Source organism: Dama dama, chromosome 6 (assembly GCF_033118175.1).
Source record: "Dama dama isolate Ldn47 chromosome 6, ASM3311817v1, whole genome shotgun sequence".
NCBI classification, from domain to species: Eukaryota; Metazoa; Chordata; class Mammalia; order Artiodactyla; family Cervidae; genus Dama; species Dama dama.
In genome coordinates this window covers 14,253,109-14,396,952 of record NC_083686.1, presented here as the reverse complement: position 1 = coordinate 14,396,952, position 143,844 = coordinate 14,253,109, and the positions used below count along the sequence as shown (strand labels likewise).

General features: G+C 49.2%; 1 protein-coding gene and 2 pseudogenes across 1 annotated transcript; 2 read left to right on the top strand and 1 right to left on the bottom strand.

The window, feature by feature from the left end:
* The first annotated feature begins 9,582 nt into the window (after positions 1 to 9,582).
* Positions 9,583 to 13,048, top strand: LOC133058472 (sugar phosphate exchanger 3-like; annotated as a pseudogene).
* Positions 13,049 to 20,530: 7,482 nt separating this feature from the next.
* On the bottom strand, positions 20,531 to 59,066 carry LOC133058471 (epididymis-specific alpha-mannosidase-like). Its single transcript, XM_061145172.1, has 19 exons — positions 58,911 to 59,066; positions 56,851 to 56,997; positions 54,628 to 54,733; positions 50,532 to 50,704; positions 48,766 to 48,854; positions 47,386 to 47,545; positions 42,397 to 42,595; positions 38,212 to 38,399; positions 37,007 to 37,145; positions 35,551 to 35,684; positions 33,445 to 33,719; positions 29,317 to 29,508; positions 28,753 to 29,005; positions 27,499 to 27,609; positions 27,230 to 27,422; positions 25,596 to 25,733; positions 23,903 to 24,015; positions 22,000 to 22,120; positions 20,531 to 20,628 (listed from the first exon to the last, which is right to left on the bottom strand). The coding sequence occupies exons 1-19, from the start codon at positions 59,046 to 59,048 to the stop codon at positions 20,531 to 20,533; spliced, it is 2,967 nt and encodes a 988-aa protein (XP_061001155.1). The 5' UTR covers positions 59,049 to 59,066.
* A 15,320-nt stretch (positions 59,067 to 74,386) lies between these two features.
* On the top strand, positions 74,387 to 141,054 carry LOC133058675 (epididymis-specific alpha-mannosidase-like; annotated as a pseudogene).
* The last annotated feature ends 2,790 nt before the right edge of the window (positions 141,055 to 143,844 follow it).

Genomic DNA, 143,844 nt, shown 5'->3' with positions numbered 1-143,844 from the left:
CCTGCCAGGTTCCTCTGTCCATGGGATTCTCTAGGCAAGAATACTGGAGTGGATTGCCATGCCCTCTTCCAGGGGATCTTCCTGACCCAGGGATTGAACTCTGGTCTCTTATGTCTCCTGCATTGGCAGGCAGGTTCTTTACCACTAGCACTCCCTATAAATTCATTCAGAGAATCAAGACTTCCCAGTCTTCAGTCTGACCCTTCCCATCCTTCACACCTCTCTGTTCCCTCACAACATCAAGACTATGGTAGACAAAATATACAGAGTTTTCTAATCTTCTTCCTTGAGATTTTAACCCAGTAGATCTGGAGTGAAACCCCAAGTTAAATATTTCAAAAAGGGTCCCAGGAGATTCTGAAGAAGCCCATGGGAATACCTACATTTCCGTTCTCTGACTCTACAAATTAGTTATCTGGCTTTATTAACCTGCAGGTTCCCACCAACCCACAGTTTCTTCAGAGGAAAACTGTCTATGCACAGATAGATCTCCTGGTTGCCTGAGATGTAGCTGACCAGGTTCCAGCCAAACAAGTGCCCTTCCTCACAGCAGGTGATCAGGTGGGATGAGTACCCCACCCAAGACGATGGGCCAACAGCCTCAGGACAGGCCTGTTATAAAGGCTCTGCCTGATGGTGGCTTGAGGTCTAATCTGAGTTCCCCTCTTTTGGAGATCTGGCTGTTAGGGAAAGAGAGGTCAGAAAGTGGTCCAAACAAAAACAGATGGGAAAATACAGACAGGCAGAAATAGGGAGAAAGTTCAAGTCTATTAATAATGGGGCACAAAATTGAAAATGATCTAGCTCCTGACATTGAGGGACAAAATCATAATCTTCTTACTCTCATCCCTGGGTCCTGACTCTCCTGTTGTCTATCAGGCTTTCTTGGATCTCCGTGACCTTCTTGGCATATAAAGAAACCAAGAGCCACTCAATCATTTTCTAATGGTTTGTTTTCCTAGACCTGTAACTTTGAAAGAGTCCCTTTAAATGGAAAATTTTACTGTTAGCTGGAGAAGCTAACCATATTCTGAAAAAAGGAAGCTTATATGAAATGTTTAGAAAACATGGCTTAATGTGCAGAAGAACTCATTCAGCCCAGAAGCAACTGATTGCACCACAAAGCGCTAGACACTGGCTTGTTCTGCTGATCCTGTTCAGAATGACTCTGGATGCGGCCAGTAACACTGGTGCTACAATAACACTGGTGCCGCTGATCCCAGCTGTCTTGTTGCCAGAGATCATTCTCCACCAGCCCTGCTTCATTGCATCACTAGCTCTCAATTCAACATTTGTGGTAGATTCATTTCCCAGGTTTCTATGGAAGACGGGGAAAATCAAGACATTCTGAAATTGAGCTTCGTGGGGGAAGGTGTTTCTATTCGCTCTAAAATTATCTGCCAAATTGTTGGTATGTTTAAGTAGAGGGGCTTCCCAATGACTCAGATGATAAAGAATCTGTGTGCAATTCAGGAGACCTGGGTTTGATCCCTGGGTTGGGACGATCCCCTGGAGGAGGGCATGGCAACCCACTCCAGTATTCTTTCCTGGAGAATCCCATGGCCAGAGGAGCCTGGTAGGCTACAATCCATGGGGTGGCAAAGAGATGGACAGCAGGATCCACAGTTTTAATCATGTTCTCACTGGTGTGTACAACTAAGAAGCTGGAATCTATTCAATTAAATAAAGAAAATAACACCAACAATCATCAGATCTGACCGAATATTGTTGTGTGGAACTATTGCATTCTGGAAAAACCCGTCAGTGCTGAGAAGGAGAGTTGAGAATACAACATGATTCATATTATATGCATTGCTTATCATACATCACTTGCATATCATAAAGTTTGGATAAGGAAAGATAGCATAATATAAAATATCCTTCTGATAAAATGAATGCAAATTTTAAACTTCTTCAATGTTAATATAGAAATATATTAATATTCTATGGTAATATAATGAAAATGAATATTCTCAAAGTAAAATTTTAAACCAGAGTTCTTTTGCATTCCAAGTATATTTAGATTCTGGGTTGCACGTAGATGTACAGATTGAGAATTGTATTCATTCTCCTCTTCTTTGTATTAGGGAGTAAAATCTTTGGATTTTAGTGGAGCACATGGCTGCCCAGAGAGGGACTCCATTTCCCAGGCTTCCTTGCAGCAAGGCATGCCCACGTGACTAAGTTCTGGCCAATGGAATATGAGCAGAAGTGATGCGCCTGGCCTCTTTCCTTCTCACTTCTCTTTCCTATTGGCTACAAACTGGCAACTTTTGAAATAGTTTAAAGTAAAAGTAGCTGACTCCTGGAGTCTGTGACCTCATGGACTATACAATCCATGGAGTTTTCCAGGCCAGAATACTGGAGTGGGTGGCTGTTCCCTTCGCCAGGAGATCTCCCCAACCCAGGGATTGAACCCAGGTCTCCCACATTGCAGGTAGATTCTTTACCAGTTGAGCCACAAGGGAAGCCCAAGAACACTGGAGTGGGTAACCTATCCCTTCTCCAGGGGATCTTCCTGACCCAGGAATCGAACGAAGGTCTCCTGCGTTGCAGGTGGATTCTTTACCAGCTGAGCTACCAGGAAAGCATGGTAATTTCCTTGTACCCAAAGGTACTCTTGGTTGTTTCATGAGAGAGATATAAACTTCAATTCTTCTTTAGTTTATTTTTTGAGTTTCCTTATAAGAAGCCTGGGCTTCCCTGGTGGCTCAGACGGTAAAGAATCCGGAGGCCTGCAAAGTGGGAGACCTGGCTTTGATCCCTGGGTTGGGATGATCCTCTGCAGGAGGATATGGCAACCCACCCTAGTATTCTTGCCTGGAGAATCCCCCATGGATTCTGAGGAGCCTGATGGGCTCACAAAGAGTCAGACATGACTGAGCGACTAAGCACATTAAGAAGCTTAATCTACATCCTCATGAATATATGTATTATAGTGTATATTCAGAAACTATATGGAGTTCTCACCAGAAACACTGAATTATCCTTCCTTTATTTAATAATTGAAGAAAAACTGTTCTCCAACTGTGCTCTTAGAATATTATTATGCATACTCAGTAGGCTTTAATATTATTTAGATTAAGTTAACTTTTAGACTGAATTTACTGTTAACGTGAATGGAGTATTTAGCCTTTGCAAATATGGGTAATGAAGACAATGCCCCAGTCTATAAACTATTTTTTGAGGATAAATAGAAGTTATATCACTGGTTCATGAAACAACTAGTTACCATTTGGCAAATTTCTACATCAAAGACTAAAATTATTGGTCATAATTTTAAGTTGAAATATTGATTATTCAAGTGCAATTTGCAAATCTGGCTCTTAAAAATGAATATAATGAAAATGAAGTGAGGCTGCAAACTTGCTTCTATTCCATTGTAAACTGACTAATAGAACTGGTTCTCAGCCTTGGCACACATCATCTGAGGAATTTTTTTTTTTTAAGTTTTTGCCCACAGGGTCAATCCCAGAGAATCTAGTTTAATTGGTCTGGGATTAGACTTCAGCTATGGTATTTTCAAAAAGTCCTAGATAATCCCAAAGGGCTTCCCTGGTGGCTCAGATGGTAAAAAGTCTGCCTGCAATGCAGAAGACCCAGGATCGATCCCGGGGTTAGGAAGATCCCCTGGAGAAGGAAATGGCAACCCACTCCAGTATTCTTGCTTATAAAATCCCATGGACAGAGGAGCCTGGCAGGCTATAGTCCATGGGATCATAAAGAGTCGGACAGGGCTGAGTGACTAAATACAGCACACACAGGTAATTTCAAAGTGTAGCCAGCACTGAGAACTACTGCTATATTTTAATAGTTAATTCTGAAAACTTTTGGCCACTCTTGGGTTCTAGGCACAGGTCTTATTTTAGAAGTAAAACACTAACCGAATTCCAACCCTATTTGATGTGATGAGTTGAATTCTTATGTCAATCACGCAAACTTGTCTGCTTCCTCTGCTAACAAATAAATGGGCCCAACGTTTGAGTTGCTGGAGCATTCAGCTCTCGTCAACTCCCGGATGGTGACTAGTTAAGACATAATCAGTCATCAGAAAAATTGTAAAAGTATTTTGGCTTTTTGGTAAACTGCCTACCCCAAGGTCAGTCAGAATACAGTATCTCTGAGTTTTGCGCTAGTTGGCTTTCTATCAGCTTCTGAATTGTCATCAAAATAAACCTGACTTAAGCCCATGAATGGTTTCCTCTGTCCTTGCAGCACAATACAACAGATGGGAGAGATTACAGCAGGAGAAACCTCTACAGACTGTAGGTCTCGTGATCAGACACACAAAACAGCCTGGCTTTCCCTTTTTGGCACAGATCATAACTATTATTTTAAGCAAGTGAATATAAATATAGAGTTTGGTTTGAGACCTTATTGTGTAACTGACATGAAAGAGACCTTTACCATTCTTTTATGTCACATAAGTCATTCTTTCCGAGTTGCACGTCTAGCAGATTGTCTGGAAGTCCCCCATGGGGAAAAAGGGGAAATAGCAGAAGGGAGGGTGCAGGAGGTCTGTCTGGGACATTGTTGTTGGAACCACATCTACCCCCAACCCAAAGAAAACTTCAAAGCTGTCTCATCTCCTTCCTGGGGTGGGTGTTTCCCCGCCTCCATCCGGCCTTTCCCCTCACAGTCAATACCAAGCTATGGTAATAAATTGGGAGTTTACATAGGTAGAAAAAGGACAGACTTCATTGTGCTTTAAAATGGTGATGGTATTAGTAACAGAAAGTTTTGTTTGTCCTTTAGAAGTTCCACTCTGAGGATGCACCTAAGAGCACACTGTCCTTTATCCTGTCTTATTCAGGACTTTAAGGATGCGAATTACTCTGCCCACTTTTCTCTGTTTTAGCTTCACTAAGGGGGCATCTTGAAGAAGTCAAATGACCGCAAGGAATGAAAAAGGACTAAATAATGGAGGAGATAGAAGGAGAGAGGAAAGTGGAAGACAGAGAAGAGAGACCAGAAAGAAGAGACCCCCTTATGCTCATGGGAATTAGATTCCATATGGGTTGATAAATGTCTTGAAAGGCAAAGTAAAGAACTATTTTCACTGTCCTTTAGAAATTGTATGTGTGCTTGAAGGGATAATGTTAACTCTTTTTTTCTGGGAGTGGATCATACCTTCCTGACTTCTCACATATTAAGGAGAGGGGTAAGGGGGCACCCAGCAAGTCTGAGGGATTATGACAATTTGAAATCTGGTCCACATAAGGTCAGAAGCCAAAGGAAGGTCCTATACAAGAGAGTGAGACATGATGTTCTGGACCTTGGCCAAAACTAGGTGCGTGCAGTTCAGAATCTGACACAGAGCAGGGCAACCATAGAGAAGATGTAAATATTTACCATGATCTAGAAATTCACCCTAACATGATTTAAATATGAAGAGTTCCGTTAGTGAATATATAGCTTAACCTCCTGGCCATCACTTGCATGCACAGTTACAATAACTGATTTTTAATTTTCTCACTTAGCATATTTTTTTATGTTTTACAGTTTCAACTTATTATATCTTTCTTCTTCTTTCCTTTCACTATTTGAAATGAAGCAATGAACAACTTTATACAAATATCATTTGCTACTTATCAAGTTAGATTGATTTTCCACTCTAAATTCATCCATTATCCAGAACAGTAATGAAAAATTTTCCCCTGTGGGAAGATGCCTTCTAATTTAACTACATGTATTCTTCCAACCAGTCTGAATGGAGAATCATATGTATCTTTTTAATCTCCCTCTATTGCAATAGACGTTCAACTGGGCTATAATTGCTTGATTTAATGTTGGTAATTTAATGGCACAAAGGACTTCCCAGGTGGCGCTAGTGGTAAAGAACCTGCCTACCAATTCAGGAGACCCAGGTTCGACCCTGGGTCGGAAAGATCCCCTGGAGAAGGAAACGGCTACCCACTCCAGTATTCTTGTCTGGAGAATCTCAAGGACAGAAGAGCCTGGTGGATTACAGTCCATCAGGTGGCAAAGAGACGGACATGACTGATGCAACTTAACAGGCACTGCAGAGTAAAGATGTAAATTACCCAAAGAGGCTTTCCAGAGTTCAAGGCTAAGAGTTGTAATTTAATAGCTTTATTACCTGAAGTATAAGAATTATCATTAAATGCAACTGGGATTTATTGACATTTAAGAACAAGAATTTTCAAATTCTGAAGTTGAAGAATAGCTGGGTAGCCCAGCTCTGTAATTTCTCTAATCCCCAGCAGGTGGCAGTATTGCATGCTGTTATCGTTCCAGAGATGCCAGACTACTCGAATTCAGAGCACAGGAGGATGGGTTAAACTTAGACAGAAAATTTCAAATTAAGGAATTAAGATTCTTTTTTTCCCAATAACCAAAAAGAACACACATTTCTGTCCACCTTGGAAGCCCCAAATACAGAGAGTGCAGGACTAAACTGAATTCTTGATTTGAATCTGACTTGGCTCTATTGAACTCGTCACTTCTCTTAACCTCTGTATTTATTTTAATTTATTTAAGAAACATTACCTACATTACTGATAAGACAACTAATAAGAAATAGAAAAGGATCACAACTAGATGGACTGTGTAGACATACTACATGCTCTGTATGGTCTCCAAAAGCTCAAGAAATAAATGACATTGTCTGTTGCACTAAAAGATCTTGTGGGTTGGCAGAGCCAAGGCACTAAATTTTAAAGAACTTGATCCAATGTTCTGCTCCACTAAAAAAGCACTGAGTTACCTTGAGCCATCAATTTGTCTCTGCGTCATAATTTCCTATTCCCCAGTCTGTAAAATTGAAGTTTATGCCTTGTGAAATTGTGACTGATATCTGGCAAGTATTACTCATTCAACCCTTCCTTCAATAAACATTAAGCCCCTCACAAGCTGGGGAGAGTTTGTTCTTAATATGTCTACTTTCCTTTGGTTCAAAACTCTCTAGTTTTCTTCTTCCCTTTCTGGCTTCTTTGGGTTATTTTATATCTTATGTTGACTCCCTTGGAGGTGAGATTACTGACTTCTACTTCAATATGTGTGTGCGTGTGGGTGCGTGCGGGCGCATCCACTAAGTCACTTCGGTTGTGTCTGACTCTTTGTGACTCCATGGACTGTGGCCCACCAGGTTCCTCTGTCCATGGCATTTTTCAGGGAAGAGTCCTGGAGTGGGTTGCCATACCCTCCTCCAGGGGATCTTCCTGACCCAGGGATCAAACCCACATCTCTTCATGTCTCCTGCATTGCAGGCAGATTCTTTACCACTAGGGCAACCTGGGAAGCCCTCCACCTTGGTGTAGTCCCCCATTTTTCCTTAAACTTCTCTTCTACTTTCTTCCTTGACCTTTCCCATCTTACACGGTGTACTTATTTTGTTGTTGCCACAGTAGATACTTAAGGACAGATGTAATTTTTAATTATTTGAGGGATGGGTTTTGGAAGCAGAAATTTTAAACCTCTGAGTGTACTAGTTATCTATTGCTGAGTGACACGTCACCCCAAAATGTAGTGATTTACAACAGAGTAGCTATTATCTAACAATTTCTCTGGGTCATGAACCTCGCCTTGGCTTAGCTGGGCCCTCTCTTTTGGGGGTTCTCACCATTGCAATTAACATATTCAGTTATCTCCAGTCTCCACCAGGGGAGGGTCTGTTTCAGGCTCACTCATGCGGGGGTTGGTAGTTCTCAGTCCATCACAGGTCATGGTGTGAAGGCCTCAGCTCCGCGCAGGTTGTTGGCTGATCACCCTCAGGTCCTTGCCACGCGGGCCTCTCTAGAGGGCGGTTCATACATCAGCAGTTGGTTTCCATTCAGATCACAAGCAAGGAAGAGTGAGCAAGATGGAAGACACAGTCTCTTAAAAGCTCATCTCAGAAGTGATATACCCATTACTTTTTTGTTTTAGTTCTTTTTTTTTTCAATAATGTTTATTTTTATTTATTTATTTGACCATCCTGGGTCTTACTTGTGGCATGTGGGATCTTCAATCTTCTCTTTGGCATTTTTAAGTAGGAGCATTATATTACTTTTATTTCACATATATCCACAGATGTTTGTGGACCAATGCCTGGTGGCTTAGATGGTAAAGAATCTACCTGCAATTTGGGAGACCTGGGTTCGATCCCTGGGTTGGGAAGATCTCCTGGAGGAGGGTGTGGCAACCCACTCCAGTATTCTGGCCTGGAGAATTCCATGGACAGAGCCTGGGCAGGCTTCAGTCCATGGAGTCACAAAGAGTCAGACACGACTGAGTGGCTTCCACTTTTTCAAAGATGTTTGTACAACATACAGTGACCACTTCTGAAGCTTACAGCACTTTTTCCCCCAGTGGCACAAAGAGAAAGGTTAGTGACACACATGTATCATGTGAGTGTTACATGTACACATGTAACACACGTTACACGTGTTACACATGTAACACTGTAGCTCTGGGTGGAGCCCTACAGAGGGAAGGTTGGGTTACCTGCACGGCGACCGCCCTGCTAAGTCACTGCAGGAGGGTGGTGGAGAGGCCAGGCTGGGAACTGTCATGGGCAGAGGCCCTCAGTCACCACAATCAGATGACTTATTTGGAAAAAAATCTGATTACGGAGGACCCAGAGCTGTTCAGGTTTTTTTCCACTGTAACCTATTACAGTGGAATAAAACTTTGCTCTTTACCAAATCTTAGGCCAGGGTTTTACTTGCATGGTTCTTAAATACAAATTTTTGTTGCGGCTTGTGAGATCTAGTTCCACAATCAGGGATTGTACCCAGGCCCTCTGCATGGGGAGCTCAGAGCCTTACCACTGGACCACCAGGGATGTCCCTACCCTTCACTTTTGCTGTCGGCTGTATGTTGAAAGCAGGCCACTGGATCTGGTTCATGGTCAAGGCGAGAGGATTGCACAAGGCTGTGAGTATCCAAAGATAAGCTTCACTGGGGCCATCTTAGAATTCATGCTACATAATGACTAAGAACAAAGGAGATTAGGATTCTGATGGGATGTTTGAGAAATTGTTTTAAGAGAGGAATTTGTATATTTCTTGGCTTCCTTGGTAGCTCAGCTGGTAAAGAATCTGCCTGCAATGCAGGAGACCCTGGTTTGATTCTTGGGTCCAGAAGATCCCCTGGAGAAGGGATAGGCTACCCACTCCAGTATTCTTGGGCTTCCCTGGTGGCTCAGATAGTTAAGAATCTGCCTGCAATGCAGGAGACCTGGGTTTGATCCTTGGGTAGGGAAGATCCCCTGGAGGAGGGCATGGCAACCCACTTCAGTATTCTTGCCTGGAGAATCCTCATGGACAGAGAAGCCTGGCAGACCACAGTCCATCAGGTATCTGAAGGTAAAGTTCGCTGGGGCCATCTTAGAATTCTTCCTGGCGCCTAGCACATGTTATATGATGACTAAGAATAAAGGAAATTAGGGGAAACCCTGGCCGTGGCGGCCCGGGTAAGGTGGTTGCGGGCAAGGCTGACCCAGCAGAGCAAGCAGAGTGGCTGGCTGGAGCTTGACCACTATTGCAGATCTCTGGTGCAAAAGTGGCAAAAGAAGAAATGATATAAACCATCTATTATCCAGACTTTAAAGTCACAGTGAGAAGGAAGGTCAGGAGGCACATGGCCTGGCCAAATATTTTTCAGAGACGAACTCTGCTCTCCCGGTTCAGCCATCACCACGAGGTCGTGTCCCTGCTCACCTTCTTCAGTTACTCCATTGCTCCATGCATCGAGAAAAACATTTAGCAAGGTCAAAGTCAGTATCTCTAAGCAGTGGGCCCCAAGTGCTTTTAACAAGTCCGTTGAACTGCCTGTGGCGATCTGGAGCAGCAACCGTGTGTTTCCCAGTGCAGAGGAAAGCACTCGGAATGCTGGATACCATTGTCCTCTTCTCGTATGCTGTGGGCCTTCTCATCAGCGGTATCTTGCCGATCAGCTGAATTTGCGATGGGTTCTAAATTGTGACATGTGCTTTTCTGCATTAGCGGCGTTCATCTTTGGCGCTCTCAGGGAATGGCTGCGTTCCTACAACAAGGGGCTGTACTGCAGCCTGGGGATCGTTGAATGGCCTGCTGCCGTCCACCTGCTGGCCCACCATGGTTTTTGTTATGGGAAACTGGTTTGGGAAAGCTGGACTAGGCGTTGTTTTTGGTCTCTGGAGTGCCAGTGCCTCAGTGGACAATATTTTGGGGGCATGTCTAGCTTCTTCCATTCCGCAGTATGGTTATGAGTATGCCTTCCTGGTGATGCTGGCTGTGAAGTTTGCTGGTGGGACCATCATCTTCTTTGGACTCCTGGTGTCACCAGAAGAAATCGGTCTCCCAGGTATTGAGACAGAAGAAAATTCTGAAGAAGACTCACACAGGCCATGAGTGAATGGTGCTGAAAATGAAGGTGAAGCTGAGCCTAATTATTCAATCCAAGAAGGCAATATTGTGACCCAAGTCAAGGCAATAAGCTTCTACCAGGCTTGTTGCCTTCCCAGAGTCATAGTGTATTCCCTGGACTATGCGTGCTTGAAAGTAAAAATCACTCAGTTGTGTCCGACTCTTTGGGACCCCATGGACTAATTCTCCAGGTCAGAATACTGGAGTGGGTAGCTGTTCCCTTCTCCAGGGGATCCTCCCAACCCAGGGATTGAACCCAGGTCTCCCACATTGCCGGCAGATTCTTTACCAGCTGAGCCACCAGGGAAGCCTAAGAATATTGGAGTGGGTTGTCTATCCCTTCTCCAGGGGATCTTTCCAACCCAGGAATTGAACCGGAGTTTCCTGCATTGCAGACAGATTCTTTACCAGCTGAGCCACCAGGGAAGCCCTTGAAGTTAGTGAATTACTCCTTCTGATTGCCCTTTTATCTGAGAGTCAACTTCAAATGGAAGGAGGCTGAAGCTGACCAGTTGTCCATTTGGTAAGATGTTGGAGGAATTATAGATGGAATGCTGCAAGGCTTCATCTCCCATGTGTTACAGAAAAGAGCACCGGTGTTAGTTCTCAGTCTGCTTTTGTTCTTCGGGTTCCTCCTTGGATACAATCGCTCTCCAGATGATAAGTCCATTAATGCACTTGTCACAGGATTTTTTATTGGTGGACCTTCTAACATGATTCAGTTCAGTTCAGTTCAGTTGCTCAGTTGTGTCTGACTCTTTGAGATCCCGTGGACTGCAGCATGTCAAGCCTCCCTGTCCATCACCAGCTCCCGGAGTTTACTCAAACTCATGTTCACTGAGTCAGTGATGCCATCCAACCATCTCTTCTTCTGCAGTCCCCTTCTCTTCCCACCTTCAATCTTTCCCAGCATCAGGGTCTTTTCCAATGAGTCAGTTCTTTGCATCAGGTGGCCAAAGAATTGGAGTTTCAGCTTCAGCATCACTCCTTCCAATGAATATTCAGGACTGATTTCCTTTAGGATAACTGGTTGGATCTCCTTGCAGTCCAAGGGACTCTCAAGCATCTTCTCCAACACCACAGTTCAAAAGCATCAATTCTTTGGTGCTTAGCTTTCTTTAGACTCCAACTTTCATATCCATACATGACTACTGAAAAAACCAGAGCTTTGACTAGATGGACCTTTGTTGGCAAAGTAATGTCTCTGCTTTTAATTTTTTTATTTTTTTCATTTATTTTTATTAGTTGGAGGCTGGTTACTTTACAATATTGTAGTGGTTTTTGCCACACATTGACATGAATCAGCCATGGATTTACATGTGTTCCCCATCCTGATACCCCCTCCCACCTCCCTTCCCATCCCATCCCTCTGGGTCTTCCCAGTGCTGTCTCTACTTTTTAATATGCTGTCTAGGTTGGTCATAACTTTTCTTCCAAGGAGTAAGCGTCTTTTAATTTCATGGCTGCAGTCACTATCTGCAGTGATTTTGGAGCCCCCCAAAATAAAGTCTGTCGCTGTTTCCACTGTTTCCCCATCTATTTGCCATGAAGTGATGGGACTGGATGCCATGATCTTAGTTTTCTGAATGTTGAGATTTAAGCCAACTTTTTCACTCTCCTCTTTCATCAAGAGGCTCTTTAGTTCTTCTTTGCTTTTTGCCATAAGGGTGGTGTCGTCTGCATATCTGAGGTTATTGATATTTCTCCCCAAAATCTTGATTCTAACTTGTGCTTCATCCTGCCCGGCATTTCTCATGATGTACTCTGCCTATAAGTTAAATAAGCAGGGTGACAATATACAGCCTTGATGTACTCCTTTCCTGATTTGGAACCAGTCTATTGTTCCGTGTCCAGTTATAACTGTTGTTTCCTGACCTGCATACAGATTCCTCAGAAGGCAGGTCAGGTGGTCTGATATTCCTATCCCTTTCAGAATTTTCCACAGTTTGTTGTGATCCACACAGTCAAAGGCATTGGCATAGTCAATAAAGCAGAAGTAGATGTTTTTCTGGAACTCTCTTGCTTTTTTGATGATCTAAAGGATGTTGGAAATTTGATCTCTGGTTCTTCTGCTTTTTCTAAATCCAGCTTGAACATCTGAAAGTTTACGGCTCACATACTGTTGAAGCCTGGCTTGGAGAATTTTGAGCATTAACTTCTCTAGCGTGAGATGAGTGCAGTTGTGCAGTAGTTTGAGCATTCTTTAGCATTGCCTTTCTTTGGAACTGGAATGAAAGCTGACCTTTTTCAGTCCTGTGGCCACTGCTGAGTTTTCCACATTTGCTGGCATATTGAGTGCAGCACTTTCACTGCATTATCTTTTAGGATTTGAAAGAGCACAACTGGAATTCCATCACCTCCACTAGCTGTTTGTAGTGATGCTTCTTAAGGCCCACTTGACTTCACATCTAATGCGATTATCTCTGCTATTTCTGTGAACCTTGGTCATCAGGCACTGATCTGAGAGAGCAATGAGGCTTTGGTGATGAGTCACTGGGATTGTTAATGGAACAGGGAGTATTGGATCTGCCGTGGGCCAGTATTTAGTGTCTTTGGTCCAGGACAACCTAGGATGGATGTCGGTTTTCTACTTTTTCATTATTATGACAAGTTGTACAATTCTGTTTATTTCACCATTAATAGTGAGGGACACATGCTCTCTTATGCAAAGATGACAAGCTCGTGTTTTCAGTGAGTGACCAGAGTCCACAAAAGAACAAGAATAATCAGGAGACACATCAGGGCTATTATTTCTTCTAATTCGCCCTATTTTGGGTTTGCCTTAAGAACTCCAACATAGCCTCAGATTGTCGAGCCTCTTTCAGCAGGGTCAGCCCCTGGAGATGCTGACCAGAGTGAAGGTTGGGTTGTTTTTTCTCCACTACAGGAATTATTGTTAATGATTTTTATTTGTCTCCGTTGTTTCATGAATGTACCAAATGAATGGCCTATGAATCTGCCGGCAACTCTGTTGGCCTGTGGAGGTTCATCCCTTTAACTGTAAATGCTTTACTGGACCTGGACCCTTGTTCTCCAGCCTGGAAAGCTGAGTGACCATGACGCAGTTGTGCCTGGTTTGTAGCAACGAGACACTCCATGAATAGAAAGGATTGTGGCATTTTGCTTCGGTCATGAGTTTACGGACAGTGGCTCATCTCTGAAGCATCAAATCCTGGTTCAGTGCTCCAGCTGGGTCTGGCGTAAGCCTGTCTTGGACAGAGAAACCCTTAGTTAAGCTGTGGTGGGAAAAATCACACTACGTGCTAAGTAGTTTGGTTACTCTGTGTCTGTTCTGAAGTCGTTCAGCTCTGGAAGCAGAAATATCTTCCAGTGATCATCAACTCTTCTCCATCTTCATTCAGAATTACCTTCAAATCCTGAAAGTTTTTTGTCTTCCTTTCAAGGACCATGAGGTACCTCAGTTGTGGACATTCCAGTATGTAATTTATAACCAAAGTACTCAACCCCAGGCTTGTTCTCTGGGAACTTTTTAGGATCCACTAGGAAGCCAGTCAGCTTAGCCCTATTTTCAGAGGCTCAAGCTCTGTCATAACCGAGTTCCTTGTGTTACCTCAGCAGAAGACTAAAATCAGAGAAAAAGGAAAGACCTTTTGGCCTTCTATGCTTTAAGTATGTGACGTTGAATCACAGTGGATTACTAGGCCCTGAGAGGTATCTAGGTATCTCTTCTTTAGAAGTCTGTAGAATATACGTTTTCAAGGCTGTGAATTCTATACTAATTATCAATATTTTAAGGTCATCCTGTATATATATTTTAAATATGGAAATGAACAGGTGAAAATGTGCAATTCTGATGGCTGCCTAATTTACAGGGAGTTAGGGAAAAATTTTCAACCTTTTGCTTTAATATTCTCAAATGTGTGTTTATAAACTTGTTAATATTATTTGATCAAGCAGGTTTCCAATCAGTTGACTGCTCATTACTGACAAAAAGGGAAAATATGAAACACAGAAAGGAAAAAAAACTGACTTTTATAGTAAAAAAAGGAGATTAGGATTCTAATGGGACGTTTGAGAAATTGTATTAAGAGAGAAATCTGTATATTTCTATTTTTGTGTCCATATGTGTATAAGTTTGTGCCTTTCTATAAGCTCTGTTCTGTGCTTAAAGCACCGTATCTCACTTTTGCCTTTTCATGGGCTGTTCTCTGTATTTGAAGCACACTTCCTTCTCCTCTCAACAAACTCTAATCTGTGAGTTTCAAAATTCATCTTAGTCATCTCTTCCTCTGTGAAGTATTCCCTGAATTTCATTTTCAAGGAAAGGTAAGTGTTCTTTTGGTTTTCTCCTATAGTATGGCAAACCCTGTTGGAATTGCTATTTACATATGTCTGTCCTCTGGGCTTTTAGTGCAGTAATAATGACTTCTTCATCACTGTGTTCCCACTACAAGTGCTTGACGTATAACAGGAGAGCAATCAACGTCAGAGTAAAGAAAGAAGAAAGGAAAATACCTCATACTTGGGAAACGTATTGTTTCAGTTCAGCCTCTAATCAAAAGGCTTCTTAAAGAGTACAAACTGGAAATAAATGGAAAAGAGCAACAGAATATTTATTGTTTAGTTGCTAAGTCATGTTCTATTCTTTTTCAACACCATGGACTAGGCTTCTCTGTCCATGCAATTTCCCAGGCAAGAATACTGGAGTGGGGTGCCATTTCCTTCTCTAAGGGATCTTCCTGACCCAGGGATTGAAACCACATCTTCATTGGCAGGCAGAGTCTTTACCGCTGAGCCATCAGGGACGCCAATTATTCAATTATAAGATTTCTTATGTTAAATCATCTTTTTCCTTGTAAATCCTCAGTCTACCTCTTATAAAGATAGGGTGGTCAGGTGATCAGTTATGGGACTTAGTTGGGCTCTTACCTTTCTTCAGTGGGGGTAAACGTATCTTCTACCATTTAATTGATGATCAAGGCATACGGATCTGTCTTTAGTAACACCGAATCTCTTCAAGTTGTTAGATTTGATCTTAAGAACATCAACTTGAATTCTCTGCTAAGTCTTAACAGTGGGTAAATAGCTCATTTTCCCCCCCAAGTGTTCTACTTTTACTCTCCTTCCAAATAAGACCATATATCTTAAAAAACTGGAAATAGAACTGCCATATGACCCAGCAATCCCACTTCTGGGCATACACACTGAGGAAACCAGATCTGAAAGAGACACGTGCACCCCAATGTTCATCGCAGCACTGTTTATAATAGCCAGGACATGGAAGCAACCTAGATGCCCATCAGCAGATGAATGGATAAGGAAGCTGTGGTACATATACACCATGGAATATTACTCAGCCGTTAAAAAGAATCCATTTGAATCAGTTCTAATGAGATGGATGAAACTGGAGCCCACTATACAGAGTGAAGTGAGCCAGAAAGATAAAGAACATTACAGCATACTAACACATATATATGGAATTTAGAAAGATGGTAATGATAACCCTATATGCAAAACAGAAAAAGAGACACAGAAATACAGAACAGACTTTTGAACTCTGCGGGAGAAAGTGAGGGTGGGATGTTTTGAAAGAACAGCATGTATATTATCTATGGTGAAACAGGTCACCAGCCCAGGTGGGATGCATGAGACAAGTGCTTGGGCCTGGTGCACTGGGAAGACCCAGAGGAATTGGGTGGAGAGGGAGGTGGGAGGGGGGATTGGGATGGGGAATACTTGTAAATCCATGGCTGATTCATATCAATGTATGACAAAACCCACTGAAATGTTGTGAAGTAATTAGCCTCCAACTAATTAAAAAAAAAAAAAAAGAAAAAAAAAAAGACAAATAAGACCATATATATCTTACGAACTTTAACTGGACCATTTGACCTTCATAGAATAACTTTTACTGAATACATTTAAGCTACACAGAATAGTTATCAGAGATGACATTCACTATTATATTAATTGTATTAATAGATAATGTTGTGAAGGACATAATCTCCTGTGGTCTCCCTTATGTTGATCCATAAAGAAATTTCTCTAAGTTGTTATTACTAGGAAATACAGTATCTCTTGGGCAGCTGATTTATTTTAAACTCATCCTCTCTGTGGATCCTGTAACCAATAATGCTTTTCCTCTTTTTCAGCTACCAGAAGGTTTAGAGACATACCTGTGGTTAAACTTTCAAAAATGCATAATTTATGAGTGGATATTTTTTATGTACTAACCTTTCAGTTAGCTTTGTTTTATTTTCCTATCCTTATTTCCCCTTCACTCAGATCTGCATATCTATTTAGCTTTTTCTCACTTGTGTATTTTTGTAAGTTTTTGCAAATTCTTTTTATAGTAACAAGACAGGGCTAAACTAAATAAAAATACAGTTATCTTACTGGCTATCATGGGCAATCCTTAGAGCATGTGCACTTCAAAAGAAAGTGTATCCCAGGGATTTTTAAATGTAATGTCTGGAAAATATTTAGGTCTAACTGTTCTGTTGTATCATTTAGGATCTCTGTTGCCTTACTGATTTTCTGTCTAGAAGATCCGTCCATTGATGTGGGTGGGGTATAAAAGTCTCCTACTATTATTGCATTCCCATCAATTTCTCCCTTTATGTGTGTTAGTGTTTGTTTGATGTATTTGGGTGCTCCCGTACTGGGTGCACATGTGTTGACAAGTGTATCACTTCTTGGCCTTTCGGCTAAGATCAAATGTAGTATGGAGGCTTCTCAAGGGGCACAGTGGTAAAGAGCCTGCCTGCAGTGAAGGGCACGGAGGTTCGATCCCTGGGTTGGGAAGACCCCCTGGATTAGGGAATGGCAATCCATTACAGCATTCTTGCCTAGAAAATTCTGTGGCAAGAGGAGCCTGGTGGGCCACAGTCCACAGGGTCACAGAGAGTCGGACACCGCTGAGAAACTGGGTACATACACGGGTGCTTCCTGTGCCTGGATATCTGTTTTCTTCTTTAGGTTTGGAAAGCTTTCAGCCATAATTTCTTCAAATATATTTTTGACCCACTTTTTCTTCTCTCTCTCTGGCATCCCTATTATGTGTAGATTGGCATGCTTTGTAGTATCCCATAGGTCTCTTATATTGCTTTTTTTTTTTTTTTTACTTTCTGTCTACTGTTCTGATTGGGTGATTTCCATTGTTTTATCTTCTAGATCACTTATTTGCTCTTCGGCATTATTCAGTCTGCTAATCATTGCCTTGAGCACAGCTTTCATCTTGGCAAATGAGTTTTCTAAGTTTTCGTGGCTCCTCTTTAAAGTTTCTAATTCTTTTTTTATAGTAATCTGAATTTCTACAGATAGCCTGTCTGAATTCCTTCAGTATTTTCATTATCTCCTTTTTGAACTCGGTGTCTGTCAAAACAGAAATGGTCTGTTTTATTGTTTATTCTTTCGGTGAGGGGAGGTTCTCTTGATCTTTTAACTGGAAATAGTCCCTCTGCTTCTTCATTTTACTTGTGTTTCTCTTACTCTGTGAATTTAAGAGAAACAATTGCCTCCTGTGGTCTTGAAAGGCTGGTTTTGTGTAGGAGTGCCCCTGTGTAGCCTGTGTGGGTTTAACGCGTTTGGTGAAGGGCTGTTTCTACTGTGGATGTCTGCTGCCTCTCCTCAGTGTGTCCTAGCCGTTATCCCCTCGACAGAAGGTGGGACTGGTGTTGTGATGACCGGAGTCTGCCCTGGATGTTGAGTGAGGGCTCCTCTTTGCTCTGTGGTTGTCACAGTCCTGTCAAGGGCAGGATCTGCTTCCTAGCTGATGGAGTTGAGGTTCCCAGATCCATTTCTGGGTTGTGGCATGAGGTTGGCAGAATTAGAGTGATCCTGGATGTGAGAGTTGGACCATAAAGAAGGCTGAGCACCAAAGAATTGATGCTTTCTAATTGTGGTGCTGGAAAAGACTTTTTAAGAGTCCCTTGGACTGCAAGGAGATCAAACTAGTCAACCCTAAAGGAAATCAACCCTGAGTATTTGTTGGAAGGACTGATGCTGAAGCTCCAAAACTTGGGCCACCTGATGCAAAGAGCTGACTCATTGGAAAACACCCTGATGCTGGGAAAGATTGAGGGCAGGAGGAGAAGGGGACAACAGAGGATGGGATGGTTGGATGGCATCATCAGCACAATGGACATGAGTCTGAGCAAGCTCGGGGAGATGGTGATGGACAGGGAAGCCTGGTGTGCTGCAGTCCATGGGGTTGCAGAGTTGGACACAACTTAGGAGGGGAGCCACTGAATATTCAGAGCTGTCCACTGGGGAACACACTTTGTGCTGTCACCTGTAACCCGGTGTGCAGGATCGCAAAATGTTCTGTTGTTGGCACCGCCCTTGGCCCCGCCTCAGCCATGGGAATGTCGGCTGTCAGCCCTGGTGTCCCTCAAGCATTGCTTTCACAAAACCACCAGTGCAGATCCACAGAATTCGGGTCCCAGGTCCACAGTTGTTGTGCACCAGGACCGGCCATGGGGGCTATGGAGGCAGCCCAGTCTTGCCTTCATGCACATGAGCCCAAAAGCCCACGGATGCCAAGACTGGATCCATCCCAGCCACAGCAGATATCTCGCAGACCCTGAGTTTACAAAGCCAGTGGTGATGGTGTACATCCCTCGCCATAGGGAGAGATTTCAACCCAGTTTCTTAAGAACTGGGACCCCTGGGACTTGGCTATGGTTTCAACCCTGCTTCTGCATGTGGACAACCCACCGACACCTGTTCCCGGAGCCTGCCTAGGTGTTCACACTCTGAGAGTCCACTGAAGTGGTGCCCTGTTGGCTGAGAGTATCTGTGAGTGTGGGGAGAAAGAGGCTGCCATGGTGGGCCCCCTTCTCCTTTTATGCAGCACTTAATAGTGGTGCCTATCTACTAGGGCAGGCTTAGGCTTTCTCCATGTACAACCCTAACTGTGACAATAACACTCTCCAGCCCCTTGAGGCTGTTTCCACACAGCCCACCCCAGCCCTCTCCTTCTCCTTGAAACCCCAGTCCCCACCTGTACAACAGATGTGTGTCTCAGGCTGGGGTACATGGACCGGTGACAGGACAGTAGGCAGTCACACCTATTCTCTCCTCCCACTGCCCCTGGCAACCACAAATCTATCTTCAACCTCTGTGGATTTGTCTATTCTAGACGTTTTATGTAAATAGGAAAATACAGTAGGTGGCATCTGTATCCGCCTTTGTTGGTTGTTGTTTAGTTGTGAAGTCGTGTCCAACTCTTTGCAACACTATCCATGGGAGTCTCCAGGCAAAAATACTGGAGTGGGTTGCCATTCCCTTCTGCAGGGGATCTTCCTGACCCAGGGATCTAACCTGCATCTCCTGCATTGGCAGGTAGATTCTTTACCACTGACCACCGGGGAAGCGCTGCCTTCCTTGACTAAGTATAATCTTTGGGATGTTCTACATCCTTTTGTATGGCAGAGTAATAGTCCATTCTGAGGATACGGCATGCTTTGTGTACCCAGGTAGTGTGGATGCACACTTGGGTTGTGTCCACTTTTGGTCACTGTGAATATGCATGAAATAGTTCCTGGTGGGTGAAGGTTTCAATCCTTTGGGCACACCTGGGAGTAGAAGTTATGCTTTTCTTGTTGTTAATAATTCTTATATTGGACGTCCCCTGTTTCACCTGCTGTCAGTTTTTCCTCTCATCACCTAGTGACTTGAGCTGGGAGGCCCTCCTGCTCGGCAGGTGTGCCCATGAGGCACAGGGGGAATCTAGAGTTAGACTCACAGTTTGGCTTCAAACACCAGGTTCAGGGCTGCAGCTCCCTGCCCTGAATGGTGTGTACAGTCTCCCTGGTGCAGGGCCATCACCAGTCTGAGATGAGCCTGTGAAGGCGCCCAGCACACAGAAGGGCCACTATTAACCCCAGAGCCTGGTGAGATCCAGCAGGACCTGCAGGCAGATGCATTTTGGTATCAATGTGGGTATCCCCTCTGTCTTTAAGAGAATCTTCTATCTTTTGCAAATGAAGGAGGAAGTATGAGCTTATGTGAAGCTACCATCCTTGGGAAGAGAGGAGAAAGAGGGCTGGTTCTCGTGGGCAGGGCAAGAAACAGGTCCTTATGCAATTTTTATTTAAGAAATCAGAACACCTCAATTCCATCCATTTCCTGCCCTTAGCCCACCAGATAGGCAGCTGTTCCCCTCATCCATCCAGGCTGCTTTTCTCTGTCCGAGGCCCACAGAATCTGCCAAGGGTTCACTGCTCTTCAAAGTGAATGAAGAATGTCCGGATCTCCTTTGGGTAGATGGTGATGTTGGGGCCTCTGTGGGGTGGCAAGGGATGGTGGGAGCTACCTGGGGGAGCAGAGGTTGTCTATAACTCCCCTCTGGAGCCGCCTGCTTCCCCAGGTCACCACGTCCCTGCAACCCCCTCAGACCGTTCCTTCTGTCTGCATTCTTGTGGCTCCCTCTATGGTAATGGTCTTCAGTTGCTCCCTTTCTGACTGATGCCACTGCCCATGGGCCTCTTTTATTTATAGCATCCCCTGACAGCTCAGCCACAGTGAAGGCATGTACTGGTGGTCCTGGCCTTATATCCCCTGGGATGTAGCCTCAATGCCTAAGAGCTTTTTCACTGAGACCATGAAGGGGCCCTGCCTTTTATCTCACTGGGCTCCCCTGAAGCCACACACTGGGGTTCTGGCTTCACTCTTGGGATGGAACCTATTCATCTATTTTTCTACCCATTCATTAATCCACCCATCCATCCAATCATCCATCCATCCATTCTTGTCTATCCATCAAACCTCCATCTATTCATCCAACCATCATGCAGCCATCTTCCTTCCTTCTATTCTTCCATTCATCCATCCACCTTCTAGCCATCTTTCCATCCATCACCCACCCTTCTGCCCATCCATCTAACCTCCATCTATTCATCAATTTATCTTCTATCCTCTTTTCATCCTGCCTTCTGCCCATCCATCAATCATCCATCTTCCTTTCTTCCTTGCATCTTTCCATCCACCCATCATCCAATCATCTACCTGTCCAGCATCCATCTACTTCCTTTCCTTCCTTACATCTTTTTTCTGACCAACTGTCCTTCCATCTATCAGTGTATCACACATCAACCAGATGTTTACTCATGTACCCAGACTATCCTCTGCATGGTAGACAAAGAGGAAATAAATGGGTCAGAGCAGAATAAGGAGGAAGGGAGAGCAGGGGAGACAACTAGTAGCCTCGGACCTGGGGAAGCTTGATTAGGAGCAGTCTGGGATGAAGGGGACAAGGATATGTCAGACAGTGTGATCATTACAGGCAGAGACTGGGAGGCCAGAAGCAGTCAGTGATTTCTAAGAGCTAAGTGTGGAGTGTGTAGTGCAATGCACAGCATGACAGACATCAGAGTGTCCTGGTGTGTGCTTGCAAGTTTGGAGCTCATCCAATCTATGGAGTGGGCGTATGGCCTTGAAAACACACACACACACACACACACACACACACGCAGCCCCTGGCAAGAAGACTGACCTGAAGCTTTCCTTAACCTCCTGCAGTAGATTCAGGGAGGCTGAGACCTGGAGAAGGAGGGCAGCCTGTCCAAGGTCACAGGGGCCTTAGGGGGCAGAGCTGGGATCTGAGCCAGGTCTGTCGAGCTCCTGACCCTGGCTGAGGATCAGGCTGGAAATCCTGGGCAAAGGCCTGAACCAGGGGCTCACAGACCTCCGTGTTGGTGACCATCCCGTATCTTCCAGCTCCAGCGGTGCAGTGTGCTCACGTCCCAGGTCCCTGTGAGCGAGCGCTCCTCCACAGACACCACGGAACCCAGACCCCACAGCACGGACTGCAGGACAGGGGCACAGGGAGGTGAGCACCCGGCCCCAGATCAGAGGACAAAACAGCAGTGGGGGCAGCAGCAAAACCACGGCCCAGGGGACAGCATCCTGCTGCATTTCATTCTCAGGGCAAATCCCCATGGACAGGATGAGAGTGAAAGTTGCTCAGTCTTGTCCGACTCTTTGCGATCCCATGGACTGTAGTCCATGGAATTCTCCAGGCCAGAACACTGGAATGGGCAGCTTTTCCCTTCTCCAGGGGATCTTCCCAACCCAGGGATCGAACCCAGGTCTCCCACATTGCAGGCGGATTCTTTACCAGCTGAGTCACCAAGGATGGACAGGATAGATAGAATGGGCAGCCCCATTTTACAGATGAGGGAACTGAGGCCAAGGAGGAGCTGGTCTCCCCAGGTGCCAAGCTGGAGACGCACACCAGGAGAGGGCAGGCACATGGAGCTGCTCCCAGCCGTAAGTGCCCTCCTCCCCGCGCTGCTCAGGTGGAGCCCTGCCTTGCTCCAAGGTGGCGTTGGTCATGTTATCCACCCCCTTTTCCCATAATGCTCAGACTGTGCAGAGAGGGGAGGCAGGGGGTAGCCCCATCCCTGAGGAGGAAGGACAGTGCTGACTGGTAGGCTGGGGGATCTTCTGCAGGACCTTCCCTGAGAGGGTGGAAGGAGGAGGTGCGGAGGGCAAGGCGCTGTGTGCTGCCACCACGCCCTCTTCTGCATGTCCATCTGCTCCTGAGACCGGTGTCAGCTTGTGAGCAAGAGGTGACAAGGAGGAAGAAATGAAGCCAGCGCGCTGCTGAAGCCAGGCGGGAAGACGAAGCTGACAGTGTCTCTGATGACAGTGGACTGGGAGTCAGTGAGGAAAGAGACCACTCCCCACCCTTATATTCATGGCTGTGAAAGGAGGGCATCGGGAAGACACCACAGGGAGGGCTCCGGGTTGGGTGGTTCGGATTCTCTCAGATTGCAAGTATCCCTGAAGTCGAAGCAATAAGAGAGAGATTTAGAGAACTTCTCCGTGAGCAGGAGATGGGTAAAGAGCTCAGATCCCCCATGAAGAGGGCAGACTGGGGATAAAGGAGGGGTCTCCATACATCACGGGGGGTAGGGGGGAGGATGTGGCTGGTGCAGTTGGGGTTGACGCAGCAGCCTCACTTGTAGTGCGGGTCAGAGGGTGATCCAGGGGTCAGGAGGGGAGGGAGGACACAGGCAGGGGTCTGAGGGCACTGACATCCATCAGGGTGTCAGGCGCCCGTGTGTGCCTTATCAGCTGAGAGCATCAGCATCCTTGTGGGGAAAGACCCTTATTGCTCCATTTACAGGTGAGGACTCTGAGGTCCAGAGCCTGGGGTAGGGGCGTGGGGAGCAGGATACCAGGCAGAGATGCCCAGCCTCACACCCTGGACTGAGTGCCTCTGATCACCTACTTGATAATCCATGTGAGAATCTGTTTTGCTTTCTGATCCCACAAATAACATCTGTGTGGTGTAAAAAGATTTACTACAAGAAAGAAATGAGAAACGCACAAAATACAAGCATGTGATAAAGAAGCAAAAAGTCTAGAAGAACACCAGAAGGAGGGGGTGGGGTGCCCTCATGTACCCCAGGGATCAAATCTCATTGCTTTTTTTTTTTTCAAGACGACCATAAGGCATCTTTTAGCCAAGGTGGCATCTGAGTCAGGATGGTCACACTTGGGGTTTGCCTCCCTTGTGAACATCTGCTTGTGTATCCTGACTCAGTGATCCAGGAGTGGGACGTGGGGTGGGGGCAGGTTACCTGCAGATTCACCGTCACAGGCTGAGACCGGACAGGGTGCTGTCCCTTCTCATACAGATGGTGGAGCCGCAGCAGGACTCGGCGGAAGTCCACTTTGACCTGTCCTTGATGGCCTTAGAGACAGAAGGAAGGTGGCAATGATGACCCCTGTCTGGGCCTGGTACTTTACACATACCTCCCTTTTGCATTTTCAACCTCCCTCAGAGGCATCTAACACAGCCCCCACTTCAGAGACAAGAAAACCAAGGCTCAGAGAAGGGTAGGTGCTTGGTCTGCAACAGAGAAGGAGCGAGGATTCCAACCAGGTCCAGCCGATGTTAACGCTTCCCCCCATGCACACAGGGGCCAATGCCGATGCCTAGAAAGTCTTGACCTCATTCACAGTTGTGGTTCGTGCTGGGCCTGTCCTCCAACCTGCCAGTTCTCTGGTACAGTCTTTCTGCCTCTGCCCCAGTGAACAGTGGTGTGGCTTCTTGACTCTGAAGCCAACACAAAAGTGGTGTGTCATTTCCCACAGATGCTTTATCCTGTCCCTCTAATTGAGGAAGCCTGTGTTAGAAAACAGTCTCCATCTGCTGGTCCCTGGTGAACAAAGGAGTAGGGCCTTCCTTCTGGACCATACTAGACACACGGCATAGGGGTGAAACCTTACACTGTGTTAGGACCCTGAGAGTTTGGGCTCTTTGTTATTGCAGCAGAAAAGTTTATAGAATCTCCTTTCCCCCTTCCTCAGGCCGTGGTTAAGGACAGGAGCAACAGAAACAGGTGAAGACCTCTGGGTCCAGAACATGACAATGATGATGGTGATGGTGATGGTGGAGACAGTGATGATGGTGATGTTGGTGATAATGAGGACCATGGCGATGATGGTGGTGATGATGACATGAGGGTGATAAGAGTCTGGGAGAGCAGACTAGCCATCTGCTGCTGCTCCCCTCGCTTGGTCGCTTACTTTTCTCTGGGAGGAGGGACTTGCTTGCTTAGCCCAGGCTCCTCTCTCCTCATCTTTGGTACAGGCTGTCTCCAGGAGGTGGGTTCTCAGTGAGCTTTGCCTCCAGCACAGGTAAGCACGACTGCTGCTGCAAGAGATGATCCCCACCTCCTCTTCTGTGACACATGGAGCGAGGTGCAAGAGGTCAGTGTGAAGAAGCCATGTGGCTACAGGATTGAACCACAGCCTCCAACAACCACTTTATTAGCCACAAAGGTGGTATTTGGCCTCTGCCTCTTCCTTTCTCTCTTGACGCTCATCCTGCAGACCTTACACTGGAGTGTGCCAGCCCTTGGAGGGTCTCTGGGAACAGGGGGGTGGCTGAGGCATGGTCAGCCCCGCGTTTGAGATGCTCTGAGTATAAAGGGACACATAATGTGTACCAGGGGCTTTGGCAATATGATGAGCTGCTTCCTGGCAGTTGTTTCCTCCACCAGGAGGTCCTCCTGGATGCCCTGCTGGGGGCTCCCCTCTGTACATGGTCATTGTGGTCTAGATGGAACCTGGGCCCCACCTGTCCCTGGCTTGCTGAGCGACCTGCCTGTCAGTGGGCCTCTGTCTCCTCATTTGGCAGATAAGGAAACTGGGTGACCTCACAGAGCCTGGATGACTCTGGGGAGAGCAACTTTGCCTGGTGAGGGGTTTGGGGACCTGACAACGAAGAGGCAAGAGTGAGTCTGGACACCTGAACACCTGCCTCACCTTTCTGAAGATTGTGCAGGTGCTTCGTGTGGTTCAAGTTGTATGTCCAGCCTGGGATGCTGAGGATCTGAAGGTGGAGACTTGGAGGCAGTGTCACAGCCTCTTGCTGCTGGAAGTCTGGGTGAACCTGTGTAGTCTCTGCAAGGCAGATGGCCAACAAGGAGAGAGTTTGGGCCAAGCTACTCCTCCTGGCATTCAGAGCTCTCCACGTTAAGTGGAGCTTTCCACACTCATTTCATCCAGTCTCACACCCCTCCAAACTTGGCCCACACCACAGGCAGCCTGAAGCATCTGCTGGTGCAAATGCCATCTCTTCACAATACCTTGGGCTACAGTAATTGACGCTTTTGAATTGTGGTGTTAGAGAAGACTCTTGAGAGTCCCTTAGACAGCAAGGAGATCCAACCAGTCCATCCTAAAGGAAATCAGTCCTGAATATTCGTTGGAAGGACTGATGCTGAAGCTGAAATGCCAATACTTTGGCCACCTGATGCAAAGAATTGACTCATTTGGAAAGACCCTGATGCTGAGAAAGATTGAAGGCGGGAGGAGAAGGGGACAACAGAGGATGAGATGGTTGGATGGCATCACCGACTGAATGGACATGAGTTTGAGTAAGCTCCAGGGACTGGTGATGGACAGGGAGACCTAGCATGCTGCAATCCATGGGGTCGCAAAGAGTCAGACACAACTGAGTGACTGAACTGAACTGAACTGACAGTGATTGGTCAGGCTTGGGTCATGTGATTCGATCAGACCAATCAGATTCTCTCCTGGGATCTAGGCTCTTGAGACCTGAGTCTGAGTCTCAGTTCCTTTTGAGTGGGGGAGACACACAGTCCTAGAGTTGTTCACAGCTATGTCTCAGATAGGAGGAGGAAGAAGGTCTGCAGACAGAGCAAACCTCAGGTGACAGAAAGAAGGAAAGAAGTGGCCTCATGAAGCGTCCAGCGCCCAAGGTACAATTACACCCCAGCCCCTCTCTGGGGTGCATTGGCCTCTGAATAAAGTCTCCCTGTGGCTCAGATGGATCAGCTCCAGTTTCTCTCATGTGCCATCAGAGGAGCCCAGGGTGGGACCCATGGATGGAGCTGACCACAGCTTTGGAACTTGCTCACCATGGCAACATCCGTTCTGCAGGAAGGCCTCCCAAGTGCTAGAAAGGAACCACTGACTGACCCAGGAGCAGACCCCACCCTGCTGGTCCATCACATCTCCTCTCCTGGGAATCTGCCCCTGGACCTGGAGGTGGCCGGGAAGGCAGTTCTTGGCAGTCCTGGGAGAGATGGACATGAACACCTGCTCCCGAGAGGCCCTGAGCTGCTGTGTCTCTCTCCTGCCCTGGCCTCTTCTCCAGCTCCTTCTTCTGTTCCACAAGCATCTCTGGGCCTGGCTGCACCTTGGGATTCTTTTCTTCCAAACAAGAGAACATCAACTGATAGCCCTTGAAGTTGATTGCTGAACTCCCCCTGGTTCAGGAGCCCATCTCCACCAGACCTACAGGGCACCAGGCCCTCTCTTTGGCATCAATCCCTCTCCCACTGAATTGGTTTCTGCCTGAGCTCATCTCCCCCATACAGGTCGGCTCACCCCGGGGCAGGGATGACAGATGCGCCAAAAGGAGGCCTTCTTACCGCTCACGTCTCGAATCAGCACGACGGGCCTGTGTTGCAGCGCCACCCCGCTCCTCGGGCCGAGGTCCCTGGTGAGGGTCCGGGGTCCCAGCAAGAGCCAGAGCACTGAGTGGACAACCGAGGTGTCGTTCAGCGTGAGGTCGTCCGATGAGTTCCCTTGTTTGTTGTTCCACAGCCGCCGATGGAGCATGACCTGTAGGGAAGAGTCATCTGACAGGCCCCGCCTGGCCCCTGGCGGACCCGTGGTGACCAGAGGGGCCTCCTCCTACCTCCATCTGCCCGCTCCCTTGGCTGGAGACGCCGTGCGCCTGCTCCGACAGCAGCACCAGCCTGCTCTGCCTGTCCTGGATGAAGGCCGACTGAGTCATGGGGTAGTAATTCTGTGGACAGAAATATTGCCAGACGGGTGGTCATGGTCATGGTCATGGCCGGGTAGGCCACCTGATCAGGCATCTGCCTTGGGCCCCCACCAGCCTCCCCACAGGCACAGTGGCAAGCTCAGGGCGGCCCTGGTAGCGGCGGGGAGGGGCTCTGACTTGTGAGATGGACGCCCTGGGATTCAAATCTAGTTCCACTGCTTCTTGACCTTACGAGCTGGGGGACTCAGGCTGCCCAGGCCTCAGTTTCTCCACCTGTAAAAGGAGCTCCCAAACCATCCCTGAGAAACTGTGGCAGGAAGGGCATGAAGGCTTGGGTGTCAGTCCAGTCTGAGATAGGCTAATGGTTGCCCGATAGTAAAGGGCTCAAGACTGGGCTGGAAAGCGGTCACATAGTCCACACCCTTTGTTCTGTTGGAGCAAGATGTCCTGGGCCGAGGGCCTTGGACTCTCTGGAGCCCAGGCCACAGGGGGTGAGAACCAGCCAACAGGGATGAGAGGGACCAGAAGCTCAAGGAAGACGGAGCAGGGAGGGGCCACATTCCCCACTGGAAGGAGAAAGAACTAACGTGGATTGAGGCTCACGAGGTGCCCAGCCTGGCACTGCTCCTGGATCATCCCAGCTGATCACACAGCGCTGGGGGGAGGTTACCCCCTTCCCCAGGAGAGCACCGAGGCCCAGGGAGGCCGAGGGACTTGTCCCAGGTCACGCTGCTGGGGGCAGAGCATCTCAGAGCTGGATGATTGCAGAAATCAGCCTGTGCTCACGTTTCCCAGGCAACTAGGCAGTAGCCTGCCTAAGAGCAGCAAAGGAGGGTCACAGCCGCTCAGGCCTGGACAGGCACCTGCATCTGCTTCATCCTCAGAGCAATCCCAGCGGGTCAGTCATCTGACAGAAGAGGACACGCCGTGCCCACAGTGGACCTCAGGGACCTCAGGCCCTCATATGTGGGGGCCCCAGAGCTCTGACCCCAGGTCTGAACAAGCCTGGGTCTCAGCCCCTAACGGCACACGTGGGCGACAGAGGTTCTGGGAGATGCTCTGGAGGCCTCTGCCGCTGGAGCTAAAGGGGTGTCTCCAGCCTCTGGAGAGAGGCTGCCTCTCAGGTCTGTGGTCACTACTCCCATGAGGCACCACAGGACATACCCGAGCGATAGTGTTCGCCTTGTACTCCTTGTAGGCTCTGCGCTGCATCTGGTACCCATTGTTGTCGGAGTAGAGGACCCGGCCGGTGTTGAGATTGGTGCTGGTCCTCAAGATGGCCTCGCGGTTCAGCTCCAAGGGGCCCACCCTGTACTCCTGCTCTAGACGATGACACAGCAGCTCCCCGTCAGCGCCCGGGGGCCCGAGGGCCAGCCGGGAGTAGATGGTGTACGTGGGGTCACGGTCATTCACCGTTCTGGAGGAGGAGCGGAAGAGATACGTCAAGCTGGGGGAGACTTCCGGATGCCAGTCCCTCCTCCTTTCTTTCCTGGCAGGCAGGGCAGGCAGAGGGGCTTCTTGGGCAAAAGAACAGGAGGACCCACTTCACCAGAGGCCCTGAGCACCTGGCCCGTTCTGGGTGGCTTATTTCTCTGCATTAATGAAAACACAGGAATGCTCTCATGTGTATATCATCGCCGGGTTTCCCAGGCGGCTCAGTGGTAAGATCCCCCACCCGCCCGTGACCACCTACTGTGTGCTATGCACAACCAGAGGGGCCGACCTCACCTGTAGAAGTATTGCCGGATCTCGGTCACGAGCTGCCCCTCCAGGATCTCCATCTCCACAGCCGCCCACGCTGGCTTCGCTGTACCATTAGGAGTAAACACGGAGTTATCGGAAATGGATTCCTGACCCCAACCATGGTGATTGTAGTATTCCATGAACTCCTGGGTCACCCAGATGGTTCGGTTACTCTGTCTGCAGAGGTGGAGAAGAGAAAATGGTAGGATTGTTGTGGACAGTTTCTTCCAGGCATTCTCCCTGTGATGGGATCCAGGCTCAGAAGGCCTCCCTTTAATATTAAGACACCAACATGGAACCGGGAGTGAACAAAAATAACTTCCTCAGAGCCTACGTGACTCATGAGGACCCTCAATGAAGCTCATGCACTCAGCTTGGACAACAGCTCCGTGGACTCTCCAAGAGCCCAGGAGGTACAGATTTTCTCCCTATTCAGGAAAGAATCCCACAGGAGGAGGGGAGGGAGGCTGCAAAACAGGCTTCCAAGGGCATAAGCAGAGGGCCTAACATGGTTTCAGAGACTCTGACTTCACTGCTTTATTGAGTTAAATATTTATTATCTATTTCTGCTTTATTGACTAGATGGACCTTTGTTGGCAAAGTAATGTCTCTGCTTTTCATATGCTGTCTAGGTTGGCCATAACTTTCCTTCCAAGGAGTAAGCGTCTTTTAATTTCATGGCTGCGATCACCATCCACAGTGATTTTGGAGCCCAGAAAAATGAAGTCAGCCACTGTTTCCACTGTTTCCCCATCTAGTTGCCATGAAGTGATGGGGTTGGATGCCATGATGTTAGTTTTCTGAATGTTGAGCTTTAAGCCAACTTTTTCACTCTCCTCTTTCACTTTCATGAAGAGGCTCTTTAGTTCTTCACTTTCTGCCATAAGGGTGGTGTCATCTGCCTATCTGAGGTTATTGATATTTCTCCCGGCAGTCTTGATTCCAGCTTGTGCTTCCTCCAGCCCAGCATTTCTCATGATGTACTCTGCATATAAGTTAAATAAGCAGGGTGACAATATACAGCCTTGATGTACTCCTTTTCCTATTTGGAACCAGTCTGTTGTTCCATGTCCAGTTCTAGAGATACCAAGGGAGCATTTCATGCAAATTTGGGCACAATAAAGGACAGAAATGGTAAGGATCTAACAGAAGCAGAAGATATTAAGAAGAGGTGGCAAGAATACACAGAAGAACTGTACAAAAAAGATCTTCATGATCCAGATAATCATGATGGTGTGATCACTCACCTAGAGCCAGATATTCTGGAATGTGAAGTCAAGTGGGCCTTAGGAAGCATCACTACCAACAAAGCTAGTGGGGGTGATGGAATTCCAGTTGAGCTATTTCAAATCCTGAAAGATGATGCTGTGAAAGTGCTGCACTCAATATGCCAGCAAATTTGGAAAACTCAGCATTGGCCACAGGACTGGAAAAGGTCAGTTTTCATTCCAATCTCAAAGAAAGGCAATGCCAAAGAGTGCTCAAACTACCACACAATTGCACTCATCTCACACGCTAGTAAAGTAATGCTCAAAATTCTCCAAGCCAGGCTTCAGCAATACGTGAACCGTGAACTTGCAGATGTTCAAGCTGGTTTTAGAAAAGGCAGAGGAACCAGAGATCAAAGTGCCAACATCCACTGGATCATCAAAGAAGCAAGAGAGTTCCAGAAAAACATCTATTTCTGCTTTATTGACTATGCCAAAGCCTTTGACTGTGTGGATCACAGTAAACTGTGGAAAATTCTGAAAGAGATGGGAATACCAGACCACCTAACCTGCCTCTTGAGAAACCTGTATGCAGGTCAGGAAGCAACAGTTAGAACTGGACATGGAACAACAGACTGGTTCCAAATAGGAAAAGGAGTACATCAAGGCTGTATATTGTCACCCTGCTTATTTAACTTATATGCAGAGTACATCATGAGAAATGCTGGGCTGGAGGAAGCACAAGCTGGAATCAAGACTGCTGGGAGAATTATCAATAACCTCAGATATGCAGATGACACCACCCTTATGGCACAACTCTGTGGTCACACAAAATAGCATATACGTGTACAGTGTAACATGGTGACTTGTGTGGTATGTGAAATATATCAACACGCTTGTCATATATGAAAGAACAAAGGCCCTCCTCCAGCAAACTGGGCTGGGGTGGTCTGTGCACATAGTGGCTGCCCCCCGCAGGCCTTTGCACAGGCAGGTCCTTCTAAGGAACCACTGTCTGCTTGTCTGACCCATGGATTCCTTCCAGACTTCAAGGCCTCAGGCCTGGCTCTGGGGGTCTCGTCCCTGCCAAGCCTCCTCTGAGCCGCCCTCTGTCTATTCCAACTGGCTGCCCTCTCTGGCTTGTGGCAGGTGCTAGCTGGACCCTTCCTGGGGGGTGAGGGAGCCCAGTAAGAAGCACACCTTCCCTCACCTGAGCCCAAAGCACCTGAAGACACACCGGGATCAGGCAGATGGACAGCAGGACGCTCCTGGGAAGGGCTACGCGGGGATGTGGCTTGGGTGTGGGGCACCCGGGGGTGGGCAGAAAGGGATGGGGGGCTGGAGCCGGCCCTTCAGGGCATTCCAGAAGGGGCGTGGGGCCTGAGTGATGACGGAGCCCAAAGCCGGCCTGCAGCTTCCCCTTTCCCTGCCTGACCAGGGAGGCTCACATGTGCTGGGGTTGTACCCCGTTTCTGCTGCCCCCCCACACCCTCTGCTGACCTCCCATGCTGGCTGCACTCTGCCCTCCCTGCCTGCCTCATGCCCTCCCAAGACGTCCCTGTGGACTGACTGAAGGACAGAACTTCCCATGAACCCCATTGGAGGCCAGTCGTGGTCTGAGCTTAAAGAGCTGCTGACAGCTGACGGGGATGAGCTCCAGGTGACGCGCGCCTTTCTCACGTCAACACCCCATCTCCCTCCCCTGCAGTCTGGCCCCTTTCCTCTCTTTCCTTCACCTCACTTTCTAGCCGGTGCTCCTCCCACGCTTCCTGTTCCCCCGAGTCTTCTTCCTGTGAGGAGGTCACAGGAGGAAGTGGAAGTGGGTGTGTTGGAAGAGGCGGCTGAGGAGGAATGAAAGCTGCCTGGGATGGGAACAGAGGGTGGACAAAGGTGGCTCCAGACTCTGGGAGCCAACTTTCCTGGGGCTTAGCTGCCCTCTCCACTGTAAACAAATGACCCCTGATAAATGACTACATGAGTGAATGGATAGATAGATGGAAGGGTGGATGGAGATGTGGAGGGGTGGGTGCAAGGATGAATGTGTGGTGAGTGGATGGGGGATGGATGGATGGGAGCGTTGGTGGATGGATGGGTTTTCTGTGTCTCTCAATTTTAGAAAATTTTACAATGGCTACACTTTCTCCATGGTGAACTTTTCAAACCCTCTCCCCCTCTTTTTTTTTTTTTCCTGGTGGACCAACATCTTTGGAATGTATAAGTTCACAGAAGGTTTTCTTGACCTGGCCCAGTCTCACACACTTCTCCAGCACCGCAGTTCAAAAGCATTGATTCTTCAGCACTCAGCCTTCTTTATAGTCCAACTCATACATCCATACATGGTTACTGGAAAAACCATAGCTTTGACTCTACAGACCTTTGTTGGCCAAGTGATGTCTCTGCTTTTTAATATGCTGTCTAGGTTTGTCAGCCATCAGACCAGTCAATCCTAAAGGAAATCATCCCTGAATATTCATTGGAAGGACTGATGCTAAAGTTGAAGGTCTAATACTTTGGCCACCTGATGCAAAGAGCTGAGTCATTGGAAAAGACCAGATGCTGGGGAAGATTGAAGGCAGGAGGAGAAGGGGATGACAGGGGATGAGATGGTTGGATGGCATCACTGACTCAGTGGACATGAATTTGAGCAAACTCCGGGAGAGAGTGAAGGACAGGGAAGCCTGGTGTACTGCAGTCCATGGGGTCATAAAGCACTGGACATGACTGAGCAATTAAACAGCAACACCAAGACTCACACACCTAGAAATAAACCTTGTTACACAGCAAGGGGCTTCACCACCATCAAATCCTTGACATACAGCTGAGGAAATGGAGAACCAGGTGAGGCACTACTTGCCCAGGTCCTAGGACATTCCTGGCCTCAGAGGCAGCAAGGGCTGCACCTCACCTCTCCCAGATGCTGTGCATCAGGTTGGTGTCCTTGTCCAGGAACACGGTGTAGCACTCATTCTCCACGTGCACCAGGCGCCTGACCACTTGCTTATGATTTTTCCTGGGTCTGCGGTCAAACTGGTTGGTGCTGCCCACGGAGGCCCCAGTCTCTTGAGTGTCCTTCTGGGCCCTCCTCATGGGCCTGATGACGTAATACCGGTAGCTGAGTCCTGGGATGGTGGTCAGCACAAGCAGGTCATAGGCAGATGGCATCTCCTTTGAGTTCTGTACCTGCAAGTCCAGAGGGACAGGATCACATGATGGATGTCACGTGGGGGGAAGACATCTCAGTTTCCTTAGCAACCCTGGGCTGATACACCTCCTGGATGGTGTGCTTGCTCCCCACGGGGACAGCAGGGTCATTCATCAATGGGCTGAGCTGGGCTCCTCTCCTGCATCCTCTCTGCTGAACAGGGTCCTAGCCCAGCCCCTTCTCCCTCCTCTTTTCCTTTTTCTTTGGGGGCTGAAAAAATCAACATCCCTCCTTCACAACTCTCCCTGCTGGTTCCTGCCTCTGAGCTTTTGCTCACGCTGTTCCCTTGACCTGGAGGGCCTCCTCTTTGGAGGGAGCTTTCTTGTCTCTTCATCCTCCAATTTTCTGGAGGAGGGAGGTTTTCAGGATTTTCCCCATCTCCAAGTTATCTGATTTAGGGATGGGATGAGGACTCTGGATCCATGTAGGGAGCCCCCTCATTCTCCAGGGAACAGGTCCCATCTCTGGGCTGCTGAGGGTTTTGTGGAGGGGGCCAATTAACAAGCTCATGTTGCTTCTCACCACCTCCAGCCTGGTTGTTCTATGAACTAAAGCAGACATGATGTTCCCACGCATACCCGTCAAACTGTCCTGAAGGCTCACCTCCACTACAGTTATCATCTGTCACATTCTCTGCGTTCTAATTTTGTTTCCTACTTGGATCCCCCTGCTAGAATACTAGACCCCCGAGGGCAGGGACTTTTGTCTGCTTGCTTATTAAAGTTTCTCCAGCACCTAGCGTAACCCTGACATGCAGTAAGTGTTCAATAATATTAAATGCATTTATTCTTAGTGGGTATTGCCTTCAGGTGGGGAGAGGGGATGTTGGGTGTTGGGTCTTCTCAAACAATATCCTTCCCTCCTCCATCAAAGTGAGAGGATCTTCCTCCTGTGTCTCAGCTAAGTGCTGGTTGGTGGTCTCACTCTGTATCTTAATTGTCCATTTCTGTGTCTGCTCCCTGAACCCCAAGTGACTCCAACATCCCATACTCAGCTTGAGGCCACATCCCAGATAGGCGTTTGGAAGTGTTTACTGAATGGCCAAGTGATGGCAGTACCTCTATCATCTCCTCAAGGAAGGATTGGCTGGGGATACGTAGGGCACCCTCTGAAACCACCTTCAGTCCTGGTTGTGGATGGAGGTGAGGAGGGACCGCACACTCACACTGGATGTGGGTGTTGCAGAAAGAGGCAGCTTGGGCTCAGCTCCTAACATGGCACATCCATAACGATCCACCTTTAAGATCCTTTATGCCCTTCCACACAAGGTGGAAATTTACGAGCATGTGTGCTAATTCATTTCCGTCGTGTCCATCTCTTTGCAACCCTATGGACTGTAGCCAGCCAGGCTCCACTGTCCATAGGATTCCTCAGGCAAGAATACTGGAATGGGTTGCCATGCCCTTCTCCAGGGGATCTTCCCAATCCAGGGATCGAACCCGCATCTTCTGAGGCTCCTGCATTGCAGGCAGATTCTTTACTGCTGAGCCACCGGGGAAGCCCAGAAATTTATATGAGAATATATATATTCCCAAAGGAGAGGCAGGAGGCAAAGCTTCCCTTGCAGCTTAGATCACCCGAAGATGTTCCAAGGAGGCAACATAAGAAGGGACTTCTGGTCATGACGGATGCCCAAAGCCCAGGGTCAGTCCCCTGGGTGGATCTCACTGACCCTAATGGACAAGTGCCCCATTATGGTGATAGCAGAGTTATTTCATGATCATGTCAAAGTTTCCCACTTTTAGGGGTCCCTGCCTGGATCAGAGACAGCAACCACAAGTGCAGCTGAGGCAGGATTCCCACCCATACCTGTGCAGGCACGGGGTTGCCTGTTTCATCTGTGAGGTTGACCTCGGGGAAGTCCACAGTCAGGGTGACGATGGTGGTGACTGTCCATGCCAGGGGATTGTAAACCACGGCAAGATGTCCCCCAGGCTCTGGGCCTGCATACAGACAAGAGGTTTTACTGCCACCACCTGACATACTCCATACATCTGGATGCCCCTCAGAACGAGGGAAACTGAGGCTGGTAAGACCAGCCCTGCAGATCCTAGGTGAGAGGGACAGGCCGAAACTTGGGATCAGGCATGCAGTCCCCTCTACACTGTTCATACTATCATCCTGATCCCCAAGTGCAGGGGTGGGGGGTGGCCCTCCAGAAGCTGAGGGTCCATGAAATCCTCACCCATCTCTCCCTGTCAGCCCACTTTCCTGGTGAGGATGGTGAGGCCCTGAAAGGTGAATTATCTGCACAAGGTGACCCATCTCCTAAGGCCTGGCTCCAAAGCACTTGGCGAAGGAGGGATGGAGAATTCTCTGGAGCTTGGAGGGTCATGTTCAATCACCTAGTTCAGCTCTGGAGGCCCCTGTGATACGGACCTGGATACCCCTTCCACTCCATACGCCACCCCCACCCCCCAGCATGTGTTGTAGGTTCTGTCCTTTCCGATGACTCCCTGATCCCTGAACACCCACACTTTCCAGCCCCTGGCCTCTGCCCGGGCAGCTCCTATGGCAGAATGCCTTTCTGGGGTCCCCACCTACCCCTTGCCCGGGGAGCTGCCCTCCTGAGCTCATGGCAACAGAAGGTCCCACCAGCACTGAATTGGACCCCAGTTCTAGCTCTCTTTCTGAGACTGTCTTCCTCTCCCAATCCCAGTCTCTGTGGGCAGGGGCCTGTCTGCTGCACCCTTGGTCCCCGGGGCCTTTCCCAGGTGTGAAGGTAGGATGGGATTGTACGCAGACACAGAGGGGAGGGCGGAGCAGCAAGGCCAGAAGGGGAAGGGCATGGTGAAAGAGAGCAGGCTGAGTGTGGACCCCTGCAGAAGGTGCGGCAGGCCTGGTGCCTGCCCAGGGAGACCAACTTGTCTTTGCCCAGGATTTGCAGGGATGAAGCCCGTCAGTTTCAGGCAAATGGCCTGATCAGTCACTTTTCCCATGTGACACAGTCATAGTCACACAGGCTGGTCAAATGGTGGCTTTAACATGATGTGGCCCCAAGCTGAGCTCGGGAGGGACCATGTTAACATTTATTCCTCCCTCTATTTGTCACATCACCCCTTCTTTGTTCACAGAGAAGAAACAGAGGCTCAGAGAAGTGACTGCCCCTTGTCAACTTCCTGATGAAAGTAAGAACCACATCTGGGATTGGGACTAGGCGTTTGAAGCCCAGTGGAACAGGCGTCTGCACAGACCTCGAGGTTCTCTTCTTAGAAAAAGATGGACCCTGCCAGGCCTCAGGATCCACCACCAGGGGCATGCTTACCGGAGAGGACTGGGGACCTGTCCTGGATGATGGAGGCCATCAGCTTGCGTACCCCCTGCATCCCAGTGCTCAGGTGCTCCTCATACATGTCTCTCACGTTGGGGGTGTGAGTCCCTGTGATGGCATAATGGTCCTGGACCTGGGCCACCCCCCAGAGCCAGAAGGAGTGGGGTCAGGACCTGCCCCTGCTCAGCACCTGCTCTCCTGGCACCCACTGGGCACCTTTGCAGCAGGTGCTAATGGAGAAGGTGGGGGTTTTTTACAGAAGTGGAAACTGAGGTCAGAGAGGCTGTTGGACTTGCCCAACTTTTGTTTACCTTGATCTGAATCCCTGACCTGGGACAAAGAACAGACTTCTGGAAGCAACCCCCTCTCTGCCACTACCACCCCCAGCTTCACCTCCCAGGCCTAGTCATCCCACAAGTGCTGCTAACCTGCTTCAGACACGCTCCATACATGACCTTGAACTTGTCTGCACTGAGTAGGGGTAGGATTACCTCTTCTTCACAGAAGAGAACCTGAGCCACCATAGGGTGAAGTTACATTTCTGGCCACTCCAGTGGATGCATAAGTCAATCTGCTTCACCCCCCACTACACACAGTGACTAGTCCTACCAGATGTTAATTCCCTTTGGGTGACGATGAAAGTCATGGTTAGTACAGCCCATTTCTGACTGGGTGAGGACACAAGTTATAGAACTTCTTAGATCTCAGTTTCCCCATCTGTATAGTGGGGGACAAGTGAGATGGAAATTAGTGAACAACTTCCTTTGTAGCAGCCACAAAGCCCACAGGGTTATGTGCTAGGTATATTATCCCATTCAATGGGCCGCCACCTTCCTAGGTAGACATTGTCCAGGGAGTGAACTGGGCTCAGAGAGGCAAAGTCACTTGCCTGAGGCCACACAGCTCAGCTGAGATGTGAACCTGCAGAGGACGGCTGGGCACCAATACTGCCCCACTCCGCCCTCCAGGTGGGTATGGTTCCAAAGTTCACTGAAGCCGCCAGGGGGAAGTCTGGGGACCTAGCCTTAATGCAGCTTCATCGTGCACGGGTCCCGGGACGCGGGGTGACCTCACTGTTCTCATCTGTCAAGTGGACCTGTAGAGACCGGGGACGGGGAGGCTCTGGTGGCCTAGGGAGGGGGATGAACACACCCAGGAGGGTCCGATCCTGTTCCTGCCATGGAGAGGTGTGGCGTTACCTCAGAGACCGCCCAGCGGAGCTGCTGGAGCTGCTGCAGGGCCCAGGCCGGGTCCAGGAACCCGTGCGGGGCCAACATGAAGCGTGTGAACATGGACTCCCCGGCGTAGAGCAGAGCGCTGGCTCGCCGCGCCAGCCCCTTGAGCCCACTTCGGGAGGTGTAGAACCCGGTCCAGGAATGAAGCACATCTAGGAGAATAAGGCCAGTAGTGGGTGTGAGGTCCTGCCCACAGAGGCCCCTGCACCCTAGTCTGGGAAGGGCTGAGGATGATTTGGCCAGTGAAAGGTCTGCCTGGATAACCTGGGAGACAACCCAGGATAGCCATTGATCTTAGGGCTTCCCTGGTAGCTCAGACGGTAAAGCGTCTGCCTGCAATGCTGGAGACTCGGGTTCGATCCCTGGGTCGGGAAGATCCCTGGAGAAGGAAATGGCAACCCATTCCAGCATCCTTGCCTGGAGAATCCCATGGATGGAGGAACCTGGTAGGCTATAGTCCACAGGGTCACAAAAAGTTGGACATGACTGAGCGACTTGACTTTCACTTTCAGGGCTCCTACACCAACTAGGCCAGCAAAAGCCCAAGACCCCTGAAAGACCTGGGTAGATGGGAAGGTCTGACTGGTCTGGGCCAGGCCTGGAGAGGCCTGGTTACTGAGGTGACCGGAATGATGGAGACATGAATCTCAGTGTGAGCCTGCGGGTGCTAAGCCATTTCAGTCATGTCCAACCCTATGCGACCCTATGGACAGTGGCCCGCCAGGCTCCTCTGTCCATGGGATTCTCCAGGCAAGGATACTGGAGTGGGTTGACCTGACCTCCTCAGTGTGAGCCTGGGACCCTGGGAACGCCTGTGAGCAAAGGTCTTGGAGGACTTGAGGGGAGGAAGGAGTGGGACGAGGGCCAAGAGGACAGGACCCACAGAAGTGCCTGGAGTGCTGGAAGCTCCTGTGTGTGTCACTTCTAGGGTGACTAGGAGCCTGGACAGGCATTTCAGCGGGGTCCCTCTGGCTGCCTGCGGGGAGGGGCAGGAGAGGTGGGGGCAGCTGAGAGAGCCCGGTAGACACTGTCCTGACCCTGACTGACAGGACAAGGTGGGGGGTGGGAGGACGGAGGCTGAGCACCTTGGGGACAGGCTGTGTCTCAGCAGGTGGCTCAGCGTTCCCTGCTATTTCTGCTTCCTGCCTCCTCCCCAGGCTGGTGGTGGCTTGGTGGTTTAGTTGCTAAGTCGTGTCTGACTCTTGCAACCCCATGGACTGTGGCCTACCAGGCTCCTCTGTCCATGGAATTCTCCAGGCAAGAATACTGGAGTGGGTTGCCATTTCCTTCTCCAGGAGATCTTCCTGACCCAGGAATCGAACCCAGGTCTCCTGCATTGCAGGCAGGTTCTTTACCATCTGAGCTACAAGGGAAGCCTCCCAGGCTGGGCTGTGCCCCTATTCCCTATTCTTCCCTCAAAGGACCTGGCTCAGACCAGGAGGGGTAGCCGCCTGGCCTGGGGAAGGGTCACAGATGCAAGGGTCCTCCACAGCTCCTCCCCCGCGATGAGTGTGTACAGGTCAGGCACAGCCTCTCCACAGCCTCAGCTATAAGCTCCGCACCAACTGACCAAAGCTGACAAGATCCCACAGCCCTCAGATCAGGGCCCAAACCTCTTCTGTGATATCCAGCCTCTGATTAAATGGTGCTTCCTCCAGGAGGCAGAGAGGGAAATGGCAACCCACCCCAGGATTCTTGCCTGGAGAATTTCATGCACAGAGGAGCCTGGCGGGCTACAGTCTATAGAGTCGCAAACAGGACTGAGTGACCAACACACCTCCAGGAGGAAGTTACATAGCCACCCCCACCCACCTCCACACCCACTGGACTTCTCTGCATCCCCTCCACCTGGATGAAGCCGCTTCCCCACAGACTTCCCCCTCCAACCTCAACATAACCCCGCCTACATCCTTGTATCCCCTCCCACCTCAAGTGTAACCAGATCCACATAGAGCATCCACTTTCACCTGGGGTGGAGCCCCACCCACTTCCTTGTAGCTCCTCCCACCTACACCAGCCCACCAAGCTCCTCTGTCCATGGAATTCCCCAGGTCAGAATGGAACCCCGCCCACTTCCATTAGCCCCTCCCATCTACAGCAGCCCACCAGGCTCCTCCTTCCCTGAAATTCTCCAGGCCAGAATGTAGCCATTTCCTTCTCCAGAGGATCTTCCCAACCCAGGGATCCAACCCAGGTCTCCCGCACTGCAGGCTCATTCTTTACTGTCTAAGCCAGCAGGGAAGCCCAGGAATACTGGAGTGGGTAGCCTATCCCTTCTCCAGGGGATCTGCCCATCCCAGGAATCGAACCAGGGTCTCCTGCATTGCAGGTGTGTGTGTGTGTTCAAGTCACACATTGCTGTGTGTGAATTCTTTACCAGCTGAGCTACCAGGGAAGACACACCAGAAGCCAGTCCTCTCCTAATATGAGGTTCCCGGGAAGTGTCCTGAGAGCTAAACAGCTTCCCCTTCTCACCACTCAGATGAGAGGCCAAGGCCCGAGAGGCACGACCAACCCAGGTCTGCGGGAGTCAGGGCAGCGCCCAGCCCGGAACCAACCCCTCCTGGTGGGGACCCATCCTGGTGTCTCTTTGCAAGGGAAGGGGATGAGAAGAGAAGCATTTACGGTTGAACTGCCGTGTCGGTGTCCCTCCAGTCCTCCTGGGCCCCACTTCACTGATAACCAACCGGGGGCTCAGAGCGGTGACATCCCTTACTGGAAGCAACCCAGCCCATGAGGTGAGAAGCTGTGATCTAAGCCCAGGTGAGCGTCCGAGTCACCGTGTGGGGCCAGCCCTCCTGAGGCACTGTGCCTGCCGAATGGTGAGGGCGGGCAGCGGACAGGCCCGGATAGACCTAGCTCCAGGGACCCTGGCCCCATGGTGAATGTTCAGCTAGAGGACGCCCCTGTGAGCCTGGCTTACCTGCCTGTCCCGTGTGGAGAGCCTCACATCTCCTCTCTCCCTTCCACAAGGACCTCTCCAGCTGAGTGATCCCAGCATGGACCCGGGGCTGGGCAAAGCTGGCTGGAGGCAGGGTCTGATTTGTCCCTGGGATGTCCTGGCTAAAGCTGACCGGGGCCCTTTCCTCTCTCACTCCCCAGACCTCGGCTTCTGGGCAAATGGGGAGCAAGGCAACAAGGATCCTTCAAGGGCTCTCATATTTTATGCAGTGAAGGTATTAGATGGGTCAACAATTTGGACAGCCCCATTCCCTACTGATGCCCTGAGCAGGGCCTGAACTGGGGTGTGGAGGGTATTTCTGCCTCCCCTGCTCAATGTGACTCTGTGTGTGGATCATTCCTGCCTGTCTTGCAGACAGGGGAGCTGGGTCAGCAGGGGAGCGGTCAGCAAGTGGTGTGAGTGTGGCTCGTCCTGAGACAGGTGCTAATACTGGGCTTCCTTTGGGGCACCTAAGGCCCTAAACTGGCTTCCTCAGCAGGCACTGCCTGGATCACGTCTAGGTTTTGATCCAACACACGACAGAGTTGACCCCGGAAGCTACATCTGCTGAGTGCTTCTTCTGGACCACTTACTAGGCTAAAACCTCTTTTTGTTCCACTTTGTTCTGACACGTGATGGACTAAGCAAGATTAATGCTTCCCCTGTTTTACTGACGTGGGACAGTGCCATGTCATGCATGTACCCAGGCAGAAGGCTCACCCCACAACCTTGAAATAACTTAGACTGTGCTGTCTGCAGCCAGACCAGTCCTGGCCTCTGGGACACAGGCTGGAGGGAGACAAGGTCCCCCAGTAATGACTAGGTGGTAATAGAAGAAAACTGGGGCCCTGGGGCAAGGAGGGGCCAAGTGATCTAGCCTTAAAGTCAGGAAAGGCTTCCTGGAGGAGGTGACGCTGCAAGACTATTAGGATTTGCAGGAAGAGAAGGTGCCAATAGGGGACTCTTTCAGGTAGCACTGTAGTTAAAGGCATAGAGGCAGGAACCCGCTGTGTGTGGACAATGGTGAGAGGCTCAATGTGGTGGGAAGCAGGCTGTGTGTCTCTATGAGTCAGGTAGGTGGGGTAGGGGCCACCTCTGCCCCAGTACCTCTAGCAGGTTCCAAGTACAGGGCTGCACAGACGCAGAGTTGGGGGAGTCTCGTACCTGCCTGGCACCAAATCACCACCTCAGTCCCCAGAGTCACATACCTGAGGAATAGGGCAGGAAGTCGTGTTGGTTTCGGACTTTCCATGACATACGTTTAGAGTGTATGGCTTGGAAGTAGTCGCTCAGCGTAGCGTACTCCAAGAAGACACCAGTATTGGGTGTGAGGCTGTTGATGTGGTTCATCAGATGGTCCATGTTGGCAAATTGCACTGAGGCATTGAAGAACTGACTGTCGCATCCCTGTGGGCCAGAAGCAACATTCTGCACTTCTGGAAGCAGAGCCCAAACTAAACAGGGTGAGTTCCTCTTCAGCTCTCTCCCATTCTCCTTGGTGGGCCACAAGTTCCCAAACCAGCTCCCAAGCCCTGTGCTCCAGATGTTTCTCTCTGCCTCTCTCTGTTTCTCCCTCCTTTTTTATATTATATCCCCCATGCTTGTTTATCCTCTAGCTCCAGGATTATACCTTTCCACCACATTTCCCCATTTCTCCAACCTTCTCAATCCTCCCTGTGCAACCGTAAACTTTCATATCTTTTCTCTGAGTTTGGTTTTTAAAGATTCCACATTTAAGTGAGATCAGGTGACTGTTTTCCTGTGCCTGATTGATTCCACTTTCTTAAATCAGCACTAATTATCAATCACATTAATTATAATAAGATAATTATGATGAATAAAAATTAGAATAGCTTGCTCTAGTACACTTACCTTAATATTATCCTAAGATGGTCATCAAAAAATTAATAAATTTCTAGAAATATGTAATCTACCAAGACTTAATTATGAATAAATAGGAAGTATGGTTCCAATTTTAGTATATGTGCTGCTGAAGCGACAACGAATAAATAGGAAGTATAAACTGGAGAAGAGTGTGGCAATTCACTCCAGTACTCTTGCCTGGAGAATTCTACGGGCAGAGGAGCCTGGTGGGCTACAGTCCATAGGGTCACATACAGTTGGACACGACTGAGTGACTAAAACACACACAGGAAGTATGAACAGATAGAATACTAGTAACAAAATTAAACTAGTTTTCAAATACCTCCCAAGAAACAAAAGATCAGATTTCAAGAAGATTTCTACCAAATATTGAAGAGGAATTAATACCAATCTTTTTTAGTCTCTTCCAAAAATTAGAAGAGGATAGAACACTTTAAATAAGTATGATTTTTTAAGACCAACATTCCCCTTATATCAAACCAGACAAGGAAGCCACAAGAAAAGAAGATTCTAGCCCAATGTCCCTGATGAACATAGATAGAAAAGTGTTCAACAATACATTCACGGAACAAATTAAACAATACATGGAACAGTATTACACCATGATCAAGCAGGATTTATTCCAGGAATGTAAGGGTGTTTCAACAGCCACAAATAAATCAAAGTGCAACATCACATTGAGAAAATGCAGATAAAAATCATTTGATCATCTTAATCAATGCAGAAAAAGCATGTGAGAGAATTCAGCTTTCATTTATGACCAAAAGTCTCATCATAGTGGGTATGGAGGGAATATACCTCAACCTGATGAAGGTCATGTATGACAAACCCACCCCGGGCAACACATTCAATGATGAAAAACTGAAAGCTTTTCCTGTAAGATCAGAAAAGACCCAGATGATCGCATGTACCGCTTTTATCTAATATGGAGTTACAAATCATAGCTGCAGCAACTAGGAAAGAAAAGAAAAGGCACAGGAATTAGAATAAAAGCAACTAAAAACTGTCACTACTGGCAGCTGTAATGATGTTATATATGAAAAACCCTAGAGATATAAACTGTAAGAATTAATAAATTCACTATGCTGCGTTGTAAGATAAAAAGTCAACATACACAATCATATGTTGATAAGCATTTCTCTACACTAACAACAAACTGTCATAAAGAGAAATGAAGACAACGATCCAGTGATAGTTGCATCAAAAAGGTGAAATACCTAGGAATACTTTTAACTGAGTAGGGGACAGACCTGCACACTGAAGCCTGTAAGACAGTGATTATAGAAATTGCAGAAGATGCAAATAAATGGGCAAATATTCCGTGCTCATGATTGAAAGAATTGATGAAATGTCCATATTTCCCAAATCTATCTACAGATTCAATGCAAAGCCTATTACAATTCCAATGACATTTTCCCTAGAAATAGAACAACCAATCCTAAAATTTTTTGGAACCATGGAAGACCCTGAGTAGTCAAATCACCCTTGAAGAAGAACTGTACAGGAAGCATCATGACTCTGATTTCATCATATGCTATAAAGCTATACTAATCAAAATAGACCAGTATTGACATAAAAAGAGACACATAGATCAATGGGAGAGGATAGAAAGCTCAGAAATAAGCCACACATACAAGGTAATTGTTTTACATCAAAGGAGCCAATATTATAAAATGGGGAAGGGACATTTTCTACAATAAATAGTGTTGGAAAACTGGATATCCTCATTCAAGGAATGAATTCGGACTACCATCTGACACTGTACTCACATATTAACTCAAATTAGTTGAAGACTTGATGATAAGACCTGAAACTATAAAACATAAGCAATAAACTCATCATCTATCTTAATTATATTTTTGGATTTGATACCAAATGCAAAGGCAACCTAAGGAATAATAAACAATTTGGACTACATCAAACAAAAGCTTCTGCCCAGCAAAGTATCTGCAACAAAATAAGACAACCTACTAAATGGGAAAAAAATTTGCAAATCATAAATATGAAAAGGGTTGATATTGAAAATATATAAATAATACACTCAACTGAATAGTAAAATACAAGCAATTTAGGTAAAAAATGGGCAAAGGACCTGAACAGACATTTGTCCAAGGAAGATATAGAGATGCCAACAGATACAGGAAAAGATACTGAATATATCAAAATCACAGAGAGATACCACCTCAAATCTATTAGAATGGCTATTGTCCAAGAGACAAGAAACCATGAGGGTTGCTCAAGATGAGGAGAAAAGAAAACTTTCACACACAGTTAGTTTGAATGAAAATTGTTATAGCAACCATAGAGAACAGTTTGGAGATTCCTCAAGAAATTAAAGATAGAGCCACCATATGATCCAGCAATCCCACTTCTGTGTATTTATCCAAAGAAAATAAAAACATTAACTTGAAATGATGTCTGCACCCCCAGATTCATTGTTGCATTATTTAAAACAATATATGGAGTCAGCCTATGTGTCCATCAGTGGATGAACAGATAAAGAAAATGTTATATAAATATTTATAAATGTGTGTGTATATATATAAATATATATAGTTATTCACCAGTAACATCATCAATAAAAAAGAGGAAATCTTGCCATTTGCAGCAACATGATTGGGACGGACTTGAAGTCATTACGCTAAGTGAAGTAAGTCAGACAGGGAAACACGGATGCCACATGATCTCACATGTGAATTTTTTTAATGGAGGTAATATAAAAAATATGCTTATGCCTGGAGAGAACAGATTGGTGGTTGCTTAAATGACTGATGGAAGTCAAAAGGTACACATTTCCTTCGACAAAATACATAAGTCTTGGGGATGCAGAGTACATCATGGTAACTATGGTTAATGATACTCTATCATTTATTTGAAAGTTGCTAAAAGAGTAGATCTTAAAAGCTCACATCACAAGAAAAAATTTTGTAACTCTCTGTGGTGACAGATATTAACTAGATCTATTGTGGTGATCATTTTGCAACATATTCATATATGGGATCATTATGTTGTATTCATGTGACTAATATAATGTCATATGAAATAAAGAAGGAGAGAGCTACAGTTCTAAAAAAAAGCACTCCCCCAATAGTCACAGTATTCTATGTTTTCCTTGATGAAATTTGGCCTTGGGAAAAGTACATAAAATAGAATTATAGTGAGAATATATGTAAGAGACAGGGCTCAAAGGAGTGAAAAGTCTTCCTTTGTCTGAGATGAAATCATGTAATGGATAAAGTTGTTCAGAGGCATTTCACATGTATCTCAAATGTTGGACTCAATTGAATGTCCAGCCACCTCTGAATGCATCTTTATTAAAATCTGCAATTCCTGGCTCACAGAAATTTTGCAGAGGAGATTATCTGACTCTTGTGGGTGTGTGCGTGCTCCGTTGCTCAGTCGTGTCCGACTCTTTTGCTACCCCTTGGGACTGCAGCCCGCCGGGCTCCTCTGTTCATGGGATTTTTCAGGCAAGAATACAGGAGTGGATTGCATTTCCTCCTTCAGGGGATCTTCCTGACCCAGGGATTGAACCCACATCTCCTAAGTCTCATGGCGTTGGGAGGCACATTCTTTACCACTGAGCCACCGGGAAGACTCTTGTGGGCACAACAAAGTAAGAACAAAGAAAGCTCTCTTTAGGTTTTGACAGGTGAGTCCAGGCAAAATTAGTCCTGTGAGTGGCCAGAGTGATGAAACCTTCAGAATTTATTGCTCTCAGGCTGGCCAAAGATATACATTCATAAAATCTATTCTTATCTTCTCTATCTCATGAATTCTGTGATGAGCTCACCACAAAAACTCATGAGAGTGTATAGCACAATAAACAGCTTAACTTCCCCGACACAGGTAGACAGACCCCTGGATGGGGCTGAAGTGGCCCCAGGGTGAAGGTTTTTGATCAGAGGGCACAGAAGGTCATGACTGGATCTCACGGGGGCCTCCAAGTGTGTTCAGAACCATCTCCAGAAAGAAATGCCAGAATAATAATATGTTAATGAAGCAAGCCTAGATTTATAAGTCCTCTAGCACCCCACTTTGACAGTCATCATAACGAATAAGAAATAGGAGGTTACAGATAGATTCTTATAAACTTCTGTGACCCGGACCCAAGTTACTTTAGGCAGGTGTTTCTATTTCCCTTTGGCAAATATCACATTCTGAACTCCCAAGGCAGTAAAACTGCTTGGATGAAAACCAGCCTGGTTAGAGCTGGAAACAGGTCGAGGGTCGTAGCAGGTACAGAGGCCAGACACATCATGGCAATCTCTGGATGTAGCTGAGGAATCAGGGCCTGGGATGTCCCCCCTTACCCATGGCCAGAGAACATGTTCTGTCTGGAAGCGGATGAACCGTTCCCATGCGTTGTTCAACAGTTTCTCGGTATACATTTGAATGTTGTCCTTACTGACAGTCATGTCACTGGGGGTGAACATCTCATCCATGCGTTGATCTTGGAAGACAAACCCTTCACTGAGAGACAGGGAGGAGTGTTAGGGAGCTGCACCCTGGGAAGGAAGGCAGCCTGGGGTCCAGGTGGACTGGAAGAGCTCCGTGAGGCCAGAGTGCATCTGGGCCAGCAGACCCCGCTGAAGGCCTCCGTCATCCATCAGTCAGACAGGCAGGTCAGTGGTGAGCAGATGAGAGCTATGTGGACAGAGGTGTCACATTTCAGCCCCTTGGGGACCTCAAGCACATCTCCTTACAGGTCCTGTATTCCTTCTGCCGCCAAGTGAAGCCCACAACCTCTGGGCCCCACTTCTACTGTACGGATTAAGTGAGGATCATCTTGATTCCTCCTTCCTTGTGTCAGCTCCATGTTCATCAGCTCCACTTCCAAGGAAGCAAAGAGGGCTGGGGCCAAGGGTAAGCAAGGAACGCAGGGACCGTGGGCACCAGACTTCGGGGGTATAAAAATCTTGATACCTAAATTATGGTATTTTAATAATATTTTTAAAGTAAAAATGAATCTGAAAAACTTATTAATGAGCAGAATCTCAAAATGGTGTATAAAGACAGGCCAGCATGCTGGAATCCACAGGCACTAATATGGTTTGGGAGGCACCAAAAGTGAACTTCTGGGGTCTGGATAGCCCACAGCAAGGGTCTTTGCCACTCATGCCAGGCAGCATAGAGGTGACATCTCAACCAGGCTCCAGGAATGACCACTCTGAATCTCTGCGAATCTCCGTTTGCCGATCACTAAGGTATACTAAAGATTGTTACGATAATTAAATAACAATAGTTGACGGAAAGCAGCAAGAAACAATGCCAGGCACAGCATGGGGCCTGACATCACTAACCTGGTAGTGAGTCCCCCTCCCCCCACCAGGCCTCTTCTCCCAGCTGCCCCTTCATCCTGCTGACAATCTCCCCTCTTCAAAGAGGGGCTCACCCCCTGCCTGTGGCCTCACAGGCTCAAAGGGACAGAGAGGACTGAACCAAGGTCTCCAGCCAGACAGCCCACAGGAGGGCTGTTCCCATGACCTGGAGGTCTTGGAGCAGCCTCCTGAGCCCAATGTTGCTGCCGCATGGCTGCTACCGCAGGACCTTGGCTGGGTGTCTAGACCTCAGTTGCTCTTTCTGTAAGATGGGTGCTTGGTGAGTCCCCTCAGGGGTGGCCGTGAGGGTGGGGGCTGACGTGCTTCAGGGAGAGGGCTGGGAACAGGGCCTGGCCCAACGCAAGAGCTCACGAGCAGTAGCCGTTCCCATCCAGGATGTGTGTGAAGATTTCCTGCTGTGCCAACAGGGACCTGGATCCTCTCCACACGAACTGCATCTCCTGCAAACCCAGAGGGAACAGAATGAGGGCCCAGGGGCAACAGGGCTGCCCGGCTCCCCTCCCCAGACCCCGCCTGAGTCTCATGGCTCCCTGCACCCCGCTCCTCTCTCAGTGGTTCATGGTCAAGTCTCCCTCTGCTGCCTTCTCCTCAAGATTCCTCCTGACCTCCCAAAGCCACAGGGAATGGAGGAATTTGCCCTTCAGAATGTGCCTGCCTGCATGTTCATCCCACCCATCCTCAGGGCAGGACATGCTGTCAGAACCTGCCAGCCATATTCTCACTAACTCTGCTTGAATGCCCCCAGACACGGGGGGCTCATCCTCTCTCACTGAGGGTGCAGTTCATTTTTCAAGGTCAGATGCCTAGAAAGAGTTGAGAGCTACAAAGCAAGGATAAAATCCTGCTTCTGTGAGTACTACGTCCGATTCATACACAGTTCACCAACTCCTCTGGGATTTGGTCTCTGAACATGAATGTCTGGGAATCACACCCAGCTCACAGACTTACCTGCAGGAGAATTGAGCTGCTATAGGAAGTGTGTGCAGTGCTAACTGCGGTGCTCAGTGGGGTCATTATAAAGCTTATTTCTCTTGCCCACCGAGAGCCCAAATCCTCTTTGATAACTCCTGCTGGCCATGCTATCACTGCTTTCCAAAATTTTATTACCTGAGTGATCTTGCACAGAATCCTTACATTTTGGCCCAATTCTCCCATTTATGAAATGGAGGAAATTATACGACTCTTATCTGTAACTGTGTGAATAACGTCCTAGAAAATATATACTGAAATCTTAACCCCATTGCCTCAAATGTTGGTTCTCTATACCGGTACCTGAGTAACAAGGGCAGGCCTTGATCCCATGTGACTAGAGCCCTCATAAAAGGAGGAGTTGGACCCAAACATGAGCAAAGGAGGATGATGGGCAAACATAAGAAGTCAGCTGTCTGTAGGCTAAGGATGCCTGAGGCCACCAGACGTAGAGAGAGGCCCAGAGCCGACCCACCAGAACACTCTCAGAAGACGCAATACCCTGCCAGGGTTGACCTCAGTCTTCTGACCTCCAGGCCTGTTAACAACACATTTCTATTGTTGGAAGTTCCCGGTTTTTGGTACTTTCTTCAGACAGCCCCAGGAAATACAGAAACTACATCACAGGGCTACTGAGATGATTAAAGGAAACCCAGAGGGCAGTGGCTCCCACCAGGCCTGGCACTTTGTAGATGGCAAAGGCAGTGTCTCTGTGGTTGTTGAGTGTTACATTCATTCATGCTCGCTGCCCACCCATCAGAAGAGTTATTACGTCCCAGGTACCCTGAACCCCCCACCACCTCCCCTCTGCATTGATCACGGTTTACTGAGTGCAGGTCTGTCCCAGTCCCTTTGGAGACTCAAAGAAGAAGGCAGTGCCAGCCCAGCTGAAGGGGGAAGGGGACTCAGAGCCGCAAGCATCCGAGCTGGGCCTGCAGCTCAGCCAGGAGCTAGACCTGCGGGAGGAGAGAACCACTCATGCTGGAGGGCACAGCAGGGCAAAGATGGGCCTGGGACGTCCCATGGCCTGTGTAGCCGCCAGCATCCCAAATGCTCGGGACAATAGCAGGGGCTCTGAGATGCAGGAAGGAAGAGGGGGAGAGGAAGCCCAGGCGCGTTGGCAGCCGCGGGTGTGGTTCACGGCTCACCTGTTTCTGCTGCATGGCCACCTTCAGGTCATAGTCTATCCGGGAGATGACGTGGCCATTGAAGCCCGCCAGGGCAAACAGGGTGGGGGTCGTGGCAGAGGCGCCAAATGAGTCCACCTGCCAGGAGAACTGCGGCCGGATCCCAAACGTTTCGTAGAGAAACCCGTGTCCTTCTGCAAAGAGATCAACCTCCTCAGTGACTGAAGGGTGTCCCCTCACCCCCTAACTCCCTCAAGGGCCCCTGCCCTTCTCCAGGACTGGAGTGTCATCTACCAGGCCAAGCAGGGTCTTGCTGCTGTAGGCACTGATACAGAGGGCTCCACCCCAGAATCATCCAACCACTCACTCACTGAATTCCGATTTACAAGCTGCTATATCAAGCCGTATCGGCATCACTGATTTGATGGACATGGGTTTGAGCAATCTCCAGGAGTTGGTGATGGACAGGCGTGCTGCAGTCCACGGGGTTGCAAAGCGTCGGACATGACTCAGTGACTCAACGGAACTGAATTGATATTGAGCCAGGCTGTTCTGAGGCCATCAGAGAGAAGAGATGGAAAAGCACTTGGTCCAGCCTCCAGGGAGAGGGGCTGAGCTAACAAGCCCCTCACTGACTGGGCCGGACTCGGGTCAGATCCATGACTCTTACCTGGTGGCAGCGTGACTCAGGTAAGTTGTAGTAGCATTTGAGCCTCAACCTTTACCCCTATGAGTGGAGTCTAGTAAGACTCCCCATCTCCAGGACTGCCTCAAAGACTGAAGGGACTAAGTGTATGTCTTGTACTTAGAACATGAAGTTTATGTGAGAGGAGATCAATGTCCGTCCTCTGGGGAGCTTGGCTGGTCTTGGAAATGGAGCCCCATGGAATCCCCTGGGGAGGAACCACTGTCCGGAAGTCCATGTCCTTTCCTACCCCAGGGTGATGGGAACACAAGTATGCTGGGATTCTGGTTGCCATGGTCTAGGTCAGGCCTGTAGGGTCATCCCTGGGGTATTCAGGACAGTGGGCACGGTGGGCTGAGACCAGAGGTGAGGGCTGCCCCCACTGTGGTCACCCCTGAGGAGGGGAGGGGGTCAGCACCTATCCCCTCCTTCCAAGCTCAACCGCACTTGTCTGACCAGATCCTGGGCTGAGCTCTGGGGACCCAGAGAAGAAGAGACAACCTGTAGTTTCAGGGTGGAGAGGGGAGATGATAAGGTCCTGTGGGTTTAATGGAGGTTCCTGGACCATGAGACCCCTCAGCTGAGTCTGAGATAAGCTGTTCAGGTGGAAACATCAGGAAAGTTTGTGATTAAAAGCACAGGAGGCCCAGTTGTGGGAGCAGGTTAAGAGCATCAGGAGGCAGAAGGATGAGGTGGAGGCCAGGAGGTGAGGTCTAGACTGCATTTTGTAGACTGGGAGTTTATTTAACAAAACTTAAAGATTCCCATCACATTCCTGCTTATACCTAGAAACAAGTCAGTAGAAACTCAGAAGGAAGGAACCATACATTAAAGGGGTAAAAGGAGAGATAGTGTAAAGAAAATTCTCAGAAAAAGTCCAATGCCACCTTGATGTTCGACACTTGGTGTAACTGGGATCACTCTTAGGGGGCTGACAATGGGCTGGAGCTTTAGTCAATTCTGGCTCATCCACGGCCTCTTTGACCTTTCTTTGACCTCAGTCTTCATTTCTGTTCTACAAAGTGAAACTTAGAACAATGATGTTCCCTCAGTACCCTGCCTTTCAGTTCAGTCGCTCAGTCGTGTCCAACTCTTTGAAATCCCATGAACCGCAGCACACCAGGCCTCCCTGTCCATCACCAATTCTTGGAGTCCACCCAAACTCATGTCCATTGAGTTGGTGATGCCATCCAGCCATCTCATCCTCTGTCATCCCCTTGTGCTCCTGCCCTCAATCTTTCCCAGTATTAGGGTCTTTTCAAATGAGTCAACACTTCACATCAGGTGGCCAAAATATTGGAGTTTCAGCTTCAACATCAGTCCTTCCAATGAACACCCAGGACTGATTTCCATTAGGATGGACTGGTTGGATCTCCTTGCAGTCCAAGGGACTCTTAAGAGTCTTCTCCAACATCACAGTTCAAAAGCATCAATTCTGTGCTCAGCTTTCTTTATAGTCCAACTCTCACATCCATACATGACTACTGGAAAAACCAGAGCCTTGACTAAATGGACCTTTGTTGACAAAGGAATGTCACCCTGCCTTTAGGGATGGATGAAACTATTTCTTGTAAAAAAAAAATTGTTACATAGCTAGGAATGGGTGTTTGGTGCAAACTGTGTAAGGTGATGGAAAACATAGTGGTGATAGAGGGGATGGTGGTGGTTATGGTGGTGGAGGTGATGGTGGGTGAAGCAGTGGTTGTGGTAGTAATGGCCATGGTAGAGATAATGATGATGGTGGTGGTGCTGGTGGTGAGGATGGTAGACGTGGTGATGAAGTTTTTAAACTGTTCATGATGGTGTTAGCATTAATGGTGGTGGTTATGGTGGTGGTGGTAGAGTTGATGTTGGAGATGTTGTTTTTGTAGTTTGTGGTAATGGTGGTTAAGGTGTCAGAGGCTATTGGAATGGGGAGGTGATGTGGTGGTGGAGGTGGCCCCTCTGTTTGTAGTGGAAGTTGTGATAATGGTAGTGGAGTTGGTGATGATGGTGGTAGAGGTTTTGTTGGTGGTGAAGATGATGCAGAAACTGGTGGTAGTAGAGGTGTTCATGAGGTGATGTGGTTTCGGTAGTTGTACAGGTGGTGTTTGATGAAATGGTGGTGGCAATGAAGTAGTGGTGGTCTTTGAGGTGGCTGAGGTGTCTGAGCGGATGGTAGATGTGATACCAGTGGTGCTTCTGGTGGTCCTCAAGGTAGTGTAGGTGATGATAGTGGTAGAACTGATGATGATAATGATGGAAATGTGGCGGCTATTGATGGTGGTGGTCGTGGTGATGGTGTAGACATAATGATTGAGGTGGCGTTGTCAGTAATTATGGTGGTGGTTGGTGATGGTGTAGATGTAATGATCGAGGTGGTGGTGGTGTTAGTGATTATGGTGGTGGTTGGTGATGGTGTAGATATAATAATGATCGAGGTGGTGGTGGTGTTAGTGATTATGGTGATAGTGGTGACGGTGTAGATGTAATGATCAAGATGGTGGTGTTAGTAATTATGGTGGTGGTGGTGATGGTGTAGATGTAATGATCAAGATAGTGGTGTTAGTAATTGTGGTGGTGGTGGTGATGGTGTAGATGTAATGATCAAGATGGTGGTGTTAGTATTTATGGTTGTGGTGGTGATGGTGTAGATGTAATGATCAAGATGGTGGTGGTGTTAGTGATTATGGTGGTGGTGGTGATGGTATACATGTAATGATCAAGATAGTGGTGGCGTTAGTAATTATGGTGGTGGTGGTGATGGTGTAGATGTAATGATCAAGACAGTGGTGGTGTTAGTGATTATGGTGGTGGTGGTGATGGTGGAGCATGCGCTGTTATTGGAGGTGGTGGGGGTGTTGGGGGTGATGCAGATGGTGACGGTGGTGGTAATGGTGTGAACAGTGGTGGAGTATGTGGTGGGTGGGGTGATAACAGGGATGGGATCTAACCTTTACTGACCATTTACTGGAGATCCACACACTACACTCAATGTGCTCTGTAGTTGTACAGGTGGTGTTTGATGAAATGGTGGTGGCAATGAAGTAGTGGTGGTCTTTGAGGTGGCTGAGGTGTCTCAACATTTAAACTCAATAACATATTTAATATGTTATTTAATAACATATTTAATCTCAATAACAATGCTTTGAGGTACCTCATTATCAAACTTTTTTTATAGAGGAGGAAGCTGAGACTTAATGGGGTTCCATCACTTGCCCCCTGTTCAGAGGGTTGAGAGCCAGGGTATAGCCAGCCCATCTGGTCTAAATCCACACACAAGCCCTGCACTCAAGGGCACAGACAAGGATGTGGCATCAGCCAATCACAGCTTTTGTTGATCACAGTCTCCTGCTGAGAGGTGAACATGGAGGCCAGACCAGGGCTCAGATACCCAGTCCCAGCCTAACAGGAGACCCAAGGGACCCTGGGTCTGGGGAGGGGTAATCAAACCTGTGAGCTGGAGGATCTGGTCATCAACGTGGGTCACGGCCTCATCGTGCATGACCTGGCCTCCGAGGACAAACTCCAGGCGTCTCTGGGCCACAAGCTCATGGACCTTGGCATTGTGGGCAGAGAGAAAAAGCCCGGTTACAGCCCCTGAGCTGAGCCTGGTTGTGTTTGTTGGGGACATGCCTACAGAGTCTCATGGTCCTTCCTTCAAACTCCTCACCTTCATTTATTCTGCAAAAGCAGGACCCAGTCTGTCCTGGTCAGCGCTGTGTCCAGCATTCAGAACAGCACCTGGCCCATGACTGCAGCTTTATCAGACACATACATAATATCTAAGTATATATTTTGAAATTTTGCTTTTGGAGAAATTTCAAACTTAAAGAACACTTGCTAGAATTGTATCAAGAGCTCCTGTAAGTACTTTCCCCAGACTATCTCGTTCTTGTTTTTGCCTGTTTCCTTGAATACTCTCCCGTATCCTTACACACATACTTTCTTTCTTCAAAACCATTTGAAAGCACAAGTTAGCCTTTAGAATACTTCAGTATAGGTTTGGCAAGAACAAGATAATTGTAACTTTTGTGTACTTATCAAAATCAAGACATTTAATGTTAAAAATGCTACTGTGGAATTAAGGAACTTTAGTCAAACTTTGCCACTTGTTCCACTAATGTCCTTCCTCTGGTACAAGATTCAATCTAGGATCATGAGTTGGTTTCAATGTCGTTTCTCTTTATTATCCTTTAATTCACAACACTTCATGAGCCTTTCTTTTTCTTCCATGTGATTGATAATTTCAAAGATTACAGGCTAGTTATTTTGTAGACTGTCCTTCCAATTGGGTTTGTCACATGATTGGATGACAAATTTTAATATACATGAAAGGAAGGGAGGATGGAAGATGGGAGATGAAGCTGAGAGGAGCTGACCCCTGGGTATGCCCCTGGACTTATGAGGGCAAAGGCTATGGCAGTAAAGCCGCCATGCACCTGATAGACTGTAGTTTTGATTTGATTTCTGAAGGTATAGTATTTGAAGCTCATTCACTGAAAATATACTGAATGACATATACATGTACTGTTTCAAAAGAACTCTCTCTTTATGGGCTGTGCCTTTGAGTTACCTTAGCCAGGCCACACCTCTCTCTGGGGGAGGAGACAGATAGTTGTGTTTGGGGGCATCCATGTAAAGAAATGGGGACTTTCTACTGAAGACCTTGGAGAGTTATACTTCGAGTCAGGATATCTGACCCAGAATCCCACCTGTCTGGTATAAGCTGTGTGGCCACGAGCCAGTTACCTGCCCGCTCTGATCCTGAATCTTCTCTGTACAGTGAGGCTCTTGGGCGGAGTCAATGAAATAATGTGTAGAAAGTCGTAGGCCAGCACCTGGAATGCCGCAGAGCCCATCAAACGGGAGGCTGGTCCTCTCAGCTCTAAGGTTGCAGGTTCACATCCCCTCTGGGGGGACCTCATGGATACCCTGTTTCGCCATCTGAGCTTTGCTACCTTGAGCAGGTTGCTGGGCCTCTGAGTCTCAGCACCAGGGACTATTCTGAGGGAAAGTGAAGCCTGGAGGGGCCAAGCTCCAGAGAGGCATCCCAGGTGCTTCCATCACGTGGTTACTCCAAGTACAGCCTCTCTGAGCAGGGAGGTCACTCCCGCTGTAGATGCGGCTGACAGAGGCCACTGGCCGCCTGTGATCACCCAGGGAGCGGGGGCAGCAGGACCTGGTCCCCGCTTGCCCTCTGTGGAGCGGGGCCTCTCACTCCCTGTGATGAGTGAAGCCAATCTGCCGCCAGCCTTGAAACCACAGGGACTGTGGCACCCCCTGGCTGGGTCACCAGCTTCCGTCCCCATGGGGGCCACACAGATGTGTAAGTGAAGGAAGAGAATGTGGACACAGGACCCCCCCCCCCAAGAATCCAGTGACAGAGGGGACCCCATTCAAGCCAGCTGAGTGCCAGCAGGATTGCCACGGCTACAATGAATAGCCAGAAAGTCGGGATTAAACACAAACCTATCTCCTGGGCATGGGGCTGACCACAACTCTGATCTAAATTCTGAGAACAGCCCAGGAGGGTTTGGGGCCTCCTGGTTTACACAGCACAACCCTGGCCACAGAGAGCACTGTCCTGGGAGCTTCCTGAAGGGTCATCATTGGGACCCCCAGGCCATCCTCTCCCAGTTGCCTTGTGGGGACCACCCTGGAGGGCAGCGTTACCTGGAGTTTCTGCTTGGCTGACGCGACGCCATCCCACCACAGCCGGAAGAACTCCTGGTCCACGATGATGAACCTGTGCTGCTCATTATGAGTCAGGTCCTCCACCACTGAGGCGTAGACATTGGTGACATAAGCCTGCATGCTCTCCTAGACCAGGGGGAGGGGAAGGGGGACACCATCACACCAGCTCCATCAGGAATCCCGGAGGGTTTAGCCCCAGGGACCAAGGAGTAAAATCCAGGGACCCACAGTGTCGGGGGGCCCCTGGCACTCACACCATCTGCCCAGGGCCCTGCCCTCTGCTCCCAGCGCTCTTCCAGCAAGGGAGCCTCTGTGCCCACTCTGTGCCGGATGCATGATAAACGGTGCCCTGGGAGAAGGACACGGGCAGACACTCCTTGATGGAAGGTGCTCTCCTGGGGAGATACATGTGGAAACAGATCACGGCACTGTATGCTGCAGAGGGATGTGCCGGCCAGGCCCAGGGTCAGGGCCAGCCTCCCAGAAGGACATGCTGGGTGGCCCCGAGGCTGCCATGGGGGGACACACCAGTCAGACCCAGGGGCCCCAGGGGTGAGGTCCAGGGACCTGGAAGGGCTTCCTTGGGCTGAAATGATGGGGGTGTGGGTGCTGGGAGATGATGCTGAGAGGAGCTGACCCCCCCGCCCCCCCCACAGACAGGGAGCCCCCAGGATGGAGCCACAGCTGCTTCCCATCTGGGTCAGCCTGGCTCACTGTGGAGCCCGGCGATGCTGGTTAAAGGAATGCAAAGAGCACCAGGCGGGGAGTCAGCAGGCATGGCGGCTACTTCTGGTGACCTTGAGCAGCACCAACCTTCTCTGAGCCTCAGTTTCCCCTTCTGTAAACTGGGAGTGACAGGTCAGCAGCTCCACACACAGGTGGGTGGCCCCCTACAGAAGCTACCCAGTGGGCCCAGGACCAGACACTAACACCTAGCCTCAAGGCTCTTGCTGCCTCTTTCTCTTTAAAATGAGCTACTCACTTGTTAACATCTCATATAATGAATTATATCCATCATCACAGAGGGTGGTTGTGTGTTTATTTATTTCCTTCCTTCTTCCAAGAAAGAGCTCAAGGAGGCATGTCTAACAATTTAAAGTCAGCTGCCCGGAAACCTAAAGAAATCAGAGTCTTTCCCCCCTCTCCTTTCTGGCATCATTCATTCATTCACTCAATAAATACTCATGGAGCCTCTACTCCATCCATCAGACGGGTTGAGAATATGTTCGTAGACACGGTGGATGAAGCCCCTACCCAGGCAGCTGATGTTCTAGTTTGGAAATCAGAGGTTTACAAGCTGGTAAGTAAAATATAAGGAAGGGAGTAGGGGGAACATATACAGGGGAGTAAGGGCTTTCCCGGTGGCTCAGTGGTAAAGAATCTGTCTGCAATGCAGGAGATGCAGGGTCCCTGGGTCGGGAAGATCCCCTGGAGAAGGAAATGGCAACCCACCCCAGTATTCTTGCCTGGAGAATCCCATGGACAGAGGAGCCCGGCAGGCTACAGTCCACAGGATCACAAAGAGTCAGACCCGACTGAAGTGACTGAGCACACACCTATAGGAGAGTAGGCAAGGCTGCCAGCAAGACCTCACCATGAAAGCCCTTTTCAGGAACAACCAGGAGATAGAGAGGGACTGAACCCCTCAGGCATCTGGGAAGAAAGACTTCGGGGCAGAGGGAACAGCCAGTGCAAAGGTCCTGAGGCCCCTGCTCCCTACAGAAGTGAACCTCAGGGTGCAGAGCAGGTCCCCAGACCGGGCCTGTGACCATGGCCTTCCTCAGACCCATGCGCACGTCATCTGATCTCTGCTGCCTGTAATTTTCCCCAGTACAGGTGGGAAAACTAAACCACAGAGACAGGAAGTGATCAGCCCAAGTTCTGCCACACAGATCGTCCATAACCGAGGCAGAACCAGAGCCCAGGGTGACCCTCCCTGTGGTGCAGACCTAGGACACAAACCCACACTGGATTCCAGTGGGGGGATAAAAAGGAACTGCAGCTCCAAGAGGTAAGCAGGGATCATTGAAGACACCCACCTGGACGGTGTGGAGCCAGCCCGTGTCCACGTGGTGGTGGGGCACCACGTAGACCCTGATTTGTGATGGGACCAGGGCCTCCTGGGGCCCCAGCAGCACCAGTTGCATGAACATGGGCAGCCAGCTGAGCGACTCCATCCCACTGGCCTGCAGGCAGGGGCTGGAGGACTTCACTCTGCCTACAGGGCCCGGCTTCTCTGGAGCTGATTGGGCTGCCACCCCTCAGAGGAGGAGAAAGGAAGAAAAACAGGGGAGACGCCCACATAGATGCCGTCACCTGAGCAGTGCAGGCTGGAGACACTTGCTCACTGCTCTTCAGATGTCCACTCCCAGCTGCAGTTTCCTGACAATCTTTGTCTACTTTCAGGCCAAATGCTGAATGCCACCTCCCCAGGGAAGCCTGCCAGACTTCACTCCTGCCAGGAATGCTACTCCTCACTCCAATGCCCGTGACCCTCCTTTGTGCCTCTCCAAGCTTCTCCTGCTGGGCTTCCCTGCCCATCTCTACTTGCAGCCCTCTGACTGGCTGATTCACTCAGAAGCTGCTCTACAAAACTCAACACTCCATCCAGGGAGTGCCACCCGCTGGAAGCCTGCCTTGATAAACTCTCTGTCACATGGAGCCCCCAGTCGGGGCCTGGCAATAAGGATGGTAGTGTATAGTACAGTGTTAGTCACTCAGTCATGTCCGACTCTTTGAGACCCCGTGGACTGTAGCCTGCCAGGCTCCTCTGTCTATGGGATTCTCCAGGCAAGAGTACTGGAGAGGGTTGCCATTCCCTTCTCCATAAGAACTGTAATCTCTATCTTAAGGAGGAAAACAGGCTTTCACTAATAACACTTGACTTATCCTAGATCACATAGCTAGTAGAGAAGCAAGACTACCTGAAACTTTCTAAATTAGATCTGGGTAATTGATAGTGACCTTGACAAGATGCCTAATCTCTCTGGGCCTCAGCCCCCCATCTGTAAAATGGGATGGCCATAGAGGAGCTGGGGATCAGTGACAGAACGCACAAGGGATAACAATCTCAGTGTCTCCTTCCTGGGGGCAGGCTGGTCACGTGGTGTAGCTGAGTATTGCCTGGCATTGTCTCTGTGCCCCCTGACTGAGGAGCAGGGGATCCACGGGGTGGGCTCTTCTGTCTGAGATCCAAATGCCCGACTGGCATTTTCTATCATGACCAGAGCTGGGACTCATTCTCCCTTCTGGCCACCTTATCCACCCATTCAGCAAGTACAACTGGAGAATATGGTCTCCAAGCAAGTCTTCATCCTCTCCGTCCCATCTCCCTTCCTTGGCCCACACCTGACCCAATATGACCTTGACTTTCCTCCTGTTGGGAACAGGGCCTAGTTTCTTCTCCCTTTGTAGCTGGTGGGCGTGTGACTCACTAGTAACCAAGAGAATGTGGATAAGATGCCCTGTGTGACTTGAGGCTGTCAGAAGCAGCAAGGCGGACTTTGCCTTGGTCCCCGGGGCACTCACGTGTGGAGCCGGGGCCGCCATGCTGTGAGGAAGCCCAACCAGGCCACGTGGGAAGGAGACGTGGAGAAGCCCTTAGAGCCCTCCGAGAGGGAGCGGCAGGCCAGCCCCGCTGCTGCAGCCCCACGTGACCACACGTGTCACACACGTGTGCATTCTTGTCCTTTCCTCCAGGCCTGTGCATTAGCTGTTCTTGCTGCAGCTCGCTCAGGGTTGTATCTGATACTCATATCCCCACCTACCACCCACCCAGGCCTTTCACCTCCAGCGAGCACCTGGGCTGGAAATGACGGCTGACCTGGCAGGGTCCACCCAGAGCCTCGTGGGGCCTGACCCTTGGTCAGCATGCCTTCCTGAGTCACAGTGCTCACCTGTCCATTCACCTTCCCCATCAGGAGAAGAAGGCCAGAGATGCACACATCTGCTACCATCAGAGCCTTCTCCGCCTCCCTGTGCTCAGCCCCTCTGACCTACCTCCTCCTGTGGGCTCCGTCAGTGATCCCTGCGAGGCTGCTGGCCTTCCCCTTGTCTGCCGGCCTCTTGGCACAAGCAGTCCAGAGGGACCAGGGCACCATAGGGTATCACCTGGTGGACGCATCCTTCCTTGGATGCCAAACCTCTGACCCTGAAGAGTCCAGAGTCGTGCGTGTGAGACTCCAACTCCCAAGTAGGTCGCTGGGAGTGATGATCCATGAGGCCCTTCCTGTTTCCATCGCACATACTCTACCCACTGGGGACCCCGTGCACTGGCCACGGATTTGGGGTGTACCTGCCTCCTAGAGGACGGCGCCCCTGTGTCCCAGGTGCCGTCTCCAGGCTCTGGCTCACCTGGACCCTCAACTGGCCACTCCATTCCTCACTCAAGCCTGCAGCTTCTGGAAACTGGGCTGACAGTAGGAGCAGAAGACCCCACGGTCACATGTCCCCGTCACAGCTCCTCACTAAAATATGCACGTTGCCTGATGTCACTATGTCCTCTCTTTGAGATTCACTCTGGAGGAACCAGCAACAATATCATGGGACATTGAAGTAGCCTGTGAAGAAGCCACTTACGGATCCGCTGAGGCGTCCTCCCCACAGCCAGCATTAACTTGCCCGCCACACGCAGGTATGGGGCCTCTCCTTTCCTCATCATATTTCTCCCAGTGCCGCCAGGGAGCCCCTTCTGTAATGGCATAGCTCTCATCCTCCGCAGCCTACAGGGGCAGCCCCGACTCTGAGCTTTGTGATGCCTGTGCTTGGCAAACCAAGTGTCCTCCGGGCCTCCTGGAAAAACACTGGCTGAGCTCACCTGCCACCTTCACTGCAGCCCCTTCCTACATCTCTGCATCTTTAATCCTTTCCTTCTCCGTCTGCCTTGTAGAGCTGGCAACTCTTCATGCATGTGGACCAACACTGACCAGTTTCAGAGCATCTCTGCAGCCTGTCAGTCTGCCTCCTGCTGTGAAGTCCTTTCTGGCGGCATTTATTCTACTTTGGCTGTCAGAACAGGTAACACAGAAGGGGTTTAAATAGCAGACATGTATTTTCTCACAGTTCTGGAGGCTGCAAGACCCCTGGGAAGGTGGCAGTGGGCGAGGTTTCTGTGACAGCCTCAAGGGCTCACTGTCCTTCTCCAGGGGGTTGGCACATCCCTACGGGGACAGGCTACAGCACAGGAGCGGTGTTTCTAGGACAGGTTCTGCCATGTCCAGCCTGAAGAGGCTATTGGAGGTCTTGGGTTCTGTGACCAACAGCAAATTGTTGTCAAGCAAAAGGGCCAGTGCCACATGTTTGGGCCACTTCCATGAGATGCACCACATGGGATCCAGGCACCGTGAGAAGAACGCAGGGTGCTGCCAGCTTCCCTGCAACAATGCCAACTTGTTCCCATCGTCACATGTGGGCGTGCGGCCTGTGACCTCTTCTTGATCCAGGTCATAGCTGCACACGAGAGTGTGAAGCGTGACTTGTTCTGGGTGATCTAGAGAAAGGACAGCCCAACCCTAAGTTATGGTGCGTGGGAATTTGTAGGGTGGACACACCGGCACCATTTCCATTTGTTCTTTGTAGCAGCAGCGCTCTCTGTCCTCTAGGGCGAGTGGCCTGGCCTCTGGGCTCAGGCTTGCCTTGATGGGCAGATTGCCTGGGGCTGCATGTGTACCAGGAAGGTCCCCAGAGCAGTGTGGACCCAGCATGTTCTTGCTTCCAACCCTCCATCGCTCCCAGTGTCTGCTCTCTAGTCAGTTGGCCCTCAGCCTGCATCTCAGACCCTTAGGACTTGTCCCACCTGCCTCTCTGGCCTCACCTCCCACACCTCCTTCTGCTCCATTCCAGAAGCTGCTGAAAGGCCCACTGCCCACCATCCCCACAACCCCTTTCCTCTGCTCTTTCCTGGCCTCTTTTCCTTCCACCTGGAAGGATTAACTTCCTCCCAGCACCACCTCTGCATGACCAAATCCCCTCTACAAGGTCGAGCCCTTTGTGACCTCAGGCTCTTTGCAGATGCTGTTGCCTCCACTGGGAAGCATCTACCTCCACTTTCGTTGGGCAGGTTGTTATTTCTCCTGTACATGTTTTCCCTCTCTGAGAGATCTTCATGGACCTCCCACCTGCTCCTCCATAGCATTTACTGATGAATATAACTCTACATTAATCTGTGTGTTTCGGAAACACCCTCCTCACTCACTAGACAGGCTTCATGAGGCTTCATTCTCTTCTCTGCGGTATCAGCACCTGGGACAAAGCAGAAGCACTTTATCTTTTATGTGGACACATGGATGTAATCGTTATGAACATTCCTGTTTGCTTCTACCCGGGTTAACATGGGTGATTCCCAGGGTGCGGTGTATAAAGCTCAACTCAGCCACTCACTCCAATTCTACTTCATCCTGATTCGTGGGCAGATTGCTTAAGCCTGGAGCAGGGTAACACACAACTCCTGGCAGCCTAACTCAGAGCCTCAGGCTTCTGACCTGTACATTGGGGATATGTAGGTCTGCCCTTAGGGTGATTTGGACGTTAAGCTGTTGGGGATGTAAAGTAATCAGCCAATGCCTGGCCACAGAGAACAACTGCTTATACACAGCAGGTCCGCCCCCCCCCCCCCCCACCCCGCCCCAACACACACACACCCTGCAGGCTGCAAGGCTGCCCTGGGTCATCTTCCCACATTTTCATCAATATACAACCCCTCAACCCCGCTCTGTCCCAGGCTCTGTGCTGGGAGGTGAGGCAGCAGGAAATCTGCTGCTTTCAGGATGTCCTTGCTGGGGAGAAAGGCCTTGGCCATGGCGGGCTCTGCCCGCAGGAGAAGCTGCCGTGGTGGTTTGGGGGCTCCTGGAGGATCCAGGAGGCCTTCCTGGAGGAGGGGTGGGGGTGGCGACAGGGTGCTAGGGAGTCGGCTGTCGGCCTCTAGTTTGGGGCTATGTTGTGGTGGAGAGCCACGGGAAGGCTGGGAGCCTGCAGGCTCTCTCTGTGTCTCTGCTCCTCCTTCTCTTCCTTTCAAAGCTCACGTTGGCCCCTCTCCCTGTCCATCTTTCCTCTGCCGCATCCTGGGGCTAAGGGGTGTGGCAGGCAGGGAATTCACGTCCATCCACCCCTGCACTGTGGGAATATTAGTGTCCCGAGTGAGAGGTTTCTGTTGTTGGATTGGGTAAGGTAACTGGGACTAGGAGGGCTTCAGTTGATCCCCTGTCCTTTAGGATCATGTCTTGGGGTCCCTCTATTTTCCCTCTTTTTAGTTGCCCTCACAAGTCCTGGCCCAGTTTATAAGAAGTGCCAACTTTGGGGCGTGAGAAAGCTGCAACCCCTGCCCCCAGCTGGGTTCAGGTTGGGAAGTGTCTTGGACTGGGGTCAGAAGAGTCGGACTTTGAGTCCTACCTTGGCCAGCTACTCTGCCTTTCTCTCTCCCAGCCTCAGTCTCTCCTCCAGGAAATGGACATCATAAATAGGCAGGTGGTCCAGCAACTGAGTGTTGGCAAGGTGACCATGGTGACTGCTTGGCACAGCAGGTGGTTTCTGGGACCCAAGGCTCTATCCTTCACACCTCATCCTCCTGTCCATCACCTTGGACCAAGCCCTGGAAGGCCCTCCGAGGCATGCCCCTTGGTCCCTAATCCTTCTCTGGAGGAGAGTTACAGAGAGGAGTTGGAGAAGAGTTACAGAGAGGAGTTGGAGAAGGAGGCAGTGGAAGAGGGCTTGGCATGAGGTTGGGGGAGGAGATGGAGGAATGTGTTGGCAAGAAAGAGCTTTCTCAGTCCTTCAAAGTTTCTTTGGGCAGGTCTAACATCAAAGACATAAAACAGATTAACAGGAGAAAAATAATTTTAAGCACACAGGAACCCCACATACTTAAGAAGTTCAATGGCAATAGATAAAGTAAGGCATATATGCCATCCTGAGCTAGGGGATTGGGAAGAGGCCTGGGACTTCAAAGAGGAGGAGGGAACTTTTCAGGACAATTGGAAGAAGAGCAAGTGTTTGGTAGTTTGATGAGTTGAGTGCCATACAGATGGATCACTTAGATAAAAGTTCACTCTGGTAGTGATTCTCACTCTGAGAAAAGACTCCCAAATTTCAATTCTTCTAGGTAGTTGCTAAGCTGCTAAGTCGCTTCAGTCGTGTCCGACTCTGTGCGACCCCATAGACGGCAGCCCACCAGGCTCCCCCGTCCCTGGGATTCTCCAGGCAAGGACACTGGAGTGGGTTGCCATTTCCTTCTCCAACCCATGATAGTGAAAAGTGAAAGTGAAGTCATTCAGTCGTGTCCGACTCTTAGCCACCCCATGGACTGCAGCCTACCAGGCTCCTCCGTCCATGGGATTTTCCAGACAAGAGTACTGAAGTGGGGTGCCATCGCCTTCTCCCTCTAGGTAGTTGAGAGAGGGCCAGAAATATCTCTTGAGTCTGCAGGGTGTTTTTTTTTCTTTTTTTAATTTATTTATTTTTAATTGAAGGATAATTGCTTTAAATATTGTGTTGGTTTTTGCCGTACATCAGCATGAGTCAGCCATAGGTATACATACGTCCGCTCCCTCCCACCCCATCCCACCCCTCTACACTGTGACAGAGCCCTGGTTTGCATTCCCTGAGTCACACGGTAAATTCCCACTGGATATCTATTTTACATATGGTAGTGTGTATGTTCCCATGCTACTCTTTCCATTTGCCCCACTCTTTCCATGTCGCACACCATGTGCATAAGTCTAGTGTGCAGAGTCTTGATTGCCTTTGGCTCAAAATAGTCCGCAGGCCTAAGTAGCACACCTTGAGGAGGCTTGTTCCGAACACCTTCAGTTCTGTCTTTGAAAATTCTCCAAGAAGTCCACAGTCCAGAAGTTGAGGGAGATTTCTCCATCTCATTGAATGAGTCTCTTAGTCTTAGAATAGTTCAGTTTAGTCAAACAGTTGTGTCTCATTTCAAGAGGTGGTGATGCAGGTGGGTTCCCCAAATTAGGACTGTGGTGCAAGCAATCAGGTATTTAACAAGAGGCATTTCAGTGGAAAACAAAAGGAAAACAATAATGATTGGAGCTACTTGTAGTCTCAGTTTCTGAGTTCCGAAGGCAGACAGTAGAGATTTCTAGATGTCCAGTTCAAAGCATCTTCAGATGGAATGAGGCAGGCGGGGACACATTGATAGTGAGAGGGTAACAGGTAGGAAGGCTAGGGGTCCCCAGGTGGCAGGAGGAAATAAACTGCAAGTGGCAGACTTTTTTTTTTTTTCCTTCCCTATACAAAATTCAAGGAGGCTTCTTTTAAATTCTGTGTTGTCATGACAACACCTGGTTCCGCCTGGCCTGAACTTAACATTTCTCAAACCTTGAGCTAACCAATGAGTTTTTCTTATGGAAATGTTTTTCTTAAGCTATGTTAATGAAGCTATGTATTTGCTTGGAAATCTGCCTTTCTTCAAGATTCGCGTCCCTTGTTTTATGGTCAGGGATGACTCAGCTTGTGCCAGTGCTGTCTCAAAATGCATATTTTGTTAGAGGGGCCTGGTGCAACTCTCTCAGTTTTGAGGTGATCCTTCATCTGATTAGCAAACAGATATATAACTCCTTGCTAAAAACTAGCAAAGGGTTATCATTCTGCCCACTTCCGAAGTCTATGTTAGAAGCTTTCACTATCTCTTTTATTCTTTAATAAAACTTTGCTACACAAAAGCTCCGAGTGGTCAAGCCTCTTCTTTGGCCCCAGATTGAAATCCTCTCCTCTGGAGGTCACAAATCCTGGCATAGCTCACCGCTCACGGCAGCAAACTTTCAATAGGTTTTCCTTATTTGTAGTTTGAATGTCTCTGATGATCTTTCTGATTGGCCATGTGGCAACAGGTACAAAGACTGTTCACACATAAACTGCTGTGATTTCTATGAAGTTTATATCACTTTGTCCAACTTCGGCTTGCATAGCTCTTGCGAACAAGAAGATTTACGTCCAATGATTCCAAGTCAGAAAGGTGGGAGAAAAATTCGAAATGGTAGTTTGGAGAGTTGTAACCAAATATGAAGGTTAACTAGAATTCAGGATTCAGTTGAATTTAGGGGAGGAAGACAAAACCTTAAAGGACCATGGACAAGACCAGAACATAATATCTACAAAGACTGATTACTGAAAGATAAATTTTCTGTCTAAAATCATTCCCTTTTAACCAAAGACAGCCAAATTAAGACTGATTTTTTGGCAAAATAAGTGTAGATTCAATAAACTTGTCCTCATTATTTATGTAAGTACAGTAAGAATAGTGAAAGATCACATAGGCTCTTTTAAATCCCCTTTGCTGAAACTCTTCTATCAGGAGTCTCAGATTGAACTTTTAAAAGCCTCTTGAGGCCCAGTGGCCAAGTTAAAGTTTACCATCAGACTCACCTCCAATGACTATAGATTTGTGTGAATCCCTCTCTTCTTCAGCTCACCTAAATGTCCTGAGAACAGAATCTTATTGAACTTATACAAATACTTATACTGCAATGAAAATGAGAGTATTTACTAAGAATTTCCAAATTCTGGAGGAATGAAGTAGGGAAAATCAGATGCATCTTTCAATTCTGCCTCCAAACTTGTAAGTTATCAAATTGCTTTAAGTCACAATTAGCTTAACAGGAAAAGTTTACTTCCATCAGAAAAGAAAACATTAGAGAACCAGCATAAAAAGCCATAAAAGTGGTAGGTATTGCTAGTTTATTTAGTGTCCTGTAATCAATTCTTGTTGATCTTTTAAAAAAATTTTATTGGAATGTAGTTGATTTACAATGTTGTATTGGTTTCTACTATGCAGCAAAGTGAATCAGTTGTACAAATACATACATCAACAATGCAGTCCATCAACAGTGTAGGAGAATGTCCTTTTCTCCACACTCTCTCCAGCATTTACTATGTGTAGATATTTTCATGATGATTTTGACCACTGTAAAGTGATTGCTCATTGTAATTTTGATTTGCATTTCTCTAATATTAGTGACACTGAACTTCTTTTCATGAGCCCTCTTTGCCATTTGTATATCTTCTTTGGAGAAATGTCTATTTAGATCTTCTACCTGTTTTGCCCGATGTCCAAATCCCCGGGCAGGAAGAGAGAAGGCTTCCAAGACAATGCAATTCGCAAAAACGGAAGTTTATTACTGACTCTAGCCAGGGCTTTCTGCTGCAACCAACGCAGTGGTGCAGGGTCAGAAAAGAGCAGAGCCCAAGCTGTTACCCAAATTTATAGGGTGTGCATGAGCAGTTGGTAACTGGCTTAAGCGGATTGGTTACATGTTTGCAAAGCAATTTTATTGGTCCAAACTTTCGTGGGCTTTTTTCAAACTTGGGCGTTCACGGGCTTTTTAGCTTTCCCCTGATAGGTTCCCTCTTTCTTACTAGGTGCATGTTGATTGGCTGGCTCCAGGTGGCCTGATAATCATGTTACCCTGGACAACCAGGCCTACTCCTAATCTAGGCTGCCTGTCATGGTGTTAGCCCTGGCAGCCTCACACTACCCACTTTTTGATTTGGTTTTTGTTATTTGATATTGAGTTGCATGAGCTGTTTGTACATTTTGGAGGTAATTCCTTGTTGGCCGCATAATTTATAAATATTTTCTCTTATTCTGTGGGCTGTCTTTTCATTTTGCTTATGGTTTATTTTGTTGGGCAAAAGTTTTTGAGATTACTTAAGTTTTATTAATCTGGCATCCCTCCCTCATCTGAGTTTCTACTGTCCTGATTTAATTTCCTATTACTACTGTCCTGATTTCTAGACCTGATTCAGTTCTGAGATTTGCCACTTCCATTCAGAAGGTGGTGCTGCTGAAAGAGCCCTTTTTTATTAGACCCTCACATCTCTTTCTTTTTTAAAAAAATTTATTTATATCTAATTGAAGGATAATTGCTTTACAATATTGTGTTGGTTTCTGCCACACATCAACATGAATCAGCCACAGGCATACATACCTCCCCTCCCTCTTGAACCTCCCTTTCATGTAACAAATTCCCACTAGCTATCTATTTTACATATGATAGTGTATATTTGCATGCTACTGTCTTTATGTTTGATGTTTGATCATGATGCCTGCCACTGAGTCCTCCTGCGTGCCAGGAGCTGCTCCTGTGCCCCTGTGCATGCTCACGCCTAGGAGGAGGGCTGTCATCCCCCGCCCTGGTGCCTGTGAAGGTGCTGAAGCTGAGAGAGTGAGCCTCTCCCACCAGGCAGGTCTGCAGGGCCATTATTGAACCTGGTTCCCTGACTCCAAAAACCTGAAACTTTTTCATTTCTCCTGTTAAAATTTGAGCGAGGCCTTTCACTTTGAGGCCACAGTAAGGAAGTGGGAATGTGGTGGCCATCTCATAGTTACCTTCATACAAATTTCTGAGTCTCCTTAATGCAGCCTCAGGCCTCACCTCCTGGCCTCATCCTCTTCTCTCTACTTCCTGCTGTCCTTGACCTGTTCCCACCATAGGGCCTCCTGTGCTTTCAGCCCAAGGTTTCCTGTTGTTTCCATTGGAATAGCTCATCTCAGACTCAACTGAAAGGTCTCATGGTCCAGGAGTCTCCACTGGGGCCACAGCACCTTATCACCTCCACCTTCATCCTGAGACTACAATGGCTTCTGGCAGGGACTGTCATCTTGTTAGGTAGTTAGGATAGGAAAAAAGAGTCCAGAATGGTGGTGGCTAAAAGATAAGGAAGGGAAAATCCCATGAAAATAGAACAGAGGAAGGTCTGAGAACCGGAGTGAAGACCTCAGGTAGAAAAAACAGCACTCCTGGCTAGCCTGATTTACATGGGGCAGGCCCAGGGGGAGGAGAAGAACAATAAAAAGAGGAGCCAAAATTGGGCTGGAGGGCCTCTCTTCTCTTCACGTCTTTTGGGTCTTCATTCCCTCACACCTCGAGGATGTATTTTCCTTTACTTTGTAAATAAAACTGAGCTGCAACACGGAGCTGCAACAATGGCCCATTCAAGAGCTGTAATGCTCGCTGGTCCATCTGAGGGTTGTAATGCTGGTCTGTCCGTCACTTCAAATTTTTGTGGCAACAAGACAGAACCGAGGAAATTACACACTCCCCTGACCATCTGATTCTCCTCTGGGTCCCCAGGGCTCAGTCCAGGGTCTGGTCTGACAAGCACTGGTGGGCCCAGAGGGAGGGGTGGGTGCTGGCCTGCCCTCCTTGGGGGTGACCACATGGGGACATCCCTCACTTCTGGTCTTACCGTGCCCACCATGCTGAACGCCCCAGAGCTGACCCTGCAGGGCTGCCCTAGAACACATCATCCAGAATCTTGGCAAAGGCGGGTTCTCACCGCTGTGCCAGGAAGGGCTGTGGAACCCTACAGTGTGGTTCCTCCACAGGGGACTCCATGAGGCTCCATTTTCAAGGCCAGCCAAGCTCCCAGGACAGCCAGAGTAAGGACACTCCCATAATAATCTCCCGGTTCTAAGAACAAGATGTACAACTCATTTCCTTCAGATCTGGGGACAGTCCAGGAGACGGGGAGTCTTACAAAATATCACTCACTGAGCTTGAATTTGAGACACAAATGCTGCTGAAACTTACCCAATTCACACTGCCAGCAGGTGAGGGTCACAGATCTGACCCAAGCCCGGCCCAGTCAGTGAGGGGCTTGTTAGCTCAGGCCCTCTCCCTAGTGCCTGAACCAAGTGCTTTCCCATCTCTCCTCTCCTGGTGGCCTCAGGACAGCCTGGTGGCAGGTGGTATTGTTCACAGTCTCATTTTCCAGATGAGGAAACTGAGGCACAGAGAGCTCAAAGATTTGCCTGCAGCCAGTAGCCGAGTTGGACTCCAACCAGGTCCATCATGGCCCTGTTCTACATCTAACTTGCAGCCCAGGTGCAGGAGGATGTGTAAGGGGAGGTCAGGTGTGCATCAGACTCTCAGGGCCCCCTCTTCAGACCACTCATCCCTGAAGTCCCGGGGACTGTGAGTTGTGCCCACTGTGGTGGTATTCTTCAGATGTGTTGGGTGGGACGTGCTAGACCAACCCTCCTTGCTCCCAGATCCCTGTCCTCCTCACCTTTGTAGACCCCTGTTGAGAATCAGGCCCTGGATAGGAAGGAAGAAGCTGGAAGGTCCCTGTGGGCTCAGGACTCAGGTCAAAATGTTTTCGCAGGTAGACCTCAGGATGGATGAGTTCTTACGGGCCAAGCATGTCAAGGCCTCTGACCTTCTGCTGCTGTAGCTGGGCTTCTGAGGCGTCTCGTTAACCAAGACCACTCTGGCTGCCTGCCAGGGAGCTTGCTTTCTCACCTCTCCATCCTCCATGTCCTTCTCTTTGCATCAGGCCAACACCCACTCACCTTAGTAGTAGACAAGACACTTCTATGGGGGAACATGGTCTTTCTTTTTTTAATTAACTAATTTCTGGTTGTGCCAGGTCTTTGCTGCTATGCTGGCTTTTCTCTAGTTGCAGCAAGTGGGGCCTACCCTCTAGTTATGGTGCAAGAGCTTCTCATTGCTGTGGTCTCTCTTGTTGTGGAGCACAGGCTCTAGCACATGCAAGCTTCGGTAGCTGCAGTACATGGTCTCAGTAATCGTGGCTCCTGGACTCTAAAGCACGGGCTCAATTGTTGTGGCACACAAGCTTAGTAGCTCACTGGCACATGGAATACTCCAGGATCAGGGATCAAACCCATGTCTTCTGCATCGGTAGGCAGATTCTTTACTACTCAGCCACTAGAAAAGCCCTGGAACATGGATTTTCCCAGCAACTCAGTGAACAGGAAAAGCTGAGTGTGGACAGCAGCCCCTGGGAATGCGAGCTCATCCCCTCCTGGAGGTGACAGCTCCCCAAGCTGGAATTCTCAGCGGAGGCCTGGGAGAGCAGCCGGACACAGAGAGAGGGCTCCCCACCCACCCCATCAGGCCTCAGAGGTGCTGGGGCTCCTCTAGCTGCAGCGACAGAAGTGAAAGGTCCTGGAGAAGGAAAGACATTCTTGGAACAGTCCTGGGACAGTCCTGCGAGGGCCCTGCTGTCCTGGGCTCCCCAGCCCCAGCTCTGGGCCTGCCCCCAACCGCCCTCCCCCTCCCAATACCAATAATCCCCTGTCTCCTGGATTTCTTCCTCTGTTTCACCTCCCTCCTTCTCTCTGACTCCTCCACAGCAGGATTAAGGCATGTTTAACCATCTCCTGAAAAGGAAGGAAGCAGCTCTCCAGCTGAGGCAGCAGTTTTGTTTCTTGTTTCTGCTTGTCCTCTCCATCACCTTGGTCTCTGCGCCCTGGATCCACCCACCATGCACTGGCCAGGTAGGTCTTGAACCTTGTCATTGTGCTCTTTAAGATGCATGTTCAGCTGCATAAACATGACTGAGTGACAGTGGCTCAAGCAAGAGGGAAGGTTACGTCTCTGGTGGGGAGAAGTCTACAACGGCAGGCTGCTCCGGGCCACTGCAGGGCGCTGTATCACCGGCTTCCCTGGTGGCTCAGCTGGTAAAGAACCCTCCTGCAAAGCAGGAGACCCCGGTTTGATTCCTGGGTCGGGAAGATCCCCTGGTGGAGGGCATGGCAACCCACTCTAGTATTCTCATCTGGAGAATCCCCATGGACAGAGGAGCCTGGTGGGCTATAGTCCATGGGGTCACAAAGAGTCGGACATGACCAAGTGACTAAACGACTAAGCACAGCACACAGCACACAGCATCATAGATAATCCAAGCATAAACTGCTGTCTCTTTAGCTCTGCATCCCCAGGGTGTCTCTGCCTGCCTTATATGGCTGCAGGTGGCTCACCCCACTGAAATGTCATCCCAGCAGGGAAGAGGGAAAGAAAATGGTGGGGAGAGGGCAGGTGCATCTTTGTTCAGGTGACCCAGAACTTTCATCATTTCTGCTCATATCCACTGTTCAGAGCCTAGTCATGTGGTCTATCTTCCATGGGAGGCTGGGGAATGCGTTATTCATATATATATATTCATGTCTCATTGGCCATCACTTAGTCACGTGGTCTATTTTCTACATGAGGCTTGGAAAACACAGTCTCCAGCCAAGAGTCTATTATCCTGTCCTAAGAGAGACTCTGTGCTTTTGTTACTAAAAGGAAGGGGAAGAATGTGTCATGGGGGGCGATTAGCTATTTTATTCATGAATCACCTGTTCATTTAGGTCGCAGGAATTCTTTCTCCTTGAGTCCAGAGAAACTGAATAACACTGACTTGAATCTTTAGGATATCTACTATTTACTTACAAAGAAGGGGGATGATTTAGGGTCGGATTCTGCAGCCCATTAAGGTTTCTCGTATTCTCTCATCCTCTCCCACATGATCACAGAACGGCTGCTACAGCTCCAGTCATCTTGTCGCCATACATCGACATTCAAGGAAGGAAAGATGTGCAAGAGGTGTTAACTTCTTAGCTCTCATTTTTAAGAAAAAGTGAGAAACCTTACTCTGAAACCCAAACAGGCTTAACCCACATATCTTTGAAACTATAGTACATAGTACAAGCCCACCTCTAGCTTCTACACAGGCTGGGAAAACATTATCTGGCAGAGCAGAATGATCTTTTCATGACTGACTAGACCAGTGAAAAGTTACCCCTTGGGACTGAGTTGGTGTCCAGTGAGCAAAGAGAGAATTCTGTGAGTGATGAATTCTGGGCCACAGAGTCAGCAGTCATCAAGCCTGCCCTCCTCAGGCTGCCTCTCTGGGGAGAGGGTGTGCCCTCCACGGCTTACTGCCCCGCCCCACCCCCCAGTGTGATGATATTGACCCACCCTCCCTCAACCTGGACCCTCCGTCCCCGAGTCTTCCCCTTCCTCCCCAGCAGCCCCTTCTTGGTCTCCTCTGTTTCCTGCTTCCCCTCTGCTGATCCCAGTGGTCCCTGAAGGTTCAGAGCCGCACCCCAAGTCCAACATCCTGGCTGACCCTCATCACCTCTTTTGTGTACCAGACCCCGAATCTTCCTCTGGTCCACCCTAGCCTCCCAGTGGTCACCTTCCTACTGGACGGGCCTTGTATAGGGATCTGATCACAGCTCTGTCCCATAACCCTGGAATTCTCTGGGCCACAGGCAGTGTCCCAGCCTGGGCAACTCATCAATGAAGGGACGGTTTGACTTAACACCAGTGATTGGAGTTCTCTGAGTCTTAGTTCTCTCATCTTAAAACACAGACATTAGCCTCTAGCTCTCTTGGTGTTCAGAAGACTCTATTTGTTGGAAGTCCTCAGGGCATTTAAGTCAATTGTTTATCAAATCTCGAGATTTCTTCAGTCACCCTGACCTCAGGTCATTGTGGCAGCTTGTAAATCATGAATAAAGGCAAGACTATTTAGATGATTCTGGGATGGAGCCCTTTGTACTAGTGTCTACAGCAGCAAGACCCTGCCTGGCCTGGTAGATGACACTCCAGTCCTGGAGAAGGGCAGGGGACCCTGAAGGAGTTAGGGGGTGAGCGGCCACCCTTCAGTCACTAAGGAGGCTGATCTCTTTGCAGAAGGACACGGGTTTCTCTATGAAACGTTTGGGATCCGGTCGCAGTTCTCCTGGCAGGGGGACTCATTTGGCACATCCGCCATGACTTCCACCCTGTTTGCCCTGGCGGGCTTCAATGCCCACATCACCTCCTGGATAGACTATGACCTGAAAGAGGCCATGCAGAAGAACCAGGTGAGCCGTGAACCACACCCGCGGCTGCCAACGCGCCTGGGCTTCCTCTCCCTCTCTTCCTTCCTGCTTCTCAGAGCCCCTGCTATTGTCCCGAGCATTTGGGATGCTGGCGGCTACACAGGCCATGGGACGTCCCAGGCCCATCTTTGCCCTGCTGTGCCCTCCAGCATGAATGGTTCTCTCCTCCCGCAGGTCTAGCTCCTGGCTGAGCTGCAGGCCCAGCTCGGATGCCTGCGACTCTGAGTCCGCCCCTCGACCCCCTTCAGCTGGGCTGGCGCTGCCTTCTTCTTTGAGTCTCCAAAGGGACTGGCACAGACCTGCACTCAGTAAACCGTGATCAATGCAGAGGGGAGGTGGTGGGGGGTTCAGGGTACCTGGGACGTAATAACACTTCTGACGGGTGGGCAGTGAGTATGAATGAATATAACACTCAACAACCACACAGACACTGCCTTTGCCATCTACAAAGTGCCAGGCCTGGTGGGAGCCACTACCCTCTTGGTTTCCTTTAAAACAACAGCCTTATGATGTAGTTCCTGTATTTCCTGGGGCTGTCTGAAAAAGTACCGAAAACCGGGGAACTTCTAACAACAAACGTGTTGTTAACAGGCTTGGAGGTCAGCAGGCTGATGTCAACCCTGGACACGGCCATGTGCCTTCTGAGCGTGCTCGGGTGGGTCAGTTCCAGGCCTCTCTCTGCTTCTGGTGGCCTCAGGCATCCTTGGCCTGGAGACGGCTGACTTCCCCCTGTGTCTTCACATCATCTCCCTCTGAGCATGTCTGGATCCAATTGCCCCCCTTTTTAAGACCCTAGTCATATTGGGATCAGGACCCACCCTCAAGATCTCTTTTTTCTTCAATCATTTCTGTGAAGGCTTTATTTCCAAATAAGGCCTCACAAGCTAATGATGTTAGGAATTCAGCATATATTTTCTGGGGGAACCCATTCAACCCATAACAAGTAGTACTAAAATTACCCGCTTTTACAGATGGGTAAATAAAGCCACAAATGTAAGGATTCTGTGCAGGATGACTCTGATAATAAAGTTCTGGAGAGCAGTGGTAACATGGCCAGCAGAATTTATAAGAAAGATTTTGGGTTCTTCGTGGGCAAGAGAAGTGAGCTTTATAATGACCCCGCTAAGTACCTCACTGAGCACTGCACACGCTTCCTATGGCAGCTCGATTCTCCTGCAGGTGAGTCTGGGAGCTGGGTGTGACTCCCAGAGATTCATGTGCAGAAACCAAATCACAGAGAAGTCAGAAACACTGTCTGGAGCCAGAGCTAGGATTTCATTTCTGCTTTGTAGCCCTGAGCACTTTCTGTCGGGAGCCGTTATGGGAGGTCCCACCCGTGATGAGGTCATGAAGAAAATACCGGGCAGGCAAGGCCGTCTAGGATAAGGGACCCTCCCGGTTGGCCTCGGCCTCTACCCTACCCTATATCCTCCCCCCTTTTCTGCTGTTGTTCTTATTTGCCCTGCTGCAGATTCCTGTGTTGCCTGCCGAGAGCTCTCCTACTCCTCTTTCACTGAATAAAGACCAACTTAAAAGCTAATTAATAAATCTCCTGGACACTAGTACTCTATGAAGGGGCCAGGGATGAAGGAAATGCTTCAATTCAAACCCTTTTGCTGGCATTCTGGCTTGTTTTATAAATATGTGCTCTCATTGCACAAAATGCTCATGATTGTTCTAAACATCCTAAGCACAGTACGCTAACAAAAGAAACAATTAAGCATAGGTCCCTCCGCGGGGTGAGAAAAGCCCCACAAATATTATAGCCACATATACGCCTAATAGAAAAAGTTTAGATAGAGATTAGCTGGTGACTTCTTGCAGGTAATTAACTTTTGGACTAAGAGCCTGTTTTGTGCCATATCTGCTGTTTTTGCAATCCTTTGCATTTCTGTTCTGTGAAAATGTAATCCTATCTAGTTCCCTTGGAGATGACACCTAATAGAAAGAAAATAGATTAACCACAAAAAAGGCAGGGTTGGCTACTGAAGTTGCTTAAAGTTGCACCAGGTGCAAGCCATAAATTGTTAACAGGCCTGAAAGCCAAAAGATATTATACATAGAGATTAACCATAAAAAGGGCCCTAATAGGCACAGAGCCCTTTGGCAGGTGAGGAAGCCCTATTAGAGAATACAAAAAATATTGTTTTAAAAATGGTTATTAGATCAACGTTTGATCGATGTTAATGTGCTGAGGTTGTGCAGTGGAAACTATTGTTAATATAGTTAAAGATATAATAAAATAAGAGTTTAGCCCTAGTGTAAAAACAATAAGATAATTGTTAATTTTAACCAAGAGTGCTAAACAGGGGCTGCCTCACCAGAGCCGCAGAGTCTTTGTGTGTTAAACTTTTTATATAAATTTAGCTGAGAATTTCTGCAAAAAGACTGTCTTTTATGGTAACATGATTGTATTTCTATTATGTTGCAACCTGCTGTATCATGAGACTGCCACTTTTCTGTTTTCTGCTAACCTCAAGGCCAGAAGATAATGTACAAAAAATCTATGGGAAAAGACTCTCATAAACAAAAATATACAGAGCACACCTGGTTTTGTGAAGGACAAGCTGATATAATGTTAAACTAAGTCTGTATGCTTATCTGCCCCTTAGAAATGTACCAACTTAGGGTATAAAGGCTATGGTGAAAAATAAAGCAACTGCCAGACTCTGCTGCATTCCTGGTCTGGTCTCTCCCCCCCACCCCGCAGACTTGGACCTATCAAGGCCGGTTCTACGTGTCTTTCTCTCGCCGATGCTGTTCATCCTGAGGGTTCCCCTGGATCCTGCTGGGGCTGGACCCCAGCAACTTTCTAACTATTAAAACTTCAAAATGGACTGTACCTGTAGTGAGAGGTGATGAGCTCCCCATGTCTTGGGGCATTCAAGCAGAGTTAGAATATGGCTGGAAGGCCCTGGTAGCAGGTCTTGCCCTGAGGAGGGGTAGGGTGAACATGCAGGCAGGTGCCTTCTGAAGGGCAAATTCCTCCACCCCCTGTGGCTTTGGGAGGTCAGGAGGAAGCAGAGGGAGATGTTGACCATGAAACACAGACAGGAGTGGGGTGCAGGCAGCCATGAGATTCAGAGAGGGGAGCCCGGCAGCCCTGTTGCCCCTGGGCCCTCACTCTGTTCCCTCTGGGTTTGCAGGGCCTGCAGTTCGTGTGGAGAGGATCCAGGTCCCTGTTGGCGCAGCAGGAAATCTTCACACACATCCTGGATGAGAACGGCTACTGCTCGTGCGCTCTTGCCTTGGACCAGACCCTGTTTCCAGCCCTGTCCCTGCACCCTCAGCCCCCACCCTCACGGCCACCCCTGAGGGGACTCAATGAGCACCCATCTTACAGAAAGAATAACTGAGGTCTAGACACCCAGCCAAGGTCCTGTGGTAGCAGCCATGGGGGCAGCAACATTCAGCTCAGGAGGCTGCTCCAAGGCCTCCAAGGAGGGAACAGCCCTCCCGCAGGCTGTCTGGTTGGAAGACCTGGGTTCAGTCCCCTTCTGTCCCTTTATTCCTGTGAGGCCACAGGCAGGGGTGAGCCCCTCTTTGAAGAGGGGAGACTGTCAGTAGGATGAAGGGGCAGCTAGGAGAAGAGACTGGGCGGGGATTCACTATCATGCTCTGGGCGCCCTGCAGGGTGACATGCCCGAGGTCCCACAGGGCTGAGAGGTGGTGCCTTCTGGCCACAAGGCTCTCGTTGCTCACCACTAGTTGTCCTTCCAACTGATGGGAGACAGAGGCCCCGAGCAAGGTCTGCAGGCTCATTGAGCCCCACTGTTCTCCTGGAGCACAGGCTGCCTCCTTCCCCGGGTGGGGCCCCCTAACACTCCTTTCTGTCTTAGCGACGGGTTTTACTGGGATGGAGAGCCCATCTTCCCAGATCTACCCAGTGATGGCGTGTATTCCAACATGGACGCACCTGTTACCCAGATAAACATCAAATTCTGTGCCAACAGTGTGTTAAAGAATGTGAAAGAGCATGCCATCTGGTTCCAGACACCACACGTCCTCTGGCCCTGGGTAAGTCGGGGTCCCAGGCCCTGGTTCCCCAACTCATCCCAAGGCCTGCTCTGATTGGACCACCCAATCAGGTGGGCTCATGTCCACCTCTCACCAGATCAGTCTCCATCTGGGCAGTGGGCCAGGCAGCCATCCCAGCCCTGACTCAGACCTCCTTCCCTGCAGCCCCCGCCCCTTGAGTCCTCACCCACTCTACCAGCTCTTTCCCCCACCCTGGATCACCCCAGACTCTCCCATCTGAAATGCAGCCCCTCACCCAAGTGGGTCTCCTGCTTCTACCCAGCCATCTCCTCCTTTTCCCTTTGCAGGGCTGGGGCCTGAATCCTGGCTGCTTCTGGGTCAAGGCATGCCTCTGTCATACAGCACCAACTGAACAGTAATCGGGAGACCCCCCTGTTAGATTAAGGCTCATCTGTCCTAGAAGCTGGAACAGCATGTGGGAAGTCTTCCATTTTCACACTAGGGCACTGTGGACTTGAGAGAGCCCAGTGCACTGATTCGCCTGGTTCTGCCTGTGTATCTGTTTCTGGTGATACTGGCCACGTGAAAGAGAAACAGTCTCTATCACCATGTCTGATTTTTTCCCCCCACAATGTGAATAGCAGGAAGTTGTGTATATAAGCAAAAAGGAGGCCTAGCACTGAGAGACACGAAGGACCCAGGGCAGGTGGCAACCACCGGAGCATCGAGTGAGAAATACTCTGATCATCAATGCTTACTCTCGACAGATTTGCAAACAGCAGGAGAAAATGATGGAGGAAATGTTCGCACATTGTGGTCTGAGGAAAGCATGGGGGTTTATCCATGGTTTAACTTCAATTTTAAATGAACCAAAAAGGTCTCTTGAAGGCCTAGTAAACGTGCACTGTACATCTGTATTAACCATGAAAGAAAAGAATGCATTTTAAAAATTCAAGTTGGAGTGACTGTGGTTCAGGCATCCGAATGGGAGCTCAGCGCCCATTATGCATGCAGATTCAGATATGTTCCTGTATTACTGAGAACTTGAATTTTCTGAACTGTATCAGACTCAAGGACATCACCGGCCACTCTCAAAACATCTTCTCCAAGCTGCCATCTTTAAACTTATGGCCCCAAGATCTCCTCTTGCAAACTTTCTCTCACTTTAGGAATAGTAGTGACAGATAAGACAACTCGAGTCATAGCCTCCCAGTAAAAGGCACTAGATTGTTTAGCCAGAATAGTACTAGACAACCAATTGCTTTAAATGATATTTTTGCCTAAAAAATAGATACATATGTGTACTGATTCATAGCTCCTGTCGTGTGTGCCTGCTCAATTGTGTACAATTCTTTACGACCCCGTGGACTGTAGCCCACCCGGCTACTCTGTCATGGGATTTTCCAGGCAAGAATACTGGAGTAGGTTGACATTTCCTCCTCCAGGGGGAATCTTCCCAACCCAGGGATTGAACCAGCATCTCTTACACCTCCTACATTGGCAGGCAGATTCTTTACCACTGAACCACCTGGGAAGCCCACAGCTCCGGTTATGTATATATTAAGATTAGTACAGAAGTTGAAATTGAAGTAAATAGTGTAATTAAAAAAGGCTGCTTGGCTAAAGAATGTACCTAAAGAGGACCCAAAGAGTAAAGAACTTACTCTTCTGACTGTATCTGGTATAAAAGGACTCTTTTAAGGAGTACTACAAGGGTGCATTTTATCAGTATTCTTCTTATAATATGTCTACTAATTTTTAAGTGCTTTTCCAGGCCCTAGGAAAAGCTATCTAAGAGAGATAAAGTTCTCATAACCCAGACTATTCACACTAAACCTGGGGCTCCAGAATTCTTTAATGTGATAATCAATGGCTTTCTCACTTTTAATCTTGAACAATTGACTTCACCCACCTTCTGCAGGACATATTCAGGGGGGTCGTCACTCCTGTTCCTCTCAGGACTAAGGAGTGTCCAAGAAACAGGGGGATTGAAAGTGAGCCTGAAACTACTGAGTCTTCCCGTGGGCTAACACTCCACTCCCCTGAGTCCCCAGCCTCTTGTTTCATGAAAAGCTTTAGCCTCCTAGGCCTTCTCTGAGTTCCAAAGGGAAAATTTAATCAGAGAAGTAACAAAATGCAGAAACAAGGAGAAGCAATAGAGGAAGAGAAAATAATAACAGTTTAGCCATAAAACAATGTCAGACCTTCAGTTCCCCCTCAAGGGCTGTAGGTAATTACTTGATTCATACTTTGTTTATATGGAAACTAGACACCCTCCAACTGGGTGAAAACTGCTGACCTCTAGCCTGTAGACCCCAGAAGGCTGATGACTGAGATTCCAATAACATCAACCAGAGAACTATGTATGAGCTGATCACACACCCTTCAATCCTCCCCCGAATGCTACCTTAAAATCTCTTCCCTGAAAGCCGCCAGGGGCTTAGAGTCTTCTTGGCATGACTTACCTCTTTTCCTTGCTTGACGTCCTGCACTAAGCAATTTCCTGTCTGGTATCAGTTGATTGGCTTCTCTCTGCTTCAGAGTGGCAACAGCACTGCTCTCTGCCCCTGGAGGGCCAGTATGAGGGGAAAGAATTGGGAGTGTTACAGAAATAGGTTAGTTTGCCCAACAAAGAGAAGCCAATTTTAAGTCATTGAGGTTTGGAGCAGAAAGAGGGTTTATTCATGAGGAAGCCAAGGGAAGAGATAGAAAGTCAATCTCTAATCCACTTTCCTGAAGTCAGGGGCTCAAGGTATTTATGAGATAAATAAATCTCACTTATTTATCTGATGATAAATCTGGTCTGATGAGTAAGGAGCACAGAGAATGGTGATCAGAAATAAGAAAATGATGGTGGAAGTTCCTTGGTGGTCCAGTGTTTAGGACTCTGTGCTTTCACTGCAGAGGGAGTAGGTTCAGTCCCTGGTTGGGGAGCTAAGATCCCCTGCCCCCCAAAAAGAAAAAGAAAATGATGAGGGAAATCACCATTCTACACAGGTGCAGCTAGGTTACAAGTTCTTCATGTTCAGAAACTGGCACGTTGGCAAACTCTGAAGGTACAGTTTGAGACCTCCTGTTGTCAAAATATCACTGCATGGGCACTTTCACAAGCCCAGGTACAGGGTTGATGGTCCTAACAAGTCTTAATTGGCTGGAGTATGCATTAGACACAACGGACTCCAAGTTCCTGAAAAGCAACTTGGGCAAGCATCTTACTGTTTAGTCTAAGAAACACTTGAAGGATGTGCAAGTCTTTTCTAGCAACAATTAAAGCAAGTTTGACAATGAGCGTAGGTGACTGGTGTATGCCTCTGACTGATGGTCACCCTCCTTTTGGTAGCAGGAATATCCAGGATGGATCCCTAAATTTGATGTCCCCTCCATGGAACTCAGGACAACCCGATTCACCTGTGTCTGCTTTAGCGTTCTCTGTGTAAAGTGTGGTCATGGCTGCCCATTCCCTTGGTGCCTGGAAGGATTCAACTGAATAACAGATGTGGAGATGTCCTTTTTCAACTGGGGTAAAATATATATGACATGAAACATCATTTTAACCTTTTAAGTGAACAATTCAGTGGAATATAATCTGTTCAAAGTGTTGTATGACCACCCCCTGTACCCATTTCTGGAAATTTTATCTTCCCAAACAGAAGCTCCCTGGTAGTTCAGATGGTGAAGAATCCATCTGCAATTCAGGAGACCCCAGTTCAATTCCTGGGTCAGGAAGATCCACTGGAGAAGGGATAGGCTACCTACTCCAGGATTCTTGGGCTTTCCTGGTGGCTCGGTTGGTAAAGAATCTGCCTCCAATGCAGAAGATCTGGGTTTGATCCCTGGGTTGGGAAGATCCCCTGGAGGAGGGCATGGCAACCCACTCCAGTATTCTGGCCTGGAGAATTCCATGGACTGTATAGTCCATGGGGTCACAAAGAGACTTGACTGAGCGATTTTCATTTTCAAACAGAAGCTCTGTACTCATTAAACACCAGCTCCCACCATTCTCAGGGATCAGGCTGGCAGTCTCCGCGTCCAGACACAGCAGGCCCACTTCTCTGACAGCATCAGTCCCGGAGTGGGTCTCACACTGCTCAACAGCTAGCCCTGGGCCTAAAATTTGGGGTCCTTCCTGCCTGTCTCCCCTCTCGTGCTATCTCCATCTTCCTTTTATTCCTCCCTCTCCCCTTCTAATATCAACTAAAAAAGTTAATGGAGGTGGTTGCAAATGAGAAAAGCATTTATTTTTGGTCTTCAGAAAGCAATTCAGGAGACGCAGATACAGGTAACCCCCAAAGAGTGTTCCAGGAAAGAGAGAATCAGGGGCTTTAAAGATAAGTACCACAAGACTTTTGAAGTTACCTGGCGAGAACTGTGATTGACTGATGCTAGTGAGAAAATATTTGCTGTGCATCCTGGCCTGTGCCCCAGCCTACAGCTCAGACCCTGCAGAGGCATTGCCTCAGTTTCCTGATCTGTGAAATGAAGATAATTCCTGCCTGCCTGCATTGCTGCCAGGATTGCCACAAGAATTCCATGGAGCCAGGGAATGACCAGCACAATCCAGAGTCAGCAACTGAGAAAGTTCCTTTTGCCACCCCACCCCAGGGCACTATCTATGCCTCTTGGAGTTATCTATTCTCCTTTGCCTCCTACTAGTTAACCTTTCTTTGGGAAATCCTCCACCTTATGTGACCAAGCTCTCTTACCGCCATACTAGTGAAGTAGAAGGATGCTGGACATCCTTTTTCCCAGTGCTGCTACAGTGCAGGCACATGACCTGGGCTCTGCCTGTCCCAGGTACCTGCCTCAGACACTGACTCAGAATCCAGTGAAGTAAGGGACCAGGGATGGCGGGGTGGGAGGTGGGGTCACAGTGGGTGACCAGCTGTGGAGGCAGCCATGGTAATCACTGTGGATTTACACTGTTCCTTCCTTTTCCAACCTCAAAGATGCAAAGGTCAAAGACCAAAGCATAGGAAACTAAATTCCTATGCTTAGGGTTTTTTTTTTTTTTTTTTTTGTCATTTAGCCACTAAGTCATGTCTGACTCTTTGCAACCCCACTGACTGTAGCCCACCAGGCTCCTCTGTCCATGAGATTTCCCAGGCAAGAATACTGGAATGGGATGCCATTTCATTCTCCCAGGGATCTTCCGGACCCGAGGATTCAACCCACGTCTCCTGCATTGCAGGCATAGTCTTAACCGCTGAGCCACCAGGGAAGCCCAAACTGCTATGTTGACTGGACCTAAATTCATGTCTTTCAAAGGAAGAGCTGACATGGCTTCTGCCCCCAAGACTCATGGACTCTTAAGCCGGTCCACCTGATATCATAAATTTCAGGGCCAACTCCAGCTGCTGCCTTAGGTCACTGCGCCCTCTGGTGGCCATTATGAAAACCAGCAGGCCACGAGACGGGCTCTCGAGTTGGTCAGCCCCTCCTAGAAAACAGTGGGTTGGCATAGGAAGGGGGAAATGAAGAGATGGCAGGAGGGAATGACAAGTGCCACCATCACAGGAAATCGGTCACTCCAAATGTCCCCCAGGACTAGCTTCATCTGAGAACCTGGACGGAGGGACCCAGACCTTGCATTATGAAAATACTGGCTCATACTCAGCCACGGCATCACTCGTATTTAAAAATTACCAAGATTTTGCTTCACTGGTTTCATCTCTCCCTTCTTTCTATTGCTCACATTCCTTGCCTGGAGGGTTTTCAGTGGAATCACCCCTTCACTACATCATGTGTGTTTCTTACACACACAATTCTGTTATCACACCTGACGAAGCAACAATTCCTTGGAATCAGCAGGTAGAGTTCGAGGTCTAATTTCCTCTGCTGGAATCTTGTACATTGATGTGTCTCCACCCATCCCTGCCTGGAGTTTCTGATGAGATTAGCATCTGGATCAGCGAGGTCAGTGCAGTAGATGCCCTCCCAGTATGGGAAGGCTTCATGCAATCCGTTGAGGGTCCAATAGAACAACGTGCGGGAAGGTGAATTCTCTGTCCGCTGGAGCCCTCCAACCTCTCCTGCCTCCAGACACCTCTGTTCCTGAGTTTAGGGCTTTTGGACTCAGATCAGAACTTACACCATCACCCACCAATTCCTAGACCTTTGGTCTTGGACTGAGTTACACCACCAGCTCTCCTACTTCTTCAGATTCCAACTCAGAATTCTGGTACCCAATTAAGCAGGCGCACTGCACTCAGAAGATAGAAAGCAAATACCTTCCAGAAGTAGTTATGAGGGTGGGCATCATGGGTTGAACTGTGTTCCCCCAATTCCCTAAGTTGATGTGACAACCCCTCATCCTCAGAATGTAACCCTTGTTTGGAAAGTGGGTCCTTAGCAAGATAATAAAGTCTGAATGAGATCATTCAGGTGGACCCTGCTCTTATAACCATCATGTCCCTGTAAGACAGGTAATTTGGAGAAGGGAATGGCAACCCACTCCTGGAGAATCCCATGAACAGAGGAGCCTGGCAGGCTATTGTCCATAGGGTTGCAAAGAGTCAGACATGACTGAGTGACGGATGCTTTTTGGATGCACAGACCCAGGTAGAAAGCCATGTGAAGATGAAGGGCAAAGCTGTGAAGATGTATCTACCAGCGATAGAAGGACAAAGTTTGCAGCAACCCCCAGAGGCTGGGGAAGAATCACTGGCCCCCACATGCCAGCCCATCAGTGAGTCTGTCCATGGGGACAGAAATGACCACCAGTGGGAAGATGGCCCCAGTTCAGCCAAGCAGGGTCCTTTCCCAGGATTTGAAAGGAGTCCTTTTCTCTCCCATAGAATTCAAGACCTCTGAGTTCTCACCTGCTGACTTAGACTCCACATGGGAGAACATCCCTGAAAAGGAGAGAACCCCTGTACTGGGTCACCCCCAAACCAGAGTACCGCCTGCACTTCCAAATAGTTGCTGGAGCTGGGCTAGAAGAAATTAGGAGAGGACATGTCTCTGTCCTAGACTTGTACATGCACTAGAACTATTGCCATCTTGGGGTTTAGTGTTTTTCCAATATGTCCGCATTGGATTCACACTCACACTCGCACCCACACTCTGGGGTTCAGATCCCGTGTCCGACTCCCAGGCCGAGGACCTTCCATGACCTCCTGCCTGCCCTGCAGAGGCTTCAGAGAGTGATGGGGCAAGTTGGGTAGCTAGCCTGCCCACCCCTTTTATGGAAAGCAAAAATGACGTGTCGCTCATTGATTCATTCACTCTGCACCCACTCTTCAGTATTCAGTCGGCAGTTCTGCACTGAGAAGGCACGGTCACTCCTGGTCCTGCAGACGTGATGGGTGCAGTCCTGGCCCTAAAGGGGAGGGTCAGGAGGGTTTCTAGGGATGAGGAGGACTCCTGGGATGGAGAAGCAGGTCCCAGGTGGGAGGAAACCCTCAGGCCGGGGCAGGGAGATGAGACACAGGCCGATGCATTCAAGGGCCAGGAGGGACCGCAGTGTGAGCAGGAGAGAGGACAGGGCAGGAGCCTGCGGGGATCATGAGGCTGGAGGGAGCCACGGGGAGACAGAGGCGGCCGGGCTGATCGGGGCTCTGAGAACCCACCTGGAGCCCCAGGGAGCCCGTCCCCTGACCACCCTCTCCCCTCCACCTCTGCCTCTGCAGAACTGTCCGCCTGGGACAGAGCAAACCCAGGGGAACTGGAGGCTGCCTGGGAAGGACGCAGACCTCTGGAGCTCTGCCGCTGACAGCTGTGTGGCCTCAGTTACGGAGCTTCTCTGAGCCTCATTTTCCTTCTGTGCAAATAGGGAAGTGCCGGTGTTTACTGGCTGGTGGTGGTGAAGACTCAAGGAGAGGGAGGCCACAGGGCCAGGTGAGTTTGTTACAGTGACAGAGGCCACCCCCCACGCCGGCTGGGCTGTGTCCAAGTGGCCCTTGTACTTTGGGTCACTCACCCCACTAGACTGCTGGAAGACAGGAAGGAAAGGGAAGCAGAAACAAAGGCCTGGGTACCTAACATGAGCCTGGCGGGCACCTCCATCCATCTCTGCCCCACCTGCCGGTCAGGTAACATTACATCATTGTACAGAGAAAACCTGCCTGTGACTTGCCTACGGCCAAGGGGCAGTCAGAGTGAAGCCAGGACTCGGGGCAGGGGCAGGTCTGGCCACTTGTTGCTTTTATTCCAGCTAGAAAGATATCCATCGGGGGCTCCGGCCACACAGAGGCCTGTGGCTCTGGGGATCCTGAGTAGAAAGGCCAGCATCTATGATCATGGCCCTGGTGGCCTCTGAGGGCACGTCCCTTGGACACTCACCCAGGCCCCTCTGGCCCTGGCGTTGCCATGAGGCTGTCATTGCCAGTGAAAGCTTCCCCTACCAAGATCAGCAGTGGGGTGGACTCTGCCCCCACAGTGCTGGCTTCTGCGTGAGCCCCAGAGACAAGCTGGATGGGGAACCCACCTGTGCTAACTAAGCTCATTAGGCAGCACCTTAGGTCATTCTGAGACCTGGGCTCCCCTGCCTACTCTCAGGAAGTGCCACTGGGGCTCAGAGAGGTGGAGGGTGTGCCCAGGTTCCAGAGCTGGTGGGGGTCCCATCCTGATCTGGAGGGCAGGGGCTCTGAAGTGGCCTGGGTATTTCTAAACCCAGTTGAGGTAGCCCTGCCCTTTATCCTTTATATCAACAACCTCAGATATGCAGATGACACCACCCTTATGGCAGAAAGCAAAGAGGAACTACAGAGCCTCTTGATGAAAGTGAAAGAGGAGAGTGAAAAAGTCGGCTTAAAGCTTAACATTCAGAAAACTAAGATCATGGCATCTGGTCCCATCACCTCATGGGAAATAGATGGGTAAACAATGGAAGCTGTGAGAGATTTTATTTTCTTGGGCTCCAAAATCCCTACTGATGGTGACTGCAGCCAGGAAATTAAAAGACACTTGCTCCTTGGAAGAAAAGCTAGGACCAACCTAGGCAGCATATTAAAAAGCAGAGACATTACTTTGCCAACAAAGGTCTGTCTAGTCAAAACTATGGTTTTTCCAGTAGTCATGTATAGATGTGAGAGTTGGACCATAAAGAAAGCTGAGCACTAAAGAATTGATGCTTTTGAACTGTGGTGTTGAAGAAGACTCTTGAAAGACCCTTGGACTGCAAGAAGATCCAACCAGTCAATCCTAAAGGAAATCAGTCATGAAAATTCATTGGAAGGACTGATGCTGAAGCTCCAATACTTTGGCTACCTGATGTGAAGAAATGACTCATTAGAAAAGACCCTGATGCTGGGTAAGATTGAATGCAGGAGGAAAAGTGGACAATAAAGGATGAGATGGTTGGAGGGCAACATCGACTCGATGGACATGAATTTGAGTAAACTCCGGGAGTTGGTGATGGACAGGGAGGCCTGGCGTGCTGCAGTCCATGGAGTCACAAAGAGTGAAACACGATTGAGCGACTGAACTGAACTGAACTCCCTTTTATCCACACCTGGCCCAGTGCTGGGCTCCACATGGCCTCTGATAGGGGAGTGGACCACACACCCAGGGAGTCTGGATGGCTGCAGGGCCTGAGGACAGTGAGGAGCCACCAGGCTGCCGCCAGGAGCAGCAGACTCTGAGTACCCTCAAATCAAGATGAATTTGGGAAACTAAGGTCGGAGGTCCCGAAGTAGCACACATAGGTTTCAAGAGGCTTCTTTGCTTCCTGGACAACATGGGGCAGGCATGGCTGGGACCCAGGAGCCGGGAAAATCTTCAAGGATCCGGGCCTGAATGTAGGGCCCTTGGCCAGGAAGAAGTCTAACCAGGTGCCGGACATGTGGCTCCTGGGGGCTGTGACCCTTGCTGGTGTTTCCCGAGGCTGGGAGGTCAGGCCTGGCATCAGCTCCTCCCTCCTGCTTCTCCGTCCTCCCCTCTCTCCCCCAGCCTGTGTCTCCAAGGTTTGGGTGAAGCGTGAAGGTTCAGAGTGGGGACTACACTCGCAGGATGCAGAGTGCGGATACCAGGCAGCTGCCTCCTCTGTTCTGTGAAGCCCATCTTACAGAGGAGAAACTGAGGCTGGGAGAGAGGGTGGCAAGCTCAAACTCTGGACTGTTCCACCCTGTCTTGAGACCTTTTTCTTGTCTCCCCATTCTCTAACCCCCACTCTGCTGGAGGCGGGGAGGGCTGCTGTCTCCTGCTCCCCAAGAATGCCCTGGGGGGGGGGCCTCTGAAGCCAGTTCCAAGGAGGAGAACAGAGGTTCCCCAGACCAGATCCTGAAGGACTGGTGGTGATCTGGTCCCAGCTACGTCCCCCAACACGGGCAAAAAAATACCCCTCGGGGTGCTAATGTTCCCAAGGTACAAGGGTCAATGGACTTGAGTACTGTGCCTTCCCTGAACTGCCCCCAGCCCCCGGAAAGGAGGGAGGTGAGAGGACCAGGGAAAGGGGCCAGCTTGAGCTTTGAAAGGAGAAGAAGGAGCACAGAGACAGAAAGGGCCTGCAAGCTCCCAACCTCCGCACGACTCTCCAGCCACAGCATGGCCCGGGACTAGTAGCTGACAGCCAACTCCTCAGCACTCTGTCCCCTCTTCCAGGAAGGCTTCCAGGATTCTCCAGGAGCCCCCACATCATCAAAGCAGCTTCTCCTGTGGGCAGTGTCCACCGGGGCCAAGGCCTCACTCCCTAGCAAGGACATCCTGGAAGCAACACATCTGTTCTCTCACCTCCAGCACAGAGTCAGCGTTCAGTGGTTGTTTACTGATGAAAAGTTGAGAAGATGACCAGGGTGGGGGGAGGGATCTGCTATGTGTGAGCAGAGTGCTTCCTGTGGTCAGGCATTGGGCAGTCACTTTATAGCCCCAACAGCTTAATATCTAAACCACCCTAAGGGCAGACCTACATATCCCCATTGCACAGATCAGAAGCCTGGGGCTCTGAGTCAGGCCACCAGGAGTTGTTTGCCACCCTGCTCCAGGGTTCAGTGACTTGTTCACACAGCAGGGAGAGGTGGAATTGGGGTGACCTGCTGAGCTGAGCTTTATACACTGCACCCTGAGTATCACACATGTCACCCAGGGTAGAAGTGGACAGCCATGTCCATGACATTCATGTGTTCTTTCCACACGAAAGATAAAGGGCTCCTGCTTTGTCCCAGGTGCTGATACAGAAGAGGCCAAAATAGAGCTTGTTGAAGCCTGTAGTCTAGTGGGTGAGGAGGGTGTTAACTAAATAAAAAAATTAATAGACAGTTGTGTTCATCAGTAAATGCTAGGGAGGAGGGGGTGGAAGGTCAGTGGAAGGTGTTTCAGAGTGGGGAGAAGTAAGAGAAGAATAACAACCAGCCCAACAGAAAGTGGAGGAAGATGCTTCCCAGGATAGAGAATAGCATGTGCAAAGGTCCTGAGGCTGCAAAGGGCTTGACCTTGTAAAGAGGATTTGGTCGTGCAACCACACTGTCAGGTAGAAGTCACCTTCCAGGTGGAGTAGACACAACAGACAGGAAACAGCAGGAAAGGTTTGCAATGATGGTGGGCAGTGGGCCTTCCAGCAGCTTCTGGATGAAATGGAACAGAAGAGGGTGTGGGAAGTGAGACCAAACAGGCAGGTAGGATAAGTCCTGGAGGGTCTGAGATGCAGGCTGAGGGCCAGCCACCAGGAGGGCAGACACGGGGCGTGATGGAGGGTTGGAAGCAAGAGGATGCTGGGTCCACTCTGCTGTGGGGACCTTCTTGGCACTGGGGGCAGCCAGGGGAAGTCTGCCCATCAAGGGTACTGTGAGTCCCCAGGCTGGTCACTTGCCCTAGAGAACAGAGAATACTGATGTCTCAAGGATGAAATGGAAATGGGGCTGGTGTGTTCATCTTACAAACTCCCACGCAGCACAAAGAAGAGTCAGGCTGTTCTTTCTCTAGATCATCCAGAGCAAGCCATGCTTCACACTCTCGTGTGCAGCTATGGCCCAGGGCAAGAACGGGTCACAGGCCAGCACCCGCGTGTGACACTGGGAACAAGTTGGCATTGCTCTGGGGAGGGTGCTAGTACCCTGTGTTTCTCTCACGGTGCTTGGGTTCAATGTGGATTTTGTGGTGCATTTCATTGGATTCACCCAAACATGTGACATCAACTCTTTTGCTTGACAACAGTTCGCCACCTGCAAGCAGATGGGGGGGCGGGGAGGGGATATATGTTTACCTATTCCCTGGTGGCTCAGATGGTAAAGCGTCTGCCTACAATGTGGGTTCACAGGACTTCACAGACCCAGGTTCGATCCCTGGGTCGGGAAGATCCTCTGGAGAAGGAAATGGCAACCCACTCCAGTACTCTTGGCTGGAAAATCCCATGGATGGAGGAGGGTGGTAGGCTACAGTCCATGGGGTCGCAAAGAGTCGGACACGACTGGGCGATTTCACTTCACTTCACATACGTGGTCAATTAATGTTGAGGTTTGACAGAAAACAGTCAAATTTTGTAAACCAATTATCCTTCAATTAAAAAATAAATTAATTTTTTAAAAACTCAAAAAAAAAAAAAAATGTGCAACCTCAAATAGTCTCTTCTGGGCTGGGCATGGCAGAGCCTGTTCTAGAAAGAGCTACTCCTATGCCATAGTCTGTCCCCAAAGGGGACATTTCCCAAAGGGAAATGTCACCCCCTTAGCGAAGTACAGTGAACCTCTGAGGCTGTTATAAAAGCTTCCCCTACCCCAACACCCCCCACCCCAAGGACCTTGCAGCCTCCAGAACTGTGAGAAAATACATGTCTGTGTTTAAGCCCCCTCTGTGTTACCTGTTCTGACAGCCAAAGTAGAATAAATGCCGCCAGAAAGGACTTAGCAGGAGGCAGACTGACAGGCTGCAGAGATGCTCTGACGCTGGTCAATGTTGGTCCACATGCGTGAAGAAGAGATGCCAGCTCTACATGGCAGACGGAGGAGGAAGGGATGAATGATGCAGAGATGTAGGAATGGACTGCAGTGAAGGTGGTAGGTGAGCTCAGACAGTGTTCCCCAGGAGGCCCCAGGGACCCTCAGTTTACAAGGCACTGACATCATGAACAAGCTGTCCCCGTAGGCTGGGGCTAATGCCCCTGTAGGCATCACTACTGGGGCTAATGCCCTGTAGGCTGGTAGCCTTTGCAAAAGGGTCTTCCTGGTGGCACTGCCGGTAACATGATGCAGAAAGAAGAGGCCAGGTGCCCGCATGTGGTTGTCAGAAGCAAGGTCAGTGCAATTACTGTGACAAACTTCAAGGTCAAAATGGAAGCAAGACCCACTTCTGACCATGGGGATGGTTACTAGGAAACGGGATGATTAAGGGCAAAACAGAAGGACAGATGACATGGGTGACCTTCAGCATGTCCTCTGCGAAGCAGTTGAGGATCAGTGGTTTAGAAGGCCAAGGGCAGACTCCTACTGAAAGTCCCAACCCCTTTCTAGGTTCCAGAGCAGACATATGTGTGCGCTTAGTCATTTAGTCATGTCCAACTCTGTGACCCCATAGACTGTGGTGCACCAGGCTCCTCTGTTCATGGGAGTCTCCAGGCAAGAATACTGGAGTGGGTTGCCATTCCCTTCTCCAGGGGATCTTTCTGATCCAGGGACTGAACCTGGGTCTCCTGCATTGCAGGCGGATTCTTTACCTGTTGGTGGTCTGAGCTGCCAGGGAAGCCCACCAGACCAGAGCCAGTTTTCAAATCTGAAATCCATTGACTGGAGGAGAGACTGTGTGTGTCCCTGGGGGGAAGGACTCTGTAAGACCCTGTGAAGGGCACATGGTGATGACTTCCCAGCCTTTCCCTAGGTGCTTATTCACACATAGGACTGGACGCCTGGAAGAATACAATACTGATTTATATTTCGAGGACTGTGGTTTAACGACAGTAAAGCACTATCATCATGCGAGTCTCTGGGGTGAAAACTTCAGGAGCAGCTTAGCTGGGAATTTCTGGCTCCTGGTCTTTCATGTGGTTGAGGTCAAGATGTTTCATGTGGTTGAAGTCAAGTCCTGGAGCTGGAGCTGTCCTGGAGGACCAGCAGCTGACCCTTCTGGCTGGTGACGTAGTTCTGTCTGTGGGCAGGATGCCTCAGCTGATCCTTACGGGGCCACGCCACAGGCTGCTTGAATGTGCTGTGACTTGGCTGCTGGCTTCGTCCAGAGTGGGGGCTCCAAGAGAGGACATAGTGACATCAGGCAATGCATGCACTTTAGTGAGGAGCTGTGACGGGGACACGTGACCGTGGGGTCTTCTGCTCCCACTGTGAGCCCAGTTTCCAGGAGCTGCAGGCTTGAGTGAGGAATGGAGTGGCCAGTTGAGGGTCCAGGTGAGCCAGAGCCTGGGACAGCACCTGGGACACTGGGGCGCTGTCCTCTAGGAGGCAGGTACACCCCAAATCCATGGCCAGTGCACGGGGTCCCTAGCGGGTAGAGTATGTGAGATGGAAACAGGAGGGGCCTCATGGATCATCACTCCCAGCGACCTACTTGGGAGTTGGAGTCTCACACGCACGACTCTGGACTCTTCAGGGTCAGAGGTTTGGCATCCAAGGAGGGATGCGTCCACCAGGTGATACCCTACGGTGCCCTGGTCCCTCTGGACTGCTTGTGCCAAGAGGCCGGCAGACAAGGGGAAGGCCAGCAGCCTCGCAGGGATCACTGACGGAGCCCACAGGAGGAGGTAGGTCAGGGGGGCTGAGCACAGGGAGGCGGAGAAGGCTCTGATGGTAGCAGATGTGTGCATCTCTGGCCTTCTTCTCCTGATGGGGAAGGTGAATGGACAAGTGAGCACTGTGACTCAGGAAGGCATGCTGACCAAGGGTCAGGCCCCACGAGGCTCTGGGTGGACCCTGCCAGGTCAGCCATCATTTCCAGCCCAGGTGCTCGCTAGAGGTGAAAGGCCTGGGTGGGTGGTAGGTGGGGATATGAGTATCAGATACCACCCTGAGCGAGCTGCAGCAAGAACAGCTAATGCACAGGCCTGGAGGAAAGGACAAGAATGCACACGTGTGTGACACGTGTGGTCACGTGGGGCTGGAGCAGCGGGGCTGGCCTGCCGCTCCCTCTCGGAGGGCTCTCAGGGCTTCTCCACGTCTCCTTCCCACGTGGCCTGGTTGGGCTTCCTCACAGCATGGCGGCCCCGGCTCCACACGTGAGTGCCCCGGGGACCAAGGCAAAGTCCGCCTTGCTGCTTCTGACAGCCTCAAGTCACACAGGGCATCTTATCCACATTCTCTTGGTTACTAGTGAGTCACACGCCCACCAGCTACAAAGGGAGAAGAAACTAGACCCTGTTCTCCACAGGAGGAAAGTCAAGGTCAAATCGTGTCACATGTGGCCCAAGGAAGGGAGATGGGACAGAGAGGATGAAGACTTGCTTGGAGACCATGTTCGCTAGTGGTATTTGCTGAATGGGTGGACAAGGTGGCCAGAAGGAAGAATGAGTCTCTTCTCTGGCCACGATAGAAAATGCCAGTCAGGCATTTGGATCTCAGACAGAAGAGCCCACTCCATGGACCCCCGGCTCCCATGTCAGGGGGTGCAGAGACAAGTCCAGGCAACACTGGCCCCTCCAGGCTGCACCACTGTGATCAGCCATCCTCCAGGAAGGAGACCCTGAGGTTGTCACCTCCTATTCATTCTGTCCCTGACCCCCGGCTCCTCTATGGCCATCCCATTTTACGGATGGGATGCTGAGACCCTGAGAGATTAGGCATCTTGCCAAGGGCACTATCGGTGATCCAGGTCTAATTCTGAAAGTTTTAAGCAGTCTTGTTCCTCCTCTATTTCTACTATCTTAGGTAAAGGCAGATACAGTTTGGGAAACCCAGCTTTCCTCCTTAAAATGGAGGTAACAATCCCTTTTGCAAGGCCCCCAATGGGAACGGCCATCAGGGCGGGATTCTGGCGGCGGCCCTTACTGAGTGTTGAGTTTTGCAGGACAGAGTCTGAATTAAAAGGGGTTGGGGTAGGGAGGGGCTGGGATGCCTCGTGGGAAAAGCTGCCAGAGGTCCACGGCAGAGGTTTACACATTGGAGTGAGGGGAACTATGGCCAGAAAGAGGGAATCTGGAAGGGCGGTGGTATCTGGAATCTGGCTTAAAGTTGGAAAAGGAGGGACAGGAAGTTGGAGGTGGGGTGGAGTGCTGAAAGGCAGTCAGCCAGTGCCAGCCCCATCCCCTGGGCCCCTGCCTCCCACTCCCCGCCTGATCCCTCCCCCCAAGGGGTGGAGAGTTGAGGCTGCCCAGCATGCCCGTTGCTAAACCGGAGGTCCTTGAAACTGCCAGCCCCAGGCCCAGTCCGCAGGCGTCTGGGATGGGGTCAGTGCTCACACAGCTGCTGCTGCTGTGGCTTCTGGAAACCCTGCCCAAGGCCATGATCAGGGTCTTCGTGATCCCCCACAGTCACCTGGATGTGAGCTGGCTCCACACCATCCAGATAGGTGCCTGGGGCCGCCCCCCGCCCTGCCACCTCTGAAGCTGTATCTTCCTTCTCCATTCCAGATCCTGTGCTGGGTTTGCAGCCTGGGGTCGACTTAGAATATCTGGAATCAACCTGGATTGAAGTCCTGCCCTGCTAGAGACTGGCTGAGTAGCAGACTTCACACTGGTCACTTCCTGTCTCTCAACCTCACTTTCCCCACGTGTGCTAGGGAGAATCAAAGGTTGCAAAGGTTAGAGGGCGTGTGCACGGCCATGTGCCAGGCCACGGTAACGTTCCTTGTCCAGAGGGCCCTCTCTGCCCTGATGTCCGCTTCTGATGGGAGGTAGTGGCCTTCGCACTGGCTGTTCTCTCTGCCCCAAAGGCTTTCCTCCCAGAGGCCTGCAAGACCCAGTCTCTCTCTTCCTCCTGGTTGTTTCTTAAAAGTACTTTGTTGGTGAGGTCTTCCTGACATCCCTATCTACTCCCCTATTCCATTTCCCCAGTCCTTCCGTTGAGAACATTGAGAGCATTTTCTAGGCCCAATATATAGCCATTCTCTTGTCTGGGAGGCCACATCAGTAAACCGAATTTTGGGTAACTTTCTTGTCTCTGTAAATGTTCCAGAAATAGTCTGTGGAACAGCGAAATCCTAGTGGCCAAGTCCATCCCAAGTGTGAATCTTATTTCCCTGTATGTTTTGTCCAACAAGACAGAGTATGTGGACCCAGACAGATATTTCAGCTTTCCTCTTCCTCTTCCCTCCTTCCCCTTAGAGAATATTCTTTATCTTCTAAAACCTTTCTGCCCTACACTCCATTCTGAATTCTGCTCAAGGAGACTGCTTAGGGAAGTATTAAATAAAGTAGGTGTGTATCACCTATATTGTCTTCATTAATCAGTTTTTAAACACTTCCCTTTAGTACATTTTACTTACTGGCTTGTTGAATGTCTGTTTTCCCCACTAGAGCCTCAGTTCAATGGGGAAGAGGCTTCACCCAGTGAATATGTCTATGAACGTATCCTCAAGCTGCCTCATGGATGGGATAGACACTCTATGAAAATTTGTTGAAGGAATGAATGAATGAGGGCAGGAAAAAAGATAAAAAGACTCTGATTTCTTTAGGTTTCTGGGGCAAGTGGTTGGGTATTATTACCTACCTCCTTGGGCTTTCTAGGCAGTGCTAATGGTAAAGAACCCGCCTGCCAATTCAGGAGACATAAGAGACGCAGATTCCATCCATGGGTCAGGAAGATCCCCTGGAGGAGGGCCTGGCAACCCACTCCAGTATTCTTGCCTGTAGAATCCCATACACAGAGGAGCCTGGGAGGCTATAGTCCATGGGGCCGCAAAGAGTCAGACACAACTGGAGCGACTTCGCATGCAGGCATGCACCAACCTCCTAGAGCTGTTTTTTGGAAGGAGAAAGTAAATACATGAATAAATGAACAAAATCGCTCTGTGATAGTGGATATAAGAGAGTAGCTCATTTTAAAGAGAGAGGGGCAACAAGAGCCTTTGAGGCCGTGTTGAATCTGGCCCTGGGCCCACTGGGCAGCCTCTGCTGGGGGTGGGGGGGCACCCATCAATGTGTGGAGTGCTGACTTGCGGGGAAGCATAATTGCCACTCCCAGTTTACAGAAGGGGAAACTGAGGCCCAGGGAGGATCAGGGCTGCTCAAGGTCACCAGAAGTAGCCGCCATGCCTGCTGACTCCCTGCCCGGTGCTCTTTGCATTCCTTTAACCAGCATCCCCGGGCTCCACAGTGAGCCAGGCTGACCCGGATGGGAAGCAGCCATGGCTCCATCCTGGGGGCTCCCTGCCTGGGGGGAGGTAGGTAGATCCACAGGGACAACCCAGGGGGTCAGCTCCTCTCAGCATCATCTCCCAACACCCACACCCCCATCATTTCAGCCCAAGGAAGCCCTTCTGAGTCCCTGGACCTCACCCCTGGGGCCCCTGGGTCTGACTGGTGTGTCCCCCCATGGCAGCCTCGGGGCCACCCAGGATATCCTTCTGGGAGGCTGGCCCTGACCCTGGGCCTGGCCGGCACATCCCTCTGCAGCATACAGTGCCGTGATCTGTTTCCACATGTATCTCCCCAGGAGAGCACCTTCCATCAAGGAGTGTCTGCCCGTGTCCTTCTCCCAGGGCACCGTTTATCATGCATCCGGCACAGAGTGGGCACAGAGGCTCCCTTGCTGGAAGAGCGCTGGGAGCAGAGGGCAGGGCCCTGGGCAGATGGTGTGAGTGCCAGGGGCCCCCCGACACTGTGGGTCCCTGGATTTTACTCCTTGGTTCCCGGGACCAAGCTAATGGGGAGCTCCCATGGAGCTGGTGTGATGGTGTCCCCCTTCCCCTCCCCGGTCTAGGAGAGCATGCAGGCTTATGTCACCAATGTCTACGCCTCGGTGGTGGAGGACCTGACTTGTAATGAGCAGCACAGGTTCATCATCGTGGACCAGGAGTTCTTCCGGCTGTGGTGGGATGGCGTCATGTCAGCCAAGCAGAAACTCTGTTATAGCCACGCTTTCCGGGAAACAGACTCACTCAGAAGGACAATGCAGATAGTGAGTGCAGTTTATTACGCCAGCGGGCCCAAGGCAGAGTCTCCTCTTAGCCAAGGACCCCGTCCAGCATTTGTGAAAATCTTTTATACCCCATGTGTACGTGTCCAAACCCACCACCTACCCCATGTGTACGTGTCCAAACAGTCAATAATCAATAAGCCCAGAGTTACATTCCAAATAGTTAATAACCGATAAGCCTGTGCTTACATTCTGATAGATAGTGTCCGGAGGCAGGGGTGATTAGTGTCTGTTTTCTCTTAGGTGATGAGTAACCTGGATATGATCTTCAAGGTTCCCCTGTTCGGAGGGGGTCTTATCCTTCCATTGTCGTCCCCACAGGCACTAAGCAGAGAGTTCAGAGTCCACTGGAGAGGTGGCCGAGCACGATCAGCACAGACAGGCCTGAGATGGAGTCCAGGCCCTATGAATTCCTTCTTCAACTCCAGGTAACGCTGCCCTCCAGGGTGGTCCCCACAAGGCAACTGAGAGAGGATGGCCTGGGGGTCCCAGTGATGACCCTTCAGGAAGCTCCCAGGACAGTGCTCTCTGTGGCCAGGGTTGTGCTGTGTAAACCAGGAGGCCCCAAACCCTCCTGGGCTGTTCTCAGAATTTAGATCAGAGTTGTGGTCAGCCCCATGCCCAGGAGATAGGTTTGTGTTTAATCCCGACTTTCTGGCTATTCATTGTAGCCATGGCAATCCTGCTGGCACTCAGCTGGCTTGAATGGGGTCCCCTCTGTCACTGGATTCTTGGGGGGGAGGTCCTGTGTCCACATTCTCTTCCTTCACTTACACATCTGTGTGGCCCCCATGGGGACGGGAGCTGGTGACCCAGCCAGGGGGTGCCACAGTCCCTGTGGTTTCAAGGCTGGCGGCAGATTGGCTTCACTCATCACAGGGAGTGAGAGGCCCCGCTCCACGGAGGGCAAGCGGGGACCAGGTCCTGCTGCCCCAGCTCCCTGGGTGATCACAGGCGGCCAATGGCGTCTGTCAGCCGCATCTACAGCGGGAGTGACCTCCCTGCTCAGAGAGGCTGTACTTGGAGTAACCACGTGATGGAAGCACCTGGGATGCCTCTCTGGAGCTTGCTTGGTCCTTCCAGGCTTCCCCTTTCTCTGGAACAGTCACTGATGGGGAGACCCAGAGGCCCAGCGTCTTGCTCAAGGTAGCAAAGCTCAGACTGGTGTCCACCAGTTTGCCCCCCACCCCAAGAAGGGATGGGAACCTGCGGCTTGTGGAGCTGAGAGCCCATTACACGGGCTCACCCAGGTGCCAGGTGCTTGCCAGGATTTTGCACACATTACTGAATTGACTCCTTCCAACAGCCAGTATGGTTAGAATACTAACCGTGATGTAAAGAGCTGGTCCAGGTTCAGAGAGTGTGGGCAACAGGCTCATGGTCACACAGCTTATACCAGCCAGGTGGGATTCTTCTGGGTCAGGTATCCTGACTCGAAGCATAACTCTTCAGGGTCTCCCGTGGGCAGACCTCACTCCTTTTCATGGATACCCCCAAATCAGTTGTCTGTCGCTTAACCCCAGTTAAACACGTGGTCTGGGCAGGCAACTCCACAGTATAGCCCTGGAAGCCAGTGTTTTTCCCTGCTTTTCCTCATTGGGTGGACTGTGACCCAGGGGCAGTTGGTGCTGTTGACTAAAACATATAGTCACAACCTGAAAGTAGAGAGTTAACTTTATTTGGTGGGAATGTTTAGGACTCTGAGCCTAGGAGACAGCCTCTCAGTAGCTCTGCGCAAACCCCTCCAAGGAGGCAGGGGAGAAGTCAGGTTATACACAACTTTGCAACAAAGAAAGCAGGCAGTCTGAACATCAGAGGTCAGCTATCAAGTTAAGGACTTTAGCATTCTTTGTGTGGGAAGATGCAAGCCTCTGGGCTCACTGAATTCATTTCTTTCATATGCACCTTAGCTATCTGGGGCCAATCCTGTCTCCCTGTTCACCTTGCTTCTTGCATTCCCCCAGCTCCTTAGCAATCACCGTGGAGGGGGGACAGCATTGCTGGATCACAGTTTTTGGAGCTCTCATTCACATTTGGAGGCCAGAAATCGCTGATGACTGTAGCACTGCTTATTGTTTAATATGGAAGGAGACATTTTCATTACACAGTGCTCATTTAAAACAGTACACAGCAGATGTTATTCAAAATTTCTCAAGTGAATGAACTACTAATACTGCACCTTTAGCAATCAAAGCACAGTCTATAAACAGCATGGTGGCCTTACTGCCATAGGATTTGGCCTTATTTATATTTCCGTTCCTCCCTTAATTTGTGTATCTTAAAATATTTGTCATCCAATCATGACAAATGCAATTTGAAGGACATTACACAAAATATCCCAAGTGGTACAGTGGTAAAGAATCCACCTGCCAATGCAGGAGATGCAAGACCCATGGGTTCGATCCTTGGGTCAGGAAGATCCCCCGGATTGGAAATGGCAATGCATTCCAATATTCTTGCCTGGAAAATTCCATGGAAAGAGGAGCCTGGTGGGCTACAGACCTTGGGATCACAAAGAGCAGGATATGACTGAGCACATACACACACACACATAGAAAATAGCTAGCTGATAATCTTCAAAATTATTAATCCCATGAAAGAAAAAGCAAGGCTCAGGAAATGTTGCGAATTAAAGGATAATAAAGAGAAATGACATTAAAAGCAATTCATGGTCCTAGATTGACTCTTACACAAAAGAAAGGACATCAGTGGAACAAATGGCAACATTTGAGTAAAGTCTATGAATTTGATAGCAGCATTATTAATGTTAAATTTCCTGATATGGATAATTATATGAAAAGTGAAAATGTTAGTCACTCAGTCGAGTCCAACTCTTTGCGACTCTATGGACTGTAGCCCGCCAGGTTCCTCTGTCCATGGAATTCTCCAGGTAAGAATACTGGAGAGGGTTGCCATTCCCTTCTCCAGGGGGTCTTCCCAACCCAGGGATCACACCTGCACCTCTTGAGTCTCCTGCATTGGCAGGGATATTCTTTTACCATGCACTACCTGGGAAGCCCAAGTTTCCAGAAGGCTGACATGATTTCAAAAGCAAAATATTAAAACATGTGCATATATATATATATATATATATATATATATATATTTGATGAAGCAGCAGCCAAAGCCCAGGTGCTGGTCTAGGTACTGGACACAGTGCTGACCAGGACAGACAAGGTCCTGCTGTTGCAGAATAAATGAAGGTGAGGAGTTTGAAGGAAGCACCATGAGATGCTACAGGCATGTCCCCAACAAATGCAACCAGGCACAGCTCTGGAGTTGTAACCTGGCTTTTCCTCTCTGCCCACAATGCCAAGGTCCGCCAGCTTGTAGACCAAGGACGCCTGGAGTTTGTCCTCGGAGGCCAGGTCATGCACGATGAGGCTGTGACCCACGTCGATGACCAGATCCTCCAGCTCACAGGTTTGATTACCCCTCCCCAGACCTGGGGTCCCTTGGGTCTCCTGTTAGGCTGGGACTGGGTGTGTGAGTCCTGGTCCTGGGCTTCATCCTCCCCTCTAAACAGGAGACTGTGGTCGGTAAACACTGTGATTGGCTGGTCCCATGGCCACACTTGTGTCCTTGAGTGCAGGTGGTAAGAGTGTGATTTTAGACCAGACGGGCTGACTGGCTGTATCCCGACTCTGCGAGTTACCACATGTGATCCAGAGCAAGGGATGTAACCCCTTGAAGCCTCAGTTTCCTCCTCCATGAATGAGTTTGATAATGAAGTAAAACCTCCCTTAAAGGATTGGTGTCAAAATTAAATTGGGATAATTCAAATAGGGCACATGGAGTACACCGTGTGGGTCCCTAGTAAATGCTAGGTAAAGATTAGATCCCATCTCTGTCATCACTCCACCTACCACCTACTCCACCAATACCACCTCCAAAATCAATGCCTCCACCTCCAACAGCAACACCATTCCCGCCACCATCACCGCCAGCATCACCTCCAACACCACCGCTTCAGCCATCACCATCACAACTCTAAATACCACGACCGAGTCCGTCCCAAGCCTCCTCCATCCCACACCTCCAACACCACCTCCTCAGCCATCACCTCCACCGCCATCACCACTTCCATCGCCACCGTCCTCCATAATCTCAACCATTACATCCACGCCGTCACACCACCACCACCTTCACTACGGCCTAAACAATATCAACCACACCATGATCACCATCATCACCACCAACACCATTCCACCACCCCTTCCACCACCATCATCATCATCACCTTCAACACCACAACCACCATCTCCGCAACCCCCACCATGAACACCAAGGCCTCCAGCACCATCACCAGCACTACCACTATGAACACCCCTGCTGCCACGAATAACACCAACACCACCTCCATGGACCCTGTCACCACCATCCCTATCATCACCATGACCGTCACCATGCACAGTTGCACTGGGACGCAGTCCCCTCCCACCATCCAATGCCTTTCACAAGCCACACTTCACCAGCCCGGCAGGCAGGCATCATAAGTTTCAGTCTCATTTTGCAAAAACTGACAACAAAAAAGGGCAAAATTCAGTGGACCAGCTAAGGTTTTCTCTAGGGCATGGCTGAAGCTCTAACTCCGCCATCACCCCACGAAAGAGGAACCCCAGTTACCCCCTGTGACAAACACCAAAATAGCATTGGATATTGTCTAAAGATCCTTTTAGCATTATCGTCTCTTTTCCCTCTTTAATCTGGGGTCCCTCCCTCATCTGAAATTCTACTGTCCTGTTTCTAGACCTCATTCTACGTCAAGATTTGCCACTTCCATCCCAAAGGTGGTCTAGCCGACAGAACCCTCTCTTCTCAGACCCCCACATCCCTTTTCTTTTTTTAAATTTATTTATTTTTAATTGAAGGATAATTGCATTGCCATATTGTGTTGATTTCTGCCACACATCAACATGAATCAGCCACAGGCATACATACATCCCCTCCCTCTCGAACTTCCCTCTCATACGGCAAATTCCCACTAGCTATCCATTTTACACGTGGTAGTGTATGTTTGCATGCTTCTGTCTTTACGTTTGATCACGATGCCTGCCACAGAGCCCTCCTGTCTGCCAGGAGCTGCTCCTGTGCCCCCGTGCATGCTCACACCTAGGAGGAGGGCTGTCACCCCCCGCCCTGGTGCCTGTGAAGGCGCTGAAGCCGAGAGACTGAACTTCCCCCACCAGGCAGGTCTGCAGGGCCAGTACTGGCCTGGTTATCTGACTCCAAAGTCCGTGACTTTCTTCTTTCTCCTGTTAAAGATCTTTCGGTTTGACGCCGTAGCAAGGTGAGTGGGAACGGGGCGGCGACGCTTTAGTCGTCTTCATACAAACTCCCCAGTCTCCCTAGTGCAGCCTTGGGTCTCATCACCTGGCCTTCTTCCCATCTGTCTCCTTCCCACTGCCCCCGCCCTGCTCCAGTGACACGTCTCCAGTGCTTCCAGCCACAAGGTTTCCTATTCTTCCCACTTCAACAGCTCGTCTTGGACTCAGCTGAGGGGTCTCATGGTCCAGGCACCTCCACTGGGCCCCAGCACCTTATCACCTCCCCCTCTCCCTCCTGGAACTATAGGTGGTCTCTGGCAGTGACCGTCATCTGATTCTCCTCTGGGTCCCCAGGACTCAGAACAGGGTCTGGCCTGACAATGGTGGGAGCACAAGGGAGGGGGTGGGTGCTGACCCGCCCTCCTTGGGGGTGACCTCACGGGGACAGCCCTCACCTGTGGTCTCAGCCCACCACGCCCAACATGCTGAACTCCCCAGAGCGGTCACGCCTGCCCTCCAGCACGGCATCCAGAATCTTAGCAAATGAGGGTTCTCATCACTGGTGTGGGAAGGAACGTGGAACCCTGCAGTGTGGCTCCTCCCCAGGGGACTCTGTGAGGCTCTATAATATTCTGAAGACCAGCCAAGCGCCTAGGGCTCCTAGAGGACGGACACCCATTTCCTCCCACAATAACCGCCTGGTTCTAAGAACAAGATGTACACCTACTGACTTCAGTCCTCAGGGCAGTTCAGGAGATGGGGAGTCATTTTTTAAAATTTTATTTATTTTAATTGGAGGCTAATTACTTTACAATATTGTAGTGGTTTTTGCCATACGTTCACATGAATCAGTACATGTGTTCCCCATCCTGAAACCCCCTGCCACCTCCCTCCCCATCTCGTCCCTCAGGGTCATCCCAGTGCACTGGCTCTGAGAGCTTTGTCTCATGCATCTATTTCACATATGGTAATATACATGTTTTAATGCTGTTCTCTCAAATCATCCCACCCTCACCTTCTCCCATAGAGTCCAAAAGTCTGTTCTTTACATCTGTGTCCCTTTTGCTGTCTCACACGTAGGGTCATCATTACCGTCTTTCTAAATTCTATATATTTGCGTTAATATACTGTATTGGTGTTTATCTTTCTGACTTACTTCACTCTGTATAATAGGCTCCAGTTTCATCCACCTCATTAGAACTGATTCAAATGCATTCTTTTTAACAGCTGAGTAATATCCCATTGTGTATATGTACCACAGCTTTCTTACCCATGCATCTGCCAATGGGCATCTAGGTTGCTTCCATGTCCTGGCTATTGTAAACAGTGCTGCGATGAACACTGGGGTACACATGTCTCTTTCAATTCTGGTTTCCTCGGTGTGTATGCCCAGCAGTGGGATTTCTGGGTCGTATGGCAGTTCTAGTTCCAGTTAAGGAATCTCCACACTGTTCTCCATAGCGGCTGTACTAGTTTGCATTCCCACCAACAGTGTAAGAGGGTTCCCTTTTCTCCACACCCTCTCCAGCATTTATTGCTTGTAGGCTTTTTGAGAGCAGCCATTCTGACCGGCATGAGATGGTACCTCATTGTGGTTTTGAGGGAGTCTTAACCTAATATGCTTAACAGCCTCCTGAGGAGGAGGGAAGCAGGTTTCTCCTGCTGAGGCAGCGACCACCTTTCCTATGTCTCCTGTTCTCTCTGTCAGCTCCGTCCCTCAACTCTGGCTCTGCCCACAACACACTGGCCAGGTAGGTCTTGAGCAGCTGCATGAAGGTGACCCAGTGGCTCAAGCAAGATGGAAGGTTACTTCTCTGGTGGGGAAAAATCTGACTGCAGGCTCTTCTGGGCCACTAGGGGGCGCTGCGTCACAGAGAAATCCAGGCATCCGAGTTGCTTGTGTCGTTTGCTCTGAATCCCCTAGGGTGTCTCTGCCCTCCTTGCCTGGCTGCAGGTGGCTCACCTCACGGAAATGCCATCCTCTCAGAGAAGGGGGAAAGAGGATGGTGGCAGGCTGCAACCTTGTGAAGGTGACCCAGAATTTACCCTCATCACTTCTGCTCACATCCATTGTTCAGAACCTAGTCACATGGCCTATCTTCCACGGGAAGCTGAGAGATGCAGTCTCCAGCTAGAATTCTATTGTCCTTCCCTAAGCAGGAGTATGTGGTTCTGTTACTCAACGGCAGAGAGAAAAATAAATCTTGAGGGATTATTAGCTGTTTCACTCAATATTCACTTGTTCATTGGAATCTCAGGAATGTTTTTTTCCTGGAGTCTAGAAAACCTGTATAACAGTGACTTGATTCTTTAAGATACTTACTATTTACTTTCAAAGAAGGGGTGGGGGGAGGTTTAGGACTGATTCTGCAGCCCATTGACGTTTCTTATATTTTCACATCCTCTCCCACATAATCAGAGAAGGAAACAGCAACCCACTCCAGTGTTCTGGCCTGGAGAATTCCACGGACTGTCCATGGGGTCGCAAAGAGTCAGACACAACTGAGCGACTCTCACTTCACTTCCCACATAATCAGAGAATGGCTGCCACTTCAGTCATCATAAAGCCATATTTGCACATTCAAGGAATAAAAGGAGTACAAGTGAGGCTTACCTTCTCTTTTTTTTTTTTTTTGTATTAAAAAGGTGGAAATTCTTGTCCTGAAACCCAAGCAGGTGAAACCCATACATCTTTTTTAATATGACCATAGCCTGTGCCCACTACTCCATTCACGGTCTGTGAAAACAAATTTCTGACACAACAAAATGATCTTGCCATGACTGATCAGACCAGTGAAACCCTTGGCTTTGGGTCGGTGTCCAGTGAGCAAAGTGAGAATTCTGAGTCATGAATTCTGGGCCATGGAGTCTGCAGCCATCAGGCCTGCCCTCCTCAGTCTTCCCCTCTGGGGAGAGGGCGTGCCCTCCACAGCTCACTGTTTCCCCTGCCCAGTTTGATGATATTGACCCACCCTCCCTCAACCAGGACCCTCCATCCCCCAGTCTTCCCCTTCCTCTCCAGAAGCCCCTTCTTGGCCTCCTCTGTTTCCTGCTCCCCCTCTGCTGATCCCAGTGGTCCCTGAAGGCTCAGAGCCCCACCCCAAGTCCAACAGCCTGGCTGACCCTCATCACCTCCTCTGTGCGCTAGACCCTGAATCTTCCTCAGGTCCTCCCTAGCCTCCCATGTCACCTTCTTCCTGGATGAGCCTTGTATATGGATCTGATTACAGCTCTGTCCCATAACCCTGGAATCATCTTCAGGGCCACAGCCAGTGTCCCAGCCTGGGCAACTCATCAATGAAGGGCAGTTCCCACTTCAACAGCTCGTCTTGGACTCAGCTGAGGGGTCTCATGGTCCAGGCACCTCCACTGGGACTTAACACCAGTGACTCGAGGGCTTCCCTGATGGCTCAGATGGTAAAGAATCTTCCTGCAATGCAGGAGACCTGGATTCAATCCAGGATTCAATCCCTGGGTTGGGAAGATCCCCTGGAGAAGGGAATAGTTACCCACTCCAGTATTCTTGTCTGGAGTATGCCATGGACAGAGGAGCCTGGCAGGCTACAGTCCGTGGGGTCACAAAGAGTTGGACACGACTGATCGACTAACACACACACACACACACACACACACACACACAAACAGAGTGATTCGCGCTCTTGGAGTCTTCCTTTTCTCTCCATAAAATGCAGGCTGTGGGGACTTCCCTGGTGGTCCAGTGGTTAAGAATCTGCCTCCTGGATGCAGGGGTCGTGGGTTTGATCCCTGGTCAGGGAACTAAGATCCCACATGCCTCGCAGTGTAGCAATAAATAAAAATAATAAATAAATCTTAAAAACAATGCAGGCTATAACTCCTAGCTGATAAATAATGTTTGGGGGAATCCTTGGTGAACATTAATTAATGGTTTATCAAGTCTGGGAGACTTTCTGCAGTCACCCTGATCTTTGGTTCATTTGTGGTGGCTCATAAATCATTAATAAAGAAGAGAATATTTAGATGATTCTGGGATTGGACCTCTGTGTTAATATCTATAGCAGCAAGGCCCTCCTTGCCAAATGGAAGGCACTCCAGCCCTGAAAAGTCAAGGGCCTCTCAGGGAGTTACAGGGTGAGGGGCCACCACACTTTTATCAGCAAGGCTGATCTCTTTGCAGAAGAACACGGGTTTCTCTACGAAACGTTTGGGATCCGGCCGCAGTTCTCCTGGCAGGTGGACTCATTTGGTGCATCCGCCACGACCCCCACCCTGTTTGCCCTGGCAGGCTTCAATGCCCACATCATCTCCCGGATAGATTATGACCTGAAGGAGACCATGCAGAATGACCAGGTGAGCCATGAGCTGCATCCATGGCTGTTGACTCACCTCTGCTTTTTCCCCTCTTTTTCTCACTGCTTCTCAGAGCCCCTGCTATTCTCCCGAGCATTTGGGATGCTGGCGGCTACATAGGCCATGGGATGTCCCAGGCCCATCTTTGCCCTGCTGTGCCCTCCAGCATGAGTGGTTCTTTCCTCCCGCAGGTCTAGCTCCTGGCTGAGCTGCAGACCCAGCTCGGATGCCTGTGGCTCTGAGTCCCCTTCCCTGCTTCAGCTGGGCTGGAGCTGCCTTCTTCTTTGAGTCTCCAAAGGGATTGGCACAGACCTGCACTCAGTAAACTGTGATCAATGCAGAGAGGAGGTGGTAGGGGGTTCAGGGTACCTGGGACGTAATAACTCTTCTGATGGGTGAGCGGAGAGTACGAAAGAATGTAACATTCAACAATCACAGAGACACTGCCTTTGCCATCTACAAAGTGCCAGGCCTTGTGGGAGCCACTGTCCTCTGGGTTTCCTTTAATTCCCACAGCAGCCTATGATGTAGTTTCTCATTACTGGGGCTGAATTAATAAGGTACCAGAAACTGGGAGCTCCCAACCACAGAAAATGTTATTCACTGGTCTGGAGGCCAGAACTCCAAGATCAACCCTGGACATGGCCATGCATCTTCTGAGGATGTCAGGGAAGGGTCTGCTCTAGGCTTCTCTCTGCTTCTGGTGGCCTCAGGCGTCCTTGGCCTGGAGACAGCCTACTTCTTCCTGTGTCATCACGTCATTTTCTTCTGTGTCTGTCTGGGTCCAATTTCTCCTTTTATCCCTACTTGAATGGACAAATGTCCATCCTCATGATAATTTTTCCTCAATAACCTCTGTAAAAGCCTTATTTCCAATTAGGTCATATGAGCTAAAGGGGTTAGGACTTCAACATATGTTTTTTTGGGAGGACACTATTCAACCCAAAACAGGTAGTGCTAAAATTATCCTAGATGGAGAAATTAAGGCCAAAAATGTAAGGATTTCATGCAGGATCACACAGATAATAAGTTTTGGAGAACAGGGGTAGCATGGAGTTATCAAAGAGGAATTGGGCTCCCAGTGGGCAAGAGAAGTAAGCTTTTTAATGACCCCCACCGAGCTTTAAAAAGTAAGCTTTTTAATGACTCCACACACTTTCTCTGGCAGCTCGATTCTCCTGCAGGTAAATGTGTGATCTGGGTGTGATTCCCAGGGATTCGTGTGCCAATCACAGAGGAGTCAGGAACTGTGTATGGATCAGATGTAATGCTCCTAGAAGCAGGATTTTATCCCTGCTTCATAGCCCTGAGCACTTTCTAAGCATCAGAATGTGAAAATGAACCCTACCCTTAATGAGAGGTGATGAGCTCCCCATGTTGGAGGGATTCAAGCAGATTTAGAAAGAGTATGATTGGCAGGTCCTGGCAGAGTCCTTCCCTGAGGAGGGGTGGGGTGAATGTGCAACCCCCTGTGGCTTTGGGAGGTCAGGAGGAATCTTGAGGAGAAGGCAGCAGAGGGAGACTTGACCATGAACCACTGAGAGAGGAGCGGGGTGCAGGGAGCCATGAGACTCAGGCGGGGTCTGGGGAGGGGAGCCGGGCAGCCCTGTTGCCCCTGGGCCCTCACTCTGTTCCCTCTGGGTTTGCAGGGGATGCAGTTCGTGTGGAGAGGATCCAGGTCCCTGTTGGCGCAGCAGGAAATCTTCACACACATCCTGGATGGGAACGGCTACTGCTCGTGAGCTCTTGCCTTGGGCCAGGCCCTGTTCCCAGCCCTCTCCCTGAAGCACGTCAGCCCCCACCCTCACGGCCACCCCTGAGGGGACTCACCAAGCACCCATCTTACAGAAAGAGCAACTGAGGTCTAGACACCCAGCCAAGGTCCTGCGGTAGCAGCCGTTCGGCAGCAACATTGGGCTCAGGAGACTGCTCCCAAGGTTCCAAGTCATGGGAACAGCCCTCCTGTGGGCTGTCTGGTTGGAAGACCTGGGTTCCGTCCCTATCTGTCCCTTTGAGCCTGTGAGGCTGCAGGCCGGGGTTGAGCCCCTCTTTGAAGAGGGGTGATCGTCAGCAGGATGAAGGGGCAGCTGGGAGAAGAGGCCTGGTGGGGGGAGGGGGACTCACTACCATGCTCTGGGTGCCCTGCAGGGTGACGTGCCCGAGATCCCACAGGGCTGAAAAGTGGCGACTCTTGTCCACTAGGCTCTCATCTGCCCACCACTTGCCTGTCCGTCCAACTGATGGGAGACAGAGGCCTCGGGCAGGCCTGCCCTTCCAGCAGGGTGTCACCTCTAATGTTCCTCTGTTTCTCAGTAAAGGGTTTTACTGGAATTTGAAAAAGCTGTCTTCCCAGATCCACCCTGGGATGGAATGTACCCCAACAAGACTGTTCTGTCACTCTGAGCAACATCCAACGCTATGCTAACACCCTGTCCTACAATGTGAGGAAACGAGCCCCCTGGTTTTTGACATAATACATCCTCTGGCCCTGGGTAAGTCAGGGTTCCGCAACTCTTCCCAAGGACTGCTCTGAGAGGACCACCTTGGACTCAGGTCCACCTCTCACCAGATCAGTCTCCATCTGGGCAGTGGGCCAGGCAGCCATCCCAGCTCTGGCTCAGGCCTCTCTCCCTGCAGCCCCCAACCCTCGAGTCCTCACCCACTCTACCAGCTCTTTCCCCCACCCTGAGTCAACCCCAGACTCTCCCATCTGAAATGCAGTCCCTCACCCAAGTGGGTCTCTTGCTTCTACCTAGCCATCTCCTCCTTTTCCCTTTTCATGGCTGGGGCCTGAATCCTGGCTGCTTACTCAGCTGCTGTGAGACTCAGGGCCCTCTAAGCCTCAGTTTGCTCATCTGTAAAATGGGGATGATGACAAGACCTGCTTCATAGGTTCAATTTGAGGTCAAGTGCCAAAAGTATGCCCAGGGGACAGTGCCTAACCCTGCATCCTCATTGTTGTCACAGCTAAACTTTATGGAGCCCCTACTGAGAGAGGTGTTAAGTTGGTAAAGAATCCGCCTGCAATGCAGGAGACTGTAGTTCGATTCCTGGGTTGGGAAGATCCACTGGAGAAGGGATAGGCTACCCACTCCAGTATTTTTGGGTTTCCCTTATGACTCAGCTGGTAAAGAATCCACCTGCAATGTGGGAAACCTGGGTTTGATCCCTGGGTTGGGAAGATCCCCTGGAGAAGGGAAAGACTACCCACTCCAGTATTCTGGCCTGGACAATTCCATGGACAGTATAGTCCATGGGGTCACAAAGAGTTGGACACAACTGAGCAACTTTCACTTTCACTTACTGTGCCCCAAGCACTGTTCTATGGGATACACTTGCCTTATACATTTAATCTGCCCCATTGGGCGGAGGGGGCAGGCAGCATGTTATTCCATTTGCCGATGAGGGAACTGAGAGTCAGAGAGGTTAAGAAATCTTCCTAAGGCCACACAGCTACTTAGCAGGGCAGTTGGGAAAGTGAAATTTGTGTTCAGACTCAATCAGATAAGTCCCACAGCCTGCTTTTTAGCATTTGACTACCATTTTAAATGCTATTTACTTTGTTTGCTATTTTTATTTACTACATTTTTATATAGGTGCATATATTAGTAAAAATTTTTAGCAAACAAAATTCTATACATTAGGTCAATAGGCCAATTGGCATGACAAAGTCAAAATATATAAATACATATTACTTTAGCTGCAGCTTGAAGCATAACTGAAAATGTCTGCAGGAAGTAAAGAAACAAGAGGATGAAATATTTACTTACTCAACAATTCAAAATAGAATTTGAGGTTTACAAAAGGAAAATAAAAACATCTGCCTAAAATAAAGGGCTTCCCTGGGGGCATTAATGGTTAAGAACCTGACTGCCAATGCAGGGAATGTAAGAGACATGGGTTCGATCCCTAGGTTGGGAAGATCCCCTGGGGGAAGGCTCAGCAAACCCACTCCAATATTCTTCCCTGTAGAATCCCATGGACTGAGGAGCCTGGTGGGCTACAGTCCATAGGGTCGCAGACTTGGACACGAATGAATTGACTTTGCACGCATGCACACCTAAAATAACTTGGGTCCAGATCGCAAAATTTTATATCATTGTGTGCCCTCCTGTACCCAATCCATTATGAAGACTGTCAAATTGGGGTCCTATAGGTTTTATAAATCTAGGCTTGCCTCAGTAACATGCTGATCCAGTACTTCCTTCTGGAGATGGCTCTGAGCACCCCTGGAACAAACCTTGCATGTCCAGTCATGAGCATCTCTGCCCTCTGACCAAAGCCTTTGATTGGATCCAGGCAGGCTCTCTGGGGCTGCTCGGCCCTGTCTCAGGGGTCTGTCTACCTGTGACAGGGAAGTTAAGTTGTTTATCATGCTATCCATCCTCATCATTTTTTGTGGTGAGCTCATAACAAAATTCAGAAGACAGATGACACATATAGATCTCGTGAATTTATCTTTTTAGCCAGCTTGAGGGAGGGCATGGCAACCCGCTCCAGTATTCTTGCTTGGAGAATCCCGTGGACAGAGGAGCCTGGCTGGCTACAGTCCACAGGGTCGCAAAGGTCAGATGTGACTGAGCAACTGTCATGCATGCCCGCCAGGCTCCTTTGTCCATGGAATTCTCTAGGCAGAGATATAAGAGTGGGTTGCCATTCTCTTCTCCAGGGGATCTTCCTGACCTGGGGATTGAACCCAGGTCTCCTGTATTGCAGGCAGATTGTTTACTGTCTGAGCCCCAGGGTAGTCATCCTGAGAACCAATAAACTCTGATGGTCTCATTACACTGGCCACTTCTAGGACTAATTTTGCCCGGGCTCACCTGTCAAAGCCTAAAGAGAACTTTCTTTGCTCCTATCTCCTTGTGCCCTTGAGAGCTGGACAGAGGTCTCCTCTGCAAAACTTCTGTGAGCCAGGAGAGGCAAACTTTAATGTATGGAATCAGAGATGATAGATATCAGATTGAGTCTAAGATTTGAGTTACACATGCAATGCATTTGAACAACTTTATGCATTGCATAATTTTATCTCAAAGTAAGATTTTGCCTCCTGTGAGCCCTGCCTCTTACATATATTCTCACTATAATTATATTTTATGTCAAACTTCAACAATGATAATTTAGAATACTGTGACTCTTAGGGGAAACTTTTTTATACTGCTGCTTTCTCTTTTTTTACTGAAATATAATTAACATATAACATTGTTTTAGTTCCAAATGTACGTCCTAATGATTCCATACGTGTAAATATTGCAAAATGACTGCAATAGATTTAGTTAACATCTGTCACCACACATAAATATAAAATATTTCCTTGTAATGAAAAGGTTAATATCTACTCTTTTAGCAGCTTTCAAAAATAGAACATAGCATTATTAGTGACAGTCACCATGCTATACACTAATCCCCATGACTCATTTATTTTGCTTCTGGAAGTTTGTACCTTTTGACCCCCATCATGCATTTCAATCACCCTCCAGCCCTTACTCCTGGCATTCACCAGTTTATCTCTGTACATGAGCTTATTTTTCATGTTATTTTTTAAAGATTCACATATAAATGACATCATATGGCATTCATCTTCCTCTATTTGAGTTCTTTCACTTAGCATAATGCCCTCAAGTTCCAATCCATGTTGTTGCACATGGCAGGATTTCCTTGTGTGTTTTTTTAAATGACTGAATAACAATTTGTTCTGCATATATATCACATTTTCTTTTTCTGTTCCTCTCTTGATGGACACTTAGAAGTGAAGTGAAGTGTAAGTGACTCAGTCGTGTCCGACTCTTTGCAACCCCAAGGACTATTCTGTTCTTGGAATTCTCCAGGCCAGAATACTGGAGTGGTCAGCCTTTCCCTTTTCTAGGGGATCTTCCCAACCCAGGGATCAAACCCAGGTCTCCCACATTGCAGGTTGATTCTTTACCAGCTGAGTCACAAGGGAAGCCCAAGAATACTGGAGTGGATAACCTATCCCTTCTCCAGTGGATCTTCCCAACCCAGGGATCAAACTGGGGTCTCCTGCATTGCAGGGGATTCTTTACCAACTGAGCTATCAGGGAAGCCCTGATGGACACTTAGGTGACTTCATATCTTCATATTTTAAATAATGTTGCAATGAACATGGTGGTGCAGATATCTTTAGTAATTTTGTTTTCTTCAGATAAATATCCAGACGCTATCATGTGTAGCTCTACTTTTAATTGTTTGAGGAACTTCCAGCCTGTTTTCCACAGTGGCTTCACCCCAGCAGTTGATACTCCCACCAACAGTGCAAGAGGGTTCCCCTTTCTCCGCATCCTCACCAACACTCGTTGCTTCTACTATGTGACAGGAAACCCATTATGACAGGTGTGAGGTGTATCTCCTTGTGGTTTTGATTTGCATGTCTCTGACGATCAGTGATGTTGAGCATTTTTCCATGTGTCTATTGGCCATCTGTATGTCTTTTTTGGGAAAAATGTCTGTTCAGGTCTTTGGTTCAATTTTTAATCCATTATTTGTTACTGAGTTGTATGAGTTCCTTATATAATTTGGGTATTAATCCTTTATCTGATATATAATTTGCAAATATTTCCCCCTGTTTGGTAGGTTGTCTTTTCATTTTCTTGAAGTTTTTTATGCTGCACAAAACCTCTTTAGTTTGATGTCATTCCACTTATTTATTATTTCCTCTGTTACCCTTGCTTTTGGTGTCAAATACAAAAGAGAAGTATCATCCAAATGAAACCCAGCAGGACCCTTCTCAGGGACAGACTCCCACACCCTCCCTGTCCCTCATCTCTTTTTTGTAGAAAAGCTTTAGCTTCCTAGATATTCCCTGAGTTTCCAAGAGCAAATTCAATCAGAGAAAAGAGAAAATGAAGAGACAAAGGAATGCAGTAAGAAAAGGAAATAAGAATAGCTTAGGACCTGCAGATCCTCCAAGGACTATGGATACTATCGAGAGCCAAGTACTTGAGTTGTTTTGCAGACACAAAAACCCACACCAGGCAAAGGAGTTGACTGTGTGCTGACCACCAGTATGTAGATGTCAGGTTAACTGGAGCCAGAAATACCCTAATACCCCAACCAAGGAAAAGAAATTCCATGAGCTAATAATGCATGCTGCAACCCTCACATCTAATGTTGCCTTTGAAAATTCTCCTCTGAAAGCCGTTTGGGAGTTTGGATTGTTTGAGCATGAGCTGCCCATTCTCCTTGCTTGGTGCACTGCAAATAAACTCTCTATCCATAGATACATAAATAGATAGATATAGATATGTGTGTATACATATATGTATGCATATACATGTACATACTTTTTTTTTTTTTTTTTACAAAACCCAGTTATCAGTAGTTTGGCTTTGCTTTGCATGGAATGAGTGAACCAGAGTTTGGTCCAGCAACAAAGGCCTCAGCAAGGAGATTACCACCTATGTTTTCTTCTAGGAGTTTCATAGTTTCAAGTCTTATGTTCAATTCTTTAATCCATTTTGAGTTAGTTCTTGTGCATGGTGTTAGACAGTGGTCCAGTTTCATCCTTTTACATGGCTTCCAGTTTTCCCAACATCGTTTATTGTAGAGACTCTCCTTTCCTCATTTTATATTCTTGGCTTTTTTGCCATAAAGTAGTTGATCATATATGCCTGGGCTTATTTCTGAGCTTTCTGTTCTCTTCCATTGATCTACATGTCTCTTTTCATTCCAGTACCAGACTATCTTGCTTACTGCAGCTTTGGAGTACAGTTTGAAAATAGGGCAGGTGATTTCTCCAGTTTCATCCTTCTTTCTTAAGATTTCCTTTGCTATTCAGGGTCTTATGTGGTTCCACACAAATATTAGGATAGTTTGTTCTGTGTCTGTGATGAACATTGGAATTTTCATAGGGAGTGCATTGAAACTGTGGATTACTTTGGGTAATATAGATATTTTAACAATGTAAATTCTTTCAATTGTGAACAGAAAATATCATTCCATTTATTTGTGTCTTCTTAAATTTCAATCATCAATGTCTTATAGTTTTCAGTGTACAGACATTTCACCTACTTGGTCAAATTTATTCCTAGGTATTTTAATCAGTTTGATGCAAAGTGGAATTGTTTTCTTGTTTCTTTCTGAGAGTCTGTTATTAGTGGATAGAAACACTAATAGGCAAGTGATTTCTGTATATTGAGTTTGTATCTTGCATCTTTACTGGATTCATTACTTGTAACAGATTTTGTCTTTAGGGTTTTTATACATATAGTATCATTACATCTGCCAAAAGTTTTACTTCCTCTGTTCCAATTTGGATGTCTTTTTTTCCCTTGCCTAATTACCATGGCAAGGATTTCCAATAATATGTTAGATAAAAGTGATGAGTGAACATCTGTGACTTTTTTCTGATCTTAGAAGAAAGGCTTTAAAAAATATTTATATTAATTGGAGGATAATTACTTTACAATATTGTGATGGTATCTGCCATACACCAACATGAATCGGCCATAGGCACACATGTGTCCCCTCCCTCCTGAATCCCCCTCCTTCTTCCCTCCCACCCCATAGCTCAGGTTGTCACGGAGCACCGACTTTGAGTTCCGTGTGTCGTACATCAAACTCCCACTGGCTATCACAGAAGAAAAGCTTTTCGCTTTTCATCAGTGTGCATGATGTTAGCTGTGAGCTTGTCACATATGGCCTTTTTGAAGTTGAGGCATGTTCCTTCCCTACCCACTTTGTTGAGTTTTATCATAATAGGATGTTGAATTTCATCAAATGCTTTTTATGCACCCCTTGAGTTGAATGTATGGCTTTTATCTTTCATTTTCCCAGTGTGGTATACAACATTGATTTGTGGATGTTGAAATATACTTGGATCCCTGGAATAAACCCCATGGTGTAGTATTTTTTTCATGTATTGCTGACTTTGGTTTGCTAACACTTCTTTTTTTGAGGATATTTTCACCTATGTTCATCGAGAATATCAACCTGTACACCTGTTTTCTGCAGGATTCTTTTTTGGTTTGTTTGTTTGCTGTCAAGGTAATGTTGGCCTCACAGAATTAAGTTGGAAACAATCCCTCCTCTTTAATTTTTTGGAAGAGTTTGAGCAGCACTGGTATTATTTTCTCTTAAATTTTTGGTAGAAATCACCAATGAAACTGTTTCTGAACTTCTGTTTGCTGGAACGTTTTTTGACTTTGACTCAGTTTTGTAACTGGTAATCAGTCTGTTCAGATTTCCTACTTATTCATGAGTCAGTCTTGGTAGATATATAAGAGTTTACCAACTGTATTAAATTTTGACAACCTTTTTGAAGATGAAATTAATGGCAATAAACATGAGCAACCCATTACCATTGTTATTTATACTTACTATGTTGTTACTATTAATGACATTAGTAAGTAGTAATACTGATGGACTCTAACAAATGCTCAGGGAGTGAAATCAATTAGAAAGAGGAAGACGTATGATCTCACTTATATGTGAATTCATGAAAAAAAAAAACCAAACTTAAGGAAAAAGAGATGATTCGTGGTTTCCAGAGGTGAGGTCAGGGTGAAGAGAATTGGGGAAAGGTACTGGAGAAGTACAAATATCCAGCTATATGATAAACCAGTCCTAGGGGTGTAAGTTATAACATGATAAAGAGAGTGGGAGATAGAAGGAAACACTCAGGGCATTGAGCTTGCCAGCTGACTTGAAAGGTTATTGCCCACCATGGGGAGTGGGAGGGTGGTCTTTGGGGGTTGAAGGGGAATTCACCCTGTTTAGTTTGGGCTCTGCAAGGCACTGCTTCTGTTCCCTGGCCTGCAGGGATGCGACAGGCAGTTCTTCAATGCCTCGGTGCAATTTGCCAACATGGACCATCTAATGGGCTACATCAACAAGCACATACCCCAGTTTGGTGTCCTGATGGTGTACGCCATGCTGGGAGAATACTTCCAAACTCTGTACTCTGAACACAAGCCAGTGCAGGTCCGAGACCACTGTGACTTCCTGCCGTATTCTTCAGGTATGAGCCTCTGGGGGTTAAGGTGGTGATTTGGTGCCAGGGAGTTAAAATGCCTCCAAACGCAGTGTCTGCTCAGCCCTGAGCTTGGAGCCTGCTCGGGGGACTGGGGGAGATATGGGCACTGCTCGTACCTACCTGATCCACCAAGGTACACAGCCTGGTCCCACCACGATGAACCTCTCACCAGGGTCCACACTCAGCAGGTTCCTGTCTCTATGCCCTTCACTACCGTGCTCCCTGTGGGAGTGCTCTCCTCCCACCCTCTCTTCCTGGAAAGTCACCTCCTCCAGGAAGCCTTTCCTGACTTTAAGGCTAGATCCCTTGGCCCCTCCTTGCCCCCAGGGCCCCAGTTTTCACTGATTACCACATAGTCCTTATTGGGGAACCTTGTCTTCCTCAAGCCTGTGTCCTGGAGGCTGGGATGGTTTTGGTCTAAGGGGTGAAAGGTCTTGCGGTGAGTCTTCTGCCTGGGTATATGCATACCGTGGGATCTGTCCTCTGTTAGGAAAAGAAGGATATTCGTGGTGCTTAGTGCATCAAAGGTAAAAATGAAGGAGAAGGAGGAGAGCCCTTAGCCTAGTGCCTGACCCAGAGAGAGGTCACAGCAGATGTTGCAGTTAATAGTTTATGATAGCATCTGCGTCACATGGGGTCAGGTCCCACTTGGGACATGATCTGGGCAGTCCCTCCTAAGGAATCTTAGTTCAGGGCCTGCGGTGACTTAAAGGCAGCCCAGAATCAGCAGAACTCTCAGGCCCAGCCCCACGGTCCCTGATGCTGAGCTCCTTGCAGACTCGGCTCCCCTGTCTGCCAAGCCAGGCAGGACTTTCCCACACACAGCATCCCATCCATAGCTGGGGAGGCAGAAACACCCTAGACAGCCCGGCCCAGGGCCTGATCAGGACATCAGTAGGGAATGCTTTTGGCCAAATGGTCGAATCCTCTGCAACCTTGATTGCATAAAACCCCGGAGTCCTTGAAGGATCTTTGTCCTCCTGCTCCATCTTTGCACAGAATGAGAAGCCAAGAGGCTGTGGAAGGTAGGATCAAGGTTGGAAATGGCCCAGGTCAGCTTTAGCCAGGACATCCCAGGGACAAATCAGACCCTGCCTCCAGCCAGCTTTGCCCAGCCCCAGATCCATGCTGGGATCACTCAGCTGGAGAGGTCCTTGTGGAAGGGAGAGAGGAGATGTGAGGCTCTCCACACGGGACAGGCAGGTAAGCCAGGCTCACAGGGGCGTCCTCTAGCTGAACATTCACCATGGGGCCAGGGTCCCTGGAGCTAGGTCTATCCGGGCCTGTCCGCTGCCCGCCCTCACCATTCGGCAGGCACGGTGCCTCAGGAGGGCTGGCCCCACACGGTGACTCGGACGCTCACCTGGGCTTAGATCACAGCTTCTCACCTCATGGGCTGGGTTGCTTCCAGTAAGGGATGTCACCGCTCTGAGCCCCCGTTTGGTTATCAGTGAAGTGGGGCCCAGGAGGACTGGAGGGACACCGACACGGCAGTTCAACCGTAAATGCTTCTCTTCTCATCTCCTTCCCTTGCAAAGAGACACCAGGATGGGTCCCCACCAGGAGGGGTTGGTTCCGGGCTGGGCGCTGCCCTGACTCCCGCAGACCTGGGTTGGTCGTGCCTCTCGGGCCTTGGCCTCTCATCTGAGTGGTGAGAAGGGGAAGCTGTTTAGCTCTCAGGACACCTCCTGGGGACCTATGATTAGGGAAGGACTGGCTTCTTCTCCCCTAATGGGAAGTGGGAGGGGCTACATAGATGTGGGCAGGGCTCTGCCCCAGGTGAAAGTGGATGCTCTGTGTGGGCCTGGTTACACTTGAGGTGGGAGGGGTTACAAGGATGTAGGTGGGGTTATGTTGAGGCTGGGGTCGGAGGTGCGGGGCGGGGGGAGAAGAAGTCTGTATGGACGTGGCTGCATCCAGGTGGAAAGGACGCAGAGAAGTCCTGTGGGTGTGTGGAGTGGGCGTGGCTACATTGCTGAGTCCTGGAGGAGACGCCATTTAATCAGAAACTGGACATAACAGAGGAGGCTTGGGTCCTGATCGGAGGACAGTGGGATCTTGACAGCCTTGGCAAGTTGGTGCTGAGCTTAGAGCTGAGGCTGTGGAGGGACTGTGTCTGACCTGTACACACTCGACATGGGGGAGGAGCTGTGGAGGACCCTTGCATCTGGCCCCACAGCTGTGATCCTTCCCCAGGCCATGTGGCTACCCCTCCTGGTCTGAGCCAGGTCCTTTGAGGGAAGAACAGGGAATGGGAGCACAGCCAGCCTAGGGGAGGAGGCAGAAAGCAGAAATAGTAGGGAACAGTGAGCCACCTGCTGAGACACAGCCTGTCCCCAAGGTGCTCAGCCTCCGTCCTCCCACCCACACCCCCTTGTCCTCTCAATCCAGGGTGAGGACAGTGGTTTCTGGGCTCTCTCATCCCTCCCACCCCTCCCCGCAGGCAGCCAGAGGGACCCCACTGGAATGCAGGCCTGTCCAGGATCCTGTTCACCCTAGAAGTGACACACAGGGGCTGCCAGCACTCCAGGCACTTCCCCTCTGGGTCCTGTCCTCTTGGCCCTCATCCCACTCCCTCCTCCCCTGAAATCCTCCGGGACCTTTGCTCACAGGCTTTCCCAGGGTCCCAGGCTCACTGGGCTGTCTTGTCCCCATCATAGTCCTTCAGCACCCAGGCCTCTCCAGGCCTGGCGCAGCCCAGCCTGACCTTGCCACCTGCTTAGTTCCTCAAGGGCTCCTGGGCAGTTGCTGGCCTGGTTGGGGCAGGAGCCCTGATATCACCCCCCACCCAGGTTGCCTCCCCGGGTAACCTGGTAGGAGTCTACCCATCACTGACCCCATCTTCCTCTGTCTTCCAGGACTGAGGCTTTTAGGGGGCTCCAGGACATCCTAGCCACTACTAGCCTTTTCCTCCTAGGTGTGTTTCAGTCCTGGACCGGGTTCTACGCCTCCTGAAGTGGACTCAAGGGGCTGGCGCGGCGAGCCAGCGCTCTACTCTACGCTGGGGAGTCCATGTTCACACGCTTCCTGTTGGCTCCCCACGGGTTCCTGGACCCAGCCTCGTTCCTGCAGCAGCTCCAGCGGCTCCGCTGGGCAGTCTCCAAGGTAACGCCACACCTCTCCATGGCAGGAACAGGATCGGACCCTCCTGGGTGTGTGCATCCCCCTCCCTAGGCCACCAGAGCCTCCCGGTCCCTGGTCACTACAGGTCCACTTGACAGATGAGAACAGTGAGGTCACCCTGGGTCCCGGGACCCGTGCATGATGAAGCTGCATCAAGGCTAGGTCCCCAGACTTCCCCCTGGTGGCTTCAGTGAGCTTTAGAACCAGACCCACCCGGAGGGTAAAGGGCAGAGTGGGGCAGTATTGGTGCCCAGCCATCCTCTGCAGGTTCACATCTCAGCTGAGCTGTGTGGCCTCAGGCAAGTGACTTTCCCTCTCTGAGCCTGATTCTCTCCCTGGATAATCAGAAGCCCATGTCCACCTAGACAGGTGGCTGGCAGTTGACTATGACAATACATATACACTGCTGATCTCGGTGGCTGCCACAAAAGAAGATGTCCACAAATTTCATCTCTGCTTGTCTCCCACCATACTGATGAGAACCAAGAAGTGATAAAAACTTGTCTGCAGTCAGAAATGTGCCACACTGGCCATGACATTCACAAAGAGAACTGTTGGCAGGACTAGTCATTGTGTATGTGGGAGTGGGGGGGGGGTGGGAAAACGGATTGACTTTCCCATCCATCAGAGTGGGGACAAATGTGGCTTCACCCCATGGAGATGGAGACTCAACTCTCTCCTGTGAGGAAGAGGTAATATTGCTCCTGTAGGATGCAGACGAGTGTCAAGGTCACGTGTGGAGCACATCTGGAGCAAGTTAGTAGTACTTACGGGATGACTGGGCCACGGAGGTGAAGCTGGGGAGTTTACTTCAGTTCAGTTGCTCAGTCGTGTCCGACTCCTTGCGATCCCATGGACTGCAGCATGCCAGGCCTGCCTGTTCATCACCAACTCCTGGAGCCTACTCAAACTCATGTTCATTGAGTCGGTGATGCCATCCAACCATCTCATCCTCTGTCATCCCCATCTCCTCCTGCCTTCAATCTTTCCCAGCATCGTGGTCTTTTCTAATGAATCAGTTCTTCACATCAGGTGGCCAAAGTATTGGAGTTTCAGCTTCAGCATCAGTCCATCCAATGAATATTCAGGACTGATTTCCTTTAAGATGGACTGGTTGGAACTCCTTGCTGTCCAAGGGACTCTCAAGAGTCTTCTCCAACACCACAGTTCAAAAGCATCAATTCTTCGGTGCTCAGCTTTCTTTATAGTTCTGACTCTCACATCCATACATGACTGCTGGAAAAACCATAGCTTTGACTAGATGGACCTTTGTTGGCAAAGTAATGTCTCTGCTTTTTAATATGCTATCTAGGTTGGTCATAGCTTTTCTTCCAAGGTCATTTAATTTCATGGCTGCAGTCACCACCTGCAGTGATTTTGGAGCCCAAGAATATAAAGTCTCTCACTGTTTCCACTGTTTCCCCATTTATTTCCCATAAAGTGATGGGATCAGATGCCATGAGCTTAGTTTTCTGAATGTTGAGTTTTAAGCCAACTTTTTCACTCTCCTCTTTCACTTTCATCAAGAGGTTCTTTAGTTCTTTAGTTATTCTTTGCTTTCTGCCATAAGGGTAGTATCATCTGCATATCTGAGGTTATTGATATTTGTCCTGGCAATCTTGATTCCAGCTTGTATTTCATCCAGTCCAGCATTTCTTGTGATGTGCTCTGCATATAAGTTAAACAAGCAGGGTGGCAATGTACAGCCTTGACATACTCCTTTCCCAATTTGGAACCAGTCTGTTGTTCCATGTCCAGTTCTAACTGTTGCTTCTTGACCTGCATACAGATATCTTGGGAGGCAGGTAAGGTGGTCTGGTATTCCCATCTCTTTAAAAATTTTCCACAGCTTGTTGTGATCCACACAATCAAAGGCTTTGGCATAGTCAATAAAGCAGAAATAGATGTTTTCCTGGAATTCTCTCACTTTTTCCTATGATCCAGCAGATGTTTGCAATTTGATCTCTGGTTCGTCTGCCTTTTCTAAACCCAGCTTGAACATCTGGAAGTTCACGGTTCACATACTGTTGAAGCCTGACTTGGAGAATTTTGAGCATTACTTTAGCATGTGAGATGAGTGTAATTGTGCAGTAGTTTGAGCATTCTTTGGCATTGCCTTTCTCTGGGAGTGGAATGAAAATTGACCTTTTCCAGTCCTGTGGCCACTGCTGAGTTTTCCAAATTTGCTGGTATATTGAGTGCAGCACTTTCACAACATCATCTTTTAGGATTTGAATGAGCTCAACTGGAAGGAATTCCATCACCTCTACTAGCTTTGTTCATAGTGATGCTTCCTAAGGTCCACTTAACTTCGCATTCCAGGATGTCTGTCTGGCTCTAGGTGAGTGATCACACCATCGTGATCATCTGGGCCGTGAAGATCTTTTTTGTATAGTTCTTCTGTGTATTCTTGCCACCTCTTCTTAATATTTTCTGCTTCTGTTAGATCCATACCATTTCTGCCCCTTATTGTGCCCAAATTTGCATGAAATGCTCCCTTGGTATCTCTAATTTTCTTGAAAACCCCATGAACAGTATGAAAAGGCAAAAAGATAGGACACTGAAAGATGAACTCCCCAGGTCGGTAGGTGCCCAATATGCTACTGGAGATCAGTGGAGAAATAACTCCAGAAAGAATGAAGAGATGGAGCCAAAGCAAAAACAATACCCAGTTGTGGATGTGACTGGTGATGAAAGTAAAGTCCGATGCTGTAAAGAGCAGTACTGCATAGGAACCTGGAATATTAGGTCCATGAATCAAGTCAAATTCTCCTGTTTGACAGGAGATGGCAAGAGTGAATGTCAACATTTTAGGAATCAGTGAACTAAAATGGACTGGAATGGGTGAATTTAACTCAGATGACCATTATATCTACTACTGTGGGCAAAAATTCTTTAGAAGAAATGGAGTAGCCATCATGGTCAACAAAAGAGTCTGAAATGCAGTATTTGGATGCAATCTCAAAAATGACAGAATGATCTCTGTTCATTTCCAAGGCAAACCATTCAATATCACAGTAATCGAAGTCTATGCCCTGACCAGTAATGCTGAAGAAGCTGAAGTTGAACAGTTCTATGAAGACTTACAAGACCTTCTAGAACTAACACCCCAAAAAGATGTTCTTTTCATTATAGGGGACTGGAATGCAAAAGTAGGAAGTCAAGAAACACCTGGAGTAACAGGCAAATTTGGCCTTGGAGTACAGAATGAAGCAGGGCAAAGGCTAATAGAGTTTTGCCAAGAGAATGCACTGGTCATAGCAAACACCCTCTTCCAACAACACAAGAGGACTCTACACATGGACATCACCAGAAGGTCAATACCGAAATCAGATTGACTGTATTCTTTGCAGCCAAAGATGGAGAAGCTCTATACAATCAGCAAAAACAAGACCAGGAGCTGACTGTGGCTCAGATCATGAACTGCTTGTTTCCAAATTCAGACTTAAATTGAAGAAAGTAGGGAAAACCACTAGACCATTCAGGTATGACCTAAGTCAAATTCCTTACCATTATACAGTGGAAGTGAGAAATAGATTCAAGGGATTTGATCTGATAGACAGAGTGCCTAAAGAACTATGGATGGAGGTTCATGACATTGTACAGGAGGCAGGGATCAAGACCATCCCCAAGAAGAAGAAATGCGAAAAGGCAAAACGGTTGTCTGAGGAGGCCTTACAAATGGCTGTGAAAAGAAGAGAAGTGATAGGCAAAGGAGAAAAGGAAAGATACACCCATTTGAATGCAGAGTTCCAAATAATAGCAAGGAGAAATGAGAAAACCTTCCTCAGTGATCAAGCTGGGGAGGGTCCCTCTGAAAGTCTGTTTTCTGTCCCAGGTCAGGGAGTCTGGTATAGGTTTTCACAAGGTCTTCAAAGTTGGGCAAATCCATCAGCCCCTCCGATCTCAGTTTCCTCTTCTGTAAAGTGGGAGGAACTCCCTCCTTCCCCACCAGCACCTGCTAAGAAGGAAAGAGAGCCTGTGCCCACTGGGTCCCAGAAGAGCAGGTGCTGAGCAGGGGCAGGTCCTGACCCCACTCTTGTCCTGCTCGGGGCGGGGACACAGGTCCAGCACCATGAAGCCATCACCGGGACTCACACCCCCAAGGTGAGTGACATGTTTGTGGGACGTCTGAACACCGGGATGCATGGGGTGCAGAAGCTGATGTCCGCCATCATCCAGGACAGGTTCCCAGCCCACACAGGTAAGCAAGGCCCTTGCCAGGAGCCCCTGCAGTCTGGCAAAGTCTAGGCCCCTTTCTGAGAAGAAAGCTTCTGGGACCAGGGAGGGGGCCTGACCACCTGAGCTTCAGACTCTGAGTCCCCATCCAGATGAGTCACCAGGCCTTGTGCAGGTGATTCTACCTTTCTGGGGCTCACTGTACTCACCAGGAAATTGGGCTGACAGGGAGAGATGGGTGAGGGGTACATGGACCCTCAGCTTCTGCAGGGACACTCCCCACCATACATTTGGGAACCGGAACAGCACCATGAACAGAGTGTGGAGGGGGCTGCCTGTCTGAGCCCCCGTGTCTGTCTGTCCCTCTCCCTGGAGTCTGCAGGGTTGGTCTCACCTGCCTCAGTTTCCCTTGTTCCAAGGGACACCCAGGTGTGCGGAATGTGTCCCATGGCAGCAAGTAAACCTCTTGTGTGTGTGCAGGCCTTGAACCTGGGGGATTCCTTGCCATGATCTACAACCCCCTGGCCTGGACAGTCACCCCCATCGTCACCCTGACTGTGGACTTCCCCGAGGTCAGCATCACGGATGAGTCAGGCCACCCGTGCCTGCACAGGTATGGGCAGGAATCCTGTCTCAGTTGCACTTGTGATTGCTCCCTCTGTTCTAGGCAGGGACCCCCGAGAAGTGGGGGCCATTTTAGTGAGCAATGACAATCCCACTGTCACTATGAGGACATTGTCCTCAAGGTCGGTGGGATCCACCCAGGGCACTGATCCTAGGCTTTGGGCATCTGATTTGGCCTGAAATCGCTTCTACCGTCCCCAAGCTGGGAGGTCTCCTGGTGTGGGCTGCATGGGTGGCATCCCCCCATATAGGACTATATATAATATTATAAGGGCTTCCCTTGTGGCTCATGTGGTAAAGAATGTGCTTTCTGTGCTGGAGACCTGGGTTTGATCCCTGGGAAGATTCCTTGGAGAAGGAAATGGCAACACACTCCAGCATTCTTGGCTGGAGAATCCCATGGACAGAGGAAACTGGTGGGCTACAGTTGGACACAAGTGAGCAACTAACACTTTCACTTTCGTAGTATTATCAAAATTCCCACTTTGTATAGGAAAATCCATGCAGAGTCTTACAAGTGGATCTTTATAGAAGTGCTTTGTTAGGGGCTGGGGGCAAATTCCTTAAACCCTCATCCAGTATGAATGGGTGGTCCCACCCCATCTCCTCCCAAAACCTGGAGCTGGATGTGGTCCCAGACAGCACCTTACTTGTCACCCAGCCGACTCTTCCTTGGGGAGGTGGAAGAGGTTCTGCCATCAGCAACCTTTCAGCAAACACTCCTGAATGCCCACTCTGGGCCCCTGGACACCAGAGACCCCATGGATTCAGGAAACAGACACAGAACTGGACAGTTAAGGCATGGAGTGAGGACCTAGCAGTCCAGGCAGTAGTCCTTAGCTGAGACCGAGAGGAAGGGTTCCTCTGACATTGATGGGTGTTGGTTTGAGCAGACTCAACATATTATACCCCCCTCCCCAACCAAAGGCGATACCCACTAAGAGTAAACACACTTAAAGATGACTGAACACCTACTCTGTGTCAGGCCTTAATCTAGGTGCTGGAGAAATTCTAATTACCAAGCCAACAAAAGTCTGTGCCCCCTGGGGGCTCATATTCTAGCAGGGGGATCCAGACAGGAACAAAATAAGAAGGTAGAGAATGTGGCCCATGATGACCGTAGTGGAGGAAAAGCTTCAGGACAGGTTTGGGGGGTATGGGTGGGGACAAGATGCTTGCTTTTGTTCACAGAAAGGCCATGTTGGAGAGTCTATTACTGACCAGGGTGAATGTGTTAGTTGCTCAGTTGTGTCTGACTCTTTGTGAGTCCATGGACTTTAGCCTGCCAGGATCCTCTAGCCATGGGGTTCTCCAGGCAAGAATACTGGAGTGGGTTGTCATTTCCTTCTCCAGGGGAATCTTCCTGACCCAGGGACTGAACCCGGGTCTCCAACATTGCAGGCTGATTCTTTACCATCTGAGCCACCAGGGAAGCCTCACTGACCAGGGTACTTGGCATTTTTAAATAATAGAAGTTGATCAGAGGCCAGACCAAGAAATTCAGGCAAGGCTTTATTGGGGCCCCTGTGGCAGCATGGGGGCAGGGTGAAAACAACAACAGTTTCCCTTGCTTGCTTATTCTCCAAGAGGGGAGCTGGTTCTTTGTATGGGGTGAGGGCAGGGGTGGGCCCACTAGTTGGGTTGGAGAGGTGGCTGAGGTGTTTGCGCACTCCTTAGGTGGTGGTGTGTGCAGGGTCCATGCTTTTGCTCTGACCCCTGCTTTTGCTCCAGACTCTTTTTTAAAAAGTGGCAGTTAAGTTTTTTAGGGTTTTTTTTTAAATCTTTTGTCCAGAATTTGCCCTCAACTGCGCATACATGTGGTTCTTTTTAGTCCCATACAATTTCTTTGCATTTTGTTGCTTGAGGAGAGGCGTGTCCGAGCATTGCAGCACTGAAGCAAGGGGGCCCGGTCCCAGTCTATCTTATAAGAAGCCACATAAATTTGCTAATAGCCCCCCAACTTACCACAAAACCCCCAACAGAAGCCCAGAGATGGCACCTGTTCCCCAAAGAGTCAGGGGCCTCCCTGCATGGACCCAGAGTCCTCATCCCGTCCCTAAATCAGATAACTTGGAGATAAGGAAAATCCTGGAGGGATGACCTGAAAACCTCCCTCCTCTGGGAAATTGGAGGATGAAGAGACAAGAGAGCTCCCACCAAAGGGGAGGCCCTCCGGGTCGAGGGAACAGTGTGAGCAAACGCTCAGAGGCAGGAAACAGCAGGGAGAGTTGGGAAGAAGGGACGTTGCTTTTTCAGCCTCAAAGGAGAAAGGAAGGAGGAGGGGAAAGGGGCTGGGCTAGGACCCTGTTGAGCAGAAAGGATGCAGGAGGGGAGTCCAGATCAGCCCAATGATGGATGACCCTGCTGCCCCCATGGGGAGCAAGCACAACATCCAGGAGGTGTGTAAGCCCAGGGTTGCTAAGGAGACTGAGATGTCTTCCCCCCATGTGACATCCATCATGTGATCCTGTCCCTCTGGCCTTGCAGGTTCAGAACTCAAAGGAGATGCCATCTGTCTATGACCTGCTTGTGCTGACCACGATCCCAGGACTCAGCTACTGGTATTATGTCATCAAGCCCAGCAGGAGGGCCAAGGAGGACACTCAGGAGACTGAGGCCATGATGGCCAACACCAAGCAGTTTGGCCGCAGACCCAGGAGACATGACTCAAGCGTGGTCAGGTGCCTGGTGCACGTGGAAAATGACTGCTACACTGTGTTCCTGGACAAGGACAGCAACCTGATGGACAGCATCTGGGAAAGGTGAGGTGCAGCCATTGCTGCCTCTGAGGCCAGGAGGGTCCTGGGAGCTGGGCAGGTAATGCCCCACCTGCCTCTTCATTTCCTCACTGGCATTGCAAGGATGCGATGGTCGTGAAGACCCTTATTGTGTAGCCAGCTTCATTTCTAGGTTGTGTGAGTCTAGGCTGGGCCACAAAAGCAACCAGGACCCACAGGATCCAGCATGGGAGGTCAGCAGAGGGTGTGGGGGAGCAGCAGAAATGAGGTACAACCCCAGCACATGTGAGCCTCCCTGGTCAGGCAGGGAAAGGGGAAGCTGCAGGCCGGCTTTGGGCTCCATCATCACTCAGGCCCCACGCCCCTTCTGGAATGCCCCGAAGGGCCGGCTCCAGCTCCCCATCCCTTTCTGCCCGCCCAAGTGTGCCCCACACCCAAGCCACATCCCCGCATAGCCCTTCCCCGGAGCGTCCTGCTGTCCATCTGCCTGACCCCGGTGTGTCTTCAGGTGCTTTGGGCTCAGGTGAGGGAAGGTGTGCTTCTTACTGGGCTCCCTCACCCCCCCAGGAAGGGTACAGCCAGCAGCTGCCACACAGCCAGAGAGGGCAGCCAGTTGGAATAGACAGAGGGCAGCTCAGAGGAGGCTTGGCAGGGACGAGACCCCCAGAGCCAGGCCTGAGGCCTTGAAGTCTGGAGGAAATCCATGGGTCAGACAAGCGGACAGTGGTTCCTTAGAAGGATCTGCCTGTGCAAAGGCCTGAGGGGGGCAGTCACTATGTGCACAGACCACCCCAGCCCAGTTTGCTGGAGGAGGGCCTTTGTTCTTTCATATATGACAAGCGTGTTGATATATTTCACATACCACACAAGTCACCACGTTACACCGTACACATCTGTGCTGTTTCCTGTTTTCACAGAGGTGTGCAGGAAACTCCAGTTTTCAGATATTTCCATCACCTCCAAAAAGAATCCTCAGTCCCCACTTTCACCTCCCCCAGGGCCCTGGCTACTGGAATCTCCTTTCTGTCTCTCCGGATTTGCCTCTGTGGGCATTTCCTGCAATGGAATCACACCACCTGGGATCCTTTGGAGACTGGTTTCTTTCACATAGCATCACATTTCCAAGATTCACCCACAGGGCAGCATGGATGAGAACCTCATTCCTCTTGAGGGCTCAGTAATGTTGCATCGACAGACATGCCACCCAGCTTCTACAGAGGTCACTTCTGTTCACTCCTGGTTCCAGGCTGGTGTGTGTATAGAGGCTTGTGAGCCTGGCTCCCATCAGAGGGATGGGCCATTAACAAGAGAATAATGCTCTTTTCTCTTTCCCACCACTGCAGGCAGAATAACCAAACCATACAAGTGACCCAGCAGTTCACGGAGTACGAGGTGAATGGTGATGAGGATCAGGGACCCATTTCCGATAACTATGTGTTTACATCCAATGAAACCGCGAAGCCAGCGTGGGAGACTGTGGGAATGGAGATCGTCCAGGGCGAGCTCGTGACTGAGATTCGGCAATACTTCTACGGTGAGGCCGGCCCCTCTGGTTGTGCCCAGCGCAGGTGGGTGCTCGTGGGCAGGTGAATGCGGAAATGTCTCTGCTCCAGACACCCAGCTCCTGGACCTGTGCTCACACATGGCCCTTCCTCAATGAAAGTTCGGCGCAGACATGAGATGGTCCAGCCTCTGCAGTCCCGGCTGGGCTTGCCTGTGCTGTATCATCTTGCTGGCATCTAAGTCCAGAGGTGGGACAGTAGCCCGTGGTGGTAATGACGTCACACACCAGAGCAGTTCTTGTGTTTTCATTAACAGAAGAGAAACAAGCCACCCAGGCCTGGCCAGATGCTCTGTGCCTTCAGGGAAGGGGGGCTCTTCCTGTTTTTTTGTCCAAGAAGCCCCTCTGCCCACGGAAGGAGGGAGGGGGGAAACAGGAGGAGATGGAGGTAGGGAAGGAGGAAGGACTGGCATCCGGAAGTCTCCCCCAGCTTGACGTATCTCTTCCGCTCCTCCTCCAGAACGGTGAATGACCGTGACCCCACGTACACCATCTACTCCCGGCTGGCCCGCGGGCCCCCGGGCGCTGACGGGGAGCTGCTGTGTCATCGTCTAGAGCAGGAGTACAGGGTGGGCCCCTTGGAGCTGAACCGCGAGGCCATCTTGAGGACCAGCACCAATCTCAACACCGGCCGGGTCCTCTACTCCGACAACAATGGGTACCAGATGCAGCGCAGAGCCTACAAGGAGTACAAGGCGAACACTATCGCTCGGGTATGTCCTGTGGTGCCTCATGGGAACAGTGACCACAGACCTGAGAGGCAGTCTCTCTCCAGAGCCTGGAGACACCCCTTTAGCTCCAGCAGCAGAGGCCTCCAGAGCATCTCCCAGAACCTCTGTCGCCCATGTGTGCCGTTAGGGGCTGAGACCCAGGCTTGTTCAGACCTGGGTTCAGAGCTCTGGGGCCCCCACATATGAGGGCCTGAGGTCCCTGAGGTCCACTGTGGGCACGGCGTGTCCTCCTCTGTCAGATGACTGACCCGCTGGGATTGCTCTGAGGATGAAGCAGATGCAGGTGCCTGTCCAGGCCTGAGCGGCTGTGACCCTCCTTTGCTGCTCTTAGGCAGGCTACTGCCTGGTTGCCTGGGAAACGTGAGCACAGGCTGATTTCTGCAATCATCCAGCTCTGAGATGCTCTGCCCCCAGCAGCGTGACCTGGGGCAAGTCCCTCGGCCTCCCTGGGCCTCGGTGCTCTCCTGGGGAAGGGGGTAACCTCCCCCCAGCGCTGTGTGATCAGCTGGGATGATCCAGGAGCAGTGCCAGGCTGGGCACCTAGTGAGCCTCAATCCACATTAGTTCTTCCTCCTTCCAGTGGAGAATGTGGCCCCTCCCTGCTCTGCCTTTCTTGAGTTTCTGGTCCCTCTCATCCCTGTTGGCTGGTTCTCACCCCCTGTGGCCTGGGCTCCAGAGAGTCCAAGGCCCTCGGCCCAGGACATGTTGCTCCAACAGAGCAAAGGGTGTGGACTGTGTGACCGCTTTCCAGCCCAAGCTTGAGCCCTTTACTATCGGGCAACCATTAGCCTATCTCAGACTGGACTGACACCCAAGCCTTCATTCCCTTCCTGCCACAGTTTCTTAGGGATGGTTTGGGAGCCCCTTTTACAGGTGGGTAAACTGAGGTGATGGACAGGGAGGCCTGGCGTGCTGTGGTTCATGGGGTCGCAAAGAGTTGGACACAACTGAGCGACTGAACTGGACTGAACTGAACTGAAACTGAGGCTTGGGCAGCCTGAGTCCCTCAGCTCGTAAGGTCAAGAAGCAGTGGAGCTGGATTTGAATCCCAGGGCATCCATCTCACAAGTCAGAGCCCCTCCCTGCCACTACCAGGGCCGCCCTGAGCTGCCACTGTGCCTGTGGGGAGGCTGGTGGGGGCCCGAGGGAGATGCCTGATCAGGTGGCCCACCCGGCCATGACCATGACCATGACCACCCGTCTGGCAATATTTCTGTCCACAGAATTACTACCCCATGACTCAGTCGGCCTTCATCCAGGACAGGCAGAGCAGGCTGGTGCTGCTGTCGGAGCAGGCGCACGGCGTCTCCAGCCAAGGGAGCGGGCAGATGGAGGTAGGAGGAGGCCCCTCTGGTCACCACGGGTCCACCAGGGGCCAGGCGAGGCCTGTCAGATGACTCTTCCCTACAGGTCACGCTCCATCAGCGGCTGTGGAACAACAAGCAAGGGAACTCATCGGACGACCTCACGCTGAACGACACCTTGGTTGTCCACCCAGTGCTCTGGCTCCTGCTGGGAACCCGGACCCTCACCAGGGACCTTGGCCCAAGGAGCGGGGTGGCGCTGCAACACAGGCCCGTCGTGCTGATTCGAGACCTGAGCGGTAAGAGGGCCTCCTTTTGGCGCACCTGTCATCACTGCCCTGGGGTGAGCCGACCTGGCCAGGGATGAAAATCAGCTGGTGCCCCCATGAATCTGAGCTACTTTGGGGCAGGAGGGGACCTCAGGAACCTCAGATTCAAGTCTTTCATTTTAAATATGGACAAACTGAGGTTCAAAGAGGTTCAATGATTTAAGATCATACAGCTAGCAAGTGTAGATTTGGGACTCACTTGTATCGCTCTACATCTTTTCCCTGATTCTCCTCCATTTTCTCCCCAATGTACCTTTGTCTTTCTTAATATGACGTATGTTATCAAGTTATTTCAAGACTTCTTTATTTAAAAGAAGAGTTTTATCTAAATCCAGATATTCTGTCAACAGGTGAGGGTGATTCTAATTCCATGTTCTGATTTGCAAGGTATATGAGTTGTCTCCACTGAGACTTCTGTAGATAAACATCCCTACAGTTTGATATCTTTATTGAAATAGATGAACATGAAATGCATTAAACAATGACTCCATTTAAAGATGCTGCTATGGAGAAGTCTTAAAAAAATTAAAGACCTAAATACAATAAATGGGTTGATCATTCTCACTACAGGCATACCTCAATTTATATGCTTCCCTTTACTGAGTTTTGAAGATACTGCTTTTTTTTTTTTAATAAATTGAAGATTTGTGACAACTGTGCATGGAGCAAGTCCATCTACACTGTGTGCATGGAGCAAGTCCATCTACACTGTTCTTCCAATAGTATTTGCTCAGTTCACATCCATGTGTCACATTTTTCTAATTCTTAAATATCTCAAACTTTTTCACTATTATTATATTTATTATGGGGACCTGGAATTAATAACCTTTGATACTGTTATTGTGAAAAGATTACAACCCAAAGAGAACTCAGAGGAGATATTATCTTTTTTAGTCAGTTCATTTCAGTCACTCAGTCATGTCTGACTCCTTGCGACCCCATGGACTGCAGCACAACAGGCCTCCCTGTCCATCACCAACTCCCGGAGTTTACTCAAATGCATGTCCATAGAGTCGGTGATGCCATCCAACCATCTCATTCTCTGTTGTCCCCTTCTCCTCCTTCCTTCAATCTTTCCCAGCATCAGGGTCCTTTCCAATGAGTTGGTTCTTTGCATCAGGTGGCCAAAGTATTGGAGCTTCAGTTTCAGCATCAGTCCATCCAATGAATATTCAGTCCACCTTTAGGGTGGACTGGTTGGAACTCCTTGCAGTCCAAGGGACTCTCAAGAGTCTTCTCCAAAACCACAGTTCAAAACCGTCAATTCTTCGGCACTCAGTTTTCTTTAAAGTCCAACTCTCACATCCATACATGATTCCTGAAAAAATGATAGCTTTGATTAGATGGACCTTTGTTGGCAAAGTAATGTCTCTGCTTTTTAATATGCTGTCTAGCTTGGTCATAACTTTTCTTCCGAGGAGTATGCCTCTTTTAATTTAATGGCTGCAGTCACCATCTACAGTGATTTTAGAGCCCAAGAAAATAAAGTCTCACTGTTTCCACTGTTTCCCTATATATTTCCCATGAAGTGATGGGACCAGATGCCATGATCTTAGTTTTCTGAATGTTGAGTTTTAAGCCAACTTTTTCACTCTCTTCTTTCACTTTCATCAAGAGGCTCTTTAGTTCTTTGCTTTCTGCCATAAGTGTGGTGTCACCTGCATATCTGAGGTTATTGATATTTCTCCCGGCAATCTTGATTCTAGCTTGTGTTTCATCCAGTCCAGCATTTCTCATGATGTTCTCTGCAAATAAGTTAAACAAGCAGGGTGACAATATACATCCTTGACGTACTCCTCTCCCGATTTGGAACCAGTCTGTTATTCCATGTCCAGTTCTAACTGTTGCTTCTTGAACTGCATACAGATTTCTATATGAGGTAGGAGGTAGGTCAGGTGGTCTGGTATTCCCATCTCTTGAAGAATTTTTCAGTTTTTTGTGATCCACACAGTCAAATTTTAAAAATAAGTTTTATACATTTTTTAGACATAATGGTATTACACACTTAATAGACTATAATACAGTGTAAATGTAAATTTTATACAGACTGGAAAATCAAGAAATTTGTGACTGGCTTTATTGCAATATTTACTTTATTGCAGTGGTTGGAGCCAAACCCACAATTTTCCAAGTTTTTCCTGTAATCGTTCAACTGTTTTGAGTTTCTATTCGGTTGAAGGAGGTTTAATTAGGATGTGCTTTTAAGATTCTCCTTCTTTGAGTTTTATGTGTTCCCTAGTGGCTCAGATGATAAAGAATATGCCTGCAGTTTGGGAGACCTGGGTTTGATCCCTGGGTCAGGAAGATCCCTTGGAGAAGGGAATGGCAGCCCACTCCAGTATTCTTTCCTGGAGAATCCCATGGACAGAGGAGCCTGGTGGACTACAGTCCACGAGGTCTCAAAAAGTCAAACGCGACTGAATGATGAACACTTTCACTTTTCAGTTTGTTTGAGTTTCACACCAAACCTTCCCAGGGCATTAGCAGGCAGGTGGACTGTGGCTGGCTCATTTGAGTCATTTACTGACTGCCTGTTGCATGCTACAAGTTGTACCCATGTTAGAGCCAGCCCCTCCCCTGAAGGATTCCTCAGGGGCTGTCCTGGGGAACCAAATCATGCGGATATAGGTTTAGGATGGAGAGACAGTGCTGCCGAAGAGAGGGCCTGCTGCCCTGTAGGTCTGGTGGAGTTTGACCTGACACCAAGTGGAGTTCAGCAATCAACTTCAAGGGAAATCAGCTGACGCTCTCTTGTGGCCATGAGATCATGTCCACAGCCAGGCCCAGAGAAGCTCCTGGGATGAAAAGAGGAGCTGGAGAAGAGGGCAGGGCAGGAGGGAGGCACGGCAGCTCAGGGCCTCTCGGGAGCAGGTGCTCATGTCCATCTCTCCCAGGACTGCCAAGAGCTGCCGGCCTGGCCACCTCCAGGTCCAGGGACAGCTTCCCAGGAGAGGGGACGTGATGAGCCAGCAGAGTGGGGTCTGCTTCTAGGTCAGTCAGTGGTTCCTTCCTGGCAGCTGGGAGCCGTTCCCACAAAGCAGATGTTGCCATGGTGAGCAAGTTCCATTGCTGTGGTCAGCTCCATCCTTGGGTCCCACTCTGGGCTCCTCTGGTGGCACATGAGGGAGACTGAAGCTGATCCGTCTGAGCCACAAGGAGACTTTATTAAGAGGCCAAGGCACCCCAGAGAGGGACTGGGGTGTAATTGTGCCTTGGGCGCTGCACCCTTCATGAGACCACTCCTCTTCTTCCTTCCGTCGCTTGAGCTTCCCTCTGTCTGCAGACAGACCTTCTTTCTCCTCCAGTCTGGGACCTGGCTGGGAACAGCTCTAGGGCTCTGGGTCTCCCCTACCCAAAAGGAACTGAGACTCAGGTCCCAAAAGCAGAGATCCTAGGGAAAGAATCTGATTGGTCCTGATCAAATCACATGATCCAAGCCTGACCAATCACCGTGGCCTTAGGTGTTGTGAGGCGCCAGCAACTCCAGCTGGAGCCCAGAGTTGAACAGAGCGATTCCTAGAAGGAGGAGAGCTGAGGTCCCTCTGAGCAGAGATAGCAATAGATGACAAACAAGGGGAGTGGACATCCCAGACTTTGAACAGCAAAGAGAGATCTAAGCTAACTTCCTGTGTGATCTTGAAGAAATGAAGTTCCCTCTCTGGGCCTTGTCTCTTCATTTGTAATTTTAAATGGCTGCACTGGAGATTCAAGGTGGTTTGAGGCATTTTCAACAACAGATGCTTCAGGCTGCCTGTGGTATGGGCCACAGGTGGGAGGGGTGTGAGACTGGATGAAATGGGTGACTTGGTGTGGAGAGCTCTGAATGCCAGGAGGAAACGTTTGGCCCAAACCCTCTCCTTCCATCCATCCGCCTTGTAGAGACAGCCGGGATTCACCCTCGCCCCCAGCAGCAAGAGGCTGTGACGCTGCCCCCAAGCGTCCACCTGCAGATCCTCAGCATCCCAGGCTGGACGTACAACTCAAACCACACGAAGCACGTGCAGAATCTTCGGGAAGGTGAGGCAGGTGTTCAGGCGTCCAGACTCACTCTGTCGTCACATGTCAACCAGGTCCCCTCGCCCCTCGCCAGACAAAGGCGCTCTCCCCAGAGTCATCCAGGCTTTGTGAGGTCACTCGGTTTCCCTATCTGCCAAATGAGGAGATGGAGGCCCACTGAGAGGCAGGTCACTCAGCAAGCCAGGGACAGGTGGGCCTGGATGCCATCTAGACTGCAATGACCGTGTACAGAGGGGAGCCCCCAGCAGGGCATCTGGGAGGACCTCCTGATAGAGGAAGCAACTGTCAGGAAGCAGCTCATCATATTGCCAAAGCCCACAGTGCTCCTTATATGCCCCTTCACACTCTTGCCAACAAAGGTCCATCTAGTCAAAGCTATGTTTTTCCAGCAGTCATGTATGGATGGGAGAGTTGGACTATAAAGAAAGCTGAGCACCGAAGAACTGATGGTTTTAAACTGTGGTGCTGGAGAAGACTCTTGAGAGTCCCTTGGACTGCAAGGAGATCCAACCAGTCCACCCTAAAGGAAATCAGTCCTGAATATTCATTGCAAGGACTGATGCCAAAGCTGAAACTCTAATACTTTGGCCACCTGAGGAAAAGAACTGACTCATTGGAAAAGACCCTGATGCTGGGAAAGATTGAAGGCGGGAGGAGAAGGGGACAACAGAGGATGAGATGGTTGGATGGCATCACCGACTCAATGGACATGGGTTTGGGTGGACTCCGGGAGTTGGTGATGGACAGGGAGGCCTGTTGTGCTGCAGTCCATGGGGTCGCAAAGAGTCAGACACAACTGAGTGACTGAACTACTATTTACACTCTGAGCATCTCAAAAGTGGGGCTGACCATGCCTCAGCCACCACCCCCCCTGTTTCCAAAGACCCTACAAGGGCTGGCACACTCCAGTGTAAGGTCTACAAGATGAGAAGCAGGAGGGAAAGGAAGAGGCAGAGGTCAAATACCATCTGTGTGACTAATAAAGTGGGCATTGGAGGCTGTGGCTCTATCCTGCAGACAGGTGACTTCCTAACACTGACCTCTAGGGCGTTGCTCCATGTGTCACGGAAGAGAAGGGGGGAACCCCTGGCATGGTAGAGCCTACCCTATAGACCTGTGTGTGTTGCCAAGCCCACTGAGTGCATGCCTCATGGAGGCAGCTTGTACCTAAGAGGAGGAAAAGGGGCTGGACCAAGCAAATCCTTTCTCATAAAGATAAGTGAGTTGGGGCCAACTCTGGGGAGCATCAGTGGATGGTGTGAGGGTCCCCTGCCTTCATAGACCATTAGAATCCCAAATCTCATTCACCATCTTCATCACAACCATATCTTCATCATCATCACCATCAACACTACAATCACCACCACCATCATCGCATCGACCTTTTAGGGAGCCAGAAGACCTTGTCTGTTTCTAGAGCTGCAATCTGTAAGCACCTCAACTAGGAAGGCAGAGAAGAGGTTTTGCAAGCCTCCTATGCTGCAGTAACAAGGAACCCAAATTCTCATGGTTCAAACACAACACAAGGTTATTTTGCTCTTATGCCATATATCCGGGGGTGCAGGGAGGGCGGTCAGCAGGGAAGTCCTTCTCATGTGGTCACCAGGGACCCAGCAGATGGATGCAGTATTACAACACATGCTTCCTCATCTCAGAGGCAGGAAAAAGCTTTGCTCATGGTTGGGTCAGCCTTGGGGTTGTGAAGGAGACCCTTCACAGGGACCAAGGCAGAGAGTATGTTTCAGATAACTGGAAGGTTGCAGGACAGGACCAATGATAATCATAAAGTGAATAAGAACGAAGACTTTCCAGACATTGGCATCTGTCCCTGTGTGGGTGGTGGGAAGCCTTAACATTGCCAGAGTCTGGGTTGGAATTCTCCCTCCTCCTTCTTCCTTCCATACCAGCTGTGTGGCCTTGGGCAAGTGCCCACCCCTCTCTGAGCTCTGGTTTCTTTGGTGTCAAGCGAGCACCGTGTTAGCTGCTTCTTAGGTTGAAGATGTGAACAGGAGGTGTAAAGTACCAGGCATGGTCAGGGGTCCTTACTGCCACCTTCCTTCTGTCCCCAAGACAATCAAGGAGAAGCCAAGGCAGAGCTCCGCCGAGTCCTGCTGCGGCTCCACCATCTGTTCGAGGTGGATGAGGACCCTGTCCGGTCTCAGCCTGTGACGGTGAATCTGCAGGTACCCTGCCCCACCCTGCACCCCGCTCCCAGATCACTGAGTCAGGATACACAAGCAGATGCACACGAGGCCGGCAAAACCCAAGTGTGACGATCCTGACTCAGATGCCACCTTGGCAAAGACATGCATCAGGACTGTCATGAAAGGGAGTGAGGGTCGGTGTAGGGGGGCATCAGGGCACCCCTCCGCCACTTCTTCTCTCTTCCTGGTCTACTTGATTTTTCAGTGATTCCAACATCCATGTGTTTTGTTTGTTTTCTCCTTTATTCTCGTGGTAAATCTTTATGAAAAGGGAAAGCGTTTGTTGCTCAGTCGTGTCTGACTCTTTGCGACCCCACGGACTGTAGGCCGCCAGGCTCCTCTGTCCATGGGATTCTCCAGGCAAGAATACAGGAGTGGGTTGCCATGCCCTCCTCCAGGGGATCTTCCCAACCCAGTGATCGAACCCAGGACTGCTGAATTGCAGGCAGATTCTTTACCATTACCAGGGGACACTAAATCTTTTTATACAACACAAATAGCATTTGAGTGAACAAAAAAAATAAAGAAAGAAGGAAATTTTGAACAGACTTCCTGGTAGGTGATCAGAGTCACACAGTCCAAGGTGAAAGTCCAGGCATCTCTGCTGGGTGTCTAGACCTCTGGACTCTGAGCCTCAGTCTCCTCATCTGTAAATAGGGAGGTCAGAGTCTTTGTCCACAGGGATGCTGAGAGGTTTTGGGTGATGGTGTACACATAGGTACCTGGCACTCTGGGGGCGGATGGATATCTCTGTGTTCAGACTCCAACCTCAGTCCTCCTTCCCCTGTGGACCCCAACATCACCCTCTGACCCCCACCACCAGGTAAGGCTTCTACTGCACAGCCCAGCCACATCCTTTCCGCAGAAGATACGTGAAGACACCTCATTTCTTTCCAGTCTGCACTCCTTATGGAGCTCTGAGCTCTCTACTCATCCCCTACTCACAGGGAATTTCTGTAACTCTCTCTGTTGTTGCCTTGGTTTCATTGATACCCATGTCCTCAATGCAATCTGGGAGAATCCCAACAATCCAACCTGGAGCCAACGCTATGGTGCCTTCCCAATGTCCCCCTTTCACAGCTCTTACCATGGAGACAGGGGTGGGGGATGGTCTCTTTCCTTGGCCCACTTTCATCAGAGACAAGGCCAACTTCATCTTCCCACCCGACCTTCATCAGCGTGCTGGCTTTGCTTCTTCCTACTTGTCACTTCTTGCTCACGAGCTGGTACCAGCCTCAGAAGCAGATGTATAGGCGGGGGAGGGGGGCAGAGGGGGATGGTAGCAGCAGCAGAGCCTCACCCTCCATGCTTTCTCCTGCCGAAGAGGGAGGAGGGAAGCACAGGGAAGCTCCTGCAGAACAATCCCCAGCCGTGAGGTGAGCAGACTGTCTTTTCCAGGGCAGGGTCAGAATGACCACCCTGCCTTCCCTCTTTGCACAGTCAATGCATTTTGGGGAAAACTGGATGGATACCCAAGAGTGACTGCATCCCAGGGGCATACAGGACACCATCTGAGCATCTCTGGGAGGAGGGGCTCAGTGATGAGAGCATTTCTAAGTGCCTGCCATCTCCTGGGCATGCTCATCCAGCTCAGCCCCCCTGGGGAGAATGCGCCTCCCTGGCCTCAGTTTCTTCATCTATTTAATGGGGCTGCTGTTCTTTATGTGGAGATTTACTCTGAGAATGACAAGCAGAAAGATGTTATGCCCTGGGCCTGGGTGTTTCCGTGCCTGCTGCTGTTTTGTCCTCTGCTCAGATCTGGGGCCGGGTGCTCATCCTTCCCTGTGTTCCTGTCCTGCAGTCCGCACTGCGGGGTCTGGGTTCCGTGGTATCCGTGGAGGAGCGCTCGCTCACAGGGACCTGGGACGTGAGCACACTGCACTGCTGGAGATGGCCAACTCAGGAACCTAACCACCTCAGAGGTTTGTGCATCCCTGGTTCAGGCCGCCCCCCACCCCGGGATTCCCTGCCTGCCCCTCACCTGGGCTCGGGAGCTGGACAGAGCTGGCTCAGATCCCAACTCTGCCCCCTAAGGCCTGTGTGACCTTGAACAAGCTGCTCTCCTCCGAGTCTAAGCCTTCTTGAATCTACCACAGTAGGTTAAGGAAGGGTTCAGTTCAATCTCCACTTGCCAGGACTCCACACAGAATGTGTGTGTGTGTGTGTGTGTGTGTGTGCACACACACGCATGCACACACACCTACAGATATGTCCAAGATTACAATCCTGCCCAGAATGCAAGTGTACCCTCAGTAAGTTCTGATGTCTCCCGTGCAGTGCATTACATTGCACACCCCCCAGCTAGCTAAACAGCTTTAGCCTGATTCATGCTCTCAGTCTTTACTTGTGCTGTTTCTTCTTGGAATGCCCTTGGACATCTGGACAACTCCTAATCAAGCTCCCCCAGGTTCAGGTTTGGGTCAGGTGCCTCCTTTGCTCTGTCTTTCCCCTCATTTTGATCTGACTCTTTGTCTCTTCTTTGTCTACTGCACATAATATAGTCTGGGTACATAGGTAAATACGTAGTCAATATTTGATAAATGGATGAACGGAAGGGTGGTTGATAGGAAAAAAGGTTGTAAGAAAGGAAGGTAGGTAGATGGATGCTGGATGGGTGGATTGTTGGGTGATGGATGGATGATGGATGGATTGACAGATGACAGGAAGTAAGGAAGATGTATGAGTAATTTGTGGATGGATAGAAGGAAGTGGAGGGAAGGAGAAAGGATGAAAGATGGATTGTTGAGTGGGTTGAAGTTGGATGAATGGGTAGAAGTAAGGAAGATGGAGAGCAGCATGGATGTATGGATGGATATGTGATGGATGAATGGATGGATGTAAGGAGGATGGATAGATGGTGGTGGATAGATGGATGGTTTGGTGGATGGATGATGGATGAATGGACAGAGGTTGGATAGGTGAATTGGGATGAATGTATGTATGATTGGACAAAGAGATGGATGAATGGTTGGATCAAAGGATGGGTGGATGAATGGATAAATAGGTTTCATCCCAAGGGTGAAGCATGAAAGCCAGGGTGTATCAGGAACGGTGTTGTGGGCGGATGCTGGAAAGAGGCAACCTGGGAAAGCAGGTGGCTCCGAGGGGCAATGCTGGACAGATCACCTCTGTCCTCTCAGACAGCTCCAGGCATCCTTCACTGCGCCCAGGGAGTTTCACCATCACCATCCATCCAAAGCAAATCCAGACCTTCTTCATTTACTTTAAAGAGAGATGAGCCCTTGGCGGATTCTGTGGCCCCAGGAAGAACAGCCAAGTGGAAGGCTGACCAGGAACAGTTGCTGATCTGGTAGGCAAAGGCAGGAAATGGATGGATGCGGGGTGTTTGTTGTTTCTGAAATTAAAAATTGCACTAAGGATCTGTTTCTTCCCCTGCACACTAGAGCCAGCCTTCTCTCTCCCCTCCCCTCCTCTCATGCACATTCACAATTCCTCCTCCATTCCAAGAAGCAAGACAGGAAGTTCCTCTAAAAACAGCAGGAATGCCCATAGTGGTACCAAAATTCATCTGCCTGCAGGCCCTGTCGGTTCCCATCAGGATCACCAATGCTAAACATGGCCCTACTGTGTGCTGGTGCCCTCACAGGATAGACTCAGGCTGCTGACACAACTGTACCATGTCTTAACCCATGGTCCACATGAGGGAGCTTCAGTACCGAGCTCGGTGTATGACCCCAGACTCCTCACCCGCACCAGGGACACACCTCCTGAGCAAGAAAGTCTCCCAGCCCAGGCCACCAAGAGATGAAAGAAAACCACACACCACATAAAATGGGGGACATTTAATATAAAAAGTATTAATGACAAGAAAACTGTAACATCCATTCTCAGGTCTGTGATCAAAGGATTAAAACCACATGTTGACCAGAAACTATCTCATGCAAATTAAAGGAAGCATTGTTCACAGTTGCCAAAAGCTGGACACCGCTCAAGTGTCCATCCGTAATACTTGGATACACCAAATCTGCCCCATGTACACAGTAGAATATTCCTCAATTATAAAAAGGAGCAAAGAATCTTGCAATCATTATATGTAGTAAAGTACGCAGATACAGAACAACACATACTGTCCAACTATGTTTATATGAATATCCAGAATTGGTAAATAGTCTAATATGTTAGAAACTCCTGGGACCCCACATCAGATTTCTTCAGGATCTCATTCATCCCACAGTGAAATATTACCACTTACTGAGTTTCATATCAATAGTTCCCTGCCTTTTTTTTTTATTGCCAGTCTTCCTACACACTATAAGATTAATGATTATTAAATATCTCAATAACCTGAATGGTCTGGAGGTTATACCTGACCTGGACAGATATCAGCCAATCAACAAATAGTTCATGTAGTAGTTTTCTGTGGATACTGTAATAAATTGCCACAATCTGAGTGGTTTAAGCCAAAGCAAAATCCAAAATCAAACAGCAAGACTGCTTCCTTCTGAGTTTGTGAAGGAGACTCTCCAAGCTTCTGGAGGTGTGTTGCCAATCTTTGCTGCTCTTTGGATTATAGACTCATCACTTGGTCTGTACCTTCATCTTCACATGGCCTTCTCTCAGTGTCTGCCTGTCTGTGTCTAGATTTTCACTCTTCATAAGGACACCAATCATACTGAATTAGGGGCTCACTCTCATGACATCAATTAAGTAATGACAACTGCAAAGACTCTATTTCCAAATAAGGTCACATTCTGAGGCACTTGGGGTTGGAGCTTCAACATACTAACGGGGTAGGACACCATTTAACCCATCACAGTACAAAAAGTCAGGGAAATATTTTAGGTTTATAGTAACTAACTGTGCAATGTGTTCAATGTTTATTTAGCAGCTACTTGTGCCAGAACTTGGAAATAGCAGGGATACACCCACAGAATCCTTGCCTTTGTGGAGCTCAGACAGCAGGGATAGGAAGGAAAGTTCATGACAGGTGTCATAGGAAGGGAAGCCTCTTGCACCTGCGGCTTTTATACCCAGAAGACTCAAAAAGAGTAGACTGCATGTGAGACCAGCTCCTCTATGAAAAAAAGCAATGATGTGGTTTGTGCACCATTAAAGCCTGAACTCAGAAGCATTTGACTAAAGAGACAACTGTTTCCACAGACATAACTTAATCTCACTTTTCAATTTTTTAGTGAAAAGAGCATGGACATTCCTCTTGTCCATGGTTGGGGGTGTCCAGTCCCATCAGAACATGAATTTGTCAAGTGATCATTGCATCTGTTTTTATTTTGCTCTAAAAAGCTCAAGTCACACTGGTTATGGGGATGCTTAAGTTGGTTAAGACGCTATGTCACTTGAACATGGCAGGCTGACTGTTCCAGCTCTGATACTAAGCTAGGAACCTGCCAAGGCTTCCCAGAGACAAATCCCCATCCCCCCATGCCTCTGACATCTTGTTTATCAAAAACTGTTTACTTCTGGGACTTCCTCAAGTTGCAAAGAGGAGATTTAATGAGAGAAGTGGGGAAATGCAGAAATAAAGTCAGGCAAGGAAAAATAATAATAATAGTTTAGCCATAAAGCAAAGTCGTAGACATTTAGTTCCTTCTCAGTGGCTATAGGTGATATCCTGAGCCATATCCTTGAGTTGTTTTTACATAAACCAGACTCCCACCAGTTGAAAATTTCTGACTCCCAGGTTGTAGATCATAGTCTGGTCAAAAGCAGATTGTTGGTATTTAAGATTCATGAAAAAAATCACTGTTAACTGAAGTTCAGTTCCCAAACAATTTTGGCAATCCGATGGGACTCCCATCCCAAGTGGCATCTTGCCCATGATACATCGGCTCCTGGCTAGCGGCAGCTCTCCGACCTGTCCAGCAGCTGCCTGCTCACCTTTGTCTCAGGGAAAAGCCCAAGGTCTTGCCTCTGACATGCATTGCTAGCCACAGTTGATTCTATTCTGTGGTGAAGGAAACAAAGTTCTGGTCCTCATCTCTATGACAAGTCTGGTAAGTGGTGTAAACTCAACGTTTGATGAGTTTTTCTTTTTGGATAACTTTGATGA

Coding starts and splice junctions, on each gene's coding strand:
- LOC133058471 (XM_061145172.1), bottom strand. CDS start 59,048: ATGGAGTCGCTCAGCTGGCTGCCCATGTTCATGCAACTGGTGCTGCTG. Junction 48,855..50,531: donor TGGCCATGCAGCAGAAACAG/GTGAGCCGTGAA, acceptor CTGGGTTTGCAG/GAGATGCAGTTCGTGTGGAG. Junction 20,629..21,999: donor GGATGGTCACCAACACGGAG/GTCTGTGAGCCC, acceptor CTGCTCCCCCAG/GTAGCTCCCACCATCCCTTG.